General features: G+C 57.5%; 16 protein-coding genes, 1 long non-coding RNA gene and 1 other non-coding gene across 28 annotated transcripts; 9 read left to right on the plus strand and 9 right to left on the minus strand.

Annotated features, from left to right (window-relative positions):
- The first annotated feature begins 11,123 nt into the window (after nucleotides 1-11,123).
- Nucleotides 11,124-11,807, plus strand: LOC140644023 (uncharacterized). The gene has a single exon (XM_072846483.1). It carries the CDS (start codon nucleotides 11,124-11,126, stop codon nucleotides 11,805-11,807), a length of 684 nt encoding a protein of 227 aa, XP_072702584.1.
- Nucleotides 11,808-14,598: 2,791 nt separating this feature from the next.
- Nucleotides 14,599-15,240, plus strand: LOC140644024 (uncharacterized). The gene has a single exon (XM_072846484.1). The coding sequence runs from the start codon at nucleotides 14,599-14,601 to the stop codon at nucleotides 15,238-15,240; it is 642 nt and encodes a 213-aa protein (XP_072702585.1).
- A 21,442-nt stretch (nucleotides 15,241-36,682) lies between these two features.
- Nucleotides 36,683-38,579, minus strand: LOC140644177 (protein MRP-126-like). The gene is made up of 3 exons (XM_072846760.1): nucleotides 38,472-38,579; nucleotides 37,692-37,850; nucleotides 36,683-37,038 (listed from the first exon to the last, which is right to left on the minus strand). Exons 1-3 carry the CDS (start codon nucleotides 38,478-38,480, stop codon nucleotides 36,826-36,828), a joined length of 381 nt encoding a protein of 126 aa, XP_072702861.1. The 5' UTR covers nucleotides 38,481-38,579; the 3' UTR covers nucleotides 36,683-36,825.
- A 3,440-nt stretch (nucleotides 38,580-42,019) lies between these two features.
- Nucleotides 42,020-42,808, minus strand: LOC140644025 (protein S100-A8-like). Its single transcript, XM_072846485.1, has 2 exons — nucleotides 42,608-42,808; nucleotides 42,020-42,184 (listed from the first exon to the last, which is right to left on the minus strand). The coding sequence occupies exons 1-2, from the start codon at nucleotides 42,806-42,808 to the stop codon at nucleotides 42,020-42,022; spliced, it is 366 nt and encodes a 121-aa protein (XP_072702586.1).
- A 3,051-nt stretch (nucleotides 42,809-45,859) lies between these two features.
- LOC140644138 (protein S100-A12-like) lies at nucleotides 45,860-46,508 on the minus strand. Its single transcript, XM_072846700.1, has 2 exons — nucleotides 46,356-46,508; nucleotides 45,860-46,114 (listed from the first exon to the last, which is right to left on the minus strand). Exons 1-2 carry the CDS (start codon nucleotides 46,506-46,508, stop codon nucleotides 45,917-45,919), a joined length of 351 nt encoding a protein of 116 aa, XP_072702801.1. The 3' UTR covers nucleotides 45,860-45,916.
- Nucleotides 46,509-49,500: 2,992 nt separating this feature from the next.
- On the plus strand, nucleotides 49,501-62,622 carry LOC140644145 (uncharacterized). Of its 2 annotated transcripts, none has more exons than XR_012039745.1 (3): nucleotides 49,501-49,544; nucleotides 55,109-55,203; nucleotides 58,172-62,622. It is a non-coding gene; the product is annotated as an uncharacterized lncRNA (long non-coding RNA). The 2 variants fall into 2 exon arrangements; XR_012039746.1 differs by lacking the exon at nucleotides 49,501-49,544 and adding an exon at nucleotides 49,797-49,878.
- On the minus strand, nucleotides 50,289-51,446 carry LOC140644139 (protein S100-A4-like). Its single transcript, XM_072846701.1, has 3 exons — nucleotides 51,311-51,446; nucleotides 50,653-50,807; nucleotides 50,289-50,546 (listed from the first exon to the last, which is right to left on the minus strand). The coding sequence occupies exons 2-3, from the start codon at nucleotides 50,788-50,790 to the stop codon at nucleotides 50,382-50,384; spliced, it is 303 nt and encodes a 100-aa protein (XP_072702802.1). The 5' UTR covers nucleotides 50,791-50,807; nucleotides 51,311-51,446; the 3' UTR covers nucleotides 50,289-50,381.
- Nucleotides 53,219-54,221, minus strand: LOC140644141 (protein S100-A4-like). The gene is made up of 2 exons (XM_072846703.1): nucleotides 54,081-54,221; nucleotides 53,219-53,414 (listed from the first exon to the last, which is right to left on the minus strand). The coding sequence occupies exons 1-2, from the start codon at nucleotides 54,219-54,221 to the stop codon at nucleotides 53,250-53,252; spliced, it is 306 nt and encodes a 101-aa protein (XP_072702804.1). The 3' UTR covers nucleotides 53,219-53,249.
- On the minus strand, nucleotides 58,049-58,491 carry S100A16 (S100 calcium binding protein A16). The gene is made up of 2 exons (XM_072846711.1): nucleotides 58,333-58,491; nucleotides 58,049-58,213 (listed from the first exon to the last, which is right to left on the minus strand). The coding sequence occupies exons 1-2, from the start codon at nucleotides 58,486-58,488 to the stop codon at nucleotides 58,049-58,051; spliced, it is 321 nt and encodes a 106-aa protein (XP_072702812.1). The 5' UTR covers nucleotides 58,489-58,491.
- Nucleotides 62,623-63,786: 1,164 nt separating the features above from the next.
- On the minus strand, nucleotides 63,787-66,938 carry S100A14 (S100 calcium binding protein A14). Its single transcript, XM_072846702.1, has 4 exons — nucleotides 66,825-66,938; nucleotides 66,461-66,569; nucleotides 64,806-64,952; nucleotides 63,787-64,700 (listed from the first exon to the last, which is right to left on the minus strand). Exons 2-4 carry the CDS (start codon nucleotides 66,491-66,493, stop codon nucleotides 64,581-64,583), a joined length of 300 nt encoding a protein of 99 aa, XP_072702803.1. The 5' UTR covers nucleotides 66,494-66,569; nucleotides 66,825-66,938; the 3' UTR covers nucleotides 63,787-64,580.
- S100A1 (S100 calcium binding protein A1) lies at nucleotides 66,142-74,000 on the plus strand. 6 transcript variants are annotated; one of them, XM_072846708.1, is made up of 3 exons: nucleotides 66,142-66,163; nucleotides 73,435-73,583; nucleotides 73,709-74,000. In XM_072846708.1, the coding sequence occupies exons 2-3, from the start codon at nucleotides 73,443-73,445 to the stop codon at nucleotides 73,850-73,852; spliced, it is 285 nt and encodes a 94-aa protein (XP_072702809.1). In that variant the 5' UTR covers nucleotides 66,142-66,163; nucleotides 73,435-73,442; the 3' UTR covers nucleotides 73,853-74,000. The 6 variants fall into 6 exon arrangements, with proteins under 6 accessions (XP_072702809.1, XP_072702807.1, XP_072702808.1 ...); XM_072846706.1 differs by lacking the exon at nucleotides 66,142-66,163 and adding an exon at nucleotides 69,944-70,098; XM_072846707.1 differs by lacking the exon at nucleotides 66,142-66,163 and adding an exon at nucleotides 70,213-70,876.
- On the minus strand, nucleotides 67,639-72,341 carry S100A13 (S100 calcium binding protein A13). 2 transcript variants are annotated; one of them, XM_072846699.1, is made up of 3 exons: nucleotides 72,120-72,341; nucleotides 68,006-68,186; nucleotides 67,639-67,831 (listed from the first exon to the last, which is right to left on the minus strand). In XM_072846699.1, the coding sequence occupies exons 2-3, from the start codon at nucleotides 68,156-68,158 to the stop codon at nucleotides 67,694-67,696; spliced, it is 291 nt and encodes a 96-aa protein (XP_072702800.1). In that variant the 5' UTR covers nucleotides 68,159-68,186; nucleotides 72,120-72,341; the 3' UTR covers nucleotides 67,639-67,693. The 2 variants fall into 2 exon arrangements, with proteins under 2 accessions (XP_072702800.1, XP_072702799.1); XM_072846698.1 differs by lacking the exon at nucleotides 72,120-72,341 and adding an exon at nucleotides 68,667-68,810.
- Nucleotides 74,001-75,039: 1,039 nt separating the features above from the next.
- Nucleotides 75,040-84,421, plus strand: CHTOP (chromatin target of PRMT1). 2 transcript variants are annotated; one of them, XM_072846590.1, is made up of 6 exons: nucleotides 75,040-75,213; nucleotides 76,500-76,581; nucleotides 78,071-78,224; nucleotides 81,377-81,560; nucleotides 81,692-81,829; nucleotides 83,137-84,421. In XM_072846590.1, exons 2-6 carry the CDS (start codon nucleotides 76,517-76,519, stop codon nucleotides 83,337-83,339), a joined length of 744 nt encoding a protein of 247 aa, XP_072702691.1. In that variant the 5' UTR covers nucleotides 75,040-75,213; nucleotides 76,500-76,516; the 3' UTR covers nucleotides 83,340-84,421. The 2 variants fall into 2 exon arrangements, with proteins under 2 accessions (XP_072702691.1, XP_072702689.1); XM_072846588.1 differs by having other exon boundaries at nucleotides 75,043-75,213; nucleotides 81,374-81,560.
- A 466-nt stretch (nucleotides 84,422-84,887) lies between these two features.
- Nucleotides 84,888-92,380, plus strand: LOC140644102 (mothers against decapentaplegic homolog 4-like). The gene is given in 12 exon segments (XM_072846612.1): nucleotides 84,888-85,134; nucleotides 87,866-88,114; nucleotides 89,071-89,245; nucleotides 89,357-89,377; nucleotides 89,492-89,692; nucleotides 89,786-89,917; nucleotides 90,015-90,143; nucleotides 90,240-90,293; nucleotides 90,393-90,506; nucleotides 90,509-90,575; nucleotides 91,570-91,738; nucleotides 92,234-92,380. Coding segments are annotated over 12 exon segments (1,698 nt in total). The 5' UTR covers nucleotides 84,888-84,894.
- Nucleotides 92,381-92,755: 375 nt separating this feature from the next.
- Nucleotides 92,756-94,466, plus strand: SNAPIN (SNAP associated protein). Its single transcript, XM_072846617.1, has 4 exons — nucleotides 92,756-93,152; nucleotides 93,657-93,703; nucleotides 93,824-93,942; nucleotides 94,040-94,466. The coding sequence occupies exons 1-4, from the start codon at nucleotides 92,827-92,829 to the stop codon at nucleotides 94,142-94,144; spliced, it is 597 nt and encodes a 198-aa protein (XP_072702718.1). The 5' UTR covers nucleotides 92,756-92,826; the 3' UTR covers nucleotides 94,145-94,466.
- A 232-nt stretch (nucleotides 94,467-94,698) lies between these two features.
- ILF2 (interleukin enhancer binding factor 2) lies at nucleotides 94,699-99,621 on the minus strand. 3 transcript variants are annotated; one of them, XM_072846616.1, is made up of 15 exons: nucleotides 99,543-99,621; nucleotides 99,299-99,341; nucleotides 98,785-98,826; nucleotides 97,729-97,833; nucleotides 97,329-97,406; nucleotides 97,047-97,149; nucleotides 96,900-96,965; nucleotides 96,559-96,675; nucleotides 96,355-96,433; nucleotides 96,121-96,208; nucleotides 95,867-95,928; nucleotides 95,538-95,652; nucleotides 95,375-95,465; nucleotides 94,986-95,152; nucleotides 94,699-94,854 (listed from the first exon to the last, which is right to left on the minus strand). In XM_072846616.1, the coding sequence occupies exons 1-14, from the start codon at nucleotides 99,545-99,547 to the stop codon at nucleotides 94,995-94,997; spliced, it is 1,152 nt and encodes a 383-aa protein (XP_072702717.1). In that variant the 5' UTR covers nucleotides 99,548-99,621; the 3' UTR covers nucleotides 94,699-94,854; nucleotides 94,986-94,994. The 3 variants fall into 3 exon arrangements, with proteins under 3 accessions (XP_072702717.1, XP_072702716.1, XP_072702715.1); XM_072846615.1 differs by having other exon boundaries at nucleotides 94,699-94,851; nucleotides 98,785-98,827; nucleotides 99,282-99,341; nucleotides 99,543-99,582; XM_072846614.1 differs by having other exon boundaries at nucleotides 98,785-98,827; nucleotides 99,282-99,341; nucleotides 99,543-99,579.
- Nucleotides 99,622-99,885: 264 nt separating this feature from the next.
- Nucleotides 99,886-99,957, plus strand: TRNAM-CAU (transfer RNA methionine (anticodon CAU)). Its single transcript has one exon. It is a non-coding gene; the product is annotated as a tRNA-Met (tRNA).
- Nucleotides 99,958-100,971: 1,014 nt separating this feature from the next.
- On the plus strand, nucleotides 100,972-111,025 carry NPR1 (natriuretic peptide receptor 1). The gene is made up of 21 exons (XM_072846641.1): nucleotides 100,972-101,656; nucleotides 102,733-102,932; nucleotides 103,323-103,436; nucleotides 103,870-104,005; nucleotides 104,164-104,255; nucleotides 104,338-104,473; nucleotides 104,562-104,646; nucleotides 104,750-104,870; nucleotides 104,943-105,017; nucleotides 105,089-105,166; nucleotides 105,280-105,384; nucleotides 105,684-105,755; nucleotides 105,836-105,995; nucleotides 106,093-106,248; nucleotides 107,279-107,447; nucleotides 107,530-107,676; nucleotides 108,404-108,596; nucleotides 108,732-108,906; nucleotides 109,607-109,705; nucleotides 109,796-109,887; nucleotides 110,735-111,025. The coding sequence occupies exons 1-21, from the start codon at nucleotides 100,972-100,974 to the stop codon at nucleotides 110,795-110,797; spliced, it is 3,153 nt and encodes a 1,050-aa protein (XP_072702742.1). The 3' UTR covers nucleotides 110,798-111,025.
- Nucleotides 111,026-111,456: the final 431 nt, after the last annotated feature.

Here is a 111,456-nt window from a genome sequence, read left to right on the forward strand (position 1 = left end):
TTTCTTTCTTGACTTGTAGACAATAAAACTTAGCATTAAGCAAAATGCAAAATCTTGTCTTTTGATTGTTCTTACATCGCTTTGCCCAGAATGTGTCCTCATTCTGGTGCCGTTTTCTATGCCTTCAGCCAGGATCCTGCTGGCTACAGACATGCTCCTTTGGCACAGAACATTTAGGAAACAAAGATCTGCTCAGCCATACTTCCCATTGGCATAAACTAGGTCATGTCTGAAGACAGCAAGAAGAGCAGTATGATCCATTCTTGCACTGACTGATCATCTGCCTCAGTTAGCTCAATTTTTACTATAAAACTAAATGGTTAAGGTAAATAAAACTCTAAGGACACAGATTGACTGAAGCATGCATAATTCCACCATCTGAAAACTCCATAAGATGTATAGGAACTCATCCCTGATACTGGAATAGGTATTTCAATAGGTACTTAGAGGAATTCACTACTCACTGAATAGCAGGCACCATCTTCTTCCACCACCATCTTCAAAAATAAAATTTCAGAAAACACCTTAAATCAGTGAATTATTTTTCTGTGAGCAGAGATTTTCATATGCGGCGTTCCTGGATTACAAGCACTGGAATGAAACCCAGGTTTTAGTGTACAACTTAAAAGCTTCATTCCTAAAATAGCACACACATGAGTCAACAATACCCTTTCTACCTGGCTGGGACTTCCTTTACTATTAAAATTCAGGACTCAGCTTGGAATTGCATGTCTCAGGAAAATGCCTTGAGCACTCTCTTGATTGCTTCCCTCAACTAAACCTTCAGAGCATACACAAAGTCTGCATAGAATAATCTTCTCTGCCATGTTAGACTCTCCTGAAAAGATTATTCAGGTCTTTAGGAATTTTTTATTAATAAGTGAATCAGGTACAATACACTGGCAGAAGGATATCCTATACCATACCGTACTATACTATATCAGAAGTGCATTCTGTTAGGGAAATCTTGTGAATATTAATTTCATCATATGCTGGAAAAGCTGCCATGACATATTCCTCCCTGTTCACAAAGGTACTGCAGCTCTCAAATTCACATACCCACCATGGAAGTTTACAAAGACATCATGGCATGGCATGGCATGGCATGGCATGGCATGGCATGGCATGGCATGTAAAAGGGATTTAGTGTAGAAGATGTTATTTCTGACCCAACTATACATTAAATGCCAATATCTCCTCAATATCTGTATAAGACCCTGATTAGCAACAGCCTTGGAGGGTTCACATCCATTTCTAAGAAAGCCATGGACCTGTTGGAGCGGGTCCAGAGGAGAGCCAAGAAAATGATCAGATGGATGAAACACCTCTCCTATGGATACAGGCTGAGAGTGTTGGGGTAATTCAGCCTGGAGAAGAGAAGGCTCCAGGGACACCTTATTGTAGCCTTTCAATACTTAAAGGAGGCTTATAAGAAAGACGGGGACAGACTTTTTAATAGGGCCCGTAGCAATAGAACAAGGGGTGATGGTTTTAAACTAAAGGAGGGGAAATTCAGACTAGATAGAAGGAAGCAATTTTTTACAATGGAGGTGGTGAGACGCTGGGCCAGGTTGCCCAGAGAGGTGGTGGATGCCCCGTCCCTGGAAACATTCAAGGTCAGGTTGGACAGGGCTGTGAGCAACCTGATCTACTGGAATATTTCCCTGCTCATTGTAGGGCTCATTGTTGGACTAGATGACCTTTAAAGCTCTTTTCCAACCCAAACCATTCTATGATTCTAACACAGAGATCATCTTGGCCAATATGGCGACAATAAAGCCTGATAAAAAGGCGATGAATTACTTATTCAGTGGACGACATGTTTGAGGGTTTACACAAAGAGGGCATTACTTCCTGCAGGCAGGTATCTGGCTATTACCATGTGACCAAAACAATGTTTCCCTAGGGATAATTCCAGAAGAGACACCCAACGTCATAGGAGGTCATGTTCGCATCTTGGGAAGAAACTACGTGTCCCAGCCACAAGGGATCACCTGCCACCACTCCAGCCTCACATTCAGAGTCTGCTGAACATGACGGCATCCTTTATTTGCCATGAATAGATGCTTCCTCAGCATCTTGGGACTCTCATCTTACATTGGTGTCCCCTCTCATCAGATGAAAACTCCATCGATACCACCTTCTTCTCCATGGAGCTGTCCTGGCTCTGCACGTGGCCACAACTCCTTCCCCATCCCCAAGCCTGTTTCATAATATCTGCCTTGACTCCAACCATCTTATCCATTCCCTCCTGACTGTTCAGTCAAGCTTTGCATGCACAGCAGCCTTGGCCTTAGCACACTGCAGCCAAAACAACTATAAGCAATTGCTGGAAAAGTCCTGTCGTGTGCCTGAACTCATAGCATCTGTGAGATACTACTGGCTGGGCTCCCAAGGTACAGGGGAAAGGCATGAAGAAATGCAATCAGGATTGGATTTCCAGTCTTGAACCTCATGCTTGCCTACAGTGACACAGAATCGAATTGTTAGTGTGAAACGCTCAAATGTGATCATCATGAATACCATTAAATACAAGCTGTCTCAGTCTCCAGACCTTGGAAATAATCTCAGAAAATGGAGTGTATGGAAACAACACAGAAAAAAGCTAACGTGTGTACTACTGCTTTGAAAGCTGCTTAATTTAGACTTAATCCACCACTTCCATGCATGAAAATGAAAACAAATTCTTATAGTTTAGCAGAAATAAAAAGCAGGGGGGGTGAGGACCAAGCACCACGGAGGGAAACCCAAGAACAAGACCAAGAAAGGAGAAACTCTTCAGTCTTAACTTTGACCACACAGCCACCTCTCACAGGCAGGAAAAAAGGACTCATATTGACCAATAGTTCCCACTGGTCCCCCAAAATCCCAGCCAAGCACAGAGGGGACACGTGAGCGGTAACATTTCTAAGTTCCAGGCATGGTTCTCCCACTGCTTCAGCACCCGCCTCCCCTGGGCACATTGTTAAGTGTCTCTGTGTCTCAAGGTCATTCCTTGGGAAGTGGATGAAAATACCTTACAGCTACCTCCGGTTCCCATTAATGCAAATTCATTAGAAAATTTGTACCTGTTGTTTATATGTACAACTAATTAGGGTGCACAATTGAAGTGGTGAGCAAACAGAAAGAGGTAAAGATTAAATACCGGAAAACACGTGAGAGGTATATACTGGGTGATACACAGTGAAGTCAGAATTGTCAATGAATGCCTCATTTCCATGGGGGTGGCTTTGAAGCATATAAAAGGCTCCCCATCACAGTGGTCTTCATTCGCTCATCTTGACTTCTCCTCAGTTGTCCTCACTGGTCAACAGGGTAAGTCAGAGCTTACTACTTGCCTTTTCATTTGCACTCTACCGTATTTCTGTGTGCCTTTGCAAGAAGCCATCCAGGATTTCCTGTACTGTCTGGTTTGGGACCAGTTTTGAGAGATTGGTTTTGGGATCCACCTGGCTGGCTTCTTTCTGATGGAACCAGTGCTGGACAATATGCCAAATGCACCGGTGGCCAATGCAAAAATGTGGAGATCTCAGGGAAGGCTGTCATGGGATTCTGGACAGTAGGGACTTCCCCAGCTAGTTTGGGATGGACTTTGGGATAAGCATGCTTTAAGCAGCATAAACAACTGGGAAGTTCAGGCAGAGAAAAAAAGACTCTCTCTTTTCCTTCCAGCTTTGCCTACACTACTACCAACAACATGCCCAACGGAGGTTGTGGATGCTGCGGTGGAAATAACAACTACTCCGTGTGCTGCTACAGCACCAGGAAGTCATGCTGCAAGAGGCCGATGTGCTGCTCGCCCATGCAGTGCTGCTGCCCCACCACCTGCTGCATGCCCATGCAGACCTGCTGCTACGTCATGAGCAATAACGGAGGCTGCTGTGGCAACAACAGCTGCTGTGGCAACTAAACCCACTCGACAAAGGGCAGGCAGGGCTGTGCTGCCTGCTGCTTCCCTCCTGGCTCACTTGGTGTTGGATATGGATATGGATACGGCCCTGAACACTCTTCCTCGTTTGCTTAGAGACTGTAGATCATCTCTCTTCTTTGTCTGCCTTTAATCACCAAGTGCTTGTAATGCACTTTGAAGTTGCTACCCACTGATCAGTGTGATTTTCCTTTGTAAGCACTAGCCCTGCTGTTCATTTTCCTCTTGGTGTGTGGGGTGTTTAATTCTTTTCATCACTGTTTTGCTTCAATCTGTCTGAAAAATCAATAAAATCTGTAGTTCATAACGCTGCAAAACTCCTGGTGGTTATCTATTTGCTAGCTGGTGCATCCAGAGTGCATCACCACACCTATCGTGTTTTCTTTGCATTTTCTTCCAGTGTTGGGATCCTCCTGTCAGAAAGGTGCTAACAGGGGAGGGGGCGTGCCTACACAAATAAAATAATTGCATCCCTGATGCAGTTCTGAGCTTCTACCTGAGTCTATTCAAACACAAGCTGAGTGTCTGGCATCTCTGTGAGCAATATTTCTCCTCTCACTGTAAAACTACAAAGAAACAGGGAGAAAATAATACATAAACTTGTAAAGGATGTGAATTTCTTCTGAAACAGTTTGACACAAGCACATCCCAACTAGGAAAGCTCCGTGTATTTCAGCCAGCCAGAGGTCTACTTCGGAACCTACAGACAGTCTTTATAAATACTTTAACATTTATGAGAAGGAGGTCTTGCCTATGCTAAAATGTCTGGGTTACCAGATTTCAAGCTGAGGTGTTAGAACAAATGGTGAGAAGCCTCAACCGTCTTCCAAGAATGACGGGGTCAGTAAGAGTTGTACCAAAACATAGCATGCAAGATCTGCACAGCAGCCCTCAATCTGTGTCTAATGCCCTTTACTGACTCTGCTTCCATATCGCTTCAGTCCCTTCTTTGCATTAGGATCCGTAGCCCACTCATAGCCCACAAAGACCATTTGAGTACCTAGGTTACATGAATGGCTGGACATGACTATCATGGGTGGGGAATGCCCACCTAGATCATCACTTCTTGCAGTTGCAGGATTTGCCAGTGAGAACTTTCCCTCTGGAGGCACAAGCGAAGTGCGCCCCTTGGCTTCTGCGCCATTAATTCCTTATAAATCAATTAGTTCTCATGGGCAGGCAAGTGTATGCCTCCTCAGAGGGGACCTGCTAGAAAGGAAATGCCATGCATGTTCTTCTACCTTGTCTGGGGAAGTTGCAATTACATGTGTTGCTTCTCCAGCATTTCGCTCAAGGAATTACTCTCATTCCAGGAAAGTCTGGAAAGGAGCTGGCTGCATTTACTACAGGGGCAAAGGGGCACTAAAATCGCAATGTGCTCCCCCTTGCACTGTGCAGAAAGCAAACCAAGGCCCCTGCTAGCATCCTCAGGGCTGGTAGCAGGTCATCTAGGAGCAACCCTCTCCAGAGCACGCCAGGGATCCCGGAGGATGTCAGGCAGGCAGCAGGCAGGGAACTCGCCAGGCAGGCTCCACCATCCTCTCATTAGGCAGCACTCCTCTCAGGATAATGTGGTGAGGTCTTCAAATGAAAGCTGCAATTTTAGGCCATGGAAAAAATTCCTTCCAAATACCCTGTCTTCCTGCCAGCATTCAGCCCCACAGCAAAGTGCATTGGATGCAGTGGCTGGCATTAAACAAGCATTCATCCACCCTGGCCCAGCTGCCCAAGGCTCTGCCTTACCTTGACCTTCCTCCCTTCTTCTCTCCCTCCCAGAAAATGGTTCCACCTCAACAATGTCTCTTCCTGCATCGCTTCTGAGCCCCTGCCTCCCACTTAGCTCCATGACCCCAGTTAGGACCAGTTTTCTGTGCTTGTCATATCTCTTCCACCTTCACCTTCCTCTCACCCTCTCGGTCCATGCTGGGCTCCTTCATTTACCACTTCCAACACCTACAGAGTCCTGCACAACCTCCAACTCTAAATCCCCCTCCCTCCCTGCTGAGGAGCTGGGCAGGGGTGGTCCTGCTTGGTGCCTTGGTCCAGCACACAAGGGGATTTCAGCTGGATGCAAGGGGAGGTTGCAGGAGGGACATGTTGACTTGCAACGCATCATGCCCAGTCCCAGAGCCATGGCTCCTTGTATTGTTGCCTGCACAGGCAGTGCTGCCCCTTAACTTTTTAATTAAAATGCAAAATATTCTGAAGTGAATATTCAATTCAGAGTTTTCAAAAATGTTTCTAGGAAAGCAGTCCCAGCAAAGCAGAGCAGGAACTGAAGCACTCTTTTGTTAGTGATGCCTGCATGCAAACTTAAAGCCTCTGGATTGGAAGATTCGCAAAAGTTTAGGCAAGCCAAAAGACAAAGATGGCTTTGGCATCACAAAGATGCTCTTAGCATGCATGAGGGCAAGATGATCTTGCATGAAGTCACGTGCAGGTGACTGAGACCCGGGAGCCAGCATGACTCCCGACACATCCCAAACACATGGTCTTCTTGCTCCCTCCTCACGTGCACATGCTGTGACCGGGAACAAACATACCTATTTTCATGAAATTTTCCAAATATTTGTTTCAAACACCAGTCCCGAAGAAACAGCCCATCACGTGCCCGAAAGACGCAACCCAGGGATGCAGTTTCGCCTCTTACACTGATTCAGCACCAGCTGCTGCTGACTAAGTCCCTTAGCATCTTTGGCCGTCACTGTCTGCATTTGTCAAACAGATACAAGGACGCATTTTTTCGCTCCCTTGCAAGGTTGCAGAGAGGACAAATTCATTAGTATTCATAGAAGCCCTTTGATTATCTGCAGGCTAAACAATTATGAGGCAAAACAAAGGTAGTGATCACAAATAATAAGGCAAAGAGTAAATACCAGCAGACACGTATAGCTAAAAAGTATGGGTTTGGGTTAGTAAACAGGGAACTTCAAATGGTCAATGGCTGTCTCACTTCCAGGAGGAAGGTGTCTAGGACTATAAAAGATCTCCTGGCCCAGCTCATTTCATTCGCTCATCTTCTCCCTTCACCTCTCCTCACTCTTCAACAGGGTAAGTGAGAACATCTAAACCTTCCTTCCTTTTCACAAAAGAAAAATGCTATGGATATCTTATAACAGTATCCAAATATAACCAGGTATCTGGACTGGGACTTTGGCTGAAGTTGGGCTTTTATGAACTGTGTACTAGGAATTAGGGGGATGAGCTGGAAGTGTTAAAGGATGGAGAGGCTACAGGAGTATCAACAGGGCCATGAGGAGCAAGGGGACCAAGAACATTTCAGGAGGGCCCAGACCAAGGACTATGTGCACTGTGCTGTGTGATTCTTGCTAAGACATTAGGGATGCCCTGGTATCCGTAGTTGAACATCTACATTGCAGGAAAAAGACAGAGAGAAGAGTTATGAGCAAGATTTACTACAAACAAGACAGCAGTCAGTTTCAGCTCCTTGAATCTCCAAATTTAGCATAAACAGAGCTTTGAATTAATTCTGTATTTCCAAATATCCTGCTCCCAGTCACAGACAGACTCTCTCTGTTCCTTCCAGCTTTGCCTACACTACTACCAACAACATGCCCAACGGAGGTTGTGGATGCTGCGGTGGAAATAACAACTACTCCGTGTGCTGCTACAGCAGCCCCAAGTGCTGCAAGACGCCGATGTGCTGCTCGCCCATGCAGTGCTGCTGCCCCACCACCTGCTGCATGCCCATGCAGACCTGCTGCTACACCATGAACAGTAACAGAGGCTGCTGTGGCAACAACAGCTGCTGTGGCAACTAAACCCACTCGGCAAAGGGCAGGCAGGGCTGTGCTGCCTGCTGCTTCCCTCCTGGCTCACTTGGTGTTGGATATGGATGTGGATACGGCCCTGAACACTCTTCCTCGTTTGCTTAGAGACTGTAGATCATCTCTCTTCTTTGTCTGCCTTTAATCACCAAGTGCTTGTAATGCACTTTGAAGTTGCTACCCACTGATCAGTGTGATTTTCCTTTGTAAGCACTAGCCCTGCTGTTCATTTTCCTCTTGGTGTGTGGGATGTTTAATGCTGTTGATGTATCATACTCCCTTTTCTTGCTTTAATCTCCAGTTAGTCATGAAAGACAATAAAATGTGTAAGTTATGACACTGCAAACTTCTGGTATATGTTTATTCATTTATCTTTGTCTTTTAAACTATAGCTCTGGTCTGGGACTTTTTTAACATTTGCTTAGTTTCTGAATATAATGAATTTTGCAACTATTTGTCATGCTACTGATGACAGCACCCCAGCATATGCAGTAAACTTCTTGGGTCAGTCTCACCTGGGTAAAAATAGTGCTTGCTAGTGTCAGGGCATTATCTAAGCTACAAGAGTATCCTCTTGGCCATGCAGTCTCATGTTATCTTTTCCCTGCTTAAGATTTTGAAGATACACAGTCTGCAATCGAAGCATCTGCATGGTCCTAAAGCCAGAGCTAAAGGTCTTTTTTGTTAATGGCAATCTTTCCAGTGAATTTGCTGAGCTTTAAGGCAGGCTTCCTAAAAGGCTTGATATCTTGTCAATAAGATTAAGTAGACCAGCAAGCATGGTCTGCATGGTGCAGGGTGGAAGAGTCATTGAAAGATGTGGAGGTATAAGTCTAGCCTGAAGGATTCAGAAACACTATCTCATTTCATCTGGAATTCTGTTAAAATGTGGCAAATTTTAAGAGATGAGATTCAGAAATTACATATTTTTACTTCATGATTTGTAAAATCCTCAGGAAGGGAAATGAGTCCAAAACATCTCTTCTAACATGGAAAAAATCCAAAACCAGCATAATCTTGGGACTGCCATAATGAGTTCTAAATCTAAAATCCTTGGCCATTAACAGATACCAAGGTCTTTTCTGTCCTTACATGCAAGTCCCGTGGCTTCCTGCAAGGCAATTACATTTTTCCTGTAGCTAAAGAATAAATTATCTCAGCAGCAGCAAAGTCATCAGGTCCAAGCACGCGCCCTGGAGTCACACCCCTGAATTCTGCACATGTTTTTCCGGGTGATTCAAACCCAAACGCCACTAGACAAACCTCTGAGCATCTCTTACAGAGGCTCTGCCATGGAGTGAGTGCATGGAAATACCTTTTGCACTGACAGCCTGGGGCTGCTGTGAGAAATACTTCGCTGGTACTTAAAAAATGCCTTGACTGTCCACAGAAATGCAAAGTGGAGCAGCTATACAGAAAATGAGTCAAAGCAGAAATGTCAGAAAGGTGGATATGGTGCTTGACAAAGCCTGAAATTGTTAGTTCGTGAGGTCAGGACTCCTCTGTGACATCCTTGTTCCAGATTTGCAGTGCATAAAAGGGCTTTCAGTGTTGTACCCACTCACTTGACGAAGGTGCTCCTCACTTGGAAGGGAACTAATTCATTTAAATAGGGGGAAATACATCTCATCAACAGCCTGACGTAGTCCACCCCTGCGCCCTGGTGTGCTGGTGTCCATAGGGATCCTGTATTCAGAGTTAACGTCTTCCAGTCATCCATACCACACACAGGGCAACAACGTCAGCCGTTCATCATGGTCCTGATGTCACCCTTGATTCCCTCACCATCTCTCCAGCTTTCAGGTTTCTCTGTGCTCTGGAAGGTGGTAAGCACCATGTCCAGATATCACAGACCTTCTCTGACAAACAAGGTCCAACCCGCAGCCCCATCCGCAAAGCCAGCTGGAAAACCTCCCGTGTTTTCTCACAGAAAATTTCAACTTTCTACTAACAAATCAAAAGCCAAAGATTTCTCAGATGGAAGCTTATGAAAGAAAAAAAAATCCCTACTGATTGATAACATTTTCAGTGTCAGAAGATGGTTTGGCAGAAGAAGATTGTTTGGCAGAAATTGCAGTTTTTAAAGAACTAATTGTACTCTCCATGCTTTTTTAGATGCTTTCTGCAACTTCAGTGCTAGGATACTCCATGAAGAGAGGTCATCATATCAGGAAAATGTTGTTAATTAAAACCTGATGTCTGCTTTTAAAGAACAGAAGCATTAAAATATATGTTTTAAATAATGTTTTTCTGAATCTTGCTAATCCAGAATTCTGAATTTTTTATACATAATAAACAAAAGTTCACTTGGAGTCCAGCTTTACAAAATAAAACCACAGTTTCACAAAGTTAGCATAATAAAAAGAGGTTTTCCCACTTCTAATTATATTCAAGTAGAAATGAGAACTGAGTATGGCCCCTGTTCCATCACAGGGCACTTCCAGCCGCAGACCATGGTACCATGGCACAAAGCGCGGAGCGAGAGGCACGAAGAGGCAGTAAAATCATCTCATCTCTGCTGAGCATCAGGCTGCATTTCCAGCTGTGGGCAAAACACCCAGGGAGCACTTCGGGGAAAAACCCCAGCTCTGTGGAGCACACCACAAACAAAACAATTCTTGGTTTAAGATTGGTCAAGGTGGTGTTAAGCTGAAATAGAGTTGAAAAATCAATCACTTCTCAGTAAAACCAGAATTTCACTGTTTTTCCAATTTTTCCTTTTTTTAAAAAATTGCTTTTTATTTTGGCAGGAAGCCTGCTTGTTTTCAGTGATAGATTTTTCTCCATTTTCTTTCAGCCCTGTGAAAAACCATTGCCATGTGCCTGTTTCAAGGCATGAGCCGTTGGGCACCTGGACATGGGACTGGATCCCAGGACTCCTGGGCCTTTTTGTGGTTTTCCCACTGCCATGAGAGACTCCTTTTGGGCACATCACTCAGCATCACGGTATTCCAGGTATCCTTATCCCAGGAACCCATCTGACTAACATTAGGTAATAGCGTATGCGAACATGACCGATGGGAGAACTAATTAGATAATAGCCACTGCATATGCAAAGAGCTAAGCTGACATTACATCAAGGGAGATGCTAATTGCAGCTGATTAATCCAATAGCAAGTGCCAGAAAAAAAATATACATACAGAAGTGGCACTCACTGCTCAGCTATTAATTCCCATGACATGCCTCATTTCCAAGAGAGCTCAGCGTCATATAAAAGCTTTCAGCCCCAGCGCTGTCCTCAGGACTCAGACTCCCTCCGTCACCAGTCACAGGGTGAGTTGGATTCTCTCAGCTGTCTCGGATTCCTCATTTTTTTTCATAGAAACAGCAAAAAAAAGAAGTTGGTGGGTTTTTTTCTTTTTCCCAGACTGCTTATCCCCAAGGGCTTGGCCATCTCTGCCACAGGATGCACTACTGTAAAGGCAACAGCGACCAGGACTTGTGCCATGATGGCTCGGTCTGCAGCGAGAAGGGCTGGACATGGCACGGTTCCATGGGGTGCTGCCACGAAAGCCCCGTGCATGCCACGGACCTGTCCCCTTGCCATGACCCTGGCTGCCTCAGCCGCGACATTGAGGGGTCCTGCCAGAGCGAGCCACAGGGCTGCCAGCCCATGGAGCCGTGCCCACCCCAGAGCTGCTGCCAGCCACAGCAAAGCTGCAATTTCGGCAAGCCCCGCCGGCGGGTGGAGGTGAGCCATGTGCAGCCCGTCTGCCCCCCAGCCGTGAAAATCCATCGCCGGCCACTGCAGCAGTACCGCCCACCCCTGCACTGTGAGGAGCCAGGTTGCTGCAGCAAGCCCAGGAGGCGAGAGGAGCAGTGCCCCATGGAGGATTCCTGTCCCCCTGTGATACTGCATCCCCGGCCACTGCAGCATCGCTGCCCCTGCATCCCATGCTGCCGCCCACCCGTCCAGCACTGCTGCCCAGCCACCATGCCCCGGCCACTGCAGCGTCGCAGCCCCTGCATCCCGTGCCGCCAGCCACCCATCCAGCACTGCTGCCCAGCCGCCATGCCCCTGCCACTACATCCCAGCGAGCAGCAGCAAAAGCAGGTCACTGTTTTGCCACCCTGCCTGCAGAAGAAATGAACACGGGGCCAGAAAGGTGCTGGGACCCCCGCCCAGCACGTGCCCGCACGCCACTCAGCGTGGGAGATGCTTCGCTCTTCGCCCAAACTGCCGGTGCTCCCACCTCCGCTTTCGTCACGACACAATGCCGCCGTGGCTGATGGCTCGTTACTGCTCTTTGCGCACTGGATTCAGGGTCCGCAGTCCCCTGCTTGACCCCAGCACTGAAACTTTAAATTCCCAGGGTCCTCCCCTGCCAGGCAATAGGCTTTAATCATCCAAACCCTACTTTATTCTTCCTCAGTGTAGAGCAGCTGTTTCTCCCCTCTCCTGAGAAGGTGACCAGCCTGGGGATGGAGAAATCAAACAGAAAGACCCTGAGCAACAATGGGAAAACAGCCTGCCATGGATTCACCTTCTCCCATGGATTCAGCAGACTGTGATTTCAAGGTTGTTCGAAAACAGAGACAGGACTGTACTGGGAAAAAGGTACACACTGTGACTGCAGGAGCATCAAGGACTCCTGCAATTTTTTTTTCTCCCTGTGTACTCAAGAATAAAGTTGAAAAAATTTAGTTGACATTTTGTTCCTTTTTTTTCACCCTCAAAAATATCACCAACATTACAATGAGAAGATGTTAAAAGTCATTAAAATTCTCACAAGGAAACTCGTAAATTTAAAATCAAAATTAGAGTTCACACATGAGGATTTCAGCTCTGGCTGTAGCAGTTTCACCAGGCTGAACTCCATCTGCATGCTGTAAAATGTTCTCCGCTGTGGTTACGCACAGTAGGACCAACGTGTGGACTTCACTATGGTCCATCAGCAAGTGATCTAGGTACAGTTTGTTCCGTAATGTGTGCCATCACCTTCATTAGCCGGATAGTAACACTGCACTGGGAGGCCATCCATCATACAAATGTTAATCATGATAATAAGTGTGTGCCCCAGCACGTGAGGTGTGTCTGTGCATGCCAGGAATGCCTTTTCACTCGGTGCAGGAAGATGCAGGCCAGGGTCTTCCCCCGCAGCTCCCCACTGCCTGGCTCTTGCAGGCAAACTGGTAATGTGCTGTTTCTCTCACTTTGCCAGAAAAGCCTGCCACTAGGTGCATTAAAATATATATTGTTGCTTGTTTGTATTGCCTAAACGTAGCCCCAGCGTGTCCTCACAGCCGCTAGCAACCACCAAGGAAAACCAGAAAGAAAAAAAGAAATTCATTCTTCTTTTCTTAACAGAGAAAACCGCAACAATTTATTTTTCTCATGTCTAATTTTAACCAAATGAAAAACCACTTACATATGAAATTTAACTTCATAAATCCCTTATTTTATTAGCTATTTTCTTCCCAGCCTCTTCTCACTGAAGCCAGTTCCCAGGCACTGTCCTGGCGCGGTGCCCGAAGGGCTGACTCAGAGCCCACAGGCCATGGGCCAGCTGAGCCCTCACGCCAGCGCTTCCAGGTCAGCTTTGATCCATCTTTTTTTCCGAGCCGCTTTTCGCCAGAGACCCTAGCCCTCCCATCCCAGTTAGTCCATCCCAGCTGCAGGACCATTTCTCCAGCCTGCCCAGGTCCCATCCTCCAGTGGTTTCAGCCTCTCACCCCAATTCGGTGCCACCTGTAGATTTGCCAAGCCCACCCCATTATCCAGGGCGTTAATGAAGATGTTAAACAGCACCAGCACCAGTATCAGCCAGTTTTTCACCCACCATGTAGTTTACCCTTCCAGTCCGTGCCTCCACCAGTTTAACTACAAGGCTGCCGTGGGCGACTGTGCAAAAAGCTTTGCAAAAGCTGAGGTAGCACCATCCATCGCACTCCACCATCCACAGAGCCAGCCCCTTCATCACCGAAACCCATCAGCACAATTTGCTTTTGGTGACTCTGATCTGCCTCTTCCCAATCATCCGTTTGTGCTTCAGGCACCTGGAAATGCTCCTCATGGGTAGCAGAAGGGGAAGGCCGGGACATTAGCACTGTGTACATCAGGGCTCCTGACTCATAGGTCACCTATCAGCCTCCACTCAGTGTCTCAGTCCTCTGGAGATGGTGAATAAATGCTTTATTACCTGCCTCATATAGTCGATGTGTGGATTAAACTATATGAGTCCTTTATGTGCACCACTTGGTAACTACATTGTAATTAAGAGATACTTATCAGAAATCATGAGTCAAGCAGAACATGCCAAGCACTGGGAACAGCATCCAAATGGAGGAGATGTTTTGTCAATAAATAATTTAGTCGTCGTTCCTGCAGCATGTTTCATTAACAAGGGGAAGACTTGGAACCATATAAAAGGCCTCCGTCCCTTTGCCTCTCACAATCCGCTCTCCTGGTCAGCATCTGTCTTCCCTCGTGAATTGGGTAAGACACATCCTGGAGGAACTGGGTTCATTTTTGAATGGGTGTCTGGATTCAGGAGGTCACGGACCTGGCATGCTTGCACTGTCCTTCAGACCATGCTCTACACACAAGGGCTAGAGGATGGTGGGCTAAGCCAAGAAAGAAGCTATGGGGGGACTTGGGTGTGGGATTTACAGCAATGCCACTATGTGCTGCATTGCCCTATGGTTGTTTCTGTTCTTGGAGGAGAAAAAAGCCAAGGGTGAGGTCAGAAAGAGGGTTTGGACATGATATGACCAGTATTGGGCAACTGCAAGAATTTTCTTTACATCCAGGCTTTCAGGATAAGTAAAGGAGACCTATGAATGGCTCACTAAAGCAGTTTTATGGGCAATTAAATGAAAACAGAGGAGGTGGAAATGCAATCTGGCTGTGTGTTTTTCAGGTCTTTCCCTACAATTCAAACATGATATACTCTTCTGGAAGAGAATCATACTTCAACTTGAACTCAACCTGGTATGATCCCTCGGGGTCCTGGCTGGACACCCGGCGCACACCCTTCCGCTACGGCTACAACACCTGCTCCTCAGGGTGCGACGGTGAAGGCGTTGAAGGCATGAGAGGGCACAACTACCGGCATTACGGCTATCGGCAGCCAGTCTGCTCCGAGAGATGCCACGGCTATGCTGCAGCTGATTCGTGCCACGGGGGCAGGGGCTCAAGCTGTGTCAGGAGACCCACATACAGCTATGGGTCATCGGGGGGATGCCACAGCTACGGGAGGTCAGTCTGCTCCGAGACATGCCACAGGTCTTCAGGTTCATGCCACGGAGGTGGTTCGAGCTGTGTAAGGAGACCCACATACAGCTATGGGTCATCGGGGGGATGCCACAGCTACGGAAGGTCAGTCTGCTCCGAGACGTGCCATGGATCAGTGTACCAGGGGGGGAAGCCATGCTACAGCAAGCCAACGCAGTGCATCCCACAGTGCTGCCCGGTGCAGACCTGTCCCCCTCCGGTGCAGCAAGGCTGCGTGCCCGTGGCAAAGTGCATCCCAAGCCAGCAGCAAAAGCAGGTCTGTAAAGTGTCAGCCCAGAAGATAAAGTAGAGGACATGAGGAGTAGGGATGAATGAGAGAAACTTCTCACTCTTGCAACGTTGCCTTGATGGTCAGCATGTCCTGTGCTGCTCACAGGTCTCCACTCTTCCTGTCATTTTGCTTGTAACATGCTTTGAAGGTGTAACCCACTGTCCCTGTGAAATATTACGTGTTATTCACCTCCTTATTTCACAGCAGACGTGGAGGCAATAAAAAATTATGGTTCATAACCCCCTTGCATCAGTGTTTTCCACTTCATCCTTTTGAATTGCTTCTGTTCCTTCTTGTGGCCAAAGCTGGTGTTTGCAGCATCCCCGTTCACCTTCACATCGAGGTTCCTGGTTGATTCAACCTGGTGTCTTTTTATTCATACTCCAGACAACTTCCTCATTGAGAAGAAACTAACAGTTTTCATCACAGACTCTTTATGCAACCCAGCAATTAAATACTAATATACTAATGTAAAAAACCCACACATTTCATCAGAGAGGTAAGAATGCAAGGGTCTGCTGAGCACATCATTTCATTCACTGACAAGGCAATGGGTGCAGTTTGACTTGTATCAGAAGCCTCCAAAATAAGCCCTGGGAAAAAAGTCAGGAAGAGGATTCAGGAATAGGCACAGCACAGCTAGGTCAGAGCAAGAGGGGATGCCAAAGCTGGTGGAAGAGCAATGCTCTGGTCCGTGGTCCATTAGACCTTCAGAGATCCCAGTCATGAGAGATCTTGTCTCACCCCAAGTGAGGCAGCTCCTGCAGGACCTACCTGTCTTCAGCAGCCGGTGCTCAGTGATGCTCGGTGCCACTCTGACAGCTGAGAGTTGTTGGGAAAGACCGAGGAGGGGTGAGACCATCAGAGCTGAAGAGTTTGACCCAGGGAGAAATGGGGATCATCTGACCAGAAATACATGTCAAATGGAAATTAGAAATAGGTTTGTAGACATCAGGGGGGCATTTGGCTGGACCTGCTCTCTCTAATGGAGCGAAAGGCCCCAAACTCCTTGTAAGATTTAAGGTTAGAAGAGGAATCCTTGTAAGGTGAGAAAACAAATCACCTTGGGAGGATTGTTGCAGCAAAGCAGGGATCTGGAGTCAGTGACTTACAGCATCATGTCCTTCCTTGCACCTCACCCAACCCAAACGAGAGCCTCCATCATCTCCATCTCCTGGCATCCTGCCTGGCGCAGCCTGCAGGATGTGACTCATTGTAGAATCAGCCACTTCACAACATTAATGGTGGAGGTTTCTCCTGCAGCACGATCTGGATGCAGAAAAGAAGTAAAAACAGGCAGAGGGTGCACCTTCCTGGGATGGAGGTTTTATAGGTGGACACACGGGGGCTGCCGACATGCTCTGCCCTGGCACTGCAGCAAGCCTTCCTTGCCAACCTCTTCCTTGCGCATGCGCAGAGGTTGATGCCAACCAACCTCTTCCTTGCGCATGCGCAGAGGTTGATGCCAACATGCATTACAGGGCACATGGTTCCAATCCCAAGCATGGCTCAGTGAGGTGGCTCAGCCCTGGAGCAGCCCAAATGCCCACCCCACGGGCTGTGCGGTGGACTGCAATGGCTCAGCTACCCCAGTGCATGCCACACCACTTGTGCAAGCCTCGGGAACCTCTGTGGAAAGAAAGGTGCCAGCAAAACTATCAAAGGGCTGTGGCAAAGGCATCCAAATCCACTTTCAAATCCCCTCTGAAGCTTGCTGGGCTGTGGAATAGAGGGCTGGAGGAGACCTCAGGACCACTTCCCACACCCCCGGGCAGGAGTTGCTCTGCTTAAGCTATTTTGACATAGATTTGTCTAACCTCTAATGAGAGGGATTTCACACAAGCAATCCCTGTCTGAAACAAAAGAGAGATCTTCTTTTTGTTTAAATCACTTCTCAGGGATTTGGGGGTTTGAACTTGTACCTGGGGTGTCCCCCAGATCCTTCTAAGATCTTGGGTTTTTTCTGTGCTTCATTTATCTCCTTCATAAATAGAAAACCAGTAACTGGCATATGGAAGAATCATGACCACGTATAAGCCACTCAGAAACCATGATCCAAACTGAGGAACAAACCATCTCCTGAGACTTATATTAGGACAACTGCAAAGTCAATTCCTTCCGTAAAACCAACAAAATACCCAAAGAAAAAAAACGCCATCCACTCGGAACAGGATGAAGGGACACAGGGAAGCCTCTCCCAAAGACTAGGAGCTTTGCAGGAGATATGTGGGTCTCAGAGACCAGCTGTAGGGTCAATATGGTCCTGTCCTGTCCATGGTCCAGGTCTCCAACGCGCATGAGCATCCTCCCCACCAGGCCATGCTCAGGTGGATGTCTCTATTGCCGAGAGAAATGATAAACATGTTTGTCACCATCCACATGATCTGGGGTGTAATTAGTGAATCGTGAATAATAGTTTCACAAGAATTTTCATTCTTCCAACGTTTGTGAAATATCCCCAGACATGTTCTGATTTCCTCATGTATCAATTCGTTCGAGTGATTCAGCTCCATTGGTTACAATCAATCTCCTTGACTCTGTATTTTATTTTAATGTGATCTGTGCTATTATTAATATTACAGTGGCCTCTAGAGTCCTGGATGAGATCAGGCCTGGTGCGCTCTGCAGGCAGAAAGACACTTTTCTCTCCAAAGCAGAGCGTTAAATCAACAGAGATGCGGATCCCGATGCCCTCCCCAATGTACACGAGGACAGAGGCACAGAGGGAGGAAAGAGCTCAAAGAGTCACAACACTTTCCTCCCTACTTTTTTCTCCAATCAAAGTGTAATAAAAGTAACTAGTAGCAGATATTTGGAAAAAGTATCATGGGAACAGGACACTGTTGGAGATCTTTTGTCCTTCTGAGCCTCCTGCCTGGATGCTCTCTATGGGGTCTCCTATGGGGTTGTAAATTCCTTCTGTTTGGGTTAAAAGTCTCTCTTTGAGCAAAGAAAGGACTGACTTGAAATATTGCAACACTTCTTTTAGTGCTTCTTTGCTGTTTTACTCAGAAATAGGTTTCTCTTTGATGCTGCTCCCCAGCCATGTCCCACCACCTGTGTTCTCCCATTCCCATCATTCCAACCAGACACGTCCAGCAGAAGTTTGCTTCAAAGTCTCACGTCGCCATCTCCCACCTCTAAACCCCAAACCCAAACCTTGGTGACAGCTTTAGAGCCCAGAGGTCACTCGACTCCTTTTGTAACCCACCAGGGCCAAGCCCCATCGCCCCGGCAGAGGTGGACAGCCAACGCTGGTCCCCAGGGCTCAGGGGAGGATGCTCACACTCCTTGTTTTCAGGGCACCCCCCACATAGACCAGCCCCAGGCTCTGTGCTCGCCTTCTGCCGCCCCATCATGTGCTCATACCTGCATTCTTAATTCCCTTTGTCTCCTTCGCCCACTCACAACCTAGATTTTTTTCCCAAGCTGCCCGAACGCACTCATTTTTCCTACACACCACCGTGGCCTTATTTGTTCTCTTTCAAGCCCCTTTTATTTTCTGGATCCCTTTGCAACCCAGTCCACCAGCCCACCCCACTATCCCACCTGCCCATCCGCTAACATTTTTGCATTGACGACTTGGGCTCATGGCTGCTTTGTATTAGGCACAAGAAGTAGGTAAATGCTTTAGTCAAAGGCAGCAAGACCATCCAGAAACCTCCCCATCCCTGCACGTGAACCACACCAGGCGTGGTGGGCAATTAACATTTTTATGGAGTAACTAGAGGAATGGCGATCCCAAAGGCGGGATATTGATCTGCTCATAATACCATGAGTCAAAACAGCAGTGTAAAAACTCTCCAATTAGCAAAGTGCTCAGGGTGGTGAACAATCAAGTCCCTCCAGTGGGAGCTCATCTTGTTTCCGGAGGAAAAACACTGGGCGCCCTATAAAAGATCTTGCACACCACTTCTCCTTAGTGTCTCAGCTTCACGTCTCCTCTCGAATTCCTGCTGAACAGAGTAAGTCCAGCTTGATCAAACTTTTGCACTTTTAACGATCACCGGCTTTGTCCTGATCCTGAAGTCTTGACCACTTCTCTTACGCATCTCTGCAACTGTCTCTGGTCACAGTTGCTCAGTCCTTCTGCCTAGGTTGTCTTCTCCATCCGTGTCTATACATAAATAATAGAAAGCAACTGGGAAAACTTAAAACTTACTGGTTCAGACAGCTGAAGACAGGACTCTTCAGGTCTAGCTCCGAACTCCGTCTGGCCACCACTTCTCGCTAACCACTAGGTGCTTTAACTTCTATCTTATATATTTGCTAAACATAGAAGAGAAAGGAAAGACTTGCTCAAAGGAAGATAGCACAGAGTCCTCTGTACAGGTCAGGGACCACTACGGGCAGACGTGCATTGCTAATTTTTCTCTCTTCTTCAAGAACCTGGCTTACAATGAGAATTTATTCTTGATAGATAATCCCATCTAACTAGACATCTATTACTGCTAGCTGACAGACATCACGGTGTCTCTTGCCTTTGCACCCACTCAAAGATGACAGTCTTTCCAGCAGGTCTGCAAAGATGTGCTCCCGCCATGACAAAGACCAGTGCCACCGGCAAGAACGATCCTCATGCCACAGCAGTGAAGGGTGCCACAGGAGCAGTGGTGGATCTGGTTGCCATGGGAACAGAGGATCCGGATGCCACGGGAACAGCGGTGGATCTGGATGCCATGGGAGCAGTGGTGGATCTGGTTGCCATGGGAACAGAGGATCCGGATGCCACGGGAGCAGCAGTGGATCTGGATGCCATGGGAGCAGTGGTGGATCTGGATGCCACGGGAGCAGTGGGAGATGCTGCCATGGACAGCCACAGGATTGCCAGCAGCAAATTTATCAAGTATCCTCAAAGATGAAGTGATCAGGACATGATCTGCATGTTACACAGATGCACGTCCTTGATCTTGTGCTGAGTTCCGAAAGCTTTACATGTCTCCTAGCAGTCACCAAAGAAAATGTCTCCTCTCCCTCACCTGGCGAGTCCTGTACCTCTGATGAGCTTATCTGTGGGTGCTAAAATAAACTGTGTACGTTCACGCTGGCACTTTTCTCTGTATCAATCTGTAACTATATATGAGCCATTACAGTTTGGAGTTCATGAGAGTGTTGTGTTCATGATTTTTCTTTCACCTTGTATTTCATATCACGACAAAAGAGACCTTGTGCTTGTTTAATGGCCCAGAAGTTACCCTGCCTAGACACAGCTATAGGGGCAGGCACTGCCACACTTTCCCCTATGGACTCCAAAGGAAAAGAGAGAGAATAAAGATTTTTAAATGCTGACAGTTTAGGAGGCCATCTCAGGCCTCTGCAGTGCAGGCGGTTTTCCTCCTCACTGCCTTCCCACAGAGCTGAAGACCCGAAACCCCCCACCAAGACCCCACGGGCTGCATTGCACAAGGCCTCGGGGCCAGCTCTGGGCACAGCCGTGGGGCAGAAAAAGTCCTATAGGCAAAGGCACCCGTGATGGGACGGAAACCCCTTTTTTTGCCATCTGGCCCCAAGGCACCATCCTTGGGGCAAGTATCTCCGCATGCTTGTGACAAACTCCCCAGCAAGCCTTTCTAGAAACCCTCTGCCCAGCACTTCAAGAGCCCTGGGTCAAGCCAGGGGAGTTGCAAGATGCTAGTGTTACACAATGAACTGATAAATTTCTTCTCAGCCTGCAATTAAAACGAATTGTGTAATTTATTGGTCTGGTATTGCCATTCATGAAATGGATGTTGCCCTGATAAGATTATTCTCAAGTGTGTCACGATGATCAGAAATATCTGGCATTGCTGAAAAGGGTGCAGGCAGCAGCTAACTCCCTGGACAGGCTGCCTGCTTTTGGTATAGGAATCATTTGAAAAGGCTGGTTGTGTGAGTCTGGCATTTGCCTTAGGCCCCCATTGCAAACCCCATTTTCAAGGCATGTTAAGGTGGACAGCCACAAAATCTAGAGGTGCCCAAGACCGCTGGCTTGGCGCTGCTGATCTTTAACAAACTCAAAACAATTAAAACATAAGGAACTGAATACAGTGTGATGTTGAGAGCCAAAAATTACTTTGAGTCTTTTTTCACAGAGAGTATTTACCATATTTTTTCTGATGCCAGAACAAAACACAATTAAACAAAAGTGATCAAACCGGGGTACAGTTTGCCCTGACACTGTTCTAGTTCATAATGGCAATTAAGCAATACAAAAGAAGCATCTAGGTTGCATACCTGATTCATTAACCCTGCCCTGTCTGCCCGCCTTTCCAAAAGTCCTCCGTGTTTTGGTAACAGCAAACGTGTCAGATGTTTTTCAGGTTGCAGGAACCGCTCAGGACTTGCGGTGCCTTAATGAAGGTTCAGGCACCTGCGCTCAAAGCAGGAGCTCACAAGAGGCTGGAGAAGCACCTTGGTGCCTGGCAGCTTGTTTAGTTTTCCAGCCGCTTCCCGAAGGACGCCGGGTCTCTCAAACAGCATTAGCAAAGGCGGGATGGGGCTAAGCGTCCATCTCACTGTGGTCAGCATCTGGGAATAGCATAAAAACTTAATCAGCATGGAGAAAGAAAAATAAAAGGCAGGAGAGGTGGACCAAAAATACCAAATGCTTGAGCATCTCTGTGGGCAAATGAAATGTTTTTCAGCCAGTGTTTTCCAAGCACTTTTGCACTGACAAAATCGTAGCAGTTCCCTAGTTCAGCTAGATACACTGATTTTCGTTTTTTATTTGCTGCTTGTTTAATTACTGAAATGTATTCCACAAGTAGTGGCAGAAAAGGGCAAAACAAGATCCGTGGTCCTAAGCACTTCCTAGCCCACACAGCAGAGGTACAGGAAAGGTACCGGGACTATCTCAAATTATTGCTTGCGATTAGCTCTCACTGCAAACGTGGTACCTGGCCTGGCCTGGAGGCTCATGTGGGTCTGTGCATCTGTCCGAATAACACTCAGATTTGTTGGCCAATTACGAGCTAATCTGGGAGCAGGGAAAAGTGCTCCAAAAAGGATGTTCCTACAAGTTTGGAGAAAGTCCCCGGGGTCTGCCAGCTCCTCACAACACGGCAGCCACCCCGGGCCACTGTGCGTCACCGAAGGCAGCACCCACGTGAGCCCTTCTCCTCCACATGGAAGTGCCAAAGCCACTCACAACCTGGAAAAAAACCAACAGCGCTGCCGCTCTGGCATTATTCATGGGCTGAAAGCTAACCACATAATTATGTACCTTGCTAATCCTGGATCACTACCTAGGGCAGGTCTTCCGCCTTCCAAAAATAAGAATCCCAACTACTTTTGGTCCTTCTCGCAACAGCAGGAAACATTTGATGGACAAAAGGTTTTATTGGGATTGGTTTTTTCTCTCTCTTCACCACTCCACCATATTTCAGATGGTTTTAAGAGAAACGAGCCAACAGTGGTACCACTCAAATTGCTGCTAAGGAAGAGTTGTCTACCATGGCAAAGGCGTTATTGGTACTTATAGGCACATCTCTAGGTTTATGGGCATTTGCAGGACAAGGGCAATCCAAGACCTTTTAAAAGGTTGGTATGATTTAGGTAGGTGACATTATTCCCCCCTCTAAACTCAAAGCACTCCCCAGCTGTGATCAACACCAAAAACAAACTGGCAAAGCTGTGGAAACTGGGGCCACCCACACTACTCCCCCATTGGAGCTAAGCACAGGTAGAGCTGGCAATTAAATATTTCTGCGGCACAGGAAAGACAACCGATAACAAGCGGCGATACCCTGCGTGGATGAGGTGAGTCACGCAAGCAACCTGAAGAGTGGGGAGGAAAAAAAAAATGCCATTGACAAATTAAATGATCAGGCAGACGTCTGTGACAGGGAGGTGCTTCATTTCCAGATGCGGTGCGCAGAGAGGGTATAAAAGTGCTCCTGTCCCGGAAAGCTTCATTCCCTCCTCGACCCTTCGCTGCACGAGCATCTCAGGTAAGAGGGGCGATGCTGCGGGGCTTTGGGGCTCGACGCAGGACTCAAAACTCTCTGGGAGATGGATGGGTTTGGAGCAGGCTGAGCCCCGTGCCTTGTACTGCGTTGGGGCTTGCTCTGCGGGTGCTCATGACCAGGGAGGTGGGGTGAGGAGGGAGAGCAGGGGATGCCAAAAGAGAGCAGAGAGATTTGGACTTGGAGGGAGGCTCTGGGGTGTTGCTCTGCTCCCTCTGGGAGCGAGATGGCTCCACTTCGGAAAGCCAGCCGTGCTCAACCTGCCTGGCTGCTCTGGATGCTCCCAGCGTCTTTGTCTATGGCTTTGGTGGGACAATCCCGCAGGTGGTAGAAGAAGCTGGTGCAAGGTTTAAAGACGATTGTGGATCTGGCTAAGACTGGGCAAATGTACCTCCAGATTTCTCTTCCCTGGAAGAGCAGAAGCAGGAAAGGAAAGCCCCTGACAGCTCTTCTCTCCCCACAGGTCACCCCGACACACGACAATGTGCTCCCGCCACGACAAGGACCAGTGCCACAGGCAGGAGCGCTACACCCGACAGAGCAGTGGTGGCTGTCACGGGAGTGGCGGCGGCTGTCACAGCAGCGGCGGTGGCAGCGGCTGTCACAGCAGTGGCGGTGGAGGTGGCTGCCACAGCTCTGGTGGTGGTGGTGGCTGTCACAGCTCCGGCGGTGGTGGTGGCTGTCACAGCTCCGGCGGTGGTGGCTGTCACAGCAGCGGTGGCTCTGGCTGCCACGGGAAGCCACAGGTCCAGTGCCAGCAGCAGCAGCAGCAGCAGCAGCAGGTCCACCAGCTGCCCTCGCAGAAGCTGAAGTGATGGAGTGTCCCGCACGTCCTGGCTCCGGCAGCAAAGGCCACGCATGGACCAGCTCCCTCCAGCCTCCCCAAAGCTTTGCAAGCCCCGGGGCTGCCTGGCTGCAAACCCTCTCCTCTGCCCTCCAGGACCATTGCTCCCTGGGGAAGGGGCATCACTTGCGCTTCCCCGCTGCCTCTGCCTGATGCACCAGGCTGTGCTTTGGCCCCACGAGGTGCCCATGAGATAATAAAGCATTAAGTTCCCAAGACCTCTCGTGTTGGCGTTTCCTTAAACTCCTCGTCCTTATTTTCCATGCACACTATAGGGGTGCAGCTGGGTGTAGAGGAATATAGGGTCTATACAGTTACTAGCAGGTCATATATCTTAACCAGGGGAAGTTGCCTCTGAGAAAGCACCCAGCCCTTCAGCACATGTGCACAAGGAGACCTTTTAACGTTGCATTTTAGGGAGAATGATAATTGCTGCGTAAAACAGTGCAATTGAATTCAGCGAAGTCTTTACTTCTTGTGTTTTCTGAAGTTTGTCATGCACGCACTGACAGCAGAACTCGGCAGATATCTGCCTCCGTGAGCTGGACTAGGGGATGCAAAGAGTCAAGGAAAGATCTGGCAGAGAAAGAAGCCAGATCTATCTCCCTGCACAGCCGGGACCTGGCAGAAGTGCTGCTGAAAAGGCAGGGAGGCAACCAGGGAAGGGGTTTTGCAGCTGGGAGCTGGGAGCAGCCTGGTCCAGGTGTGTTACAGCCCCGCACAGAGGCTGAGTGAGGGGAGCTGGGCAATGCAGCCATGCCCTGCTGCCAACCCTACTCATCCCAAGAAAACCCTAGCAGTGATTACTAGCCATATGTTTTGAGGTTCCTTTCCTTTGCCTCCTAAGTTTTTGACTGTTTAAAGATTTTTTTTTCCTGTAACCACAATAAAAAAGGACAGAGGCGTCTCTGCTTCTGTTTTGATGTGGTTTCTGCTTTTAACTGAAAGCTGAACTAACACATCTGAGAGGCTGGGGACTGCAAGAAAAACACCAGCCGTTATGAAACTTGGTACATGGTTACACTGAAAATACTCATATGTCCTTTCTCATTGAATAAATGAGATCATCACCTGAAAAGCAAATCAGCATTAAACTCTCCCATGCAGAACATCACCCCTGACCTGGGCAAGACACAACTGCTACTAATATCCTCCGGAAAAGACAAAAACAGATTGCACAAGACTCATGCACAGAAATGCATTTGTCCTTGAGATTTTAGTCACTGGTTTTTATTTTGGGTAGTAGGAGGGATGCACACAGCAATAGCAAGAAGCCCCATGGACATTGCGCTCAGCCCGCACAGGAACCGGCCCCTTCTGTGCATGTACGCACTTGCTCCAACAGCCACATGGATTTCGCCTGCAGCACACACAGCTCTAAGTGGGTGTCTGCTCAGTTCCTCTGCTAATTACAGTTGTAGCCACCGGTTTCTATATGAAATTTTATTACATCAGTGGCAGTCAGCATGGTAAATGCCGGCTGCATTTCATGCTGAGTGAGCCACAGGTCTGCGAGGCCGGAGGAGAGCTTTGCAATCCTCCCCATCGCTGACCCCTCGGATAAGACAGACAGCCATTGCCACCAGGTGGGAGACTCGTGGTGGACAGTTCACGTATCCAAAATTTTGGATGTGAGCAACGTGAGCTGCTCATGCCCTGGAGACACCTGCCGCCCCGGGCAAGGTTTCATCCCGTTGTCACCACATCCTCCTCTGCTCAAGCTGGGCCACGTGCAGGACACAGGGACCCCGGCGCCAGCTCAACCCCCTGCCAATGGGTGTTTGCCTGAAGCCAGACAGGACCCACCCAACAGCTTCCAGGAGAAGCAGGAAGGAGCTAATTTTCAGTGCCACTAGCGGTGCAGAGCGTAACGAAATAGCACTAGTTGACGTGTGTCTTGGGAAAGACATTGGCTTTCAGCTCAAACAGGCCAAACCCGGTGCTATCCCCTGCTCCCTCAGAGAGCTGCCAAAACATTTCTTTTTGGCGACAAGGTGGATGTTCATGTCTGTTTGAGTGGCTCCCAACATTATCTTCTATGTCTCAGATTTTTTCTTGCCTTTATCCTGTAAATAAGGAGCCGTGGCCTTTAGAGGTCAATGTACTTTCGGAGGTGATGAAGTGCTGGGCAGCTTTTCAACCCAGACAGGGCTGTGCAGAGGGGCCATCTCTGGAGTGCCAGCTTTGCTACAGAAGACAGACCAATGAAGCAGGCAGCACCAGACTTTTAATTCCTCAGTCTTCATTTCCTGATCTTTGTCATTAAGAGGATGGAAATAGCTAGTCTTTGTCAACGAAACACTCAGGGACCTTGCTCAGATGTATGTGAACGTAGCAGGGCTTGCAAGGCTTTCAGCACTCCCCAAGACCATCTTCTGGGTGCTCAGGTGCCTTTTGGGGGGAATTCACACCCTTTAGGTCAAGGAGGGGAGCTAGAAAACCCCTGCTGAAGACCTGAGACCCTTCTCTAGAGGAAGCCCAGAAGGACTTCATCCTCCCCCCCTGGCTGTCCCCATGGCCGTGGCGGCTTTTTCGGACCAAGCATCTAAGGGAGAAGAGAGAGCAACTTTCCATTCTTTTTTACCAGGATTATTTCTGGCTTTATCTGGTGCCAGCTCAATAGCAGGGATTAGACTCTGAGAGCAGAGCCTCATGGGAGGGGGTTATAATTATGCCTGGATTTAATTTAACAAAACAAACCCCAAACAGACGAGCCTTTGGAAACCCAGGCACCCACGGATTTTCCTATTAAGGGCAGGTGAGGCTAGCAATTAGATACTTATGTGGCACAGGAAACAGATAAAAAAGGAATGATACCCTTCACAAACGAGTCAGGTGAGCGATGTAAACAGAGGGCGGTTGATGGGGATTGGGTATTAGATTAATAGATCGCTATGACAGAGAGCTGTCTCATTTCCGGGGAAAGGGATCTGAGATCTCTATAAAACTGCTCCTGTCCGGGGGATCTTCATTCCCACCTTTTGCTTTCCTCTCAAGCTTGGGTAAGTCTGTCAGCACGGATGGATTACCATTCTCTGGGGACTCATTTCCCAGCAAGGGATGTGGAGCATGGGTTTAATGCAAACCCCGCTGCTGGGGCGCAGGGATGCTCACAGGGCAGCGGGATGCACGGAGGGAGGTGAGGACCTGTCTCATGGCTGGGCCATGCCATGCTGCTATACGCAGCTGATGAAATCCTCCATTGGTGGATGCAGGGCTCTGCTCCAGACCTGGGGGGTCTCCTGGGATCCTGCACAACAGTGCTGGGGGGGGGGTTGCAAACGGGCAGGCACGGGGGCCCCAGGATTGGGGCGCTGGGGCAATCAGGGCAGTGGGACATGCAGCAGCCCATGGCAGCTCTTCTCTCCCCGCAGGTCACCCCGACACACGACAATGTGCTCCCGCCACGACAAGGACCAGTGCCACAGGCAGGAGCGCTACACCCGACAGAGCAGTGGTGGCTGTCACGGGAGTGGCGGTGGCTGTCACAGCAGTGGCGGTGGAGGTGGCTGCCACAGCTCTGGTGGTGGTGGCTGTCACAGCTCCGGCGGTGGTGGTGGCTGTCACAGCTCCGGCGGTGGTGGCTGTCACAGCAGCGGTGGCTCTGGCTGCCACGGGAAGCCACAGGTCCAGTGCCAGCAGCAGCAGCAGCAGCAGCAGCAGGTCCACCAGCTGCCCTCGCAGAAGCTGAAGTGATGGAGTGTCCCGCACGTCCTGGCTCCGGCAGCAAAGGCCACGCATGGACCAGCTCCCTCCAGCCTCCCCAAAGCTTTGCAAGCCCCGGGGCTGCCTGGCTGCAAACCCTCTCCTCTGCCCTCCAGGACCATTGCTCCCTGGGGAAGGGGCATCACTTGCGCTTCCCCGCTGCCTCTGCCTGATGCACCAGGCTGTGCTTTGGCCCCACGAGGTGCCCATGAGATAATAAAGCATTAAGTTCCCAAGGCCTCTCTTGTGTTGGCGTTTCCTTAAACTCCTCGTCCTTATGTTCCATGCACACTATAGGGGTGCAGCCGGATTAAGAAACATGCTCGTGCCATTTGTGCAGAGCTGGTTTCTTTCTGAACCCTCGTGATGCTCCAGCGAGCAGCTCCAGTCAGTGTGGATCATCCCTGAGCGCTCACCAGCTCCGCCTTCGTCCACCAGCTGGGACCTATGGGTCCCAGGTGATGGGGAAAGCACAAAAACATCTCCCCATCCCACAGCGCGTCCTGCCTGGGCCCTACACCCACGGTGCGGCACTGGTCCTGGGTGCCCCCAGGCCCCCAGGGCTTTGCATTCCTGCCCTGTCCCCCTGGGACTTCCCCACCACAACAGGTTTTTTTACACAGGTTTGGGCAACCTCCTACCCAGGGAGGCTACTGGTGATCACCAGGTGGCTCACGAAAATCAAGCAGGCATCGTGTTGTACCGTTTTTATTGCTTTTTTATGGTGTTACAACCATTTATGTAAGAAGGAGAAAAATAAGTCCCAAAAAAGTTCCTTTTGGAATATTTACAATGCAGAAACATCATAGTTAAGACGGCTGATGTATTAACCCATTCTGACAGGTAACAGCTGAAGGGCCGGATCCTGCACTCATTAGCTGGAGAAGAATAAACTCCTGCAGAAAACATCCGTCCATGTAGTAAAGTGATCATAAAGCGAATCCTTGTCAGAAACTACATGTCTTCCCCTGACTTTTCAGAAACTTGCAGATGGGGTTATAAGTATTACAGACCTGATAATTACCTGCAATATTTTTTTCCAGTTAAAGTCAGAGTTTCTACCATCCCCTCCTTGCGATTAAAATAGCCTTGTTTTATTGGTTTATATATCGGGAGCAATGTTTTAACCAAGCGTGGCTGAGGAAAGCAGTCCTGTTTCCTCATGCTCTGGCCACTCACTGTCAGTAGTATTTCTTTGCACAGCTCTCTGCAGGTTAATTACGCAAAGACATGGGTAAAGGCTTTCCTAAAATAAAAAAGTGAGGGCTAGGCTTCCCTTTTTTTTAATGGAAAAGAAAGCCAGCATGCTGCCCCAGCTGCATTTATTAGACTGAAACGTCCTCATAGACATTGAGGTGCATTTCTGGTCCCCCCCAAACCCGTGGGAATTTTGCCATTCACTTCAAATGAGCTGGAGATGAACTCCCAAACACAGACCTTTAATTTTCCCTGAAGAATTGCCACTCTTTATTCATTATTACTGTACAGCCTGAGTCAACTAATTGTATGGCTCATTCCAGCCCTATTGACTAGTGATTTTTCACTTTCTACCCATTAAAAACAAAAGGAGCTCATGGAGGAAGGGGTTGATACATCAGCCCTTGCTCTGCCGTTGTGTTTACAAGAAGAAAACAGCAAATCTGCCCCCACCCACCCCACCCACCCTTCAAGCTCCATTTGCAAAGCACCCCAAAGAGACACCCGTGGAGCATCGGGACAAAATGAGAGAGCCGGGGTTATTTTTGCCTCATGGAGGTAATACGTGGAAGCGGAGGACAGCCTTCACATCTTCTCCGCTGCCAGTGGTGCAAGGGCAGGTGTTGCCTGCACCAGAGGAGCAGAGAGAGCCCGAAAGGGCAGGAGTTGTCATCATACCATGCCCACACGTTGCTGACGCCTCTGTCCTTTGCCCATGGGGCAATTCAGGGATCCTACAAGAGAGGGAAGAAAACCCTGTGGGGGAGTTCACCCGCGGCCACCCCAAAGCCCTGCTGAGGCTGGCATCCCTCCCCGCCAGCGCTCATTTCCCCACCACCCGCCCTGCAATACCTCTGCTTTGCACTAAGCTCGTGCCCGATAAGCTTGTGCAATTTTATTGGAGTTATTAGAGCTCATTAAATACCCTCTGGGTCCCCGTGGAGCTGGAGCTCAGCTCCTGGCTCCATCCCATCCTCCCCGATGGATAAGGCTTGCTGGGACATCCACAAGGGGTAAAGCAGACGTGGGGAGCCATGCACTGCCTCGGGGTGACACCGGTCCCGAGGAAGGATCTGTCCCTGCCTAATGAGGCAATGCAAATGCTGTTTGGGAGCTTTGTCTGCTTGCTGCGCTCCCTGTGCTCTCCCTTACCTCCTCGTCTCTGTGCCCCAGGAGCAGCAGCAGCCACCCTTCAGTACACACAGGGTTTGGTAGAGCCCCTCTCCTTCTTGTTCATGGGCTCAGTATCCGAATCTGGCAGGCTGGTGATGTATCTGTACTTGCTGGTGGGTGATCTCTGAGAGGAGAGGAGCCCATCAGACCTTCCCAAAGGGGCAAGGTGGTAAGGCGAGGGCTGGGTCCCCTTATTGCAAGGGCAATGCAACGAAAAGGATAGTCACAGCAGGCAGCGGAGGTTGCACAGAGTCCAATGCTAAGGTGTCAAAGCGTGGTGTTACACCTGGATTTGTCTGGGGAGGAAATGGAGGCACAGCAGGACCAGGCACCCCTTCCTCACCCTCGACCTCCCCTTCCCTGCACGAAAATGGGGACAGCAGGACCAGGAGGGGTGCACAGGAGCTTTGCTGTCTTGCAGTACAAACCCAAGGAAATTGCCTGCGATGCTCAGCCCCAGGAAAATCAAAGATTGGAGAGATCCAATTCCAACCCTGGATGTGGGGTGGGTGTTGCAGGACCCCTCATCACCCCTGGCCACCCCTAAATGTCACCCCAGCACCTTTCCCATCCATCTTTGCACCCTCAAGCCCGTACAGTTACCTTGACAGGAGCAAACTCCTGCTGGATCAGCTTCTTGAACTCACTTCTACTGAACGGCTCGGATTTCTTCCCCTTCCTGGCATTGCCCTGGTAACTCTCCATCATGTCAGTGATGGCTTTAATGAGCTTAGACATGTCTCCAGTCCTGGAGAGGAGCAAAACTTGAGGACACAGCAAGGTGGCAGGGGCAGCTCTGCCTGCAGGAAAACCTGCCTGCATTCCCATACAATAACTCAAAACATTCGGTTCAGTTTCAGCCTTTCTAAATTTCTTTGCCAGAGGTAAAAAGAAACCTCTCTTTGCTGGATGCTGAAAGCTGGGCTGCCCACTGCCCTGGCTGCTCTCGGGACTTTCACCTTCATTCCCTTCATTTCTCCACTTTCCCACTTCCTGCTTAAATTAAAAGGACGAAGCTCCCTGTAGCCATCTCAGGCACTTGTCGGGTTGAATGAATCAGCTCTTGCAGCTAAGGAAAGTGCCATGTCTACACACCTGCCCTGCTCGGGGCTGGGTGGAGGGAGTCCGGGCAGCTAATCCTGTGCTTGTGTCTTTAGTCCCTGCTGCCCCAAGCCCTGCCGGGAAAGACTGGCTGCAAAATGACCCTGAAAACATAAAAGCTCATTTCAAGTACAAAAAGAAATGGTGGAGACTCACCCTGCTCACCTGCATCAACCAGCCAACGGGCGCAGATCGGACTGGTGGGAGCAGCTCTGTGCAAGCTCCTTGCAGGCTGCCGGGGAGTGGGTGGAGGGTGAGGATTTCTTCCGGTCAGTCCTGTTCTCTGGCTGCCTCTCCGCATTGCTGCACTTCCCAGGGAGCCTCCCTCGTTATCCTTCCCCAGGGAGGATGTTTACCAGCACACCTGGGAAAGACGTATGTAGGTCAGCATGCGGCTCTGCTCTCCGCACACATTGCTCAGGGACCCGAGCGGGGAGCGCCAGGGTTTGCATAGGGGTTTGCACTGGAGACATCGCCTTGGATCAAAAAAAAAGCTAAGCAGAAGTTGTCTTCATATATGGAAGTTTGCACTTAGCTTCTCCAAAAAGGGTTTTTTTCCTTTACAACCAAGGTCATTTGTGAGTTTGTGGGGCGTTGCAATACCGAAGCTTAGAAAATGTCATAGGCAAAGTAACTTCCTGCAGAAAAGGTGGTTTTAATCTTATTTTTGAGGCTGTCCCACATGTCTTGTATGGGCTGCCACTGCACCCGGACTGCATTCATGTTTGCCCAGCTTGGACAATGGCAGCAGAGCTGTGGTTTCTTCTGTGAGAAAGGAGAAAGAGCACTGAGCTGTTTTTCAAACAGGGCAGCCTGTTCCCAAGAGTGATGACAGTGTGGGGACACCCTGTGACGCCAGCCCCGGGTCACCATGGCCAACGGGGTTATGAGCTCCCTCCCGTGGGAGAGTCACTTACTACACGTCTCGATGGCACAGGGACAGTCACCACCAGTCCCAGCAACATGGCCTCAGTGCCAGGCTGCATTTCAACCCCAATGGAGCAAACCGAGCCATGCACGGGGACGGGCTGCATTTCAGTCCCAATGGAGCAAACCGAGCTGTGCACGGGGCCGAGCTGCCCCAGGGCTCCCAGGGAAAGAACAAGGCACAGGGGCTGCGGGGATGCTGCAGCGAGGCAGCCAGGGCAGGACGCCTGGCTCTCGGCCAGTTCTCTGTGTGGTCTCAGAGAAGTCAATGACCCCAGGTTTGCTCACCTGGAAAGGGGGTGTAACAAGCCCTCCCTGTTATGAAGGGTGTGCCAGCTTTCATTAAGGGCTCAGGCACCGTCCCAAGATTGCCAGATACAGTACGAAGACAGATGAGATCACCCTCTGCATCAATCTTCCCAGACGGCGTTTGCAGGGCCGGGTTCGTAGCAGCGTGTTTGGAAGAGGAGGGGTTGCTGGAGCCAACCTGTGCCGCCCACGTACCGTTGCTGACACCGCCAGTGCGGCACAAGACATCTCTGCAATTAAGTGGGTTGTAAATGAGATGCAGACCATGGTCTAGAGCTAAATTTTACCCTGGCACAGTGAGGCGGGAGGCAGCAAGTCACTGCAGGCCCTCTGCAGCAAGGGCTGCCCGGCACACGGATGCTTTCGGTGGAAGCCAGATCAGCCCAGGGGCTCCTCTCACAGCTTATGGTCCCCTGGAGCTGGAGCTTTTGGGAGAGCCCCAGCCTGGGGGACTCACTTCAGGGCTATATTTGGGATGGCCAGGCAACTGGGAATAGACAGCAGCACAATTTATCCCACAACCTTTTGGGGTACAGCCTTGCCAGGTTGCTTAGCACAAACCCTGCAGAGAGACCAACATCCCCACAATGTCTCTCCCATGAGCCGGAGTGCCTGCTGCTCCCGGCCAGGCCCTTGATGGAGATGCAGGCAAAGGAGTGTTTTCTCATGGATTGGAGCCGTCCCTATGGCCAAGTGCTCAGGGTTTAAGGCTTTATGTTGGCAGGTCCCCGTCTCTGTACGGACGGTCTTGGAAGAGCATCACTCTGCCATGGCGATGATGCATGTCCAGGCATGGGAAGGACCCCAGGACCAGGGATGCTGGGGGGTGGCCAGGCATGGTGGTGTGGAAGCCACCGCACCAGGCAGGAAGCACTTGCGGAGGAGGATGGGAGGGCAACGCATGGCAATGGCACCTACAACCGCTGTACTCCTCCCTCCACCGCTGCCACTCTGATTAGCACACATCCGCCCAGGGAATGAGGGGAATTAGGAGGAAGATTGCTCTGAATCACTCTGAGCCAGTCCCTTCCGCTGGCTACTCCCTCCGAGCCTGCTGCCACCACGGTGCCATCCCGTGGCAGCACGTCCCCATCCAAAGCAGCGTCAGACTGGCTTTGCTGGGCTCTGGGCATGGGTTTGACCCTGACGGCGGGTCGGCTCCTGGCCACAGGCCTCACCGGCACCCCAGGACTGACTAGTTTTACCCCACCGTGGCTCATCCCTATCGGCATGTCTAGACTGATAATGAATGTGACACACAGAGCGCATCAAAGTCTCCAATTGCCACAGCGCTGGGCATTGCGCAACCCTTCCTGTGTCAGCCACCCGGCTGCTGACCCCACGTGGAAGGGTCTGCTGGGGGTGAAGGGGGTCTGCAGCAAGTGCAGGAGGTCAACAGTGGGTGGAGGGGGTCCATCATGGGCAGGGGGACCAGGCGTGATGGAGATGCTGGGGCTGGGCTGGGTCCCAGCTGGGAGGTACAGCTCAGCCCCAGCTGGATCACATCCCCTCGTTGCAGAGTCGTTCATAAAACCCAGCCCTGTAGGCTTCAGCCCCTTTTCTCCAGCCTGGGGGCTTTGGGAGGGGTTCAGCAGTGTGAGGAGCTGGCAGGGCCACCCCAAGGCTGTTTTGATGGGATGGGACAGGGTGGCAGTTAGGGGAGACACAGTCCTTAGGCAGGGCCTAGGCTGGAACCCTTGGCAGGGTACAAATGTGAGCTGATGGCGTTGCACCTCACCAAGACAAAGGTCAGGGACAGGGATGCGGGGTATAACCCCCCTGAACAGGGAAAGGAGGAGGATTTAGCATTTTTCTGCATCCACCGTTTGCCTGCTGCTTTGAGCTGTAGCCTGGAGGAACTGCAGTGATTCTCCCTTCTCATGCTCCCCCTAGGACACAGGTAAGAAGAGCTGATGTGGTAGTGTTGAGAAAGAAAGGAGCTCTTACCAGTAAAACTGTGTGGTGGCTTGAGCAGGGGGGTGTGAGAGAGGAGTGTGGGGTGTTTGCAAATCGGTGCATGTCCTCACGATGCCAGCTTAGCCCAAAAATTCAGTTTTTGTTTCTGATACATAAATCAGAACAATCTTATTGCGAACAGCACTGGTGGTGTAGAAATAGGGCATGTGATGAATATAGGGGGTCACAGGACGGGGCTCTGCCTGTGATCAATGGGCTCGGCTGCCGTGTCCCTGGGGTGCAATCCTGGGGAGCCAGGCAGGACCACGGGCTCCCCAGGGTTGCTCTGGGGACGGTGGCCTCCCCAACAGGCTCGGTGGCACGGGCCACCAGGTGGCAGCAGGAGCCCGGTCCTCAACTTGCAGTGGCCAAATCCTGCTTTATAACCTGGGGGTGATGGCAGGTGGGGCTTGGGGCTGCCTCCCCTCCTGCTTTGTGCTGCTGGAGATCTGCTCCTGGGGCAGCGAGGCTGGAGGAACCCAGGTGCCATCCCCATCCCCAAACGGGCAGCATGGCTGTGGGCAGCAGAGCACCTTGCCCGTCAGCCTGAGCGGGCATTCCTCTGCAGCATGGATACAGCATGGTCGGGATGTCTCCAACACCTTCGTACTTGCATTGCTTTGGCGTCTCTTCCGTTCGGGAGCTGTGAGCTCTGTTGGCAGGAAAGGATGCATACGGATTTGGGGACTGCTCTGCTATTACCAGAGGACCCAGCAACCGCCTCTGCTTGCTTGCAGCACTGTGTTGGTGTCCTGGTCCTGCTGCGCTCAGCGTGTGTGATGGCTCGTTCTTCACCACCTCCAGTGTGATGGTCCAACAGCCCCAGCGGGTGACACAACAGGAGTCCTGCACCCCGGGTTTCAGAGGCCCGTAAAATCCTGCTGTGTTGGCAAATATCCTGTTGCATCAGCACTGTGAGCTCTGAGGCTGGTTCCTGCCTGGATCCTGGGGGAAGGTCCCAGGGTGGTTTGTGGGTGCCCCCAGCACCCAGATTTGTGTGCTTGGCCCCTGCACAGGGGGACCCCTCTGCTGCAGAGAACAGAAGGGCTGACCACCCACTGGCAGGGTGCTGAGCTCCTGAAAAGCTGATCTGCTGCAAATGGGACCTAAACCACCCTTGTCCTGAAAGCTGGGCATGTCCTTATGGGCCAGCCCTGGGGACAGCTTGGTTCTTGGAGGTGATGTGCTTCTGCCCTGGCAGAGTAGTGGCAATGAACCATCTCCACTCTGTCCCTTGGGTGTGGGGCTCTTACCTGCGCCAGAGACCCTAAAGTGCTGTCGGATGAGGTGCATGACCCATTTTGTGGTGCAGGATTGAGTGTTGGGTGCAGGATCTGGCTCCAGAGGGGACCTGCCACCATGTGCAGGCTCAGGCAGAGCTGAGTAGACTCTGGTCCCTGCAGCAGATTTTACCTTGTAAGAAGGTGTTTGACACTTCAGATGTCAAAACTGACTCCAAAGGAAGCTGAAGCAACCTGGCCAGCAGTGGTGAAGCAAACTTGTGGTAGTCTTGTGTTAACCAGGGGGCTTGCTTCAGTGCTGCTGGTTTGAGGAAGCTTGTGGCAGGTTCCTTCACAGAGCAGGGCAATTTCAGGGCTTTGACTCACCCTTAGGAAATCACAACTGTTCCTTTTTTCCCCCCCTCTAAAACATGTTTGCAAATCAGTAACCAGGCTCTAGGCGTTCACGGTGGGAGGCTGCTCAGCAGCATTGTGGGCATTTCCAGCCACCCACTCTGGAAAGCAGCTATTAATAACGGACACCTCCTCAGTGAAAACTTGGGGTGCTCTGAGTGAGGAGTTGGGGTTGTTCTCAGTTCTTGTCCACACGAAACCCAGCAGCCAGACCTCACTGCTGGCTGTAGCATTAAAACTAAACGCATCCACCCCCCAGCTCCCTTGCAGGGCCTTGCAGAGCAGAAGTGCCCTAAAAAGGGTGCTCCTGCAGAAAAGAGTGCTCATCCCTCCCCATTCTCCCTTACAGCTCTTGCCTACCACCACAGCTTGGTCCTAGGAGACATGCAGAGTGTTTTCAGGCCAAAATGGGTTTTTTTCTAGTTGGAAATGCAAAGACCTGTCAAATTACGCTGCCTTCCCTGACCTATGGAGCACATTATAAAGTAAGGAGTACCATGAGCACCTGGTGCAATGAACCCTGTTCTCCCCAGGCGTCCGCCTCACCCCTGAGAACCTGCAGCCTCTCTCCAAGGTGGAATTGCCTGGTTTAAAGCCATGCTGGGAGAGAGCAAGGTGCAGGACTTGCCTTGAGGAAAACCCACGCAGACACACAGAAGAGCTTTGACAGCCTCAAGGCAAATCTTTATTTGGCAGCAAAACCATCAAACTTGAAGGAAGAAAAGGAGGGAGGTGGGCAGAGAGGGATGGAGGGGAGAAAGCCAAGGGCTGCAAGCACTGCGTGGGTGCCTTCGGCCAGGGACCACAGCCCGCTTCAGTGGTGGTGTTGGTGCTGGTGTTTGTGCTGCTGCTGCTGCTGTTGCTGCTGCTGTTGCTGCTGCTGGTCCTCAACATCATGGAGGTGTTCGTGGGTGGCAATGGTCACACGGGTGATCAGCAACATCACCTCGCAGAAGCTGATCTGCACATCCCTGTTGATATCGAGGTCCTTCATGATTTCATCAATGGTGGCCTTGTTTTTCACGTGCTGCAAAGGAAGGGATAGGGTGAGGGTGAAGTCATTCACAGCTCAAGCCTCCCCCCAGCCTTGCTGGGACCCTCACAGATGCCAGGTCCCCAATAGCCTGGTGCTGTGTGTGGTTCCATCCTCATGCCATCATCACCCGTTGCTTTGGGTACGGCAATGATTCACCTGTGGCGATGAAGCAATCGGCGAGCAACAGGCTAGCATTACTGCAAGGACACCATGCAATGTGGAGACTGATGAAGGCAGCAGTGTTGTCAGCCACAAACCTCTCCTTTAGCGTGCTGGATTAAAAACACTTTATGTTCTGCTTTAGCAAAGTGAGTTACAAAAAAATGGGCTTTTTGGCTGATATTTCTGACACCATTGCTCCTAGATGGCAGAGGAGCTCTTGGGCAATATGAGCCTGATTTTTGCATATAAGGTGATGAAGGTAAATATCTGGCTGCAGGTTCACCCAGGCCTCAGTGGATTTCCTTAATCTGTCTTTATGGAGCATGTTTGGAAAGTGGCAGTTGGACAGGGAGGGTCTGGGCAGAAGGTGTTGGAGCAGGAGAGCAGAGTGGAAAGGGAGTGAATCCAGTCCCGGGGGGTATTCAGGCAATGCGATCCAGCCCAGCTCCCTCCCCATGTGGGTCACAAGAAACTCTGCTCACCTTCAGGTAGTTCACAAGCTGCTTCTCAATCAGGAGCTTCAGCTCATTCTTGGTCAGGGTGTCTCTGTCCCCTTCCCGTCTCGAGTACTGGTGGAAGACATCAATGATGACATCCATGGCCTTCTCCAGCTCAGAGAGCGGTTCCTGGATCTGGTGGGTCTGGAAGAGAAACAATCACACTGAGTAATGTCAGGAGCCACAATATATGGGGAAGTCTGATATAAACCAGCGAGGTTCTGGTACAGACAACTGCTTCACACCAGATGAGGATGCAGCCTGGCTTTGTTCAGTCATTCTTTTTTGGGGATAAATTTGAGCTGTTTGTTTTGAGTTTGCTCTTATCTACAAGCCAAAGGAGACTGAAGGGGGTTGCAGCCTTTGCCTGCTTCTGCTCTGGGATGTGCAACCACAGGTAATAGCTGAGAGCTGATCTCCCCTGCAAATGTGCCTTCTGTAAGTCAAGCACTGTTGGAGCAAGGCTTCCAAAATAGCTGGTGGGACTGCAAAAACCTCTGTAGAGACAGAGTGTGAGATCTGATGTTCAGGAGCCCCTTCAGTGGTCGAACTGTGCTGTGGGGAGCCTCTTCCAGGAGGAGACATCTGTCCTTGAGGGTTGTGCTTGGACGAGCCTGAGCAGATATGGTTATCCTCTGCCAGTGACTGATGGCAGCTCATGGGACCAGGAGAGGCTCCCCAAGGGTCCTTGCACCTCCGATGGCCCAACCGGCACCTGGAAAAGAACATGGAGACTTTAAATGCCCGAGTGACCATTGGACTTGCCTTGCTCATCTTGACGAAGTAACGAGATCCACTCGGGCTGGAGCAGGGCTGGTGCCAAGCGCAGCATCTCTTATAGCCTGGCCATCCGCCTGCGCCACTCCACCGGTTGTGAAATGTCTCTGTTTCACCCAGTTCCAGTCCATCTTCATGACATACTTGTGCATTGCTTAAGGCTCCGGGGTAGTTCCTTAAACGGAGCCTCTGTGGCTTTTCCCGCAAGGTTGATGTCACATACGCTGGCTGGATGGCAGGGAAGTGGCCAGGGCATGGCCATGTCAGCTCAGCTGGGTCCCCTTCATCCCCTCCACCTGGCTATTGGGGCTGCAATTCTCCATCAACTCTCAACAAAAGTCCATTCCCCTTGGCTTCTTCAATTTCACCTGTTTCTCTCCTCTATAGGGGTGCCTTTTCATGCCGTGAGGCCACAAGGACCCACAACATCATGCCTGCACTTCTCCGATGAGCCAGCACTGCTTGGCCCTGTAGTGTCCCCATCCTTGCAGACCTGGTGCATGCAAGCACCGCATGGTCCTGTGCACCCAAAAGCATCCCGCTATCCCACTGCTTCACACAGCCCAGCACTGACAGCATGGGCAGGGTTGCCGGTGTGACATGGGGACAGGGACAGAGCTGGTGCTGAGGGCAGTGCCCCAGCACTGGGGGGCCATCCCCTGCCTGCAGCAAGCAGCTCTTTATGAAAGACAAATAATATGGTGTGGGGTTCCAGGAACTTAATTTCATCTCCTCAGGTTAGCAACAGCCTGTGCCAAGGGCAGTTTCTCCCCACCCAAGGTATGCTCTGAGCTGTGGAGACCAGGTGTGGCCGAAAGGTGTATTTTTACCTTTTAGGACTGTGTCCTCACTTTGTGGCTTTTTTTTTTTGTTGTTGTGTCTGTTGCAGAGACCCAGTGCAGGCGCTTTGGCTCAGAGCAGCTAAGATCAAGAGCAAAACGAGATTTTCCAGTGCTGCTTCATTAAAATGCTCTGCCTGCTGATTCAGCTGACTTGTTTGGGGGTTTGTTTAACCTGCCAGACATGATGCTAATCTCAGACACAAACTGGAGGCCAAAACGGGGCCTGGGGCAAGCTCCAGTTGAGCTGACACGGGGCAGCACCGTGCAGGGAGCGGCTTGGGGATGCAGCCCCAGTCCACGCACAGTGGCCACCTGGCCTCCAGCCCTTGCTGGTGGGGCAGCACCGCGTTTCACAACAGGAGAGCTTTGATGCACAAAACAGCTGGAGAAGGGCCGGGGCGTTTCACAACAGGGTGTCGGGGACCATCCGCTCAGTTGCAGAATTTTGTAGCAATTTCAGGAAACCGTACTTTTGGTCATTTTATCATCCTGGAGGTAGGGAAGGGCAAGGATGGATTACAGGGCATGGGTTGGGCCAGGGATTTCCAAAGAGGGATGGTGGCTGGACCCTCAGATGTGCCTACCAGGTAGCAGGTATGAGACCCCAGGTATTTGGTCTTTAAATGCCAGTGCAGTCACTAAGGTGACCAGGGAGCCTGGGTATCGCTTAGGGTCACAGGAACATGTGCTAGCACAAGTTTTTGCCTGGCTCTGCAGGTCTCCTTGTAGGGGGAGCTTCCCTGGCCAGCTGTGCCTGCAAGCCATGCCGAAGTGGTTGCAGCAAGCTGCAATCCTGGCCCCAAGGCCACTGGGGTTGAGCAAGCATCCCCTTGCTGGAGCTGCAGAGGGGAAGGTGTGGGAAGCAGGCATCAGGTGGCACGCAAGCAGACCGATAGCCATGGCAAGCGAAAGATCTGGTTTGAGGTGACTGGAGCCGGTTGTGCCCTGAGGACCTGGTCCCTGGCAGGGCACCCTGTGCTTGACAATCATTGCAAAACATTGCAACATCTTTCAAAATATACATTTACAGGCAAGCGGCTGGCTGATGCGGGAAGAGGGCATGGCAGGGTTTGTCACCATGTTTCACAGCCGGTTTTAGTCCAGGATTGGGATAGACATATGTTCTGGTTGCTAGACGTGGTTTTAGTTTGGGGAAGCCAGGGGATGTGCTCTGAGCCCTGGCTCCTGAGCACCTTTGAGCATCATCAGAGCAGCGATGCTCCAGCTGCGACCTGGCATGAGCAGCCACCACGGGGGCTGGGGCAGCCTAGAGGTTTTCCCATCCGGGAGCTGCAAGGGAAAGGATCTCCCAGTCCTTTAGCTCGAGCCAAAAAGCATTCACATATGTCTCAGCTATATCAAACAGCTACAAACTCAGCTGCTTGGCAGGCACCACCTTGGTCCAGCCCAACAGAGCTGAGAGCCAGCTCTGCTGCCCACACAGGCTCGGCGCAACTGCTGCAGGGTGCTGGACCATCTCCAAGCCCTCCTGGAGCTCTGTCAGGTTGCAGGCCTGGATCTGGCCATTGCACTTGCCCTTCCTGCCTGTGCTGCAACATGCAAAGTGTTGCTCTCGCTTGTGCTGGGGCAGCTGCCTGCTCAGCCCCGTGGGGTGTTGGTACCCAAGCGTTCAGTGAGGAAAAGAGCTGGATTACAGTGTATTTAGTACCCAGAAACGGTTTGCTGGTGCTGCAAGACATCTCCCAGATGGCTCAGCCAGGGACAAGATCCTTGTGCCCTGCTGGAGCCCATCAGGGTTTTGGTGAGAATATTTTACTGGTGGAAAGCTCTGAGGTGGAAACCATCCGGGTGTTTCCTCTTGGCTGGGTAGCACGTGATTCAGCAGGGTTGGGAGGGAGCACTCCAGATGACTTGTCTGTGTGGGAAAACTCTGAAATTTGAGTTTTCATTGGAATTTAGAGAGAAAATTTTAAATCTCAGAATTTCCCACAGGCTAGAAGCTATATGTACAGATAGTAAATTCTGTATGTATTTTTTTTTCCTAAGGGCACCCGGGCTTGTTCTTGTGGTAAAGGCTGTGTTCTGTTGTGAACTGCTGTTGTCATGGGTATGAATGCATTTTTCCTGCTCATGGGTGATTCTGCATCCAGAGGACGCCCTTGGCATGGCCAAGGGGAAAGAGCTGGATGAGGATGGGCAAAACGGGAGGTGCTTCCCCAAGCTAGGCTGGCTCTGCTCTTCCCAGTCTATGCAGAAAACTTCCTCTGCCAGGAGAAAAACCTCTAATATGACTGCTGTATGCTGCAGCTGATGGTTAAAACCCTTGCAGAGCTCAGGCAGTCTTGCACTGGTCTTCTGGGCATTAATACTCTCCTGGCCCATCAATCCAGCCCTCTCGCCTTGGACCAGACACTGAGCAATACAGCTCTCACCCACTCACCACATCTCAATCATAAACCTCTTCCTTTATGGGTTTTTGGGATGCCTCATTTAGGCAAGCCTTTATCCCACAGCTCCAGCAGGACCACGCATTTGCTGCAGCTGGTGCCCACCCTCCCCATCCATGAGAAAGAAGCAAAAGTGCTGCAGTGCTGAGATAGGAAGAACTCAGTGAACTTCAAGTGATGCTTTATTGTCTCACAAGCACAAGTGATCCAAGCAGACAGAAAGCAGCCAGAGCCCAATACCTATAAGCAACCTCCTCTGAGTTTTTCAAGGGTTGTGTAGTGAGACTCAAGGCTTGTCTGGTTTACAGCGCTCCTGGTGGTGCATGAGGCGATGGGCATCGTCGCTCAGCTTGGCCAAGACCATGGTGAACTCCTCAAAAGCCACTTCTCTGTCCTTATTTAAATCAGTCTCACTGAAGAGGTTTTTCAGGTAGTTGGGATTCTTCCTGTTCTGAAATTGGGGGACAGGACGTGTTAGCATGCCCCCTCCCTGTGCTGCACACCCACTGTGTGCAGAAACCAAGCCAGCTTTATTCTTGCATGCCCTGGGAAGTGTTTGGAAGCTGCAGGATCATTGTGGCCCTCTCCTACCTTGCAGTTAGCCCCTAGTTAAAACCCCAGAAGGACAGGCTCTTGTCCCAAACCCCTTTGGCTGCTCCGTACCCTTGCAGTGGCAGGAGGGATGAGCACGGGTGGCCCCGCAGCACGTGGACAAGCTGGGTCTGATCACAGAAACCCACTCTGGACCACAGCCATAGTGGGGACTGTACCCCATTCCCCCAGGAGCATCCCTGGAGGCACCCTCAGCCTCACACCCCCCACAACCCCCTGAGGAGCGCATCCCTCCGGGGAGCTCAGCTCTTGGGGTACTCACGCAAGCTTGCAGGAAGATCGGTGCCTGTTCAGTCAGCAGTTTCTTGAAGTCATTGAAGCTGAGGAAGTCAGGCTTGCCCTCCCCGATGCTGTAATGGTGGTAGACATCCATAACAGTTTTCAGGGCCATCTCCAGTGTGCAGTTTCCAGGGAACTGCCGAGTCTCAGGACAGGTGGTTGTGGCCTGGATGCTTGCAGACATGGCTGAGCTCTTGAGGTACCTGCAGAAACTGTAGCGAGAAACCTCAAAGCCATGAGATGCATCAAAAATCAGGCACCCCATGCAATGCTTTTGGCCCCCACCCCAGGCACCCCAAGGGGGGGTTGCACTGCACCTCCCCAGCGTAGCAGCAGGTCTGCACCAGGAGCCCTGTCTCATTGGGGCTGAGCAAGCCAGCAGCGCCCAGTGTGCCTGGGGACAGTTGGTGGCTCCTTGGTGCTGAGCGGGTAATAAGTAGCTTTAGGAATATTGCTGTTTTACAGCATCACCCAACCGCCTCTAATTTTAGCTTCACCCAAGAAGCGGCTTGTTCTTACTGACCTGGAGGCATTTGTCAGTAAGAACTACAGGGCTGTAGTTGCGTATCTGTACCATGTCACTGACAGCAATGATGACTTCAAGGCAGGGAGCACAGTTCAGGTACGGGCTCCGTTGCAGCCTCTGCCTCACCTCCTCCTCCTCTCTGAATCTCCCTCTCCTCTTTGGGCTGTAAACCCTTTTCACTGCAGACACTGAGCACAGAGACCCTGCTCTCCGATGGGTGCCACCATGCAGGTGACACCCCCGAAGGGCGCTCTCCTTGCCAGCAGAAACAATTACACCTCCACTAAAGATAGCACAGAAATGCCATTAATTTATATATACTTGTCTTGCTGTAGCCAAAACCAGCCTCCTACCCTGGCCCCAGTAGAAAGCATCACCCTGGACTAAAACAAGCATGGCATGAAGTGATATTCGGAAACGCTTCTCCTTCGTCTTATTTCCTGCAAGAACAATCACAGTGTTACTTACCCTTGTCTCCAAGAAGGGTTTGCAGAGGATAGGTCTATTGCAGTGATCCAAGAGCCTGGGCAGCCCTTTTATACATGTCTGGGGTCCTCTTTCATCAGAGATGGTGACACACCTGCTGCAAGCAACAGCTTGAGTTAGCATTTCCCATACCTGGAAATTGCAAGGTGGGAACTTCTGAACCCCTCCCAGTCTCATACCTCTGCACATAGTTCCTGGTTGCACCCACCGGGCTTTGGAAATACTGTCCTTCCACCCCACTGTCACCTCCGCCAGGGCTGAGCTGCTCGTGTTCTGGGCAAAGAATGGGGAAAAAACACTGGATGTACCATCACAGCTCAACGTGACTGTAAAGCACAAGTCCATCTTGGCAGAATTTGCCAAAACTTTGCAAGTTTTGCAATGTGCTGAAAATTTTGCATGCTCTCATGCTGGTGTAGAAGAAAGACGGGCAGTTTCAGAGAGATATGGATAACTTTGTCCCTTGGTTGTTTTTGATGTGACCTCTGTTTTCTACAATACTAACTGGTTGAACACTAGCAAAGAGGAAGGCAGCATCTGCCTTTTGATAAATTGTTTTCCAGAGTATTTTCCATTACTTTATTTTTACATCACTTGTACCAGACCATTCCTCTTTCTCCAGAACCTTTGTGGAGGAAACTGGGTATAAAACAAGAAGAAAATCTGAGGTCAAGGTCTTTAGTGGCTGGAGCATTAACTAGCAAGTGTTTTGCAACAGTCACCTCTGTGCCACCCATCTTGTGTTAGCAGAACAGGTACTAGAAGAATGAAGAGACTATAAAAAGATGTAAGAATAAGACAAGAGATTCCAGGAAGAGCGGAGGAACAGAAAAACAAAAGGGTAACCATTCCTGTTTGAGGATGCTTCTTGCATGTCCTGCAGGCAGTACCAAGAACTGTTGCATGAGTTTTATTCTGGTATCCCTGACTCACTTAATTTGCTCTACTTGTTAGGGACTGTTGACAATCTGAAATTGCATCCTCATTCCCCAGCTGGCCTTGCAAAGCGTTGGCCAAGGCTGGTTTTTGCGCTGCACACTTGCGTAGTCCCCACACAAACAGACCTGTGGGCTCAGAATTCCCATCTTTCGTAGCCGTGTTCCCCAAAACCTGTGGGGAATACCCAGCCCCACAAGGGGAGCGATGCCCGAGTGACACCCAGGTGCCCTGGCAGGACAGTGAATAACGTCTGCCTCTGGGGGACAAGGGCTGCTCCCCAATGGCAAAATTGTGGACCCAGAGAGTGATCACCTGTGTCATCAAGTGCAAATAACCACACAATAGCCCCGTGCTTCCTTTTACAGCTTGGTTTCACATGGGACAGGCTTCTGGTTTCGGCTGATGTTGGAAACATCAGAGCCTCCTGGGCCTGAGGCTTACCCACTCAGTGCACCGTCACTGGCAGATACAGGAGCTTTTTTCTGCTCATGTATCTGTTCCCCAGGAGCCCGTGATGGCTTGTAAATGTGCTGTGACCTGGGGAACTGTTGCCCCATGCTAACAAAAACATCCAACTTTATTGTGCAGAGTTAACACCAGCTCTCCAGAGCCCCTCGGCCTCATTCTTTGCTGTCGGGGCTTGTAAGATAAGTGCTGGTGGCTTTGTGGGTTGCAAAAGAATTGCATGCACCCCCAGGATGCCTCACCCCCAGCTCCAGAGCTGGGTCTTGGCAGCCACCTGGGGAAGCAGCCCCCAGCTGAGCTTCACCCCTGGCATGTCCTGGAGCTTGTGCGAAGAGGGGCCAGGAGAACCAGGGCTGAGGATGCTTTTGTGCAGCCACCAGCTGCCCCTACCCAGGAACCTCCCCAGCGTGATGGGGTGCTGAGGAGAAGGGTGCTGGGGCCAACCTCCTTGTGCAGGGAACCCACTGAGCCTCAGGAAGGCAGTGGGAGCATGTTGGGGTCTGATATGCTTCAGGACGGGGAGCCCACGCAGCCTGTGCTGCTCAGCTGGGACCCAGCAGCACTGTTGTCCTGGCTCCCTGTCCTGCAGGGAGCAGGGTCACCCCATGCCGCCTTCCCTTTCCCATTGCTTCTCCAGTTCAATCTGCATTTAACCCCCCACAGGCTGGGTGCATATTGCATCCTCCCTGGAGACAACAGGATACATAATACAGATTCATTTGGTGCTTGAAGAAATTTTATTTCAATGCCATAGGCAGAAGCAGATGACAAAGCGTTGGGTACAGGTTTGCCTGTGCTTGCGGACAAACGGAAGGGATGATGCTGCTGAAAGAGCACAATCCCATGGGCACAGTCACCCTGGGAACTGCTTCACTTTCAGGGACCGTGGCCGTGGTCATGGCCATGGTCGTGACCAGCATCTGGATGGGCGGGATGCTTGTGGGACCTATTGTGGGCATCAATGAATACACGATTCAGCGTGGTCATGAACTCGGTGAACTTCAGGCGACCGTTGTGGTTGCCGTCTGCTCTGATGAAGAGCTTGCTTATGTAGTCATCGATGGACGTCTTAGGCTGCAGCAGGGCAAACATGAAAAAGAGTCAGCCTGAACCACAGCGAGGTTCAGGGTCACCGTGCCAGCCCACAGCTACAGCATGAGGCTCGCCCAGCAAGGATTGCAAGGCTTCAGGAAAACCCTGGAAAAACCCTCCCTCCCCTTTGGGAGGCTCTCAGCCAGCCCCATGCCCCAAGGAGGCCACCACTCCTGCAAGCTCCCACCAGCGTTGGGAGAGCTGGGCCAAGCTCAGTTCTTACCGGCACGGTGTTGTGGAGGAAGGGCTGGGCGTTCTCCTTCAGCAGCGCTGAGAACTCATCTTTGTTCAGGTAGTCGTCTATGGGGTTCTTAATGGCATACTGGTGGTAGACATTGATGATGCAGTCCAAGGCGAGCTCCAGGTCAGTTTTCATCTTGCTAGGAAGGGACAGGAAGGAAAATATTAAACCCCATCGGAGGAGAAGGACTGCCCTCTCCTCCGGGAGCCCCAGCCAGGCTCTGGCTGCCCGGTGGGCTCAGGCTTATCCTGGTGGCACTTCCAGCAGCACGAAGCCTGAAGCCACCATTTGGCAAGGACCTACTTACCTATGAGCAGTGCTGGGGCCGACTTCTGCAGACAGCAGTGCACGGGAGGAGCAGGCAGGAGCAGTGATGGCACGATGGAGTTGAGGTCTCTTTTATACTCTCCCTGAGCTACAATTTGTGACACCCTCAAATTTCTTTCAGGGCAATAACCCCGGGAATTGTGCAAGGCTACGCAGCACGCCCAGGCGGCAATTTCTTGCCTGGCTCCAGGAACTGGCTGCTCCCACTGTTAATGAGGGAGGGGACGCACCAAACTTGTTAGGGCAAAACAAGGAAACACCAAAAGAAACATTTTCAGGGAGCCAGCATCGTGGGTCAGTGGCGGTGCAGGGGCTTTCCCAGGAGCCGGGACGTTCCTGCAGAGTTTGGGGGTCTTTGCAGAGGTGACGGAAGAGGGGTTTTTCTGGATCACATGAAAGGTGCTGGGTGAGGGTCTCCAGTGGGATGATGCTGTTTTTTCCCAATGGGGGATGTGGTTCATCACTCCTGTATCTGCCCTGACACTGTTGAATTTGGCTGGAGCTGTGGTGTCTGCCCCCAGCATCCTGCTGCACGGGTGCTGGGGGACGGCCAATGCATCCCACCCCCCAGTCACCTCTCCAAAATCATGAGTAGCGTTATTCCTGAATCATTTCTTAACAGCTAACCAGGGAGCCAAGAAAGAGGTTACAAATCTGGGCATGCCAGCGTCTGAAAAACTGCCAGAAACCTGCCAGCCGGTCTTAGGAGGTGGCATTTCCCGGCAGCTGTGATTGCTGCCTCATGATAACCGAGGGCATTGGCAATCGCTGCCTGTTTCTAGCGTTGGGAGGATGCTGCTACATGCGGGAGACCCTGTGGTGCTCCCAGTGCCTGGCACGGGCTGCTAAACCCTGCGTGTCTTGGGGGAAAGACAGTCTGGAGGGCCTGGTGAGGAGCCTGTGCCCAAGGATGCCCAAGCCCTTCACCCCAAGTCCGTGCTTGGTGGGACCGGCACAGCAAAAAGCGCGAGCTAGCCATGAAGGCTTTTAGGAGATAGGAAGGACAGCAGTGGTGAAACATCTCCCCGTCAGCTTCCTAATCCAGCAGCATGAGGAACTGGTGCCAGAAAAAGGCTAAATTGCGGAAGAGTGAAACAAAGGGACAGGTTGTATGACAAAGGGAGACAGGCGCATCCTCTCCGGGAAGGGGAGCCACGCAGGGCTGATCACTGGGACGTGGGTGTGCCGTTGGTGAGACGTGATGGCACATGCGTGGGGACATGCGAAGGGATGACCCTGTGCCACTTGGGGAGGTAGGAGGAGACACACACGCACTGTGGAGCAGGCAAGAAGGGACAGGCACGCACCGTGGGTCCTCATGCTGCCATTTGCTGCCCAATCTGCCACGGAAGCCACATGCCCGCACACCAGGAGCTCCCAGCGCATGCCCTGCCTTGGGGCCCGGCTGCCATGCCGCGGCAGCCCACGCTCCGGTGCAAGAGCCGCCATGGGGTGTTGGTATCTGCTCCATGGCTGAGTGCAGCCATGGGGCTGGGAGTGTGGGTGCTGCAGTGACAGAGCCAGTACAGCCCTGAGGGCGTAGTGTCAGGGCGGTGACAAGGGTGTGGAGGGATGCAGGCAGGCTGGGATGCCTGTGAACAGCATCATGCCAGCTTCAAATATTCACAGACCAGGCATAAAAAGGGCCAAGGGTTTGTAGGGGCGTCCCTTTCACCTGCCTCTGGGATGTAAGCACAGTGCAGCCACGTTCTCAGGTGTTTCACAGAGCCTGGAGGGATGGATGTTGGTTTTTTTTTCCCTAATATTGATGCTCGAGTAAGCGCTGGATCTCAGAAGCTGGGGTTCATGGAATAACCCCTATGCCCTCTATTTGGGGGAGCAGGGGGATGAGCTTCAACCCAAGTCTCCTGGCAAACCAGCCCTTGCAAAGCTGAGGGTGTAGTGCCTGAGCGGGAGTCCCAGGCAGAAGGACGGGCAGAGCATCACCAGCACCCAACAGGATCCATCTGCGGGGACATGAGCACCGCGTGCGGTCCCTCGTTGAGTCCCTCCCACTCACCCCCAGCAAGAGAAAAAACAGTGCCATCCGTGAGGTTTTAATTTATTTAAGGTTCAAAAATTACCAGAAACAGCAACAGAACTTTACAATAGGAAATTACAAAAAACTTTACAAAAGGACCCCAAAAGGCCCCCAGGGCCCCTTGCCCCACCGGCTGGCCCAGCTCTACATTTTGCAGTGCATCACTGTAGGTCATGGTCAGGGCCCCCGGGAAGGTGACTTAGTCCTGGAAATTCACTTCCTCGCCTTTGTTATGGTCCAGGTCCAGTCCACGCCAGGGCTGTGGGCAGCATGGGCATGGAGGGGAGCTCAGGGAGCGGCCAGGAGCTGGTCCAGCCTTGGGGCAGGGAGTGGGGAGCACCCGGGGCATCGTCCCCTCTCCACCCCAGGGGATGCTCTGCAAGCCTCTAGCTTGCCCTGGTGCCAGCAGGACAGGAGGGGGCAAAGCCCCTCCAGACCCAGCTCAGCGCAGCCCCCAGGGTCTGGCCCCAGGCAGGCGGGAGGCTGCCCCACATCCCCCCCACCACGACACCCCGGGGTGTTGCATCAGCTGGGGCCGGTGGCTGCAGGGTGACTCACGGGGTGCAGCCCAAACCTGGCTCCTGGCCGCCTCCACATGCAGCCCCAGGGCTGGCGGAGGGGGCATCCCAGGCAGGGGGAGACAAAGCCAGGACTGGATGAAATGAAGCTTTCGTGGCATCTCTGCTCGCCGGTGCTTCGGGGAGCAGCCGTGAGCCCACCGATAAAGGTCCAGCTCCTGGCAGGGGGGCATCCACATCTGGAAGGGGCATGCTGCACATCTGGAGCCTGGCAAGCAAGCCCAGGTTGGCCACAGCTGTTCGGTGGGGCGAAAAGGGGTTCAGAGGGAGGAAATGGAAACTTACAGATGTGAGCAGGACAGGCTCCGGCGCAGGGAAGGGAGGGCTGTGGCTGCACAGCTCCTTGCATTTATAGGCATGGGCTGAGTCTTCCCATGCTGGCGGCCCAGGGGGGGCTGGCTGGGTGCATGGGGGAAGCCACTCCTCTGCACGCCATAACCCCACCCCGAGCAGGAACGCAACTGAAAACCTGCTCCCCAAGGGTTTGCTTGGGGTGGGGAAGGGACAAGGGTCCTGGGTGACTTCCCAACGCAGCAGGTCCTGCCCCACGGAGCAGCAGGTGAGGGACAGATGCTGACCCCTGTGAGTTTAATAATTATGGCTAAAAAAAAAAGAGTTGTTCACCCGTCGCTGTTATCATGGCGCTGGTGGGAGGCATTAATCCCTGTGAAAGCTCCTGCCTTTATCCGAACCAGTTATCCGGGCTGCAGGGCAGGGTGCTGCTGGGCAGAGCCCGCTGCTGACTCACGCTAACGTGGCTGGCAGGGTTCAGCCCCGCGGGCAGCTTACGAGGGCTCAGGGAACACGGTGCCCGTGCTGCAGCAGAGCAAACCGGCTTGGAAGCGCCCTTGCTCTCGCTCATCATCCGGTACCTGCACCACGCACGTGGAAGGGAAACGGGGTCTCCCCCAGCGTGACAACACCCCTGTCCCTGGGGCGAGAAACCCCCATTGCAAAGCACGCAGAGGACTTTGTTTAAAGTAACCTTTATTGAAAGAGTTTCAGGAAGACAGGGGGAGGGTCATGGGGGCAGCGATGCAGCCCGGGGCCGGTGCCCCGTGCTCACTTCTTGCGCGGCATCTTGTTGGGGCAGTCCTCGAAGAAGTCGTTGCACATCATGGCCATGCAGGCCAGGAAGGTCACATACTCTTGGAAGTCTACCTCGTTGTCACTGTTGCTGTCCAGGTTGCACATGAGCTGCTGTAAGCTGGCCTCACTGGTTTGTCTCTGCCCAGGGGAAAGAGGGGGGTTAAAATGGGGTTTTGCATCAAGGGCCACATCCCCGAGTCCCAACATGGCCCATGGGACGTGGCACCTCCTGCCCCACACTTACGCTGAAGCTGGGCAGCTCCTTCATGAGCATCTCCTTGAGCTCCTGCTTGTTGAGCTTGTACTTGTCCCCCTCCTTCCCTGAGTACTTGTGGAAGGTGGAGACCATCACGGCCAGCGCCTGCTCCAGGGGATGCGCCATGGGGGATGCCAGCGAGCCTGGAGGCACCAACAAGCACAAGCAAGGTGAGAGCAGAGTTCGGCATCCCCAGACACCCCTGTGTCAGGGGGCCAACGGTCTCCCCCGGCCCCCCAGAATGTGCAGGTGCCCCGTTCCCAGGCATGCACCGGGATGCAGCACCATTTCCTCCCTAATTTCACCCTCCCGCTAGCAGCCAGGCTGGGCGTTGCCATCTGGTACCGGTGCTGAGCAACGTCCAAAAAAGCCATGCCAGAGGGGAGAACGTGGGGGAAGGCAGCAGCCGTCTCCTGCCTGAGCCAGGCAGGGAAAGGACACACGTGCTTTTCCAGCCCTCAGAGGTGAAATGCAGCCTTCAAGCTCAGCTCGCTGCAGCAGGAGCCCCACGAGCCCAGGGGAAAACCTCTGCAGGGGGACCCACTGCAGGATGGGGCAACTGTGCCATTGGCAACATCTGGAGGGCATCTGGAGGGCCAGCAAGGCGACGGGGAGCACAGCATCGTAGGAAAAAAAACCAACTCACCGACAGCTCAAACGAAACAGCCAAGGATGGGCAGGGCGGAAGGCGAGCCGGCGTCAGGCCACGGCATTTATAGCCCCGCCTGGGACACCTCCCTCGCTACCCGGATGGGAAGGCACCAACGCTGATCCAGCGCCTGTCTGAACGGACATTGGCTGGCAAAGGAGGAGAGGAAACCCTGGGAGCAGCCCTAGCCCCCCCCCCGCCCAAACCACCCTGCTCTTGCACTGCCAAGGGGGCTGGTTTGGGTTAGAAAGAGCAAAATGTGCCCCCAGGGCTGGACGGGGACCACCGGGTCAAGGAGAATCCTTAGGGACGAGGGATGAAGCGAAGGCAGTGGTGGGCACCTCGTCCCACCGCTGCCAGCGAGGGCAGGCGATACCGGTGCGGGGTGAGATGCCGTGCACGCTAGTTTTGGCAGCATCCCTGCAGATGTCTGGAACTGCACAAACCCGAGTGGGGTTTGTTCAAGGCTTTGTTGTTGTGCTGGGGTTTGGGTTTGGGTGAGGTTTTTTTCTGTTTTTAACTCGACTGCAAGTGATTTCTGTTTCCTAACTGCGAGGGCAGTGCGTCACAACGCCCCGTTGTGTAACGGAGCACTATTTTGGTGTCTGCATGTCCCAGGCACGTGTCAGGGAACTGCGGGGGAAAGCCAGGAGCCAGCAGTTTGCAACCCCTTGCAAAGGGGCGAGCCGGCTGTTTGCCGTGGTGCAAGGGCTGACAAATACCTTGAGTGTCCCCGAGCCTGGCTGACCCTCCATGGGGCAAAGGCACCCGCTGCTGCGGGGACCAGAGTGAGAAAAACAGGGGATGAAGCCCCACTGCCGGCTCCGGGTTACTCCGATGCCCAGCGGGATGTGAAACCTCACCAAACGCTGCACGGCGTCTTCCCAGGTCGGGGGTTTCTTTAAGGACCATTTTGGCAAAAGAAACCCCCAAGCCTGAACCTCGTCTCCCTCTTAGCAAGTGCAAACTGGTGTAAATTAGTGGGAAGGGGCAGAAGCTCCCAGGGGCTCTTGATAAAGAGCGTGGGAAGGGGCAGAGCAAAGTTTGGAGCTGCTGGGGAGATGCTGGAAGGACTTGGGGGCTCAGGGAGGACTTGGGGGCTTGAGGACAGGTTCTGCCAGGGGTCTACTCTGCCGTGCAATGATGCTTTGTAAGGGCTTTTTGAATCTGGGGTGGTTTCCTCTGGGGTTTTAGGGCTGCTGGGGAAAGCTGGAGAGCAGCTGCAGCACCTTCTGCAAACCAGCCCAGACCTGCCAGGAGCTGCTGTGGCCATGGGGAGGTGGAGGTGAGGTGAGCCCCGTGCTTCCCAGAGGGTATCACAGGCTGACGTGCTCCGGAAACTGTTGCTTGTCTGCAGCCCCATGGCTCTGTGGTAAGCCCGGGGGGCTCCGGTTGATCTTCTCCAATGCAGTTCCCTAGCATGGACACGTCCACATCCCAAGGGGACTAAGGGTCTCCTCCAGCTGCTCAGAAACAGCTCTTCTCTGTGGGAAATGGGGACACGGGCTGGCTTTTGTGCTTTGCACGGACCTTGCATCTTGCTGTCCGGTTCCTCCAGACCAGCTTTCTCTCCCCAAACCCAGTGCATTGCCCAGGGCAGCTTGTGCCGACCTACGAGCCAAGCTGGGCTCAGGGAAGCTCATATGTTTTGAGCTAAACATGCACTGAACCTCCCTCAGAGCCAGCAAGGACGGTTCAGGGCGGGGGATGTCCGAGTACATTGCTCGGAGGCGGTGCTGAGCTGTTTTGCTCAGGCTTTTCCAAAAAATGCCTCCCGGGGCTGAGTCGCACCATGGAAAATCCCATTGAGTTGGAGGAAGGCATGAGTCACCCGGCTGTCCGCTAACCTACGGCGCACAAAACCCTGCTGATGCACACCGAGGCTTTGGAAGAGCTTTTATTGAAAGCCCCGCAGCGATGCTGTGGGCAGGGGGGGTCACTTCTTGCGGGCCTGCTTGGTGGGGCAGTCCTTGAAGAACTCGTTGAAGCCCATGGCGACGCAGGCCAGGAAGCAGACGTACTCCTTAAAGTCCACCTCGCTGTCCTTGTTGTGGTCCAGGTCGTTCATGAGCCTCTTGAACTCCACCTCGTCCATTTGTTTCTGCGAGGGGGGAGAGCACGGTGGGGGCACATGGTTTTGGGATGCACGGGTGAGTGAGGCTCTTCCCCACCCAGCCCCACTGCTTGCAAGGAAGGATGTAAAAAGCCTGGGCTTCCCTTCCCTGCCTTGAAGGAGGGTTTTCTCTTTGTCTTTGGAAGGAGGTGGCCTTTAGAAATGAAGGTGGCTTACCTGTGATCTGGGGCATGCTGGCACAGCTACAGCAAATATGCCTCTCGATGATGAAAAAGTTTGGCTAAAAAATTTCTCCTTCCTCCTCCCAGTTTAAACCATGAGCCAGAAGGGGAAGTAGGGGTTAAAAAAGGATTAAAAAATTGAAATCGGAGCATGATTTTCTTTGCCAATCAAAATATTTCTGTGGGTGTAAGAAAGCCAAGTTTCCTTTTGGTCTGAGCATGCTCCAGCTCAGGTCCTCCTGGCCTCGTCCCTCGTCCTCCCCAGGGCTTGCCCTAGAGCCCGAGCTCTCAGCAAGCCGTAGGGCACGCTGCATCCATCGTGCGTGCTTTGGGGAAATTCAGGCTCACCCTGGTTTGCACCGTGCTATGTGCAAAGACCCAAGGCCGGTTTGCTCCTGCCCCTACAACACCTCCCACCCATGCCTGGGCACCTCCAAGGGACGCCAAGGGACGTGTCTCCACGGCCACTTACGCTCCCAAAGACGGGCAGCTCCTTGTTCAGCAGCTCCTTGAGCTCTGCCTTGCTGAGTTTGTACTTGTCCCCCTCCTTCCCCGAGTACTTGTGGAAGGTGGTGACCATCATGGCCAGCGCCTGCTCCAGGGGATGCGCCATCGCCAGCTTCCTGCACGCCTGGAGGGCAGAGCACCAGGGATGGGGTCAGGGCAGGCTCAGGGCGGCAACGGAGGTCCACCCACCCTGTCCAAATCGATCCGCCATGCTGCAGAGGGGCGGCCACAACCCCAGCGCCCCTCGGGGAGGCGTTTCGGGGTGCAGTGACTGCTGGGTGAATAGCAAAGCTGGGTCGCAAAGCTGCACAGCAAGCGATGCACGAGGAAGGGAAGCAGAGACTCACCGGGGTCGGCACAGATTGGGCAGCGGCAAGGAGCCGGGGTGCTGCAGCTGGAGCGCGATGGGCATTTATAGCCCGGCTGGGGCGGCACTGCCCAGCGCGCCCTGTGCAGCCACCTCGCCTCCAGGCTTTCCCAGTAGCTCCACACAGGCAGTTTCGCCCGCGCCTCATTTTTGCTTAACGAGCTGTGTGATCCCATTAGTAGGAGGTGGGGGGGTCTGGGTGCTGCTGGGAGGAGCTGCCGGCCCTACTGGGGAGTCTGGGGACCAAGGCACAAGTCAAGGGATGGGCGCAGGGACTGGGAAGGGCTGGGGCATCCCTTGAGGCTCCGTGGAGAAAGCTGGTCACCAGCCCACGTCCCCGCCTAAGCCATCGCTGTACTGTCCCCCACGCCGCCAGCTTTCTGCGTGGCCCTGGTCTCCCCAGGACAGACGGTCCCAAGCACTCCCATCCCGGTGACCCCAGTGCAAACGAACAGGCTCCGCAGCGGGGCTAGGGAGGTGACAGCAGTTTTATTCGAACAGGCTGGGGCTCGATGATGGCTGGTGAGACTATGAGCCTTAGCACAGAAGTCATTGCAGAAAGTGCTGAGGCAGCCCAGGACGATCATGTACTCCTTGAAGTCCATCATGTTGTCCTTGTCCTCCAGGTCCTTCAGCAGCACGCAGAAGCTGCACTCATCCAGTTGTTCCTGGCAAAGAGCATCAGCAGGGTCAAGGACGGTGCTCGCTGGCCACGGCACAGGTAAACATCAACCGCAACGGGTGGTTTCGGCAGATGGGGGGAACCTGTTTCAGGGAGGAGCGAGCCCTTCCCTGACCCCCACATCTTCCCCAGTGGTGGGGAGAGGCATGAGGATGCTGGTGGGGCTCAGTCCTGGGTGTCCCCACGCTCCCCGCCATGAAGCTGGGCAGCTCCTTCAGCTCGCCCTTGCTCAGCTGGTACTTGTCACCCTCCTTCCCCAAGCACTCGTGGAAGGTGGCGATGCTGGAGGCCAGGGCTTGTTCCAGGGTGACAGCCATCCTGGCCAGGGGCTGCTCCCGGGCGAGTGCTGGCAGTGGGGAGGGCACCCAGCTTTTCCCTGCAAACCCCCGGTTACGTTTGCATCGCCACCCATCTGCAAGAGCCTGCTTGGTTTGGAGGAGGGAGCCAGGGTAAATCCTCGAAGACAGCCAACCTTTCCGTCTCTGGGGATTGCAGAGGAAACGTGTCTTCCTTCTCCCAGAGATGTGGCAGCTGGAGAGGACTGGGGGGGAACATATTTGGGGCATTTTCTGAAACCTTGCAAATCTTGCACCGCGTGAGACCTCGAGGCTGGTGCACCGCCAGGGCTGGGTTAGCAGCCGGCACAGGGTGCCCGGAGCTGATCCCGCCAGGGACACGAGGACGGAAGCGTGGGTTTGAGCTCCCTAAATTGGGGCCAGCTGCAGAGCCTGGCAGCCCCATCCCCGCTGCATCGCCCCGCACCGTTCCCCGCCCCGCCTGCCATATGGTGCCATGCAAAGTGCCCCAGGGCTTTCCAGGAGGAGCACCCAGGGGTGCAGCTGCCGAGTGCACGGGCACACAAACCACCCCCTGCCCACACAGATGCCTGCGCAATGCTCTCTCCGACACGCCGGTCCCCTGCACGCTGGTGCACTGCAGCAGCCCCTCCTGTGCCCCCCGGGTTCCCCACACACCCGCGTTTGCTCCGAGCAGCTCTGGGGTGGGAAATAATGTGCCCAGCCTCGACTAGCGTGGGCACGGGGGCTGCGACTGCTCAGAGCCCCAGCCCGGATGCCTGGGTCCTGCGGGGAAGCGTGCACAAGGGGGGGACATCCTGAATTGTTTCCGTGTGCTGCAGCCCATCTGCATCTAGAAATGAGATGTTGGGGGCTGGTTGCCCCTCATCCTGAGGGTCCTTTCTGGAGAGACCCTGATAGTCTACTCTGGATCCCACCAGATCGCTGGGATCCCGTGCGAGCAGCTGGGTGCAGCGCCCAGCCAAGCCCCACTCACCCCATAAGCAGCAGCGTGAGTCACGAGCCCTGCCCTCACCCCAGAGGGATTCCTCCCCCATGACTCAGCCGTAGCCCTGCCCGGCTGCACCGTCTTCTACGGGAGCACCCCCAGTTTGCCCGGGACCCCCAGTGTGGCAGGGCAGGGGAAGGTGGGCTGCACGGGCAGGGGAACAGGCAGGAGCAGGAGCCAGCGATGCTCCTGCGTCAGGGAGGGGAGCAGCAGGGTCGGCGAGGGGGGCTGGCTGGAAGGGGACGAGGGTCCCGGCTCTAAGGTGCTGACATCCCCCCTGCCACGGGAGTGGGGGTCACGGGGACCACCGCCATGCTCGCAGGCCCGGGGCCAAGTCCCCTCCCAGTGGAAAATCCCCAGCAGGCGCCGAGGCTACCAGCTCGGGCTGCCCGCCAGCACCGTGGGCGTCACAGGACGCCGTGAGCCGGGCTGCAGCACGCTCCCCACCAAGCACTGCCGGCCTGGGGTGTCCCGCCACACACGGGGCCACAGAGCTTTTCCCCGTCCCTATCCCAGGTGGGGGGCGTGCAATGTGCCCAGATGCAGCACAGGAACTGGGGTCCCCTGAGACACCCCGGGGTTGGGGTGGCCATGCCCTTGCCGTGCACGGGTGCGGGGCTGTAGGTCCAGGCTGCTCGGGACCCCACGTGGGGATGTGGAGAGGGTCCCCCGGGACGTGTGGCAGCAGCATCTGCACCCTGTGCCCCAGGCAAGCGGCTTGGGGTGCTGTGGGGCCAGTGGGGTGCCAGGAGGCCACGGTGTCTGCTGACACCTCGTGGTGGCTCGATCAGCCTCAGGGAGCCCATCCCTGGGAGGCCAGAAGGCTGGGACGGGTGTTATCACCAGCCCAGGGCACGCCATGACTGCGTGGGTGATGGGGGACAGGGCAGACCCCCTCCCTCAGCCCCCTGCATCCCCTCGGTGCATGCATGCTGTGGGGCAGCCCCCAGGAAGGCAGAGCCTCAGCATCACCCGCTGCTCCTCCAAACTTTATTGCTGCAATAAATAACCACGGTGGTGTTGCCTGGATGGGACCGCGCCGCTCCCCGAGCCCGAAGGACCAGGGCACCAGGCAGGGCAGACCCTTCACCAGCTTGGGCAGGGGGAAAGGCACCCTTTTCCCAAGAAGACCCCCAACTTTGAGGGGGAGCTCCAAGGGGAGAAGGGGTCCTGGTTGTGATGGGGTTTCTGCCAGCGGGGCCGTGTCCCAGAGGTCTGAGAACAGACAATTCATGTCCTAGATGAGGGGAAGCCTCTCCCTTTGCTTCTTGCCCAGCAGCCCAGCAAGGACAGGGCTTGCGGAAGAGGATGAGGGCAGGGATGTCATGGCATGGGGCAAGGAGAAGACCCCAAGGCTGTGATGGCCTCGCACCCCCCAGCTCCCACCCACAGGGTCTTCCCGCCCCAATCGCACCCTGGCATGGCTCGGTCGGCAAAGCTGTGGGAGACCGGGGTGCCCCGGGGCAAGCTGGGGCTCAGGGTGGGGCTCGGCAGCGGGAGAGGCGAGAAGCGGGGAGCCATGGAGAAGCAGGGGTTGAACCCCGGGGGCTGAGCCCGGGGAGGGTCCGGATGCAGCCGGCTACTTGGTGTGCTTGACGCTCTGCTCCTGCTGGCGGATGATTTGGGCGATGGGGCTGGCGATGCCGCCTATCAAGGTCCAGTATTCCTCGAAGCTGATGCGCCCATCTTTGTTCTCGTCCAGGTCGCAGATGAGCTTGTCGGCTGCTCGACGGTTCCCGGTGTCCTGGGGGAGAGAGCGGAGCCGCTCACACCGGGGCGGCAGGGAAAGCGGGGTGTAGGGTTGGGGGGACCCCATGCAAGCGGGAGGATCCAGTTCCCTGGCCCCGCACGCCCCAGCCTCACCGTCAGCATGTGGTTGAGCTCACAGCTCAGCATCTTGCGGAAATCCTTCTTGCTGATGCGCCGCGGCTTCTTGCAGCAGCAGCGGTGGCTCGAGTACTTGTCAAAGTTGTTCACCAGCACCTGGACGGCCCATTCCAGCTCCGTGCATTCTGCCATCGCTGCCTGCGATCACCTGCGGGGACGGGGGTCAAGGACGGGGGCCGTGGGACCCTCCACATGCCCATGCTGGGGGACAGGGGATGGAAGGGCAGGTGGCATGCCACTAAAGATCACGGTGCCATCGCTCAGGGCCCGCATGGGCGTCTCCGCTGCCACCAGCCCTGGGGTCACTGCGAGCCCCCGGGCAGGCAAAAAGCAGCCTCCATGGAAAGGCAAAAAGCTGGCAGTGCCGACGTGTGGGGTGCTCATCTCCCCGCATCGCTGCTCGTACAGGATCACCCCAAAAATCCTCCATGCCACCTACCCCAGCTCCGGCGCAGCACCCGCCCCATGCTAGCTGCCCCACCTGCCCCCCTGGGGCAGCCACCCCCACGCGTGGGTTGGGGCGGCAATTATGGTGCTGGGGCCGCAGGGCTCCGCAGTGCTGGAGCCGCGGCTGCCGTTTCCCAGGGCTCATTAGGGAGGAATGGGGCTGGGAGCCACACGGCAGCGGCGGTGGCGGCGGGACGAGGGCAGGAATTACCAGCCAGCCTTCCTCTTGCTTCACGGCTCTGGGAACACCCCGGCGGGGCAGGTCTGGACCTGCCCGAGCCCCCCGCGAGCCCAGCCATGGGCGTCCCCCATACCGTGGGGTCCAATCCTGCCTCCCTGCTTGATGCCCAGGGTCCCCCTCCTCTCTCCGCGGTCCCAAGGCTGCCCCAAGCCAGGAAGCTCCTTCCTATGGATAGACCCAACAGGATGGTCCCGGTCACGGGGTCCGGCGTCCGCATCCTGGGCAGGATGCAGGCAGGGACGGAAACTGCGTCACCTTGTCCAGCCTTGGCTCTTTCCTGCCCCGTCGGTGGCAGAGAGCGGGGTGAGCTGGGGCCTGCTGCTCCCCGTCATTTCGCTGGAGCCATGCTGATTTACTCCAGCCCGGGGTGCAACACCGACCGTCACGGCAGCGGTGGCCGCATGGGTCTTGGAGGAAGCCAACGGGGCGGCATGCGTGGAGCCCAGAGGAGTGGCCCAGCACTGTCCCCCACTCTGGGGGCATCATCAGGGTGTCTGCAGCCTGGCTGCTCCCTGGGAGCAGGCAGGACCTGCCCAGTGCCCCAAACTTGGCTCGTGTCCCCTCTCTCTTTGCACTGATCCTCCCCAGTTCAGCCCTAGGCCGAGGACGTCGGCACATCAGGGTGGTGACAAGAGACACACGGCTCAGCCCCGGGCTCCCCGCACTCTCGCGCTCATCCCTGCATGCCTCAGCATGGCTGGGTGCCCTCCCGAGCCAGCCTTGTCCCCACGGGAGCCTTCTGTGTGCCACGGTGCCGCAGCCCAGGGCCACCCCATCCCGGGACTGGGGACTGTCCCCAGCTTGCAGGATGCTGGGCCCCAGGGTGGCTTTCAAACAGTCCCAGTGCTGGCAGGGGGTCCCTCTGCGAGCTGCAGTGCCCGGCATGGCCCCGCGAGAGCCGCTCACCAGAGACCTCTGGCTCTGGCCCTTCCTCATCCCGGGCCATTAATTGCCAACAGAAGGTAATCAGCAGCACCTACGCAAAAGCACCCACCGCACACCCACCCCCTGCACCCACTGGGGTCCCCACGTGCAGACCCCACACCGGCGTCGCCGGTCCCCTGCCACCAGCGCCCAGCCCATCCTCGGTGCATCATGGCTGCTGCTTCGCTGCTGACTCACGGCACCAGCCCATCCGCGACAGCGCAGCCCGCATGGCCCCGCCGTCGCCTGCACCCCAGCCGCACCACACGTCCCCGGGGCCAGCCTGGGGCGTGGAGACATTGTCACCACAGTGGGACGTGGGGATGCCAGCACGGCTGCAGCAGGGCTGGGCGCCGGGTAGGCGGGATGGGCAAGACGGGGCTCGCTGGCTGCTCCGCTCCTGCCATCGTGGTTCCCCCTCTTCTTTCACCTCTCCCTCTCCTTCCTCGTGCACTCACCAGCACCAGTGCCCAGAGCCAGGACCCACAGCCGGGCACGGCCCCGGCATTGCCGCGGGCAAAGCAGGGGGAAATGCCCCTTTTCCAGGGGCCAGACCCCACTGGCAACCCCATGTGCCAGGCTCTCCATAGGCAGCGGAGGGCAACAGATTCTGCCAAGCCCCATGCCAGACTACCTGCCCCCCAGCCCAGCTCCCCCTGGTGCTCCCCCCGCATCCGGCAGGTCCCCTCCACCCCAGCCCCGCGCGCGCGGAGCTGCCGAAGGGCTCAGGGGATTTCCACCACCCAACCTGCAGCATCACGTCCCAGGGCTGTTCCTGGTTGAATATTCACCCCAAGGGTCCCAGCGCCAGCTTTCCCGTCCCCGGCTCGGAGCCTCACCTGGCTCCGTCCGGGGGTCCTGCTGCGTCTGTCTGTCGCCGATTTGGCAGCACGGGCAGTGGGAGCCAATGACGCCCGCTCTCTCCTTACCTTGCACCCATACCACTGGGCCCAGACGGGTTTTTAAAGAGGCTCCCGCCCCTCCCTGACGTTCCCAGGGCGTTCCCGGGCTGGGGCTCACCTGGGAAATGGCTCCCTGCAATTGCAACACCCAGACGGATCAGTGCGAGCAGGGACCCGTGGCGGGCTCCAGCTCCCTCCCCGAGGCTGCTCCTGCATGTGGCCATGGCCATGGGGCGATGGCAGGCATTTGGGGACCACCCCAAAAGACCCCACCGTCTGGAAGGGGTGGTGGGCTCCCGGCGGTGGTGGTTTACCAGACATGGTGCAACTCCAACCTGGTCCCGGGGTTTGCAAAGCCGCCGCCATCCAGTCATGCAGCAGCCGAATGGCCACCTCCTCCGTCCCGCGGCTCATCCCTGCTGCCCACCCTGCTCCAAAACTGTCCCGCACACCCACCGCCGGCGAGACCGGCCAGTCGGGTCTGGTGTGGCACAGGAGCTGCCCAGCAAGGTGGGGGGTATTCATTTGAACCAAAACCGCTTGATCTCAAGGGTGAAAGGGGCTGGCATGGGTCTCTGGAGCCCTGGATGCACAAGCACCGGCACCAAGCAGAGCTGTATCCAGCTCTCAGCCGTCTCTAGATGCACTGGGACAGATAAGGCTCTTCTCAGCTGGTAGCTGTGCTTGTAAAGTCACATCTGTAATTAATTGTCCCAGCAAATTGTACCCCTGTATGTCTACCAGAGCCATGGCGCAGTGATTTGATGCCAGGATTAGATACGGGCGTTATTGGGAGCTGCGTATTTAAGAATGCAAAGTAGGAGGTGATACATTGCAGGCAGCAGCCACCTGCTCAGAGGACCTTTGGGACTCCCATCCCAGAAAAAAACGACATGTGTCATCCCAGGTCTCCGCTGGCTTCTTCCTAATCTCGGTTGGGAGGAAGCAAACCCATTCTCTGCCGAGATACTCCGGTGTCGTTGATGCAACAGCCCAGGAGGGTGGGAATCCCTCCCTGACCCTGCAGGCAAACAGCTCACCTCTGAATCATGGGCTTTCATTACTCTCCGGTGCCTGGCAGATGTCACAACCACATCCAGGCCCTTATTTTTACAAGGCATCCAGGGCGTGTGCATGTGCTCAGAGCAGCCACGTACCGTCCACATCCATCACAAGACAGTTCCCAGCCATTTTGATCACCCCGATGAGGTTGGTCTCTCCTCTGGTCCCCACCAGCTCCGGGTCTGAAGGGCCGGGAGCAGTTTAGCTTCTCCTGGACAAGCTCTGCCCCATGGAACCCTTGCAGAGGGGGGACACTGAGCCCCAGCTTTGGGGGTCTTTGGTGACCGCCGTGATGGGTACCCTGGAGCCACCGCTCCTGCTCCGGCCACCCCAGCACAGACAAATGCAATTCTCCATGTTTCCACCAGCGCGGTGCTGTGCCCGCGTGGTCGGCGCTGACTCACCGAGGAGCACCGACCGCCCCGGCACGGGCTGAGCTGTTCCTACCACCTCTGAGGACTTTCCAGATACAACAGATACTTATCGAGGATGGCTCACGCCACAGGAATTGCCGTCCTCCCGACAGTGCGCCGTCATGCCTGAGAGCCGGTCACCAAACCAGAGGACCCAGGAGTCCCTGCTCCCACGGCACATTCCCAGTATGGTGCTGGGAAGAGGATGCAGGAGCCCTGGCTCCCCTTTCCCCCTCCATCACCCCAACCATTTGACACATTTCCTGTCTCTAATTAAATGCACACCACACCTTTCTGCTTAATTTCCATGTATTTATTTCCAAGGCAGGAACAATAAATAGTCATTCTTATTGTGAAATCCACTCCAAGGTGAGAGGAGACAGAGGGTGGCCTGTGGCCGAGCCATGGTGTCGGTGCTGCCGGCCCAGGAGGACCTGCCACCCTCCGCCAGCCTCAGGTTTCATCACATTTCTCTGGGGTTTGGTTGGATTTTGTTCATCTTTCCTCCCCCCCGCCAAGGACAGAGCCTCGCAAGGTGACAGAGGTTCTGCTGAGGTGCCCGCACCCTCTCCCTTTCTGGGGTCTCTGTCCCCGTCGTGCCTCTGGGGCTGCCCATGGGCTCTTCGGGGACACGGAGCTCAGCGGGAATGGCCTGGGTGGCGGAGGAAAGGTGGGGTAACCAGGCTCAGCAGTGCCCCGCACCTTCTCACGCCCATTTCTTCACCTTCCGTGCACTTGGTGCCTGAGCTAATTGCTCCATCCCAGCGAGCCACCGCTTTGTGACATTTACTGTTTTCTAATTTGCTGTAATTACACAGAAATTCCACACTCTCCCAGCTCGGGTGGGATCTTGCTGCTGGCCTCGCAGTTCCCGGGTCTTTCTGAGCCCAGGATTTCAGGGTCTCCTCTGGACTCCCTCCAGCCCAGTGTGGAGCCACATGCCCAAAGCCCTCGGGGTGCCTGGTCTGGAGACACAGCCCTGGCTCTGCTTGTGGGGTCCCTGCAACGGGGACCGCTGGGCACGAGCCAGCCCGGGAACTGGGCACGTACACAGCCCCGTGCACACCCTCGGCACCACGCACACCCAGAGCACTACCCACGCTCGCCACACACGCCCACGGCACCGTGGCCAGCACAGCACCGCGCACGCCCACCGTGCTCATGCACACCCGCGGCACCCTGCAGCATCCCACGCACGTGTGCAGCCTCGTGCACGCCCGTAGCACCGTGCACAATTGCAGCATCCCGTGCACGCCTGCAGCATCCCTTGCACCCTCGTGGTCTGCACTGGGGCCAGAGGGCTGCGCAACCCAGCAGCGAGGGATGCTCAGAGCCGCGATCACTGCAGCCCCATCCCTCCCTGCTCCCCACTTTCCCTGTCCCATGAAGGATAAATGAGGTCTCCCCATCCTGGCTGGTTTTTTTTTTCTCCAGTGTTTTCCTTTATTAATTTATACAAAAATGGTTGCAAGTGACGCAAGCTGATAACAACCCGTCACCATCCCAGCCTCGAGCCCAGCCGCCAGCTGGAGGCCAGCATCCCTGGAGAGGGGCAGGTGGGGGAGCAGCACACAGGCGGCACGCCCCGGCATAGCACCCCAAAACCTGGGTAGACACAGGGCACCGCGGTCCCTGCGCTGGGGGAAGAGCAGAGAATACACCCAGGCCACGAACGGCAATGTCGGGGCCGGCCCGGAGCCCGGGATGCCCCCGAAGGTTGCTCGAAGCACGAGGCAGAGCGGTGGCAAAGGGGCTCCCATCGGGTGGCAGAGCATGGGGCCGGGGGACGAGCCCGCACATCCAAGGGCTTTTGGGGGAAAGGAGCCGAGTCCCTCTCGCTGCAATGCTCCGGGGCTGAGGGACCTGCAACCAGAGGGTTTTTGGGGCTGGAGGTGGGACAACCCTGGGAGTAAAGGCTCTGGAGCAAAGGACGGAGAAAGGCGGCTCCAGAGCCGGGGCCAGGAACCCCCTTGCCACCTCCCTCCCGCCGCGGCACGGGCCAGAGCTGGGGATGGGAAGGGAGGTTTTCTGACAGGAAGGAGAGACAAGAGAGGGCAGGGATGGAGCCGGGGAGGGGGATCGCTCCGCCCCAGCTGGGGATGCGGGGAGGAGACGACGAGCCCCGGCAGGAGTGATCTGCATTTTCCCAGGCGCATCCCACCAGGACCAGCAGCCTCTCGCGCTTCTCGGTGCAGAGCCTGAGGCCTCGGGCGCCTTCCCGTCCCCCGCCGCCCTCTACTTCCTCCGGCAGCCCTTGGCCGCGTCCCCCATCATGTCCCAGTACTCTCCGAACTCCAGCTTGGCCTCGTCAGGGTCTCCCATGCATTCGATCTTCTCATCCAGCGGTCCAACGCACTGCAGCAGGGCAGAAAAAGCATCGGGGTGATGGGGCTGCGGGGTCCCGCAGGCAGCCCGTGCCCACCCCAGCTCCCCCTGCCCACCCCTGGGCTCTGCCCTCACCTTTCCCAGGTGGGGCAGCTTCTGCGTCACCAGCTCCTGCATCTCGTTGGGCGTCAGGTACTCCTTCTGCCCCTTCACCGCGTAGCAGTGGAACTGGTTGATGACAGTCTCAATGGCCCGCTCCACATCGGTGAGCTCCTGGCAGTCCTGCGCGGGGGGAGAGAGGGTGAGCACCACCGGGACACCTCCCCCGATGGATGGGACATCCCCAAGATGGACAGGACAAGCCCCCGAGTAGATGGGACACCCACCCCGAGCAGATGTGCCAGCGCTCTCTGCAGATGTTCAGCCCCTCCGCAATGATGTGATAAACCTCCTTATCAACATGATACCCCTCCGTACAGATGGGAGACACCCCCTACAGATGTAAGACCTCACTCTACAGATGTGAGACCCCCATACAGATGCAAGACCACTCCATACAGATGTGAGCCCAATCCATACAGATGTGAGACCCCCATACAGATGCAAAACCACTCCATACAGATGTGACACCGCTCCATACAGATGTGACACCACTCCATACAGATGTGACACCGCTCCATACAGATGTGAGACCCCCACACAGATGCAAGACCACTCCATACAAATGTAAGACCACTCCATACAGATGCGAGACCACTCCATATAGACATGAGACCCCACCATACAGATGTTGCATCCCTCCATACAGGCTCTGCACAGCGGCAATACCCCCCTACAGCTGCCATACCCCCCTCCACCTTGACGTGACACTCCTCCTCGCAGGCATGTCACCCCCCATCTCTGCTTGCCCGGACTTCTCCCTGCCCAGGGCCAGCGAGGCTCAGCCACCCCGGCGTCTCCAGGCGCTACACCCACAGCGTGCGGGGGCCGCCGCGGCCGTCCGGACTGGTTCTTCCTCTCCTTTGCACAAGCGACGGATGGCGGCATGAGTCAGTGCCCAAGATGATTCGGGCACCTGCCAGGACGGGGCTTGGAGGTGGCAGGAGCCCCTCTCCCTCCCTGTCGGGGCTGCAGACCCCTTCCCCAGAGGGGTGGGGGGCAGAGCCTGGCCTGACCCACACACCCAGCTCCCCAGCCACTCGTGCTAATTAGCCAAAGCTGCGTTTGAAGGGAAACGATGATGATTCACTCAGCATCTGCGGTTTCCCCTTGAAACACTATTAAACCACATCAGGCGATGCCCATTAGGAAGAACCCAGGAATCTTCAGAGCCTCAGCCCAGCGCCCCGGCTCAGCCAACCGGGGCCAAGTCCTCTGCAGGTGCAAAGGGGCGCAGGGTGGGCACCTCCCGTTTGAAAGCCGAGGAAAACAGGAGACTTTCTGCCGTTGGGCATTCTTGGAGAGGTTGCAAGGAGCGAGCACAGCTCCCGAAGGTGAGTCCACGGGAGCTGGAGAAAGCTGCCTGGTTCCCCGAACTTTCAAGCGGTTCCAAGTCTGCAGCACCAGGTCCCCCTGCCCAGTGCCGGGGCAGCGTCACCGAACCCCGAAACAGCCCCTCGGTTCCTCCGCTGGAGTCTGGCTCCAGGATGGGGCTGGCCCGGCCGCGCTGCTCTGAGTCACCCCGTGCCCAGGGCTGTGCTCCAAGGGATGGGGCCGTGCGGGGTCACCCCTGTACCCCGCACCCCGCCGGCTGTCCCGGCCCTCCCGGTGCCGCAGCGTCGCTCACGGACCTTGCGCTTCTTGCGGCAGTTGCACTGGCCCATGCTGCTCCTCGCGGGGTCTGTAGGTCGTCGGTGGCAGCAGTGGTGGGGCTATCTTCTCCGACGGGGTCTTGGGGAGCTGGCGGGGGGAAGAAAGCCAGGCTCAGCTCTCGGCTTGGGGAGAGTTTCCCCTCCTTCGGCGCTGGGACCGAGCACAAGGCGAGGAAGGAGCCCCAGGATGCGGTGAGCTGCTGGGGCACGTCCCGGCAGCAGGAGCGTCCCTGCCCCAGCGGCAAGTCGTGGCAGAGCCAAGCGTGGGAGCAGGGGGTTGCGGAGGGGTGGGGGGACCCTTGGGCGCAGACCCCCATCCCACGGTGGCGGACGGGCCACTTACCTGCTCCACGGGCTCTCCTGGGTCTGCGCGGGCTGCGGCGCGCTAGGGTTTTATACCGCGGGGAGGCGTGAGTGGGAGCTCCCTGCGCGCCGCCAGCTGCGGTGTGGTGCAAGGCGTCTCATTTTGGAGCCTGGCCCAGGGCCAGCGTGGGGCCAGGAAACGCCTCCTTCCCAGCCACACTGATGGCTCCCCATCCAGCCCGGCACGGCTGCGCAGCACCGTGTGGGAACAGCCACCCGGGCACCGGGCCCTGGCCGGCTCAGGGACGGGTCACCCCGTGGGCAGGGAATTTCACCATTTCCCAGCAGCACCAGGATCTGGGAGCTGAACGCCAGGAATGGGAGCTTGGTTAGGGGTGCTGAGCCAGGGATGTGCTGTGCTAGCGGACACGTCGTCATCCCCCCGCCACCCAAGACCCCAGGGAGGATGGGCATTGATGGCGGGAGGATGGCGGCTACTGTGGCCACCACAGCATCGCCGCCGGAGTTGCTCCCGAGCCCCACCCCGGTCCCAGCCACATCTCTGCCACCCATCGGGGTTGTGCTGAGCAACCCCACAGCCCGGCAGGAAGGCATTTGTGGGGTGCAGGGTGGCACCCCGCAAGCCAGACCGGCGCAAGGGCGATTTGGGAACGGCCCCATCCATCACGGGTTCCCCGCAGCAGCCACCTCAGCGTGGAGTGAGCCCCGACCCACCATTCGTGGTGCCGGGCTGGCGCCCAGGCACAGCGTGGCCACGGGCAGATGCAGGCAGGGGAGGAGATGGGCTGCCCGAATCAGGAGCCCCCCACTAAGAACAGCAGCGATGCTCAAGCTCAGGGAAACCTCTTTTATTAGCTCCATGTCAGCCGAGTCTCCTCACCAGCCCCGTCACTTCTTTTTCCCCGCTTTCTCCCTCCGCATGGCCTTCGCCAGCTCCCCGATCAGCCGCCAGTACTCGCCGAATTTCAGCTCCTCATCGTTGTTCACATCCAGCTCGCTCATCTTCTCCTCCAGGGAGGGGACGTCCTGCGGGGAGGACAGGGGAGGCTCAGCCGCATCCCGGTACGGGGGGAGCAGGGGCCGCTGCTCGCTCTTGCTTGCAAATCCCAGGGTACCGGGAGCAGCCCCCCAGCTCGGGGGGACCCACGGGGATCCAGCCGCCCCCCCAAGCCACCCCACACATGCTGCCCCTCACCTCACCTTCATCAGGTTGGGCAGCTGGAGCTGGACCAGCTCCTTGAACTCGCCAGCCGTCAGCGTGCCCTTCTTGCCCTCCTTCCCTGCGTAGGTGAAGAAGACGGTGACGATCTTCTCAATGGCCGTCTCCAGCTCAGTCAGCTCGCCCGTGGCCATGGTGCCAGGGCACGGCAGTGGCCCACGGCTGCAGGGAGAGGAGCCAAAAGGGGGTCAGAGCTGGAGGGGCATCCCGGGGAGGTGATGCCCGGCGTGCATCGGGAGAAGGGGACCCTCTCCTCTTCCCCAGCCCTGGGTGCAGTGAGTCTGCAAGGGCTCGGCTCAGCTCTGCAGGGCTGAGCAGGGGCGTGGGGCTGGGGGCTGTCCCTCTGCCCCGCTGCTCCCTAGGGACCCGCTGCTCCCTAGGGACCGAGCGCTTTGGCCAGGCCCTCCCCGGCTGCCGCAGGGAGGGGAAGCAGAGCCGTTCGGTGACACCGTTGCCGTTCGGTGACACCGTTGCCATCCGGTGCAGCGTGGCACAAACGCCACAGAGGCAGCCGGGATGGGGGAACGTCGGGAACGGGATGGGGGTATGGCAGGGGTCCCCAGCGCCGCTCTCATCCTGCAAACGCTGGAGACACGGTGGCCAGGGTGGGGCCGGTGCTGCAGGCAGCAATTCCCTACTTACCCCCGCCGCCTGCAGGCAGAGAGCTGCAGGCAGGGCACGGCCCCCCGGGAGGTTTTATACCCTGGGATGCAGGAGGGGAGAGCGCAGCACTTTGTCCCCCGTGCCACGGTGCTGGGTTTCCTGCTGCAACCGGATGGACGCAAGACGCCGCCCGGGCATGAAGACATCCTCCTCTCCCCCCTCCCCGTGCGGGCAGCAGACCAAATTCAGTGCTCGGCCCCGCCGGCGTGAGCCTGTCCCGGCCTCTGCGGCATCGCCTGGGCTCTGCCACCGTGGGGATGCTCTGGTGGGGACCAGGATGGGACCACGGGGCAGAGGGGAGGGACACGGGAGGACAGAGCGAGTTTGCTCCGGCACCCGCTGGGCTGGAGCACCTCACGGGGCTTCAGCATCACCCGGACCTTTCCGGGGGTGCGGGGCAGGTCTCACCCCCAAGTCCATCCCTGCAGGGCTTGGGTTGCGCTGGGGATGAGGACGTGGCCCCCAGCGCCCCGCTCACGTCCCGCCGTGCCCCAGCACAGTGGCTCGTCCCAGCCCGCGATCCAGCAGCACCGCAGACCCAGGGCCAGGCTCGACCCACACCGAGTGAGAGTTGTGACTCAGCCGCCCGCTGACATCATCCCTATTAATAGTGGGCTTTGTAAAAAATTAATTAATCCAAATTAATTAGGGGGTTGGAACAGCTCGAGTGTTCCCCTTTAATCATCGTGTATTTATAACATGGCAGCCCTGGCAGGTTTCCACCTGGGACACTGAGCAGCTCCACGCCGCAGCACCACCGTTCCCACGGGGTCCCCGAGCCCCATCCCGTGCCCCAGCACCGCGCCTCAGCCCCAAACAAACCCCGCGTGGTACCCACAGCGCAGCCCCGGGGAGAGGCGGTGGGGACACCGGGGCCGGGAGCCTGGCGTGGCGGTGACGTTGGGGACCGTTTCTGCTCGGAACGTGGCAAGGATGTCCCTGATTGCCAGTCACCCCATCCCTGCGTGCCACAGGGGCTGTGTCCTGGAGTCCCCACAGCAGCGTGACACCAAGCAGGACGGGGAGCTAGGACAGGGCAAGCAGCCCCCCCGGGACAGCGCATGGGAGTGGGGTCCTGGGGAGCCTGGCACAGCCTGGAAACCCCCCACTAGTTGTTTTGGGGACCCAGAGCAGGGAGGTCCCCGGCGCAATGCCACCGTCACCGCCCCGGTTTCTGCTGAGCCCTGACGCACTCACTCCACCTCTCCACGGGGATGGGGAGGCTCCGGCCGGCACCGGGCAGCCCGGTCCCCACCCCACACCCGTCACACCAGCTCACGGGGGAGGAATTGGCTTCCTGCAGCCCCATCTGGCCCGTCCCCCTCCCCGGCGTGACGGGGGGGGACAGAGACAGGACTTCCGCTGAGCCCCACGTCAGGGGACCGAGATGGTCTCTTGGGAAACCGCTGGGGTGAGTCAGGCTCGGCAGGGACAGGGACAGGTTTGGGGTGAATCACCAGCTTCAAGAACCAGGCGGGCCCGTGACTCGCCACCCCTGGAATTCGGGATGCTGGGACAGGGCGAGGAGGCAGCAGGCGCTGCAGCGGCCCCGCAACAGGATGCGGCCAAATCACAGGTGGCAGAAGAAACGGCACTTCCCGGTCGAGCCCGGAATCCCGGCTCGGGGCCATCCCTGCGGACAGGGAGCGGTGACCCGGCCTCGGGGACCCCGGCGCTACTGGGAGGGGAGCAGAGCATCGCGGGACCCCGCGTGCTGGGGCGAGAGCTCAGTGTCAGGGTGCGGGTGCATCCCAGGGGGTTGGCGTCCGCCGCCGTGTCCTGGTCCTGGTGTTGTCCCCAGCCTCTCTTGGTTGGGGACCCCAACTGCGGCCACTGTGGGTGCTAGCCCAGCGGTGGTCCACGCCAGCCCACCACACCTATCAGGGCCCGTTGGAGGGGAGCGTGGTTATTTGAGGCTGCAAAACTGGGCGCCCAGTGCCATCGCGATGCCCCCGGCCCTGGTACGGCAAGCACCCGGCAGCTCCCTCCGCTCCAAATCCCAGGAATGGAAAAGCCTCTTCCATGCTCCAGCAATGGGACGGAGAGACAAGATCAGCCCAGCCCCGGCACCAGCAACTGGAGCAACTGGTTTAGCTGGGTCAAAGTGGAGCATGGGGAGTCGCAGTGGCTGAAACCTGTTCCAAGATGTGTGTAAACCTCCTGGCATGTCCCTCGCTGCTCCCAGTTTGGTAAGAGCTTGTCCTGGGGATCTGCCAGCGCGGACACGCCGGGCGTGCTCTCCCCACGGCTGGCACCACAGCGGCAGAGAGTGGGGCCGCGGCACCCAGGGCTGACGCCTCCGGCGCCCACGCGATGCCCCCGCGGCATCGGCATTCGCCCTTGGGCACCCGGCTCCGGCCAGTCCCACTGCTCGGGAAATGCCCGGCCGAATCCTGATCTCCGGGGAGGTTTGGGGTTTAATAAGAGCAGGGCAGAGCTCCTCCGAGCACAGCCGGAGCCCTCGGGGAGCTCGGCACAGCCGGGCGGTTGGACGCAGCGGCCGTGCCGGTGCCCAGGGCATGGCAGCCCCGGCTCTGTGCGCGCTGCGGGGACCGGGGTCGGGTTATTTTTAAGCTCAAGACCAGGCAGCGATGCCTGTTCCCGTCACGGGCAGCTGCTGCCCAACTGGGCAGGCGACACAGCCCCGGGGGCCAGGCTTTCCCGGAAGGGGTGGCCGGATCCTGCCCACTGCCGAGCCGCACGGGGGACAGGGGCACACGGGCTCTGCTGCCGCCAGCCCCCGCGCCGACACCGCCGAGTGAGTGCCACCGGGGTCCTTTCCCATTTCCCCCTGTCCCCAGGCTCTGGATCCAGCCTCTCCTGGAGCTCACCAGCTCCAGACCCCCCCTCCCTGCCCCACACCAAAAAATGGGAGCTGTGTCCTGCTGGGAAGCAGCTCCTGAGACTCCATTTGGGACCTTCACTTCCATCCGGGACCCCCACCTCCATCTGGGACCCCCACTTCCATCCGGGACCCCCACCTCCAGCCAGGGACCCCCTTCGCAGCCACCTCAGCTGCTCCAGGTGCAGGACAGGGGCTGGACCCCCAAGACCCTGCACATCACCCCAAACCCTCCAGCCCTCCCCCACGCCACCTCCCCCCCCCCCACCCCAGCACAGGGCAGTGGTGGTGGGGTGACCATACAGGGTCAGGGGACCGGGTGGCAGGGTGGCTTTGGGGGTCCCCAAGTGGGGCGCGGGGTGGGGGGGCTGCGTGGCCGCGACGTTTCCCAACCGCGGGGACAGGAAGTGCGGGAGATGGAAACGGAGGGAGCAGGATATAATTAGCCTCAAATTAGGACTGGAATCCGGGATAAAGAGCCCGGCACCACCCCGCTCTTGCGAAAAGCCACGACGCTGCGCTGGCAGATCCCGGCAGCCCCCCTGCAGGGGGGTCCCAAAAAGGGGGGGGGGGGGAACGGTCGTGCCCACCTGATTTTGGGGGCTCAGCACCACTGCGGTTCCCCTGGGGACGCCGGTGCCGGGGAGGCCACGGCGGGTTCGGCCCCACGCTGCCCCGGCCGCGCGGATGCAGGGCCGTAACGAGAGCCGCAACAGGGCCGGGATTATCAGCATCGGCGATGCCAGCTCGGGAATCTGGTTTCTTGGCCGAGCGGTTGCTGGAGCAACCTCCGGGCTGGGATTGTGGGGCTTTTTTAATTTGACAAGAGGCCTTTCTGTGCGCGGGGAGCGGGCGGCCCCGGGGGGCCTGGGCTGAGTCACCCGATAGCCCCCACCGGCTCCCCCCAGCCCTGGCTGGCTCCCGTTGCGAGGCCGAGGACACCGGATACCCGCGCCTTATCAGCCCGGGGGAGGAGGGCTGGGGACGGATCCGGCACGGCACCGCGGCGCTGACAGATGGGGGATGCCGGCGGGCGACGCCGTGGGGTCAGACCCCGGGCGCCACGGTGCCACGGGGGCCGCGGCTGCGAGCGGAGCCAGGGCCCGGCGCAGCATCCGACCCAGAGCCGGGCGGGGGGTGGCCCCGGCGAGGGACCCCGCTGCCCACCCCACACATCGCCATCCCCCGTGGCATCCCCCTGCCCCACGGGGCCACCGTGGGGCCAGCCTCAGGCAAGAAGGGACGCCCGAGGGACAGGGGGAGGGACACGGAGTCCCCCAAAGTGACTCTCGGCATCGCTGCCCACCCCTCCCCTGCCCACCGCCACCCCGTAGGCACCAGTGGGGCTGGAAACGCTCCTCTGCACCATCCCAGGGGCGGTGCGGGGTGAGCAGGGCAGCGGGGTGCCGCGGGTTCGGGCTCCCCGTACCCCAGCCCCCGCGAAGGCGGCGCGGGGCAGCCCGGCGGTGCCAGCCGGGCTGTCCAGCCCCAGTATCGGATCCTCCCGGAGGGAGGGGGCTTGGAGCTTATTTAACGTCCCCGGCCGGCCCAGCCCGGCACACTCGGAGCAGCGGGCGGGCGGGCGGCACAGCGGGGAGCTCAGGTGAGCGCAGGTCCCGGCCAGGGCACGGGTGCCCTGCGAGGGGGCAGGCAGCCGGGGCCCCCTCCCACAGGAGCACCCCATCCAGCCCCGGGGAGCAGCGGGGTGCCCCGAGACCCCCGTGGCCCCGCTGCCGGCTCTCTGCCCAGCGCCAAGCGTGCGGAGTGGAGGCCACGGCACGCGACGCTCCCCGGCAGGGGACGGGGCAGGGGGTGGCTGCGATTTGGGGGCTGCCCCTCGCAACAAGGTGGGGGGGGGAAGCCTGGCGGCTGCCCCCCTGTAACGCAGCGGGTGCCTCCCCGCAGCCGGAGCCATGGCGTCACAGCTGGAAGGGGCCATGGAGACGCTCATCAACGTCTTCCACCACTACTCGGGCAAAGAGGGGGACAAGTACAAGCTGAGCAAGAAGGAGCTGAAGGAGCTGCTGCAGAGCGAGCTGGGCTGCTTCCTGGAGGTAGGGACCGGCCACGCTGGGGGCACGGGGGCCGGGGGATCCCCCTTTCCCTCCGTGCCCTGGGGCAGCAGCGTCCCAGCAGGCTGCCGAGTCCCGGGGCTCACCCTGTCACCCCCCTCCCACAGACCCAGAAGGACACAGGTGCCGTGGAGAAGATCATGCAGGACCTGGATGAGAACGGCGACGGGGAGGTGGACTTCCAGGAGTACGTGGTCCTGGTGGCCGCCCTCACCGTGGCCTGCAACACCTTCTTCTGGGAGAACGCCTGACCCAGGCCGGTCCCCACCCCGCTGCAGCCGGCCATGGCGTCCCCAAAATGCAGAGCCCCCCCCGCCACCTCCCCAGCTCACCCTCCGCTCCCCAGCACACCCGGGGGATCCCACTGGGATCCAGCTCCGCAATAAAGGCACCGACCCAGCCAGAGGCTTGTTGTCAGCTCCTTCATTTCCAGGGTCGGGGTTTCTGCCCTGTCCCCCTGCTAGTGCCCCCGGGGATACCAGGCAGCCTTCCCTCTCCTGAGCCACGGGGTCACAGGGAAAAGCCACTCTGGGTCACCCCAAGTGCCTGGAGACCTCCCTGTCTCCACCCTGCTCTGGCTCCTCCATCGCACCCTGCCCCGGAGCCTTGGCATCAACCCCAAATCACCCCAGGGCACAGCACAGCTGGGGTGGGTGAGCCCGGCCTGCGCTGGGGCATTGGGGTGCAGGACACGGGGGTGCAACATGGGGGCATGAGGGTCCGGGGTGGGGTAGGGGGAGCAGCCGCAGGCCGGGACTCGTTGCCCGTCCCACCAGAGGCGCGGGCACCACGCCCCGTGGGGCTGGAGAAACCGGTTCTTATCTCCTCGCCAACTGGGCCTCCAGCCAGCAGCCCCCGCGCTGAGGCCCTGCCCGGCCCGGCCTGGCCCCGCGCAGGGCCGCCAGCGCCATCGTCTGCCGGGGCTGGGGCCGGCCCCGGTGCTCCCCAACCACCCCGCCCGGCTCTGGGCCCTCACCGCCCCCCGTCGGGCCCCACACGGGGGCTGCCCCGGCAGAAATCGGGGACACATCGGGGACAGCCAGGCCACAGGCCCAGCCCGGCCGCGGGGGGACCGGAGGCCCCGTGAGGCCTCCTCAACCCTTCGACGCCTCCGCCTCCGCACAGGCCAGGCCCCGCCGGGCGTCCCCTGCGGGATCGGCCCCGCCGCGGAGCTCAGGCGCCCGCCCGTTCCTGATCGCGGGGGGAACCGAGGACCGGCCGCGCTGGACCCCGGCCAGGCCGCAGCGGACCCGGGGCCGCCGCCCGCCTGAGGGAGCCGACAGCCCCCCCGCCCACGGCCCGGCTCCGCCCACCCCGCCGCGGGGCACCAATGGCCGAGGGGGCGGCCCCTGCGTCAGAACTGCCCCGCCCAACAGTGGAGAGCGTGGTGACGTCAAAGCTCTGCGCCTGCGCCCTGCGCGTCTTCGCCGCCATTTTGGCCGGCTCGGCGCGGGCGGTGGGAGGAGGGAGGGTGTTTGTGGTTGCTGCCGCCATTTTGTCGCGGGTGTTTGAGTGCGGCGGGAGCGGGCGGAGGGCGCCGGAGCCAGCCCCACACCCCGCGCCGCCCGCCAGCCAGCCTGCCCCACCGGAGACCTGGCGACCGTCTGCTTCGGTGAGAGCGGTTGGTCCTGGCCGGAGGGCTGCGAGAGGGGCGCGGAGGGAGGGAGAGAGAGAGGGAGGTTCTGTAAGAGAGGCCGCAGGGTCCCCTCAGACGACCGGGAGGGCTGATCTTTGCACTTGGGGGGTGCGGTGTTTGCCTCTGCCCAGGCTTTGTGCGCGCAGAGTCGGGCTTTCTCCCCCCGTCTCGTAGGGCGGCTGTCGGACGGGGCTGGATCGAGGGCCCCGGCTAGGCCTCGCCTTCCTCCCCGTCCTCGGCTGGCGGTGCCAGGGCAGCCCCCGCGCTGCGTGGCCGGCTTGTGGGAGCGGGGCTTACCCTGCGAGCTGCGCTGTGGTTATTCAGGAAAAATGCTTCTTAAAAGCATTTTCAATTAAAAAAAATGGGGTGCGGCTGCCTGTTGGCTCAATTTCTAGCAGATGGACTGTAAAACATTTTAAAGAAAGCATTTTGTTGAAGGTATTTTGAGGGTGAGTACTTTTCGGCGGTCATCTAAGCATTAAATTTTATACCGATTATTAAAGAAAAAAATAGAAATCGATCTGCATAGTCAGTGGGTTTGAGCTTAGCACATTTTGGTAGTATGCATCCCTGCCAAAGCACTCGGGCTTGAGCTGTGCTTCAGAGATGAGTAACAGCTGAGTTTAAATCCCTTTGCTGCTTTCATGAGGCATGTGGCAGGTTCTCATGTTAAAGAACCGCATTAGGACTGCGGATGAGCTGCCCACCAGAGTATTAGATATTAAAAAACCGGAGTGACTGCCCCCTTACAGTTTATTTCTGTCCAAGTGGCAGCAATCATAATGAGTGGGAGGATGGAACCTAAGTATATGGGACTTCTGTAGGATAATCTTGGAATTTTATTGCCGAGTACATGGTATGTGTCTGTTTAAAACAAATTGGGGTTTCCATCTTGCTGATGCTAAAAGCTTAGGAAGCGTGGCAGTGTCACTGGATGCCCTACTAAAAAAGACATAGTGCCATCTTGACTGCTGATGGACTGCATTTTTGCAGCATTACTCCTGCCAATGGTAAAATTTTCACTTTCTAAAAAGGTTATTTCTGAGTAAGGACAAATTAGCATAACTTTCTGATTTATTAAACCTGCTGTATCATGGCAGTGGCCTAGAAAACTTATTAAAAATGCATTAATAGAGTACCTGTTACCTGCCCTGTTCTTGATTCTCTCCACCAAAGGAGCCAGAATGCAGGTTTCTTTAATGTTTAGTCAAGTAAGCGCAAGATCTCTGTGCTGTTTGTTAAATCTGGTTCTCATTTTGCAGATTCTCTTGATCTGAAGATGGCTGCACAGTCAGCACCGAAGGTTGTGCTAAAGAGCACCACCAAGATGTCTCTGAACGAGCGGTGAGGAAGCCAACAGCAGCTTCAGCTCATAAGAAATTTTTTTACTTAATTATTGCTGTCCGGTGTCCAAAAACCAACGTGGTTTCTGCCCTCTTTTAACCTCACTAAAACAAGCAGATGGCTATGCACCTCTGTCTTAAACTGCAACAAATGTGGTACGCAAGGTTAAAAGGGCAAGTGTTTTGGAGAAATTTATCCGTAGCACTTAATATTAAACTATTCAACACATAAATATGGTGGGATGTGTTATAACAAAAGAGAGAAACCTCACACCCTCCCTTTTTCTTCCACATGTTTTTACATTTATATAGTTGACACTGCAGCATGGTAGCATGTTACCTAAGCTGCAGCCGGCTTGCTGCTTTGTCCGAGGCAGACACACGTGCATGTGGTCTGGCCTGTAAGAGGCATGCAGCAGGCCATTAAACAAGCCCAAAGGCCCTTTAACAGTGTTTTGGGCCTTGTAAGAGGCAAACGCTTTGCTTCATCTCCATCTCTCTCTTTTCTTGATTTCTTTATTTCTTCTGTTGAGTATTCTTCTGGTTTTCCATGCCATTGAGTTTTTGCGGTTCTACGGTGACAACTAACAGCGATGCTGCAGTTACGTTTCACTTTCTTACTAATCACTCTTGGATTAATTATGTTAGTATCATTGAACCAGGGATAAAGGGAGCCGTTTGCATGCAGTTCCTGCTCTGGCAAGCGCTGCAGTGAGATGTAGCCTGAACCGGTGCTCGGAGCTTACCCCAGGAAAGAGGAGTGGTGAGGTGCAGTGCAGGGAAGGCTTGCTGGCCTGTTTCATTTTGGTCAGTCCATATTCCTCATCTGTGTTTTCTTTTGCAGTCTTGTGTAGCTCCCAGGACACAGGAGAAAGCTGATGGGTTGCCCCTAAGGAGGTCTGCCATCTTGCTGTATGTTCTGCTCCTATATAGCTTTTAAGGACAGAAGACTTTGTGCACCAAAGAAACTGCCAAGTGAACCGTTTTTATAAGTGAGCGCACTTGGGTGATGGCATTTCTTACGGCACCAGTTCTGTGGTGCGCCAGAGGCACACCGGTCTGTTCTCAGGGCGATGTCTTTTGTAAAGCTGCCTTCTGGCATTGAGTTTTTAAACAGTTTTCTCAGATCTTTGAGGGTAAATTTGGCTTTTGCAGTCAGATTTCAGTTTGCTTTTCTGTTTCTGTGATGTCCTCTGCCATCTGTCATGATCATCTCTGCTTATTGCTTGTTTTCATTCCTTCTGCCATTTCTAAAATCAGTAACCTAAAGCTTTATCACTTCTGAATTGATATACAACATCATTTCTGAGTTTCCAGTTCTTGCACACTTGTGGAAAACAAGGAATACGTAATCACACATGACGTGACCTAAGTACCACTCTTTACATAAGGTTCATGGGATCTGGAGATCCAATCTTGAGAACCATGAAATGCCAATAAATGTATGTAATAAAGCTTTATTTAAACACCCATTTTATTCGACCTTGAAGCTTTACTAACATGCTGAAGAACAAACAGCCGATGCCAGTGAATATTCGGGCTACCATGCAGCAGCAGCAGCAGCTAGCCAGTGCCAGAAACAGAAGACTGGCCCAGCAGATGGAGAATAGACCTTCTGTCCAGGCTGCTTTGAAGCTTAAACAGGTGAGAGAAAGTGGCGTATTCTGGGGCAGCCTGTTGATGCCTGTCAAATGGCTTTTCAGGATATGGTGGATTTTGAAAAACGTTGAAAGTTAAAAATGAGAGGGGATTTTTAAAACCTAGAAGGGACTTGCAGAAAATCCCACTTTTTACTTCAGATAAGTAATGCTTTGTAACGTACTGGTTAATATGATTGAGTTGGGGGGGTTTTGTGCTGGCTGTTCATATCTCCTCTCTATTTTTTCAGAGAAATGTTCTCATTCTGGGTTTCTGGATCTGCCGAGTGCTTCATCTCACAATCTAGCCGCAGTTACAGTTGCTGCAGATTGTTTCCAGTACTTACTATCCAGTTGAGGCTGGTTGCTCCCATCCCCAACTCCATCCTCTCTTGGAGCACTCCCTTGATAGGAGCTGGCTGCGAGGAACAGATGAACAAACTGATTTTTTGATGGCTTGCGAATGCTAGAATGCAGGCCTGGATTTAAGGCATAGTCTTGCATTCTCCTTATATAAAGAGTCTTTATTATTCCACATTTCAGTGATGAGTGCTACAGATTACGGTGTGTTCCTCTCATTGCCTTCTGTCGGTAGAGCAGAAGACCTAAGCAAACGTGCTAGATTTTGATTTCTCTGCTGCAGTCAATGTGCTTCTCCACAACTCTGGACTTAGGGAAGGGGCAGGGGGCAAAATCTGCCTACAACAGAAACCTCAATAACAAACAGAAGAGCTGTTTGTCTAGGGCCTGCTCATTGTCAGACTGTAGGGGGTTTGGCAAGTTTTAAAGCTTATGTTTAAATGGGAAGGCTGGGAAGATTAGCTTAAAATGTATGTGTAGGGTACAAATGGAAACCTGTGGGGTAGTGCTACGCAGCTGTGCAGTGAGTTCAAATAGCAGCACTGCATGACTTGACTACAGCAGTAGTTAAATATAATTCTCTACATTATCTTGCACATGAGGAGAAAGCCCTGGAAATTTCTTAGCTGAGCTGCTTCACCAAATAGCTGGAATACTTAAACCTGCCGCACATGCTCACATTCAGGGCTCGCTCTCTGATAAAGAGGAATGCAACTGCTTTTTAAGATCTCTTGAGACTTCTGTTGTAAAAACAGACTGTGGTGCCAGTTAGCCTTGCAGAGCTTGTAAACAAAGGCTCTGGAAATGGTAGTCTAAATTATTTTCTGCTTGTAAAAAAAAAAAGTTTGAAAAGTTAAGAATTTCACAAGTGATAAGTGAAACTGGTTTGCAAGCATGAAGTTTCTGCTTGCTGGATTGAAGTGCCACAGAGGAACAGGGAAGAACTAGTCTTTTGGCTTAGCTCTTAAACCCATTTGATTTTTATGTTGGGCACAGGTGTACTTTCATGGTCTTCTGGAATTAAATGCTGCAAGGGAGGGCGACGGAACGGCGTTGTAGGGAAATTTGGGAACCTGGTTTATGTTGGGTTGCTCTTTGAAGATTGCAGGTTGCTCTGGAAGTTGATGTGGTGACTGGATTTTCACAAGTGCTGTACTTGGTATCACCAGGAGCTTTTCTGATCCTTCTGGATGTGCTGTGTCCAGAAGTGCTGGGGAGCATTGATCCCAGCGATGGGTCACCTGTGCTTCAGAAAGGACTTCTCTAAACTCCTGCGGAGCGCTGCTTGTGCTAGATTCGTGGGTTTGTGTTTTGCATCCTCTGCGCCTGAGTGCACAAGTTTTTACGTAAACCTGCTGTGTTTTTTTAATGTAAAAACATTTATACTGACTGTGGTTCGAGATGTGCATTTACTTAGTAGCTGGAGCAGACCAAGGTGCTACCGCTCTGAGGTAGAGCAGAAGGGCGAGCACTCTTAGGCTGTTTCAGTGCAAAGTCCAGCAGCTTATCTTAAACTCTCATGGTAAGTGACATAAACGAATAATTGGATGTGGAACACACACATGCTTTCTCATTCCTTTCTGCCAGCGAGGCTGGGCGAAAGAGGCTAATGTTTTAGGCTGCTACAGCTGATGGAAAAAGGAATGACTCTGTAAACTCTGAGGCAGTAAAACTTAAAATCTTACTACAGCTAGAGAAGAGACTGATTTTAGAGGAACCAATTCAGCTGTCCGTAGGCTTTGGTCAAGTAGACAAGCAATAAATTTAAGCAACTCTTAAAATACAGCCTTTATGGCTGCTCCTGTCACTTTACCTTGTTAGGGCCAAGAGCTCTTGTTCTTGAGACAAGTGTGAAGGTTCCCACTGTCGCTTTTTAGCTCCTTGTAGGGTTCAGCGGTGCCTACAGAAGCTATAGTCTGCTCTGTGGAGACCAAATTGGTAGCAGTGCATGTTAACAATACTGGGATGTAAATTGGTGGTTCAGCTGCTGCTTCATGAGCAGTTGAGCTGTCTCTGCAGCAGTTCTGGTATGGGCATTTGAGGACAGGAGCTGCTATGGCTGGCCCAAGGGAATCCAGCTCTGTCTGTGAAATGGAGTCTGGTGTCTGGACGTACAGGACATGAAGAAAAAAAAAAAACCACTTCAAAAGCCAGATACGCAAAGATGACTGCTTTGCTGCTGTTCTGGTGCGGGTAGATTTCTTCAGTATAGTTTTCTTTTCGTAGTATAGATGGAAAAGTTGATGCTTTTCCTAGCTGTTGCCTTAGTCTCTGTGGAAGCCTAGCCAGGATGGGGCAGTAGGCCACTGGGAATGATGTCCATGGCATGTGGCTGCACAGATGTCACTTGCTCTGCAGAGGTAGGTTAGGCTTGTGCCACAGCAGGAGTAGTTGCTTTCAATCAGGGATTTGCTTGGACTCACCTTCCAGCAGAAAGGATTAGTGGGCTGCCTTGTGGATTAAGTGTCTGCTTTGATTTGGACTGAGCAGCACTGCTAAAAATGGAGAAAAATATTTCCTTCCAAATCTGCAAACTTTCTTGTCTCTGTACAAACACTTGCTTCCAGGAAAGGTCTTTGTTCTCTGTTTGACCTTCACAAATTGTACCTCCCAGAGCAGATTTGATTGTCTTCCTTTGAAGCTCCATTATATCTCGCAGAGAGTTGGTGACTATTTTATTAAAAAAAAAAAACCCAACACACTGCTCTTATTGATAGGGCAATTGCTGTGCCGTTTGTGTTGCAAGTCCGAGATTGCTGCATGACTTTCTTGTTTCTTAAAAATCTTCTATTCCAGAAGAGCTTAAAGCAACGCCTCGGTAAAAGTAACATTCAGGCACGATTAGGCCGGCCGGCGGGACCCGTCGCTCGCGGAGCCATGGGAGGAAGAGGACTGTCTATGGGGCAGAGAGGCTTGCCACGAGGAGCCATGCGTGGTGGCCGGGGAGCAAGAGCTCTGCTGAGAGGAGGAGTCCCACTCAGAGGTCAGTACCATGGCTGAACTGGAGTTGCTTATATGTCAGTAATGCCGTCTTTTTGACGGCATGACTCTGATTTTGTTGCTCTGTCTGAAAACTAATTTCTTTCTGATTTGAATTCCCTTTCTCTATTGAAGGTCAGAGCCTGCTTCGGGGAGGACGAGGAATATCCCCCAGGATGGGCCTGAGAAGAGGTGGCATTAGAGGTCGCGGTGGTCCTGGAAGAGGTGGCCTGGGCAGAGGTGCCATGGGCCGTGGAGGACTTGGTGGCAGAGGTTAGTGTGCACGAACTTCAGGAGCGGCACGTTGCTGCTGAATAAGTAGAAGTAAGCTTTAATTCTTTTTCCTGTTTAAGGCTGGCACATGTAAGTACACGCAGCCCCGAAACCCCTCTGTTCTTGAATTAGTGTACGGTGTAGTGCTAAATTAAGGCTTCCTTTCCTGAAATGTCTTGCCAGGCCTTATGCCTCACCAAGATCCTTGACTGTGTCAGTGTTGCTAGAGGGGTTCTGGGGACTCTCAGCGAAGTTGTCTGCTCCTGCAGGTTATCACTGGCAGCGTGAGGTTTTGAATAGTAGTCGAGGCAGTGAGTAACCTTCCAGCGTATTGAGGAAGACTACACTGTCTCCTCACACTTAAGGAAATGATATAGAGCCTGTGTAATCCAAGAGACTCTTAAAATAATTAGCGAGGGGAAAAATTTAACAGGAGAAAGCCTAAACCCCTGCAAAATAAACTTAAATTCAAAGTCTGAAACTGAATCAAGTCTTGGGTAAATGAACTCTTTATTTTCAACAACAAATCAGAGCAGCAGTAAAGCAGGAGTGGAGTGCAAGAGGAAATACAGGAGACAGCTGTTGATGGTGGGGTTGTTAATGTTTTGGGCAGATGTTTGGTTAGAACGCCAGCCAAATGCGCTCTCGTGTTACTTTGGGATTGGCCCAATGTTCGTAGGAGTTAGAGCAGACAGTTATCGGGAAGCCGCCTATCCCTTGACAGCCTTGGCTTGCAGCTGTACCTTTATTTCTTAGCCTGACAAACAAATACTGATCAGTGTGGGCTCTTGGGTATCCTACTTGTGAAGTAGTCTGAAAACCTCTCAGTTTGAAGTATTCGTCTGTAGGAAAAAATTGCTTGTAATGGTTAATGGCGTTGCCACTTTGCCAAAAGCTTCAGCCTGTCCCAGAGACGTGCAGGATCTTGGGGTACGCTCCATGGGAGAGGAGTACGCAACGCGTAGGGGGGATCGGAACACAAGCAGGGGAGATGAGAGTCTGAACTAAGAGCGTAGCTCCTAGTCGTGGATCAAACATCCGTCTGGGCTTCTGGACTGAAACAGAAGCAGCCTGGGGAGCTAATCCAGCGCGGCAGAACCCGACCTGCTGTGGGAGCTGGAGGTCGGCTGAGGGGTGGCTGCTGCAGGACTTCCCCGAGGAGGTGCTGAAATGCGCTCGGCAGAGCTGCTGTGTTGTCCGGGCGCTGAGGAGCGGCAGCCGGGGCTCTGCCGGAGGAGCAGCAGCCGCGGCAAACCCCGAGGCTCGGTCTGGTGGAGTGTGTAACCGTCCATTTTGTCTCATGTAAGGTCGCGGCATGGCAGGCCGGGGACGAGGGGGCTTTGGAGGTCGTGGCAGAGGCAGAGGACGAGGAAGAGGATCGGCACGGCCTGCGTTGACCAAGGAGCAGCTGGACAACCAATTAGATGCTTACATGTCTAAAACGAAAGGACACCTCGATGCTGAGCTGGATGCTTACATGGCTCAGACAGACCCGGAAACAAACGACTGAAGGTCGTTCCGAGAGACTGTTGTTGAAGTTAGTGTGTTATGTCGATGCCCATAAGCTAAAAATGGAAACCCTGATTCATGCTGGAAGGACCTGCAGGAATAGGGAGCGGCCCCGTTCTACCGAGAGATCAGACTTTAGTGTGTTCTCAGACTTTAGTGTGTTCCTTTAACATTTTGATACTATTTGTTGTATGAAACCTTTTCTTGGATTGTTTTTTATATCAGTTTTTTTTCTTCTCCCCCCCGAGTACTCCAAACATGAATGTGACAGATCTGCAGTTAATCCGCTGACATCAGCGCTGGTGACCCGCCGTGCCCGTGCAGCGCAGCGTGGCCTGCGTGCCGCCCGCCCTGCGTTAGGTGAAGCGCTTGTCGGTGCTGGGGTCGCGTGTTTGTGTCTCTTGAGCTCCGCGGTTGCATTTTGGGATCGGCCCTGTCCCCAAGCGCGACCGAAGGGCCGAGTTCATGCTCGCAGTTCAGTTTCACCCATCTGAAGCGAGAAAAAAAAAAACCTCCCAGCAGGGCGAACACTCAGGCCAGGTTTAGGTGTAGCTTCTCAACACGCCAATTTTCTTGTTTCACACCAAAATTTCCTTTTCCGTTGGTAGCCAGCGTTCTGTTAATGCCTAGTGCAGAGCACTTCCCAGGTTGAAAACTTCCTTGGTTTGGGTTTTTTTTTTTTCTTCGTTTGTTTTTAGATAAAGTTTGAGTTTCTTTGGCGTTCTGTTTCAACAGATGGCACCAGTGGTTTCTGTATCTGCAAGAAAACAAGTGTTTGTTTAAAGGAATTGGAAGCAGGAACATAAAATTACAGCTGTGACAGCAAAGTGTGGTAGAACTGTCTCTTTTAAAACACGGGGTCCAAAATTCATCTGTTACCTTTCGGTGTAACCAAAACTGCGTCCTCCGGTCAGACCAACTGCCTGCACTTACCCCGACGGGTTTGGGAAGGGGTCTGTTCCTCCCCCTCTCCTCAAGTTTTAAGTTCCGCCATTCTGTGAACTGTTCCAGTTTCAATGGAATCTTGTATTTCTGGTTTGTTGTAACAAAGGAGAAATAATTACAAAAGCAACGTGGACTCTGGGTGCCTTTTTTTTTTGGTTTTTCCTGGAAATGAGGTTTTTCTGCTCCCCCTGGGCCATGCTCTGGGGTTAAATGTACTTTGCAGGGGGCAGAAGGAAGCCAGAGGCGTGGGACCTCGCCGTGGACTCTCGGCTGCCTTGGGCCGGGAAACTTCGCGGGTGGGAGCGGTCACGGTCAGCTCGCTGCCTCTCCTGCCTGCGCATACAAAGCGCTGGGGCGGAGGATGCTGCCTTTTCCTGGAGGGTCTGCATCCCCGCGGCAGCCAGCCACCGCCTCCTGCCTCTCTGGGCTGTCCCGCTGCACCCCACCCCCACGTTCTCGGGGAGGGCAGAGGGGACCCTCCGGCGCTGGGGAGCGGGGCGGGAGCCGGCGGCTCGGGCTGGGGCCCGGCGGGGCGGCGGGCGGGCGCCGGGCGGGGGGGGGACGGCGACGGCGGCGGATCCGTCTGGGCGCAGACAGCCGCCCCGCCCGCCATGGAAGCGCGACCGCTATTGGTTGAGGACGCGACGGGCGCCTGTCACGATGCCTGCTATTGGCTGCGACGCTCCAGCGCCTTCACGCGCTCCGGCTTCTCCTTTTGTTATTGTAGCAAACAAGTTGCAAAGCGGCGGCGGGAGCGGGCAGGGGCGGGCAGGGCCGCGGGCAGGGCCGCGGGCAGCCGGAGGAGATGCAGCGGGAGCCGGGCCCCGCGTGAGGAGAGCCGGGCGGCGGAGGTGAGTAGCCAGCCCGCTCCCGGTGCATGCTGGCCCCCCCCCCCCTTCCCCCCGGCCCACATCGGTCCCAGTCCCGCTGCGCGCCGGGTCCCACAGCCGTCCCCCGCTCGTGTCCCCTCCTCGGAGCCCTGCGCCCGGCTCGTCGCCCCTCTCTGCCGACCCCACCTGCCTGCCTGCTGCGACATCCCCCGGCCCCTCGCTGTCAGCGCGGCCGCCCCCGTTAAGCCGCCGTGCTGCCCTGCCTGGGCACGGGGAGCGGGGGCCGGGCAGGGCACGGGGGCACGGGGACCCCCACCCGCTCAGGCAGCCCCTCGGCGCCTCTCCCCGCTCTCCTCCCACCGGTAGCCCCAAACCCCGCTCCAACACTGCACCAAAACCAGGGAAACGGCCGTTTTCAGCCTGCGGGTGACCTCGGGGCAGAGGTGGGCCACTGCCCCACGAAGTCCTGGGAGTTGGGATGTGGCGGGGATGGCCCCTTGGCACCCGCTTTTTCCAGGGCATCCCTCCTGCTTCCCTTCCCACGCTCCTCAGCTCTCTCCGTGAGCCAAGGCTTCAAGTATAGGGAGCATCCCCCCCTTTCCCGGCCCGGGGAGCCGGAGCTGGGCTGGGGGCAGAAGCCGGGCTGGCAGCAGGGGGGGCACAGGCAGGAATGAAATCCCCACCCAGGCACCCGCCGGTCCCTTTGTCCCTGCCCTTGGGATTATCTGGGAGCAAAGTTAGCGGCCCCGGAGCCAAGGAGATTAGGCCGGAGTCCGTGTCCATGCGGGGGCTGCGGGAACCGGCTTCCCCCCACCCTGTGCTGCTCGTCCCCCTCCTGGCTGGGGGGCGAGGCTGGCTCCGGGTTTGGGGCTCAGGCCATGGGACCAGCGAGGTATTTTTACGGCAGGAGCGATGTGGGGTGGGGAGGAGGGGAGATCCCAGCCCCACGCTGCCCCAGGAGGAGCCCTGACAGGTTTGTGAAAAGCCCCCAGCCACGTCCCCTCGACTGGGACAAAAGACTCGCACAGAAATGTCACTTCCCATCTGGAGTGGGGCGATGAGGTGCCTCATTATTCCTCTGGTTCGCTCCGACGCCGGGGCAGGAGGGGCCTTTTGGGGTCCGCTCTGCTGGCGGTGCCGACAGGGACAGCCGTCCTCTCTGAGAGCCGGTGAGCCTTCCTGGCCGTCACATCTCCAGCAGGGAGCTGGAGCCGAGGAGGAGCCATCTCTGGCCCCCGCTCGCCCCAGTTTCCCCCAAACCAGACTAGGCTCAGTTTCGGATGGGGCTGGGGACGGCCGTGGCCCTTTGAGTCTTTCCCAGAGCAGCCGGCATTGGCCTTGGGGTCCAGCCAGTGGAGCTGGGGGGAACCAGGACCGACACCGGGGCCCCCCGACGCTCCTTCCAAGGGCGATCCTGGATAGCCCCTGCTCACGGAGAGTCCCTGCCGCCCTCTTTCACCTCCTTTAGCCTCAAAACTGAGCCCTGAGGCAGAGCATGGCAGGCAGGCAGGGCCCCTGGGGACGAGAGCAGGCAGGAGTGCTGGCATCGGGGCAGCACCGGGCATCCCCGGGACGGGTGCCGGAGGCTGCGTTAGCACCCACGGGGCGAACCCCATAGCCTGGTGGGGTGCTCAGGGTTGTGCCCCCGCCACGGGGAGCTCTGCAGGGCCCCTCCGGCATCCTTGGAGGTGTCCCCATGGCCGATGGCATCTGGCTCGTCTCAAGCTGGAGGAGCCTGGCCAGCGGCATCACTCTGGCGAGAGGGGGGCCATGGCCCTGCGCCCACGCCGCGGGGGGGGGCCGGGCAGGCAGGGCGCTGGCAGGACAGCCTGCCTCCCGTCCCGCGGATAAGCGGCGCGGAGCAGGGGCTGACGGTTTGTTGTGTCTGCCGCCAGCCCAAGGTTTTTCCCAGGCCCTGGAGCGTTGCACCCGCCGTGACGCAGAGCCGGGACCCTGCTGCAGCGGCACCGCAGCGGGCGCAGAGCCCCGCCACGGCCACGGCCACGGCCGGGGGGGTGACGCTGGCGGGGCCCTGGCACGTGTGCGTATGCATGCGGCTCTTGGCGTGTACGCGGTCTGGCAGGGGAGGCAGGAAAGGGAGAAGCCCAGCAGCAAGTGAGGGGTTAAGGAGCGGCGCCAAGCTGGGGCTCTGTTTAGTCTGGCCCCTCGCCTGCGATGCACGGAGCACGTGTCCATCACCCCAGCCCAGAGCGAGCACTTGCAGGCACGCAGGCACCCTTGCACGCTGCGTACACGCAAGCGTGCTCCCTGCCAGGCCGTTGGCGTGACATGGCCGGTGTCCCCACACCCATGCATGCTGCCGAGCGTGACGCCGTGGCCCAGCTCTGGCTCTGCTGCCGTCGGAGCCAGGGACCACGGGGAGCTGGGGACACCCTGAGGGTCCCGGCATCGCTGTAGCCGCTGAGCCTCTTCCCACCCCGGACAGGGACCGTGGAACCCAGGCATCCGGGCTGGCACCCCTCTTTGAGGTGACATACGGCTTTGTCCCACATCCTCCTCGCCTGCCGCGTGCCATTTGGGGGGGCTGCTGCGTCCCCAGTGCCACACAGGGACCGTGTCCCCCTCTTGTCAGCACCGACCGCCCTGTGTCTGCCCCGTGGGCACCAGCACCCCGTACGCCGCTTAACTCCCGGCTCGGTGGCCACAGCGGCCGCGGAGGCGAGGGCAGGGGGGACAACAGGTCCCCTGCTGCGGGGTGACAGGCAGGGCCGTGCCGTGCCGTGCCTTGCAGGGGAGCAGCGCCATGTCCCTCGGCGCGCCCACGAGCAGCGACGCCTGCCTGAGCATCGTGCACAGCCTGATGTGCCACCGGCAGGGCGGGGAGAACGAGACCTTCGCCAAGCGGGCCATCGAGAGCCTCGTCAAGAAGCTCAAGGAGAAGAAGGACGAGCTCGACTCGCTCATCGCCGCCATCACCACCAACGGCGCCCACCCCAGCAAGTGCGTCACCATCCAGCGCACCTTGGACGGGCGGCTCCAGGTAACCCCGCCGCGCTGGGACCTGGGTGTCTGGGTGCCTCGGCAGACCCGTGCCAGCCTGACAGCCCCCCGTGCACCCCACGGCCCTCCCCGAGCTGGGGGAACCTGGATGTTGGGGTGCCCCATGACCCCAAAGACCCCACAACCCTCCCCGAGCTGAGGGGGGAGCGAGGTGCCCCATGACACCCCATGCAAGCCCTCCCCAAGCTTGGGGGACCTGGGTGTTGGGGTGCCCCAAGACCCCCCAGTGCTCCCAGAGCTGGGGGGACCCAGGCATCCTGGTACCCCGAGACCCCCCAGCCCTCCCCAAGCTGGGGGGACCCAGGCATCCTCATGCCCCGAGACCCTCCAGCCCTCCTCAAGCTGGGGGGACCCAGGCGTCTGGGCGGCAAGGGTCCCAGTGGAGAGGACCCTCCCGGGGAGGGGCACACAGGGGGAGCCCCGCCGCGTCAAGCCTGCGGCTCCGGGCTGGGAGCCACGCTGACTTCAGTGTCTGGGCTTGCACCCACCCACCCGCAGCCGCGGCTGCCCCGGGGATGGGGGGACAGGGGCAGGGACAGGCAGCGATCCCCACCCTGTCGGGGCAGATGCATGCAGGCAGGGGCAGCTGCAGGCAGCGTTGCCCCCTGCCCACCGTCCCCTCCCGCGCTGGCGTCCCCCCCCGATTCTGCTCCCCTTCCCGGGATGAGTCACGGTCTGGCAGCCTGCGAGCCGGGGGGGTTGTTATGTCTGGAGCCGGGGAGGCGCAGGGGGAGCCCCCCGGCCGCCGTGGGATCCCGGCCGGGTGCCAGGCCCTGCGCCGGGGGGATTGCCGGGGGTTCTGGCACCGGACACGCCGTTCGCAGCACCCTGCAGCCACGCTGGACGCAGCCAGCCAAGGCCGGGGGGAGATGGGGGGCACCATCCCCGTGCCCCCGGCTTGTCGCCCCAGTGTCCCCGTCCTGTCCCCCTCCGCAGGTGGCCGGCAGGAAGGGGTTCCCCCACGTCATCTACGCCCGGCTCTGGCGCTGGCCCGACTTACACAAAAACGAGCTGAAACACGTCAAATTCTGCCAATTCGCCTTCGACCTCAAGTACGACAGCGTCTGCGTCAACCCCTACCACTACGAGCGCGTGGTGGCCCCCGCCATCGGTGAGACGGTCCCACCGCCACCACCAGGACCCCCCGGGGGGGAAGGGGGGGGCAGCACCCCACTCCCACCGCCAGCACCCATAACGCCCCCACCCCATCTCTCCCCTGCAGGTCTGAGCATCCAGAGCACAGGTGAGATCCTGGCACGGGGCCGGCGGGGAGCACCCCCGGAGCCAGCATCCCCCCCCTGCTGCGGGTCCCCGTGCCCCCCATGGTCTCCGGTGTGTGTCCCACCCCCCTCCCCAGTGCCCCCCACGCGCCTGGTGAAGGAGGAGTTTGTCCATGACTGTGTGCAGATGGAGGTGCCGCCCGGCCGGGAGCAGGGGGCCAAGCGGGCACCGCGTCTGCCCCCGCCGAGCCCTACCGCCAGCCGCTGCCCCCTGCAGCTCCCCGAGTCCCCCCGCGTCCCCGGGAGCCTCTACGCCACGCTGCCCATGTCACCCCCAGGTGAGACCCCCGTTAACCCCAGTCCCCATCCCCTGGGAAGGGTTTGGGGGCATCAGCCTGAGCCCCCCCAACCCCGTGTCGTGCCCCCCACAGTGGCCCCTGGCAGCTCCCTGCTCTCGCTGCCCCACGGCGAGGAGCTGCTGCAGATCACCTGCCCCACGCCGCCTCCGGCCGCCCCGGCGCAGCCCCCCCCGCAGAACGGCTACCCCAAGCCGCCCTACCACGGTGAGTACCGGGGACACCCCGTGTCCCCCCGCCCCCGCGGGGGGCCCACTTGGGGACGACCCGCCCCCCCCCCCGGCCACCCTCTCTCCTACCCCAGGTTCGCCAGCGAGCTGGACCGGCGCGGCCGTCTACGCACCGAGCCTGGGGGGGCCGCAGCCCACCCCATCACCGCAGCCCAGCAGCCGGAGCCACCCGCAGCCCCCGCTCCACCACCCCAACCACTACTGTAGGTTTGGGAGGGACTGGTGGGGCGGGGAGGGGGTGTCAGCTGCAAGGTCGCAGCCCCCTCGCTGCGCTGACCCCATCTCTTCCCCCTCCCCAGGGCCCCCACATCATAGCTCCGGGCCGTACCAGCAACCCGTGTCCACCCACCCCGGTAAGTGCCCCCCACCCTAATTAGCACCCCGGTGATCCCCCTTTTCCCGAGCCATGGGTGCCCTGACCCCTCTGTCTGTGTGCCCCCCCCCCCCCCGAGGGCCGGAGTTTTGGTGCTCCATCGCCTACTTCGAGATGGACGTGCAGGTGGGGGAGATCTTCAAAGTGCCGTCCAGCTGCCCCGTGGTCATCGTGGACGGTTACGTGGACCCCTCAGGGGGGACCGCTTCTGCCTGGGGCAGCTCTCCAACGTGCACCGCACCGACGCCGGGGAGCGGGCCCGGTGGGGGGGGGGGCGAGGGGGGGGACAGGGCAACGCCGAGGTGGGGCGGTGGAGGGCAGGTGTGGGGCAGGCTGGGGAAAAAGGGGGGGGATGCTCGGGGGTGCGGGCGTGAACGGGGGATGAAGGAATGGATGCAGGGCATGGGGGGCAGTGTGGGGGTGAGGCATGGGGCAGAAGGGGGAGATGATGGGGGCATGGGGGTGCAGGGGTGATGTATGGGGCAGAAGGGGGATATAGGGGGCAAATGGGGATGTACGGGGCAGAAGGGGGATATAGGGGGCAAATGGGGGATGTACAGGGCAGATGGGGGATATAGGGGGCAACTGGGGGATGTACGGGGCAGGTGGGGGATATAGGGGGCAAATGGGGGATGTACAGGGCAGATGGGGGGATATAGGGGGCAACTGGGGGATGTACGGGGCAGGTGGGGGATATAGGGGGCAAATGGGGGATGTATGGGGCAGAAGGGGAATATAGGGGGCAAATGGGGGATGTACAGGGCAGATGGGGGGATATAGGGGGCAACTGAGGGATGTACAGGGCAGGTGGGGGGATATAGGGGGCAAATGGGGGATGTACAGGGCAGATGGGATATAGGGGCAACTGGGGGATGTACGGGGCAGGTGGGGGGGGATATAGGGGGCAAATGGGGATGTATGGGGCAGAAGGGGGATATAGGGGCAAATGGGGATGTACAGGGCAGGTGGGGGATATAGGGGGCAACTGAGGGATGTACAGGGCAGGTGGGGGGATATAGGGGACTAATGGGAGATGTATGGGGCAGGTGGGGGATATAGGGGACAACTGGGGGATGATAGGGCAGAGGAGGGACACAGAGGGGGGGGAATGGGCCGTGTACAGGACAGAAAGGGGATATAGAGGGCAAATGAGGGATGTACAGGGCAGGTGGGGGGATATAGGAGGCTATTGGGGGATTTAGGGGGCAGCGGGGGATGCTCGGGGGGGGTCGGTGCTGACGGTCTCTATGGGGCAGGCTGCACATCGGGAAGGGCGTGCAGCTGGAGTGCAGGGGCGAGGGCGACGTGTGGATGCGGTGCCTGAGCGACCACGCCGTCTTCGTGCAGAGCTACTACCTGGACCGGGAGGCTGGGAGAGCCCCCGGGGACGCCGTGCACAAAATCTACCCCGGCGCCTACATCAAGGTGGGGCGTCCCTGGGGGGAAGGGGGGGCCCCGCATCCCCAGGTGGGAGGGGTACCAGGGAGGGAGGGACCCCCGTGCCTGTGTTAAAGGGGGTCCCATGCAATGGGTCACTCATGCTGGGGGGCAATGGAGGGACCCCAGCGGTGCAGGGACCCCCGTGCCCGTGTTAAAAGGGGGTCCCACACAATGGGTCACCCATGCTGGGGGGCAGTGGAGGACCCCAGGGATGGAGGGACCCCCATGGCCTGTTAAAGGGGGTCCCACGCAATGGGTCACCCATGCTGGGGGGCAATAGAGGGACCCCAGGGATGCAGGGACCCCTGTGCCCCTGTTAAAGGGGGTCCCGGGCAAAGGGACCCCAATACCAAGGGACAATGGAGGGGCTCCAGGGACGGAGGAACCCCCATGCCCATGCTGAAGGGGGTCCCCGGGGCATCCCCCCCCCCCCCCCGATGCTGCCCTGCTCAGGGGTCCCCCCTGCGTTGCCTCCCCCAGGTATTTGACCTGCGGCAGTGCCACCGCCAGATGCAGCAGCAAGCAGCCACGGCCCAGGCTGCGGCCGCCGCTCAGGCTGCCGCCGTGGCCGGCAACATCCCAGGTCCCGGCTCGGTGGGAGGCATCGCGCCCGCCGTGGGTGAGTGAGCCCCCGGGGCTGGGACGCCGCGGGGGACAGGACCCCCGTGGCTGTGGGGATCCCCCACCCACGCCCGCCTGTGTCCCTCCCGGGCAGGGCTTTCGGCGGCGGCGGGGATCGGCGTGGACGACCTGCGGCGGTTGTGCATCCTGCGGCTGAGCTTCGTCAAGGGCTGGGGGCCCGACTACCCCCGGCAGAGCATCAAGCACACGCCGTGCTGGATCGAGGTGCACCTGCACCGCGCCCTGCAGCTGCTGGACGAGGTCCTGCACGCCATGCCTGCCGCCGAGCCGGGCCCCCTGCGCTAACCCCCGCCCTTCTTAATTTAATTTTTGTAAGAAAAAGCCAAAAAAAAAGGGAAAAAAAAAAGCCAAAAAAAAAGAAAAAAAAAAAAAAAAGCAGCAGCAGAAAGTACCAAAAAGGCGCGGTGGGCGCTGGCTTTAACCGTTAGTTAATGAGCGGGTTTGGGTTTTGCCGCCTGGCTCTGTCTGCGCCTTCCGCGGGTGCTCGGCGCTGCGGAGGGCGAGGATGTGCGCGCCCGGCTGTGCCCGCAGCGGCGTCCCCCAGGACTACATTTCCCAGCGGCCCCCGCGGCGCGGGGCGGAAGTTGCTGTGGCCGCCCCCGCGGACTCCATTTCCCGGCGGCCCCCGCGGCGTTGGCGGCGCCAAGATGGCGGCGGGGAGCGGCGGCCCGGCAGCGCGGGAGCTGTTTGCAGAGGGGCTGCTGCAGTTCCTGCGGCCGGCGGTGCGGCAGCTCGACGGCCACGTTCACGCCGTCAGGTCCGGGAACGGGGAGAGGGGTCTGGGAAGGAAGGAGGAGGGCCCGGAGCGCCTGAGGGGAACGGCGGGAGCGGGGCTGAGGGGGGCTGAGGGGCAGGTACGGCGGGGGCGGGGGGAGCGGGGGCAGTTTTGGGGGGTGAAGAGCTTTCGGAGCACTTGGGGAGGTTTAGGGGTGCCTGCGAGGGGTTCGTAGCTGGGCTGAGGGGGCCGCAGGGGTTGGTGCCGCTGGGGGCAGGTCCCTGGGCCGGGGGCTTTAGGGGTGCGTGTGGGGTGGGGGTTAGAGGCGGGGGAGCACGTAGGTGGGTTGGGGAGAGTTAGGGATGGCTGAGGGGGGTGCAGGTGAGCAGGTGGGTGGGGTGAGCTTGGATTGGGAGGGAGTTGGGGGCAGCTGGGGGCGCAGGTTCGTTGTTGGAGGGGGAGTAGGGGTGGGTTTGGGGCTGGGGGGGGAGCTGTGGGGCTGGGCTCCAGGGTTTTGGCCTGGCCACCGAGCCGTCCCCTCCGCAGGGAGAGCCAGGTGGAGCTGCGGGAGCACATCGACAGCCTGGCCACAGGTGAGACACAGGGGGGCTCACCTCCGCAGCCCGGCTGTGGGGGCACAGCGGGGTTTGCCCCACGTCCCCCGAGGGTCCGTGGCACCCTGGGCCCGCTCCCACTCTCCGGCCTCTCCCCAGAGCTGTGCCGCATCAACGAGGACCAGAAAGTGGCGCTGGATCTCGATCCCTACGTGAAAAAGCTGCTGAACGCCCGGCGCAGGGTGGTGCTGGTCAACAACATCCTGCAGAATGCCCAGGTCAGGGTGGGACCCCGGGTGGGGTGGGGGCCGCAGTGTTTTGGGGGATCCCAGCCCCCCCCCCCCCCATCCTAACGGGTGCTGCTCCCCCACGCAGGAACGGCTGCGGAGGCTGAACCACAGTGTGGCCAAGGAGACGGTGCGGAGGAAGGCCATGCTGGAGGCGGCGGGTGGCTACCCCCAGGGCCTGCCTGGCAAGTGAGGCCCCCACGGCAGCGCTGGGCCGGATCCGCCTCGCACCACGGCTGCGCCGACAGCCCTGTGAGCTGGGCCGGAGCTGGAGCGGCCCTGGATGGTGACGGGTGCGACCCCGTAAGGACAGCGAAGGGAACAGTCTGCTGGCAAGGGGAGCAGGTATCCCTGTTTGTAGCAGCGCTCTCCTGAGCGTCCACAGCACGGGACGGGGTGAGAAGTCCTGCACAGTGAGGCCGCAGCTTTTCAGCTGCAGCTGAAGGAACCAGGGGACCCTGAGTTGTATTTCTAGAGTTGTAGGCACCGTAATAAAAGTAGCCGTGTCTTGCTTATGGGCTGATGAGGCAGCGCGAGTGTGTAACGCTCCTACGTCACGGCCGTGGCCTGACGTTGATGTGCCTTGGGGAAAGCAGAACCAGGCAGATGCTGCCAGCAGAGCGAGCAGGTCCGGGTTCAGCATCCCCAGGTGGAGTCTTTCAAGTTCCGGAACCCCCTCCCACTGCGAGACCTTTTTCTGGTTCCCTTTTATAACGCGCATCTTCTACCTAAACAAACAGGACGCACTCAAAAGGGGGGAACGCTTTAATGTGCAACTTACTTACAAAAACAGATACAAGGGACGGGTCCCATCAGCTCGCTGCGTTTGCTGAGGATGGGCTCGGATCTCTGCTCGGTCCTTCACGTGCTTCAGCCAGCAGCCCCCGGCGGTGGGGGGTCCTGCTGCAGGGGGAGAGACAGGGAGAGACAGGCTGCTGAGGGGGGAGCACGGCCCTGGGGCGCGGGCAGCCCGGACCACCCCTTCCCCTGCCCGGAGCTGCCTTCTCCCAGGCAGCAGTACTGACAGGCTCTACCTGGGCAAGTCACTCCTGCGTCTCCATGCTTTCCTCCTCCTCGCCTGTAGCGGGTTCTTCCTGATTCTCTTCTTCCTCCTCTTCTTTCTTCTCTGGAGGCTTCTCATAAGCCTTCTCGGAAGGCGTCACTATCACTCCATCCCACGTGGACATTTCAGAAGCCAGGTCTGCAAAAGCAGGGGCAGTGAGCAGGCAGCTCACCCCAAGAACGATCAGGGGGGAAGGACGGCATGCCAGCTCCGCCTCCCCACCGCTCTGGGGTTTAATGAGTCGCTTCTCCTTGGAGCCCTTAAATTTTCTAGCAACGCAGAAAACCAGTTCCATTCCCTCACTAAGATGCTGACAGCCTGCGTGGAGGAAGAGCCACGCATTGCACCGACCCCACTTACAGCTGGCGTCGCCCTCTTGGCCGAGGATTTTCCTGTAGCCTCCGTGAGAGAGAATCCGGACGAGCGTCTGCGCGGTGTAGCACACCATGTCCTGTGGGGACAAGGAAGAGTCAGAGCACGGACGGTTTTAGTCCCTTTTCCCGCAGCAGACAAGGCAGCTCACCTGCTGTTCGAGGGTCATAACCGTGTGGACTCTGAAGTTTCCGCTCTCGCAGGGATCGGTGATACCAACAGATCCAGGGAGGAAGAGCCCAGCAGCCAGGATCTGAAGGCAGCGCCTACAGGACAAAACATTTTTGGTTAAAAACTAGACCATTCCAGCACAGAAATGCAGCCAGAAAATCTGCAATTAGCACATCTACATGAGGAGTCTGCTTTGTCTCCAGTTCAGGTCCCTTCAAGCCCTGAGATGCCACCACTTTTATTTGATATGTTCAAAACTGAGACGGTAACGGGAATTTATAAATTGAAGTGAAGCAAATGGCAACAGACCTGTAGGCGATGTTGAGAGCCAGGGGCTGCCTGGTGGGGTTGTTCATCACGGCATAGTGCCCCTGAAGAGGTGAAAAAAAGAAAGAGGGAGTTAGGACGAGAGCGACTTCCCGCAAGGGAAGCGTAAGAATCCCAATTCCTGCTGCGGGAGCTACAAGCAGCTGCTTAATGCTGGAGCTCAGGTACGTGCAGGCAGGTACCAGTTAGCTATGGCACGCCTGGCACACCATCAGCGTTCCTCCTCGTGCGCTCACCAGCAGGTCCAGAATCCAGGGTGTGAGGGGCTCAAAGCCAGGGAATCGAATTCTCAGGTCTTTCAGCAGCCGGATTAAGACCTTCACCCTGGAGAAGACGGCAGGAGGAGGGTTCGTAACACGTCACGCACCTTCCTGCTGCAGGAACAGCTCTCCTTGCTTTCTCCCTGTTCTCTGTAAACATTATTTCGAGCAGGCCTCAGAGCTGCCATTCCTGTTTGAGGCCAAACTCACGTGGACTGCGAAGCGTTCTCCTCAAACCAACGAGCGTGTCTGATGGCAGCCAGGGCGCTTTGCAGCACTTTGATGTCCACTGAAAGAAGCAACAGAAATGCCTGTTTTTTTTCAACCAAAAGGTGAGTTGGTGTGGGGAGGCAGCTGGCTCCCCCCCACCCCGGTGATGGTTCACGTGCGGGGCAGAGCAAGCCGAGCTCTTACGGTGTAGTTCAGGGTCCAGCTTGCGGAGATTGGGCGGCACCGTGGTGATGAGGATCTTCACCGTCGCGTCAGCCGAGCTAATCTCAAAGCCGGTCTCGTTGGTCAGCATGGTCAGGACTGGGGAAAAAGAACGAGAATTCCTCACGGAGGGGCTGGAGGAATGCACCGGCATCCAGGAACGCAGGGAAGACCACAGATCTCAGCAACGGTGCTGCGACAGCAGGCTGGGCTCTATCCCCTTCAGACAAGCCCCAGAGCTCAAGCGGAAACTGCCTCGCATCAGCCTACGTCCTGCCCAACCCTGTCCCCTCAACCCCCTGCGACACAGGAGAGCGTCCCACCTTCGCTGGGGTCCTGCGCTCTCAGGCTTTCCACGACTTTGTTTCCCAAGGCTGCCACAGCTTCCACTAGGGAGAAGCAGCAGAAGAGGTGGTTAGAGCCTGGCCGAGCGCCGCGGCTCAGTCAGCAGCTGCGCAGCCGATACTCACGGGTGGGTAAGATTTTCAGAATCACCACCAGATCGGCCACGTTGTGCCCCGTCGTCATGGTGCCCTTCTTGTAGGAACCCACCTGGCGAACCTCCTCAATTTGCTGTTTGAAAGAGCAAAACAAAAATTTGTGAATTTAAGGCGCGTGCTACGTTTCTGGGAGTCGGCGTGAACCTTTAATCCACTTGGGGCCAGGTTTTGTTCTAACACTGGCATCCCTTGTGCCGAAGCATCTCCCCAGGTAGCTTTTTTTTCCCCTAACCTCACCGCTTTTGGACTCACCACTTCAAACGTTCCTGGCGCTACAATTAAATTGTCGATCACGTTGTTTATTTTGGTCACCAGAGAAAGAATGGAAGCCTGAAAAGGAAAGGGAGAGGGGCGGTGTTACCAGTCAGTTGTCCAGTATGACTTGAAATAATCTGATCTTGCACAGCATAATGCAGACAGCCCTGATGCAAGATATATAATAAACAGATAAAAGAAACATATTTAAAAATTGCTGTCCAAGAAACTCCACCCATATTTCTACTGCAGTGCTGATTTCAGAGAGTAGTTGTTACTTTTTAGGCTAGTAATGACTACTCCTGGCTATATTCTCTGAAGGATACTCTGGTTTTGCGTCCTCTAACACTGCAGTAACATCCAGCCAAAGAATTTAAGGCAATTTGCAGCACAAAACCTGTTCAGCAGCAGTCGGAGCAAGATCCTGGTTTCTCTTCAGCAAGGCTTCACTGAACGCGGTCTCGTCAGCGGCAGGTTTTACACGGGGGAAAGCCATTTCGCACTGAAACGGGATCAGATATCAGACTGCAACGCCTGAGAAAAAGACTTTGGTTGACTTTGGTTCAACCCACTCATCAGCAAAATTTATTCTTTTTTATTCTCCAGCGCTTGTTTCCTTTGCGATTCCCCATCGTGCTCTTCACTTGTTGCTTTTATAATTTCACTTGCACGTTATCCCAAGGGAGGGAGAGCAACCCCATACCCTCTCACCGTGCTCTGACAGGAACGGCAGGTCTTCAGAGCCACCAGCGTGCCCGTGCGACTACGGGGTGTGAGACAGGGCAGATCTAATTTAAGAGTGGCTCTATCAAGAGGGGTTTTATTAATTATATTACAGTCCCTTAAGAATAACGCCCCTTGTATGCAGACAGCCGGAGCTTTTCAGTTGCTGTGACAGGATTCACAGCCACAGGGTCTGGAAAGCAACTTGCTTGCCTTGGAAGTCATGTGTCTGTAAAGGGCAGATGCTCAGCAGGAGGAGGAAATTATTTCCTCCTATAAAAGGTGGGAAACGTGTGTTGTTGTTGATCCTTGTGAGGACCAACACGCAAAAGAGCCTGGAGAACGTCTGTCTGACAGGTGAGTGACAGCTATCGGAGTAACCCAGGGGGTTTATGTTAGAGAGAGCTGACAGAACTGAGAGTCTGGGTGAGTGAGGTGCCTTAAAAAGCAGAAAAACCTCAATTAAGGCATTTATTTGTTGCGATTATTACCCAACTGCATGCTAGCCATCCTGTGTGACACGAGGACTCCAAACAACAGAGACGGTAAGATCTATTTCGGGTTAGTTACTGAACCAACAGCATTTTCAGTGAGCTCCTTTACTCCAGCTAAGCTAAAAGAAGTTAAACCATCCACGTCAGCAAAGGAGGTTTTTAAGACAGCATCTTTAAACAAGGAAAAGTCCCGTAGCTGTTGCCTGCAAACAGCTCCGTGGGAGAGGGTTACTCACGACATAGAAATCAAAGGGGATGTGTGGCACAAAGGGCCGGAACCTAAAGGGGGAAAGAAAAAACCAACTTTATTCTCTGCAGCGATGTCTACCCGCTCGCCACTGTGTTTGTCATCACCGAACAACCCCCCGCTGCCCCCCTCCGTCACCGTTTCGTGGAGGTTTGGTCCCGAGACGCGAGAAAGACCCTACAGAAATAGGAAAGGTTTCTTCATAACCCCCCCTAACGATAACTAACCCCCCCGCCCCGGTGCCACCGGGCAGTGGCCGTACACCGCGGGCTTCCCCGCCGCCCCCAGCGCTGAAAAGCCGGCCCGGAGAGGCCCGCACCCCCCGGGCCCCCCCGCTCTACGCCTCACCGTTATCCTGCGCTACACCGCAAGCTACAGCCCCGGTCCCTGCGCCCCGGCAGCTCGCCCCCGGGGGCGGCCGCAAGCCCACCCCCTAGGCCTGACAGGCTAGAGAGCCACCCTCGCTAAAGCAGAAGCCAGACTCGCCCACTGCCAGGGCCTCCCCTGGAACCAAAGCGTCCGCCACGGCCTCTGCCTCGGTCGCCCCTGCGGAAAAGAGAAGGGAAACGGCGTTAGCGGGGCGGGACAGCGTCCCGGGGGGCCTCCCTCGCCCCGCCGCGGGGATCCCCCCCCCCCGCGCAAGGCCCGGGCCCTCCCTGAGGGGCCCCGCGGGCTCCGGCCTCGCACCGGGGGTGCCCGGGCGTCCCACCCCGCCGGGCGGGGGCCCCCGGCCCGGTCCCCGCGCACCTCATGGTTCCGCCGCTCCAACAATGAACGCCGCTGCTGTGGAGACCCCGCCGGGCTGCGCCGCCACAACCTCGCAATAACCCGCTCGCCTATTGGTTCCCGCCCGCCGCGAGTCTGCCCACTGGCAGCACTCCGCTGCAAGCCATTGGTTTAGCTAACCATCAATCTATGGCGGAGGCGGGTGAAAGCGACCAGTCGCGGCTCAGGCCATGCGCGCGCGCTGGGCGGCGGGCGGCCGCTGGAGGGGGTACGAAGTTCATGAATGGAGTGGCTGGCGAGCTCAGTGCACATGCGCACAGGCTGAGTAGGTACGTATAGCGCCCATAGAAGCCCTCAAACAAGCAGCAGAGTGGCGCAGCGGAAGCGTGCTGGGCCCATAACCCAGAGGTCGATGGATCGAAACCATCCTCTGCTAGCTAACTTTTTTAACCGCCTCCCCGCGGCGTTATTTTCTTCATTAACACTTTAATTAATTACTTTAATTTTTGCCGCCGCCTCTGGCGCTCCCTAATGCTCCTCCCCGACGAGACTGACCCGGTGCAGCCTTGTCCGGCACGGCGGGGCACAGTGTATCGGGAGCTTCCCGGAACGGCCGGCGTCACGCGTGTCCCCGGGAGCCGCGCGTGTCCCCGCAGCGCTGTGCGTGTCCCGGGGTGGGAGTCTCACGCGTGTTCCCGAGCGTTGTGCACGTCCCCGGGAGCCGAGCGCGTCCCCGGAGGGCTGTGCATGTCCCAGGGCGGGGGCGCCGCGCGTGTCCCCGGAGCCACGCGTGGCCCTCCAGCCACGCTTGGCACCAAGCGCTGTGCGTGTCCCCGGAACCACGCGTGTCCCCGGGAGCAGCGCAGCCCTCGGAGCGGCATCTGTCCGGCGTAACCTCCCCGTTCCCCCGGGGCTGCCGTGACCGGGACGCGGGGCAGGAGCTCCCACGGGGGGGGGGACGGGGGGGGAGGGGTGCCCGAGCCCCCCACGGAGCCCCCCCCGGGACCGCCCGAAGCCCAGCGGGGCGGGGGTGCTCCGTGGGGACGGGGTCCGGGGCCGCAGGGTGTTTCCGCTGATGAGTTTGCCAGGTCTCAGCCCCCCACGGGCGATCGTGTCGCGGGGGTGGGGTGGGGTGGGATGGCGGGGGAACCCGGGTGGCCGCGGTACCCCGCGACGCGCCGGGACACGCCGTATGGCGTGTCCCGGCGCGTCGCGGGTACCGCGGCCACCCGCTACCGGCGTCATCCCCCCACCCCACTTCCCACGGGTGGGGATATCCACACCCACCACCGGGCGGCCCCATCCTCCATCCCGGTGGATGCCGTGGGAGTGGGAAGGAAAGAGTTAAGCTCGGTGTGGATGATAACGGCCCTTTGTGTCACGGGGGGGGGGGGGGGAAGGAAGGGCTCAGCCCCGCCGCGGGGGGGGGAAAAGCCACTCTCCGTGGGCGATGCTGGCGGTGCTGGCCGTGCTCTGCGGCGCGGTGACGGTGGCGGTGGCGACGACGGGGACAACCGCGCTGACTTTAGCGGTGGTGTTACCCGAACGCAACCTCACCTACCCGTGGGCTTGGCCACGAGTGGGACCGGCGGTGCGTTTAGCCGCCGCCGCTGTTAACGCCCAGCCCGATTTATTACCCGGTTTTACCCTACGATGGGTTTTCGGTAGCAGCGAAGATCGACACGGTGTTTGCTCCGAAATGGCCGCGCCGTTGGCCGCCGTCGACCTACGGCTCGCTCATCACCCCGCCGCATTTTTGGGACCCGGTTGCGTCTATACGGCAGCACCGGTTGCCCGGTTTACGAGCCACTGGCGGCTTCCACTAGTGACGGCGGGTGCCGAAGCCCACGGCTTCGACGACAAGCGAGAGCAATTCGGGTTGACCACCCGCGCCGGTCCCAGTCACCGCAAACTGGGTGAACTGGGCGTGCAGCTCCATCGTCGTTTCAACTGGACCCGGCGGGCTTTACTGGTTTACTGGGACGAGAAGGTGGACGACCGGCCGTACTTCTTCGCCGCCGAGGGGCTGTACGTCCAGCTGCCCACCCTGCGCAACCTCACCGTCATGGACGTCGTCTTCCGCGACGGCGGCAACTTCTCCTTCATCATCCAGGAGATCAAGCACAAGGGACGCAGTGAGTGCCGGGGGGGGTCACACACCGGCGGGGGGGGGATCGCCGTGCACCGGCACGGGGAGAGAGGACGGGGCCGTGGGGGGGGATGCCGGTGTGGTGCACGGGTGGGCACGGCTCCACGTGAGGGTACATGGGTGCGCACAGCTCCACGCGGGTGTACACGGGTGTGCCCGGCTGCACACGGCTGTGCAAGGCTGCCCACGGCAGTACACGGCTGCGCGCGGGTGTTCGTGGCAGTCCACGGGCGAGCACGGCTGTGCCTGGGCGTGCACAGCTCTACACGGGTGAGCACGGCTCTGCACGGGTGAGCACGGCTCTGCACGGCCGTACACGGGCGTGCTGCGTGACTGCACACGCGTGTGCTGCCCCGGCCCCATACCCCGACCGCCCCGGCCCCCCGCCCCGCGCCGTGCCCCACCGGGAGCTGCTGAGGGTGGCCGCCTGCCCCGCTCCCCTCCGTCCCGGTGGCCCAGGCTGGCTCTGTTCCCGTCCCCGTCCCTGCCAGCTGCTCCGGTCGGAGCCATCCTGGGTGGCACCAGGAGAGCGGGTGCCGGCGGGGCTGGCACTGGGTGGGTGGCGTCTGGCCATCCCCGGCCTCGCCATCTTGCTGCTTAGCCTCGGCAGGTGCTGTCTTGGTGCCCCACGGTCCTGGTGGGTGGCACGGCCGTGCCCTTGCAGGGCAGCACTGGCACGGCGACCCTGTGCCAAAGGGGACCATGGCGGTGGGGCGGGTGGCACCCACTGGGGTCACCACGCCGCCGAGAATCAATCTCTGCCGGCAATCTGGGCCGCAGGGAGGAGGAAACGAGTCGGGAAAACAGGAAACCTCGGCCTGGCGCCCGCGGTGGAGGGCAGAGGCGGGCAGGGCATGGGGGGGGCAGGCAGTGGGGTTCAGGACCCCCCACTACCCGGCAGCCCGCTCGGCCGCCCTCCACCCACTCGGAGGCACGACCCAGCACACGTCCCCTCCCGCGTCACGCGTTAACCGGGGACCCCTCGGGGTGCCGGGCTGGGGTCTCGCGGTCCCCCGTGGACACGGGGTCTTGGGGCGCCACGAACCATCTCGCCCCGCGCAGTCGTCTACGTGTGCTGCGCCCCGGAGACGCTGCGGGAGCTGATGCTGCAGGCGGGGCGCGAAGGGCTGACCCGCGGCGACTACGCCTTCTTCTACATCGACATCTTCGGGGCCAGCCTGCAGGGCAGCCGCTTCCCCGAGCCCCAGCGGCCCTGGAAGCGGGGGGACCGCCACGACGCCAGCGCCCGGCAAGCCTTCGAGGTGAGCCCGGGGCTCCGCATGGGCACCCGCCGCGCACGCGTGCGCACGTGCGCCCGCCGCGTGTGCGTGCGCACGGGCACCCGCCCTTGCGCGCGCACCCCGGCGCGGGGAGCGGGGCTGCGGTGGGTGCCGGAGCTGGCGGAGCAGCCCCTGTCTCCCTCCACTTGCTTCCCGCTGCTTGGCAGCCACCGAGGAGGAAGGAAATGAGATTAACGGCCCCAGGTCCCAGCTCCGGCGCTGCCTGGAGCGGACGCTATTAATAGGCACGGCAGAAAGGCGGGCAGCCCCTGCCCGCAGCCTGCGACCCCCATCCCTGAGGGGACCGGGCAGGGTCCCCGTCCCCGGTGGGGTCCAGCCAGCCCCGCTGCCAGCCGCTCTTCCCCATCCCAGGCCGTCACCATCATCACCTACAAGGAGCCCGAAAACCCCGAGTACCGGCCCTTCCTGGCTCGGCTGAAGGAGGAGGCGCTTGCCCACTTCAACTTCTCCATGAAGGACGGCTTGGTGGGACACGGGGGGATGGAGCTGGGAAAGCTGGGGGTCACGGGGCTGGGGGGCACAGGAGGGAGGTGGGGCTGCTCAGGGATATGGGGTGGAGCTGGGGACATGGGATGGAGCTGGGGACAAGGGGACATGGGATGGAGCTGGGGCTGCTCAGGGATATGGGGTGGAGCTGGGGACATGGGATGGAGCTGGGGACAAGGGGACACGGGATGGAGCTGGGGCTGCTGGGGGACACGGGATGGAGCTGGGGACAAGGGGACATGGGGTGGAGCTGAGGACAAAGGGACAAGGGGACATGGGATGGAGCCAGGAACACAGGATGGAGCCAAGGCTGCTGGGGACAAGGAGCTGCGGGATGACCTGTGGCTGCTGGGAACGAGGGGATGGGGACCCCCAGCTGCGCCCTGTCCCCAAGCCACCTCTGTGCCCCCAGATGAACTTCATCGCGGCCGCCTTCCACGACGGGGTGCTGCTCTACGCCCAGGCCGTCAACGAGACGCTGGAGCGGGGCGGCTCCATCACCAACGCCTCCGCCATCACCCGCCAGATGTGGAACCGCACCTTCTACGGTGAGCCCCATCCCCATCTCCGTCCCGTCCCTGTCCCCGTCCCGGCTGGGTGCTGCACCCGCCTGCCCCACTCCCAGGATGATATTTTGGGATCGGAGCCCCCACCCATGGGCTGGGGTCCCCAGAATCCCCCCCAACCCCTCATCCTCTGTCCCCAGGCGTCACCGGCTTCCTGAAGATCGACGAGAACGGGGACCGGGAGAGTGACTACTCCCTGTGGGACATGGACCCCACGCGAGGGGACTTCCAGGTGAGCCCCGGCACAGGGGCAGCCGGTCCCATGGGGAGGCTGGGGGCGTCCTCCCACCCATTTCTTGCCCCCCCCCTCCAAGATCGTGGCCAACTACAACGGCACCACCAAGAAGATCCAAATGGTGCCGGGGCGTGAGATCCACTGGCCGGGGAACACGGTCCCCTCCGACGTCCCCCCCTGTGGCTTCGATAACAGCAACCCGCTGTGCCGCAAAGGTGAGTGGTGTCGCGGGGGGGTGACATGACACAAGACCCCCACCTCGGGCACCCGCCAGCCCCTCACCACCCTCCTCTCGCTGCGCAGCCAACCTGTCCACCCTGGAGGTCCTATCCCTCGTGGTCAGCCTGATCCTCCTGGCCATCACCGTCACCTCCTTCTTCATCTACAGGTGGGAGTGCCAGGGTTGGGGAGGGTGACCCCGAGGCTGCGTCGCTGTCCCCGGAGGCGGGGGGACACGCGTGGGGGGGTCTCACCCTGCCCTCTCGGCGCAGGAAGCTGCAGCTGGAGAAGGAGCTGGCGGCCGAGCTGTGGCGTATCCGCTGGGAGGACGTGCAGATGAGCAGCCTGGAGAAACATCTCCGGAGCGCTGGCAGCAAGCTCACCCTCTCCCTGGTGAGCACCCATCCCGTCCCCAGCCCTGCTGCGGGGACGGGGACCGGGCTCACCCCATGTCCCTTCCCGCAGAGGGGCTCCAACTACGGCTCGCTGATGACCACGGAGGGGCAGTTCCAGGTCTACGCCAAGACGGCGTATTACAAGGTATGGGGGTGTGGGAGCGGGGATGGGCACCCACCACCCTGCCGGACACCCATCACCCCGTGTCTCCCCAGGGGAACCTCGTGGCCGTGAAGCACCTCAACCGCAAGCGCATCGAGCTGACGCGCAAGGTCTTGTTCGAGCTGAAGCACGTAGGTGGACCCCGGCTCGGCGCCGTGCGGTGGGATAGGGGTGCCCAGCCCGGTGTCCCCGGGGTGGGGTGGGACGTGGTGTGAGCCTGGTCCCACACCCTGCTCCACCTTAGATGCGGGATGTCCAAAACGAGCATCTGACGCGCTTCATCGGCGCCTGCACCGACCCCCCGAACATCTGCATCCTGACTGAGTACTGCCCGCGTGGGAGCCTCCAGGTACCGGCAGGGTCCCGGCTCCCCAGCAGCCATCTGGGGCTGGAGCCCCTCCCTCCAGCGCCCATCACCCGGCATCGGGGCTGCACAGTGCCCATCACCCGGCATTGGGGCTGCACGGTGCCCATCACCCAGCGTCGGGGCTGCACGGTGCCCATCACCCAACGTCGGGGCTGCCCAGAGCGGCTCTGCCAGTGCCCGGGGTGGGAGGGAGCCGACCGCAGCGGGCAGATGGATGCTGTCCCCCATCCCTTGGGACTGTCCATGGTGGGGGGACAGTAATGTGACCCTCATGTCCCCAGGACATCTTGGAGAACGAGAGCATCACGTTGGACTGGATGTTCCGCTATTCCCTCACCCATGACATCGTCAAGGTAACGAGCCGGTTCCCACCCCCCCGTTCCCATGGAGGCGGGGGGACACAACCAGGTCCGACCACTCTCTGCCCTGCCAGGGGATGCAGTTCCTGCACAACGGGGTGATCGTCTCTCACGGGAACCTCAAGTCCTCCAACTGCGTGGTGGACAGCCGCTTCGTGCTGAAGATCACAGACTACGGGCTGGAGAGCTTCCGCGTGGCCCCCGACGGCGAGGACTCCCACGCGCTCTTCGCCAGTGAGCCCCGTGCCCGTCCTTAACCCCCCCCTCCCCACCCGGAGCAGCCCCTGCCCGGGGTCCCTGCCTGGCCTGAGCCCCCTCCCTGGTACCACAGAGAAGCTGTGGACGGCGCCCGAGCTGCTGCGGATGGAGTCGCCGCCAGCCCGCGGCACGCAGAAGGGTGACATTTACAGTTTCGGCATCATCCTGCAAGAGATCGCCCTGCGCAACGGTGTCTTCTACGTGGAGGGGCTGGACCTGAGCCCCAAAGGTGAGCAGAAATGCTGGGGTGATGGTGCCAGGGACCTGCTGATGGGTGGTTGGACCAGTTGATGGATGCTTGGACCAGCTGATGGGTGCTTGGCCCTGCTGATGGGTGGTTGGACCAGCTGATGGATGCTTGGACCAGCTGATGGGTGCTTGGACCAGCTGATGGGTGGTTGGACCAGCTGATGGATGCTTGGACCAGCTGATGGGTGCTTGGCCCTGCTGATGGGTGGTTGGACCAGCTGATGGATGCTTGGACCAGCTGATGGGTGCTTGGCCCTGCTGATGGGTGGTTGGACCAGCTGATGGGTGCTTGGACCAGCTGATGGGTGGTTGGACCAGCTGATGGATGCTTGGACCAGCTGATGGATGCTCGGACCAGCTGATGGGTGCTTGGCCCTGCTGATGGGTGGTTGGACCAGCTGATGGGTGCTTGGCCCTGCTGATGGGTGGTTGGACCAGCTGATGGATGCTTGGCCCTGCTGATGGGTGGTTGGACCAGCTGATGGATGCTTGGACCAGCTGATGGGTGCTTGGACCAGCTGATGGGTGGTTGGACCAGCTGATGGGTGGTTGGACCTGCTGTGATGGGTGTTTAGCCCTGTTGATGGGTGCTTGGACCTGCTGTGATGGGTGCTTGGACCTGCTGATGGGTTATTGGACCAGCTGATAGGTGCTTGGCCCTACTGATGGGTGCTTAGACCTGCTGTGATGGGTGCTTGGCCCCCACTGATGGGTGGTTGGACCTTCTGTGATGTGTTCTTGGACCTGCTGATGGGTGGTTGACATTGCTGATGGGTGGTTGGACCCACTGGTGGGTGGTTGGACCTGCTGGTGGGTGTTCGGACCTGATGGTGGGTGCTTGAACCAGTTGATGGGTGCTTGGACCTGCTGATGGGTGCTTGGACCTGCTGATGGGCGGTTGGACCTGCTGATGGATGCTTGGACCTGCTGATGGGCGGTTGGACCTGCTGATGGATGCTTGCACCCACTGATGGGTGTTTGGACTCACTGATGGGTGCCTGGCCCCGCAGAGATCATTGAGCGGGTAAAGAGCGGGGAGCGTCCCAGCTTCCGCCCCTCGGCCAACGTGGGGTGCCACATGGAGGAGCTGGGCCAGCTGATGCAGCACTGCTGGGCTGAGGACGTCCTGGAGCGCCCCGACTTCAACCAGATCAAGGTCCAGCTCCGCAAGTTCAACAGGTACCTCTGCCTCCCCCAGCCCCGTGGGTGATGGATGACCCCAAAAAGGGTCCCCAGGTGGGTGCTCACCCCCTGCCCACAGGGAGAGCAGCAGCAACATCCTGGACAACCTGCTGTCGCGCATGGAGCAGTACGCCAACAACCTGGAGGAGCTGGTGGAGGAGCGAACCCAAGCCTACCTGGAGGAGAAGCGCAAGGCTGAGGCTCTTCTCTACCAGATCCTGCCCCAGTGAGCACCGGGGGGGACCCTGGTCCTCTGTGCACCCCCCACCCAACCCGGGGCACCCCGGGGCACCACACCAGCATCTCCTGCCTGCCCCGCGCTGGGGTCCCCCGTGGATGCCCTGCATGGCTGGGCATGCTTGGAGGGGCTGGGGACACCAAGGACGCCCACATGGCTTGGTGCTGGGGGTGTTTGGAGGGGCTGGGGACCCCCTGAGGACCCCCGTATTGCTTGGGGCTGGGGATGCTTGGAGGGGCTGGGGACCCCAAGGACCCCAATGTTGCTTGGGGCTGGGGATGCTTGGAGGGGCTGGGGACCCCGAGGACCCCCACGTGGCTTTGGGCTGGAGGTGTTTGGAGGAACTGGGGACCCCCCTCCCAAACTGCTGCATGGCTCGGGGTGACTGAAGGGGCTGGGGACCCCCCGGCGTGGTTTAGGGCTGAGGGTGCTTGGAGGGCTGGAGACCCCAGGGGCCCCCGCCATGGCTCTTTGGGGTTTGGGGTGGCTAAAGGGGCCAGGGATGACCCCAGACCCCCAGCACGGTTTGGGGGTGGGGGTCCTCGCAAGGACGAGGGACAGCCCCGTCCCCCCGTTATGGCTCAGGTCTGGGGGGGTCTTCAGAGGGCTGGAGGCCCCAAGGACCCCCCTGGCACGGCTGGAGGCTGGAGAGGCCGTGCCCCCAGGAGGGGCTGGGGGGCTGTGCCCCCCCCTCACCCACCCCCTGCACCCCCAGCTCGGTGGCAGAGCAGCTGAAGCGGGGGGAGACGGTGCAGGCGGAGGCCTTCGACAGCGTCACCATCTACTTCAGCGACATCGTGGGCTTCACGGCGCTGTCGGCCGAGAGCACCCCCATGCAGGTGGTGACGCTGCTCAACGACCTCTACACCTGCTTCGACGCCATCATCGACAACTTCGATGTCTACAAGGTGAGGACACGCGTGCGCACGCATGAACACGCGTGCACCATCATCCTGGACGTCGTGGTCACGCTGGACACCCCAGAGCCGGCGGCGTGCCCATGGCGTGTCCCCAGCAGTGTGTGTCCCCCCACCCGTACCCAGGTGGAGACAATCGGGGATGCCTACATGGTGGTGTCGGGGCTGCCGGTGCGCAACGGGAAGCTGCACGCCCGTGAGGTGGCCCGCATGGCCCTGGCGCTGCTGGACGCCGTCCGCTCCTTCCGCATCCGCCACCGGCCGCAGCAGCAGCTCAAGCTGCGCATCGGCATCCACACGGGTCAGCGGGGACGGGGACGGGGACGAGGCATCCGTATGGGTCAGCAGGGATGGGGACAGGGACGGGGACATGGCAGCCACGTGGGTCAGTGGGGACGGGGACAAGGACACGGCATCCCATGTGGGTTAGCTGGGATGAGGACGGGGACGTGGCAGCCATACGGGTCAGCAGGGATGGGGACAGGGACATGGCATCCCATGGGTCAGTGAGGATGGGGACACGGCACCTGGCACCCACATGGATCAGCAAGGATGGGGATGGGGACATGGCACCCATGTGGGTCAGCGGGGATGGGGACATGGCACCCCCATGGGTCAGCAGGGATGGGGACAGGGACATGGCACCCACGTGGGTCAGTGGGGAGGGGGAGGGGGACATGGCACCCACGTGGGTCAGCAGGGACGGGGACATGGCACCCTATGGGTCAGTGGGGATGGGGTCATGGCACCCACATGGGTTCATGGGTGGGGGGACATGGCACCCCCACGGCTCTGTGGGGTGGGGGGACATGGCACTCATGTGGACCAGCAGGCATGGGGGGGACAGGGCACCCAGCCCTCCCATTGACCCCAGGGACAGGGGAGGGGACACTGGCACCCAGGGGACAGTGGGGCCACCAGGGGTGGGAGGGGAGCCCCCAGCAAGGGGGGCCGGGCCGGGGCTCGGGGGCTACCGGGGGGGCTCACTGGGTGTCCCACAGGACCCGTCTGCGCCGGTGTCGTGGGTCTCAAAATGCCCCGGTACTGCCTCTTCGGGGACACGGTGAACACCGCCTCGCGCATGGAGTCCAACGGGGAAGGTGAGGGGCTGGGCTGGGCACCCATGGGTGCTGACGGGGCCGTGTCTGGGCTGGGCACCCATGGGTGCTGACGGGGCCGCCTCCCGCCAGCCCTGAAGATCCACATCTCGGCGGTGACCAAGGCCGTGCTGGAGGAATTCGGCTGCTTCGAGCTGGAGCTGCGGGGTGACGTGGAGATGAAGGTGAGCCCCGGCCCCCCAGCAGCCCCAGCCCCCCGCTGGCTGCCCCAATGGGGTCCCCCCAGCTGGGTCCCCCCTCTGCATCCTCATCCCGCAGCCCCGCTGGAGCAATGGGTACCCCCTGCACCCCGACCCCAGCGGGCCAGTGCCTCCCTCCCACCCTCCCAAACCCTGGTCCTGTGGGGCAATGGGCCCCCCCTGCACCCCAAACCATGGGGCAATGGGCACCCCCCTGCACCCCAAACCCTGGGGCAATGGGCACCCCCTGCACCCCGACCTCTGTGGCAATGGGCCCCCCTGCACCCCAACCCCGGGGCAATGGACACCCCCTGCACCCCAAACCCTGGGGCAATGCGCACCCCCTGCACCCCGACCTCTGTGGCAATGGGCCCCCCCTGCACCCCAAACCCCGGGGCAATGGGCACCCCTGCACCCCGACCTCTGTGGCAATGGGCCCCCCCTGCACCCCAAACCCTGGGGCAATGGGCACCCCCTGCACCCCGACCTCTGTGGCAATGGGACCCCCTGCACCCCAACCCCGGGGCAATGGACACCCCCTGCACCCCAAACCCTGGGGCAATGCGCACCCCTGCACCCCGACCTCTGTGGCAATGGGCCCCCCTGCACCCCAAACCCTGGGGCAATGGGCACCCCCCTGCACCCCAAACCCTGGGGCCATGGGTCCCCCTGCACCCCAACCCCGGGGCAATGGACACCCCCTGCACCCCAATCCTTGGGGAAACGGGCACCCCCTGTACCCTGACCTCTGGGGCAACGGGCCCCCCCTGCACCCCAACCCCCGGGGCCATGGGCCCCCTGCACCCCTTCACCCCCGCCCCCCTCTCCACAGGGCAAGGGCAAGCTGAGGACCTACTGGCTGCTGGGGGAGCGCGGGGGCAGCACCCGGGGCTGACCCCTCCAGCGGCACCCGGGGCCCGCGGGGCCGTTCCGGCACCGCCGCCAAGGGCCCCCCCGGGCCGGGGCCAGGCGGGGGGCACCGCCAGCGGCTGGGGGCTGGGAGCACCCCCCAACTTCACCATGCTCCCCAAGCTGAACCCCAACTGTTCCCGGGGGGGGGACACGACACCCCCATCCCCGAGCAGCCCCGTGGCCTGACCCTGGCACGGGCACCGGCAGAGGAGCGGGGCCGAGGCCGGTGGGGGGACGTGGGGGGACATGGGGGGACGGGGACACCCCCGGACCCCGGGCGGGGGTCACTAGAGCTCTAATTTTTGTAATAAAGCTGGTGTGTACGCACTCGCCGTGGGTCTCATGGGGTCCCCCTGCACCCCACATCGGGTGTCCCCATGCACCCTGGTCCCACCGGGGCATTGGGTGGTCCCGGGGGTCTCCCCGAGCGGCAGCAGCCTCACAGCGGCCCAAGCCCCCTGCAAGGAGGGGGGGCTCCGGGGGGCTTTGCAAGAAGGGGGGGTGGAGGGGTCGTTTCAGGGGGCTCCGCGAGGCCAGAGGAGCCGGGACGGGGCGGCTGTGCGAGGCAGTGCGGGGCAGGGGGCTGGGGGTCCCGAGGGCAGGGGACTGGGGGCTGCCCAAGAGGGGGGGCGGCGATGTGCG

This window comes from Ciconia boyciana, chromosome 26 (assembly GCF_034638445.1).
Source record: "Ciconia boyciana chromosome 26, ASM3463844v1, whole genome shotgun sequence".
Lineage (NCBI taxonomy): Eukaryota > Metazoa > Chordata > Aves > Ciconiiformes > Ciconiidae > Ciconia > Ciconia boyciana.

What these genes read in the sequence shown, in the direction of transcription:
- LOC140644025 (XM_072846485.1), bottom strand. Translation starts at nt 42,808, where the DNA reads ATGTCTGCAAGCATCCAGGCCACAACCACCTGTCCTGAGACTCGGCAG. An exon ending in CGATCTTCCTGCAAGCTTGC is followed by an intron (nt 42,185 to 42,607) that starts GTGAGTACCCCA and finishes CCCCAATTTCAG; the next exon opens with AACAGGAAGAATCCCAACTA.
- LOC140644177 (XM_072846760.1), bottom strand. An exon ending in AGCTTGTGAACTACCTGAAG is followed by an intron (nt 37,039 to 37,691) that starts GTGAGCAGAGTT and finishes CTTCCTTTGCAG; the next exon opens with CACGTGAAAAACAAGGCCAC.
- S100A13 (XM_072846699.1), bottom strand. Translation starts at nt 68,158, where the DNA reads ATGGCCACGGGCGAGCTGACTGAGCTGGAGACGGCCATTGAGAAGATC. An exon ending in AGCTGCCCAACCTGATGAAG is followed by an intron (nt 67,832 to 68,005) that starts GTGAGGTGAGGG and finishes TCCTCCCCGCAG; the next exon opens with GACGTCCCCTCCCTGGAGGA.
- LOC140644024 (XM_072846484.1), top strand. Translation starts at nt 14,599, where the DNA reads ATGATATACTCTTCTGGAAGAGAATCATACTTCAACTTGAACTCAACC.
- LOC140644023 (XM_072846483.1), top strand. Translation starts at nt 11,124, where the DNA reads ATGCACTACTGTAAAGGCAACAGCGACCAGGACTTGTGCCATGATGGC.
- ILF2 (XM_072846615.1), bottom strand. An exon ending in TCTGAAAATCTTACCCACCC is followed by an intron (nt 96,966 to 97,046) that starts GTGAGTATCGGC and finishes GCTTCTCCCTAG; the next exon opens with TGGAAGCTGTGGCAGCCTTG. An exon ending in CCTGGATTCTGGACCTGCTG is followed by an intron (nt 95,929 to 96,120) that starts GTGAGCGCACGA and finishes TCACCTCTTCAG; the next exon opens with GGGCACTATGCCGTGATGAA.
- S100A16 (XM_072846711.1), bottom strand. Translation starts at nt 58,488, where the DNA reads ATGGCAGAATGCACGGAGCTGGAATGGGCCGTCCAGGTGCTGGTGAAC. An exon ending in AGCTCAACCACATGCTGACG is followed by an intron (nt 58,214 to 58,332) that starts GTGAGGCTGGGG and finishes TCTCTCCCCCAG; the next exon opens with GACACCGGGAACCGTCGAGC.
- S100A1 (XM_072846708.1), top strand. Translation starts at nt 73,443, where the DNA reads ATGGCGTCACAGCTGGAAGGGGCCATGGAGACGCTCATCAACGTCTTC. An exon ending in AGCTGGGCTGCTTCCTGGAG is followed by an intron (nt 73,584 to 73,708) that starts GTAGGGACCGGC and finishes CCCCTCCCACAG; the next exon opens with ACCCAGAAGGACACAGGTGC.
- NPR1 (XM_072846641.1), top strand. Translation starts at nt 100,972, where the DNA reads ATGCTGGCGGTGCTGGCCGTGCTCTGCGGCGCGGTGACGGTGGCGGTG. An exon ending in GCAAGCTCACCCTCTCCCTG is followed by an intron (nt 104,871 to 104,942) that starts GTGAGCACCCAT and finishes CCCTTCCCGCAG; the next exon opens with AGGGGCTCCAACTACGGCTC. An exon ending in GCGCATCGGCATCCACACGG is followed by an intron (nt 108,907 to 109,606) that starts GTCAGCGGGGAC and finishes GGTGTCCCACAG; the next exon opens with GACCCGTCTGCGCCGGTGTC.
- LOC140644141 (XM_072846703.1), bottom strand. Translation starts at nt 54,221, where the DNA reads ATGGCGCATCCCCTGGAGCAGGCGCTGGCCATGATGGTCACCACCTTC. An exon ending in AGCTGCCCGTCTTTGGGAGC is followed by an intron (nt 53,415 to 54,080) that starts GTAAGTGGCCGT and finishes CCCCCCTCGCAG; the next exon opens with AAACAAATGGACGAGGTGGA.
- SNAPIN (XM_072846617.1), top strand. Translation starts at nt 92,827, where the DNA reads ATGAGCGGGTTTGGGTTTTGCCGCCTGGCTCTGTCTGCGCCTTCCGCG. An exon ending in GGCCACGTTCACGCCGTCAG is followed by an intron (nt 93,153 to 93,656) that starts GTCCGGGAACGG and finishes TCCCCTCCGCAG; the next exon opens with GGAGAGCCAGGTGGAGCTGC. An exon ending in CATCGACAGCCTGGCCACAG is followed by an intron (nt 93,704 to 93,823) that starts GTGAGACACAGG and finishes GCCTCTCCCCAG; the next exon opens with AGCTGTGCCGCATCAACGAG.
- LOC140644138 (XM_072846700.1), bottom strand. Translation starts at nt 46,508, where the DNA reads ATGAAAACTGACCTGGAGCTCGCCTTGGACTGCATCATCAATGTCTAC. An exon ending in TCCTCCACAACACCGTGCCG is followed by an intron (nt 46,115 to 46,355) that starts GTAAGAACTGAG and finishes GCCCTGCTGCAG; the next exon opens with CCTAAGACGTCCATCGATGA.
- S100A14 (XM_072846702.1), bottom strand. Translation starts at nt 66,493, where the DNA reads ATGGGCCAGTGCAACTGCCGCAAGAAGCGCAAG. An exon ending in ACTGCCGCAAGAAGCGCAAG is followed by an intron (nt 64,953 to 66,460) that starts GTCCGTGAGCGA and finishes CCCCCCGCGCAG; the next exon opens with GACTGCCAGGAGCTCACCGA. An exon ending in AGCTGCCCCACCTGGGAAAG is followed by an intron (nt 64,701 to 64,805) that starts GTGAGGGCAGAG and finishes GCCCTGCTGCAG; the next exon opens with TGCGTTGGACCGCTGGATGA.
- CHTOP (XM_072846588.1), top strand. Translation starts at nt 76,517, where the DNA reads ATGGCTGCACAGTCAGCACCGAAGGTTGTGCTAAAGAGCACCACCAAG. An exon ending in CTGCTTTGAAGCTTAAACAG is followed by an intron (nt 78,225 to 81,373) that starts GTGAGAGAAAGT and finishes CTTCTATTCCAG; the next exon opens with AAGAGCTTAAAGCAACGCCT. An exon ending in AGGAGGAGTCCCACTCAGAG is followed by an intron (nt 81,561 to 81,691) that starts GTCAGTACCATG and finishes TCTCTATTGAAG; the next exon opens with GTCAGAGCCTGCTTCGGGGA.
- LOC140644139 (XM_072846701.1), bottom strand. Translation starts at nt 50,790, where the DNA reads ATGGCGCATCCCCTGGAGCAGGCGCTGGCCGTGATGGTCTCCACCTTC. An exon ending in AGGAGCTGCCCAGCTTCAGC is followed by an intron (nt 50,547 to 50,652) that starts GTAAGTGTGGGG and finishes TCCCCTGGGCAG; the next exon opens with AGACAAACCAGTGAGGCCAG.